Genomic DNA, 130,630 nt, shown 5'->3' on the forward strand with positions numbered 1-130,630 from the left:
GGCAAGCCAGCCAGCTCCATGCAGCTGAGCACCTTGAGCTACCAAGTGCTACCCTGCTTTGCCTTCACCAGCCTCTGACAGATTTGCTTGAGTGTAAAATCAGCTGCAGCATGGTGATCTGGTTGTTTCCAAGCATACTCGTTGTTCATTTTACAGGGCTAACAAATGCCATTTTGCCCAAAAGAATAGAAGGCAATTTTGCACTTAAAAATGAGAACTTCAGTATCAGAAGAGAAATATGTTTTTGAAATATTGACCTGAACACCTAGCACATCTGCCCAGGCCAGGGACTGGCCTTCAGAGAAAAGGCAAGGCTCTGCGTAACTGACTGGAACTAAGCTGGGGAAACATAAGTCCAAAGGTTTTTAATCCGCTGTAACGGAACATGACTAGAAGTAGAGGGGTGTGAGATAAAGATATCCTGGTGTAATCACCATGGTGGAGGAAAAGCTTGAAAGCAGTTACTTGCTTTTTCCTTCAGTCCTTTGTTTTCTTTTACCTGCTCCAGTGCAGCTGAGCTGGGGGAAAGACCTGAAAATCCTTCTTGATTTTTATGAAGCTGAGTCATTTGGGTGGATGAAATAAGAACATCTGTGATGCTCCTTTCTCCATCATTGCATACCTTGAATGAGCATTGACACCAAGGCTGAAGCATCAGCTTTTTGATTCAGTTGCAGGTTACCTGCTTTGTACAGGTGGTTAATAGGGCTTCCTCCTCCCAGGCAGAGGACAGCGAGTCTCCAGGACAGCTTCAAGCAGGCACAACACATACAGTGACATTCAAAAGTATTCTGACATGTCCAAGCACCACCCAAGACTGCAGGATGTGGTCTTGATCTTTCTTTTACTGAGTAATACAAAACAACTGCTAGAACCGGTCCCTAGCCTACCTGCTTTTGCTTACATGCTTGTTCATTAAGTAGCTTCCAATCATCCCAAGAGCCTAGAAGTCTGTTCTTGCAGGTGCAGGGAAGGCCTCATTTTAAAATATTCTCCATGGAAACAGATTTATTTGTGATCGACTCTGGTGCTCTATTGCTGATTTGTCAATCGACATACTTTCGTTACCAATAAAGAACATCCACCATAAGCTTAAAACAACAGGGTCTCAAGGTTTTAAGAGGAAGGCAGATGATTTGCAGAAAGTCAGTGCTTAGCATTTTCTGAAAACCAGGTCCCTCTTTAAGGTATTTCCAACTGAGCACATAAAAGCAAAGAACCCCCAAATCATTAGTTACTTTTGAAAATTTTAGCCAGGGAGCACTTTTTCAGTGCTCGTTGTGGAGTCATTAATCATCATGGCATAAAATGTAATAACAAACCAGAGCTCCCCAATGGGCAAAACCAAGCTGCTTCTCTTCTAGCTTCTTTCTTTTTTCTTCTTTTTTTCCCCTTTACAGCAATAATAAAACATTATTATGCACTTCCAACCATGAATGTTCTCCAAAGCAACTTGATATTAAAACCCAAGTCATCTGACTGGATGAGTTTTTACAGATTGTTACAGCAGGGTAAGCCAGGAATGTTATTAGAGTGGCCTGAGGCATGCCGCTATTCCATGGAAACTGAAAAACAGTTAAAAATTCAAAGTGTTCCAAAATTCATTTTCTCAAAGGGGATTTGTAGCACTGCTGAGATTACAGCCTTTCCTATTCACACAGCTATATTCCCAATGAGACCTTAGTTTGTGCCTATTTTGTCTGGACGATCTGGTTTATTTCACTGTTGCAGAATACTAATGTGAGCTGGCAATGTTGTTGCCTGGACTTGTTACGTTTTCCCTCCTTTCTTCATCAGCAATGCATTTGCATAGTTTTTCAGGCTACAGGAACAGTAGGAAGATATTGGGTTGAAACCTAGTTAATGCCACCCAAATACATTCCAGGTTTGTGTTGTCAGGGCTTGGTCCCTGTGACTGCACACTGTACCGTGTGCTAGCAGACTGTGCCTTCAGCGATTCAACACGGAAGACCAGTTTTCAGCATTCATATAGCACCTTTAATCTGCAGAAGTCACAGTTAGTTAGAAAGAGGCAAAGCAAAGTGATGTGTAACTCAAATACCTGACTCCAACATGAAGCGTTATTTCATCTTTCTGAGTTTCAGAACAAAATTGAGATGCAAACAGGTAAGGAATCAATGCAAGAGACATGGGCCAACAAGAGATGAGTGACCTGCAAAGTTGCTTTAAAACATCTCTTTGTTTCCCAAGTCATTTGACTGTCAGCATAATTTGAGTATGAACTGAAGCAGTTGAGCAACCTGCAAGGGTGCAGGCTATATTCTTCTGTGGCAGTGCCTACCAAGAGGTGAGACATTCTAGTTGGTGGTCAGATGAATTTCATGTATTTCAATTTGTGCCCATTGCCTCTTATGCTGTCTCTGGCCACTACTGGGAACAGTCAGGCTCCCTCTTCTTCATTCCCTTCCATCAGGTAGTTTACATATGGATAAGATCCCCTTGTACCTCCTTTCTCTAAGCTGAACAGTTCTACCTCTCCCAGCCTCTCCTATGAGAGAGGCTCCAGTTCCTTAATCATCTTTGTGTCCCTGTGCTGGCTGGACTCTCTCCAGTAAATCCACATCTCTCTTGTACTGGGGAGCCCAGAACTGAACATGGCAATCCAGGTGTGGCCTCACTGGGGCTGAGTAGAGGGGAAGGATCTCCTCCCTTGATCAATGCTCATCCCACTGCAGCCCAAGATGTTGCTGGCATGCTTTTTTCTGGGTGCAGTGGTGCAAGCCTGTAGTCCAAGCTACCTGGGAGGCAGAGTCCACCGGGTCGCCCGAGCCCAGGAGTCACAGGCTGCAGTGTGCTGTACTATAACAGAAATTGTCTTAAATGTGCTCTATTTTTTAAATATTTCATGATAGTTTGACTGACTTTTTTAAATGAGAGGAGACTTTTATCACATGTTCAGCTACCTAAATAGTAGCTTTTCTTTTTCTAAATTAGTTTTCCAAGCTTTATCCCCCCAGTTAGAACAGGATGTATTACCCTGCCTACCTTGCTATTAACACAAAGGGAGCACGGGTGACTAGTTTAGGCAAGATACATTGTGCTCAGGTAACAGAGCTAGGTAAGATGACTCCTCGATCTCCTACCTCACATAACACATACACACACACACAGAGTCGTTTAGCAAAGTACTTGGCACTGAACCAAGTACATTTGTCAAGCACATACCTCTTTGCAAGTCAGCACAGCTGGGCTGCAATACACCACTGCTGTGGCTGTACTGGCACAAGGTAAGGTTAGGCACTGCTTCATTTACTTCTGTGTTACCCCGTACTGTTGGGGTGACAGTAAAAACAGTGAGCTTTGGGGCAATGTTGTTGTTTCCCACAGGCGTGCCTCACTGTTTGGGAAACTTTTCCAATTGCTCTTCTGACTTCAAATGAGTTGTTGGGATGGACTTTGGTTAAGTCACTCAGGTTACAAAATGGGCTGAACAACAAACTGCATGTCTCACCAGACCTTCACTTCACCAGCATGTATTAGCATGAGTGCCACGCTTCGTTGCCAGCCTCACAGACCACTTTTGCATCTAGGATGGAGTTTGCGTCAAGGACGTGTCTATCAGTACCCACATCGACTCCAGGAATGTAGACATAGAAAGCAAGCAGCGAGTTATGGTTGTTTTCAAGCCTCTTCTGAGGCAAGAGGAGGCCTCAGGGGTACATCTCAAATTGTAAAACAGTGACCAGATTAAAGGAGATTCAGAGCACAGATTAAAGGAGCCCTTATTAGAGTACACTTTAGAAGTAGGACAACTAGAACATTTTCTCAGGATGTGCTCAGAACCACTCAGGAATAATTTCAAAGAGCGGTGGCTTATGACTAAAAGAGACAGCGTAAAGTGTTTTTGGACAACCTATGTCTCTCATCTTTACTATAGGTTTAGCCTTGCATGGGCAAACACTCCAATTCCAGCACAAAGGCTGTTTAATCTCTTATGAAATTATGCTATTTAAATGTTGGCAGCTTGAAAGAGTGGTGCAGTGCTCTGACTCTTATGACCCCTCTTCTCCATCCCTTTTGTGCTGAAAGCCCACTGAAGTTAACCTGCACATATTGTCCGGGTGGGCACACAACCTACGGTCAAAAAACACTACTGGTTCCAGTGCTTATTTTTGTAAGCAATCCTGTTGTCTCCAGCCAGGTTCCTTCCATCAATAGAGACCATTCTTGACATAAAGGAATATACTATCAGATTTCTATTTGTAACTGACAAGCAGATAGCCTTTTAGCTGGTAATATCCCTAAAGTGTATGTACCTATACGACTAGAATAAGAGTTACTTAATATTAAATGTACCTTAAACATTCATGCCAATCTCTTCTTAAGAGAAAACTCAAATGTCAAAGTTCCTTATCTCTGAAACGTCTAATTCTCACTGATTCCAGTGAAACAGGTACTAATTACTCTTTGAGGACTTGAGCCTGGGGCAAAACAGAAGGCAAAATATAACTCACAGGAACAGATAACAGAAAAATTACGATATTGTAAAAAAACCTTGCAGTGCTGTTGTAGTGGATGTTCTGCACTTAGGTGTTTCCTTTAAAAAGATTTACAAGATCTCTAAATCTGTTTCTACAAAGTTTTAGAACTCAAATATGAGATAGACTGTGTCTTTTAAATTGGAACAACCACCTGAATTTAGTTCAACTTAGAAGAATAAGTATGATTTTTTCAACAGATGCTATTTTCTCCTATACATAATTGATAACATAAGCTACAGAATCACTCAGTTTTTACTCTAAAAGACCATACTTCTGCAAAGTTCTAAAAGCGGGCTCTCAAATCAGTTTATTGCAGTACCTATTAGAGACAAGAAGTTATATTGTCTGTTATTTGGAACAAGATATGTATCAAGCTTAGACATTAGCTACCACCTGTGGGAAACACAGAAAGAAATTCACAATGGTCAGCATTTAGCTCTGTATGACAGGAGATGAAAGCTATGAGTCTAGTCCCAAAATCTGGCTGATTTTGGCCAGCTAAGTCAAATGTCCATTTTTAGTCACAAAAGACTGTAGTTATAAACAGCCAGTTTGTACCCGCAGACAGACATTGAACTATCCAGTTGCCTTGATGGCACGTAACATTTTTTGTGTAGTTTTGAGCGAGATACTTTTACATGTACTGGATCTGGATATCCTTATCTTCAGTTCACTAGGGTATAACAGGTTTTCAAGTGCCTAGTGGCCTCACTTTGTGAAATGAAAGCATTCAGGTAGTTTTCCACACTCTTCTTCATCAACCAACTCAAGGCTATGAATTATAATCCTTGGAAAGACTGCTATATCTCACATTCCTCAGAATCTCCCCAGACCACCCAGGTAAAACTTAGATGGTAAATCTGAACTTCCCCTTCAGGAACGGATCCTGGGCTTGGACAATGTTTTTTGAGCGAAAATTACTGTGGTGCCATCTAGTGCTACTCTGCTGATCCTTGCGTTTGCTGCATACTATTTCCAAAGACAGTGCCCGGGATTCGTTATTTCTAGCTCTAAACATGCTGAAATCTTGAAAATGTAATTAACTTCCTCCGGAACATCCCCCACCTCATCCTCCTTTTTTTTTTTTTTTCCTCAGGCAAGTCATAATATAGATTATAGACATTTCCATAACAGACTTTCCAGCAATGCAGAGAAATTGGCTCTGAGCAGCGTGTCTGTGTGGAAGACACTCGGGAATGAACTGGAGATTATCTTGCAAAAAGCATGTGTTCCTGTATCTTCAAAATGTGCAGCTTTTAAAAATAGGAATGCAGAAGCTGATCAGGAAAGTACACGTATGGAGGAGGCCTATTGCCTTCCAGTATGGCCAGTCTGGGTGTGAGGCTGAAGAACACCAGTGAGGAGAGGGGAGGTATCCTTGCTTGCAAAGATGATTTTGAAGCATCAAGCCCAGCACAAGTGGCAAAGAAACTATCATTTTTTTCATGTGTATATATAGAGTGCTATCTCTGTTGAAAAATCCACAGGGATTACCAAACCCCAGGAGGTTAAAAATATTTCCAAGATTTTTATGCAATTCTTTTCACTAAAATGTATCTGGTTCATGCAGAAGTTGTCCCTGTTAACTCAGCCAGGTCTCCTGCTTTCTCAGACTAGGAGCTCTAGAGGATTTTGGTATGGACATGGGACAGCTGCCCTAAAAGTAACTGTAGTTGAAAACCAGTTACCCAGCCAGCAGCTTCTGGCTTTCTGCAGCCTGAAGCAAGGCAGCGGAGTCCCTTGAGACACCTAATGCCATATTTTTGATGTATTTTTAAAGCATTACTACGTACACAATCCTAGTGAGAAACCAATGGGAAACAAGCACTAAGGGACTTGTGAAAATCCTGCTGGATTTCTCTCTACATCTGTAGAAGCTTTTAAGTCTGACTTTAAGACACCTTGTGGTCAAGTAAACGTGCTTTGCTAAATGTGACACTGATTTCGTGTGCTATGGTACAATGTGACCTGTGGCCTGTGTGATTAAAAGTAGCTGCTGTTGCCAGATGTTCCACGTGTCTCCCTGGGCCACTTACTTAAAGTGCTGGCAGCAGCTACCACCAAGCAGTCCAACACCTAGCAGGCCAAAGGATTAATTCTATTTTCTTGAAGAGCCATAACGTTGAAGCATTTATCTGAAGTAGTTTGAGGCCATGCCCATGATAAGTGGGGAGCAAATAATTTCAGGTATATAGCAGGTTCCCACTTAGGACAATAAAATCTCTTCTGTTATTTCTTTCATCTCACAGTAGTTCAAGAACTATATTGGGCTTGCTCTTGAAAAGTCCTACTGACACTCCCAGCATTCACATTTTTATCGCACCTTCATTACTGATCTAATATTAGACTCCGCTCCTGAGCTCCTGAAGTGAATATATTGCTCTTCAATATGCAAGCTGCAAAATTAACAATAAATTCTTGTCTTACATGCTTAGTGTTGAATTAGCTTGAGGTAAGATAGGAAGGTTTACATGAAGTAAATCTGAACAATAAGAAGTAAATATTAGAAACTGTTTTCCAAGCAGTCTGCTTGAAAGTTATAGCAGTTTATTATCTAGTGGAGCAAATTTGGCCTGATAGCAGGACTATAGGTAAGATAGTAAAATAGGTAAGAGCAGTAATATTATAAAACTGTAAATAAATATATATCAAGAATTTCACCCAGCATACAAATCAAGAAGCATTACTGCTATTGTTTCTTAGACACAGGAATAGGCACAAGCTTCCACATACTTGATATAAATGTCTAGACCTTATCTTATTTGAGTGAACTCATGTCTATTTAATAAGCAGAATGGTGCCAACAATTTTACAGAAAGCCCCACGTGTTTTTCTTTCTACTGAAATGTCTCCAAGCAAGTCACTCTTTTAAAAAAAGGAAAAAAAATGGCCCTCGTCCTGCAAAGGCTTCTGTATGTGTCGTTACATGTTGTGAAGAGCCTCATTGAGTTCAATAGAGCTGCTCCCAGAGTAAAATGTTAAGCATCTGCACCAATTTCACCAAGTTTAGGGCTTTTTTTAAAAAATACATTTATGTGTCCTTAACCTTCATTTTGAAAGGGACCCTACTGCCCCAACACTTTCTGTAGCTATTCTAGTACTACTCTAGCCTGAATTTGCTGGAACATTTCACAGGCTACTGTAAACTGTACAAGAGGAAACTGCAAGTAGGAAATTTACCTATTCTATTCTTTTCACAAAGACTGCAATACGTGATCCTTCAAACAATATTAATAGATCTCTACAAGTTAGTGACAGAGAAAAGAATTTGATCCAATAAAAAGTATCTTAAACCCACTCGTCAGGAATAAAGATGTCTCTCTGTGAAGAACTTTCATCTAAAAAAACAAAGTTTCTAGTGCTGCTCTTGAAAATAAAATTCAAATGTGACTTGAGAATGACCCAGTATGCCATCTCCCTGAGTCTGCAGGAGATAGTTCCAGTCTTCACTGGGGCCCAACACCTTTCTCAAATGGCAAAGGGAGGAAAAAAAATGATGTGAGAAAACAGCAAACATCTTCCTGAAGTCTTTGAGGTGACTGTACAAACTATTTCAGAGGTGTTCACTGTCTATCTTGGACAGTGCTCAAGCTAAGGAACTGAAAGCAATGATTTATAATTACCAACTGACTGCCACCCATTCGGAACACATCACAGGAACTGTGGGAAATACTGATACAGTTTAATTTAGGGACGTTCTTTCCAAATGTTACTTTCTACTTTACATTAGCTCTGATAAGAGTCTCAATTTTAGGACTGTGCTAAATATGTCTTCACAGGAAAATATATCAAATGTGCAAGTGAACAACCTAGATTTTACTCTTATTTTAAAGGTCGGGATTCCTATTTTCCCAGAAAGTATTTCACACATTTTGTGAGCACAACGTAAAAATGAGATGATTGACAGCGTCACAGTTAAAGACAGTACACAACTGTCTCCTTCTTTTAAATGTCAAATAGATGTTTTGCTCTGGTATACCTCAGACTGGTTAAGAGATTTATATATAACAGGTGTAGACCATTTTTTCACTGTCGAGCAACAAATATAACTTAAGAAACAATATGGAAACAGAAAGCTTTACATATAAATGTTTCCTTCCCCAGAGTTGTATAGAGGATATAAACAAATGTGACTGAAGATTCAGTAACATCTGGCTTCACATTTTTATCACATATGAAGTGATATTTGGCACATAAAGTTCTCCTCTCTGATACTGTTCCTATTGCTAAACCTTTGACCTGGCCTGATCTGCTTTCTTTTGTGTGGGTTTTTTTTTCTTCTTGTTTTTTTTTTTCTCTTTGCTGCTTCTACCCTCAGACAGAACTGGTCTAGTCTGTTCCTTCCTTCCCAGATGATGCAGCAACAGAGTAGGAAACCAACCACTGCTCCAATGTGATTCCTCCCCAAAGAGTAAGTCACCTGTGTGAATATATCATCTGTCTCCACTCAACCTGATGAATGAAGATAACTAATCATTGGCTTCTACCTTAAGCATGTATTTTTATATGTAAGAGTCACATAATGGGTGTGAGGCCATGTGCATGAAGGAAGAGGTCAAAATGTAGTGTTGCAGAAAAGATTGAGGTTGATAGAGGGTGATACAGGGAGGTACTGAAATTTAAGAAGGTGAAGAAAGGAAGAAGCAGCTGTGTAGGAAGAAGTCAGGAGAGAGGAGGGTGGGAGTGAAAATCAAGATGTGCAGGGAGGGTGAAGAGTGGGTGAATAAATGGAAGGAGAATCAGTGAACAACTGCAATGAGACAGTCAAATAGAGGCTAGTGCAGAAAGAGCAGAACACACAGATTCTGGAGTTCAGGGCACGGTTGTGTCCAGAAGGACGAGGCCCTGCCCAGCTGCTGCTATGCATCTCTTTAAGCAATGAGAGAAAGGGAAGTATTTGAAGCTTACAGCTTTTTACTCCCCGACCTCAGCCTTAAATGGCTGCTTTGAGGAAGAACAGTATTTTAAATTGCTGAAGGAGAGAGAAAGGAATAACAAGGGAGAGGGAGACAGGAGTCAAGCCTCAGTGTGACTTGTGATTTTATTTCAGGTTTGAAACACATTGCCAACACATATTTTATTTATTTTTCTCATCACTATTGGATAATATAAAGACATGTGTCAAGTTGTGACGTGTTGAAGTTGTTCAGGGGGCTTTCAGGCTTACTGATGAAAAGACTTTGGCACTCCCTAGGTTAAATATTTAATATGGCCACAGGCTATGTGTGAGTGTAGTGAAGGATCCACATGGAGCAGAGCTGGGTGGAGGTAGTCTCTGATAAAGAGAGGTGAGAGCAAACTGGAAAGTGAGCTGTGCAGAAGCCTATAAGTGTGAATGCCATCTGTGTCACCTAACATCACACCGAAATAACATACATTTATAACAAACTCTTCAGACCTTAAAAAAGACTTGGATTCTTTGATGTCCTACAGCATGGCAGATCAGTGTCTGGAAACATCTTCCCAGCTGCTGCTGCTTCTCCCCTAGTGGGAGGGAGGCTGTCTGACCTGTAATGTCTGTCCAGCTGGAGCACAGGAGTTCAGAAACCCTACTAAGCACTTGAGACCTTGGCTATGGCTAGTTTTGATGGCATCTAGAAGCCCCTTTCAAACTCCCTCTTTCACTCTAGATACCTGCTTTATCCCTTATCACCTTTAGGAGTGAAGAGGAAATTGGTGAATGCTCAATGGATACTGTCACTAAGCTTCAGGGACTTAGGGCTCCAGTGCAAAGGTGCTGCAGCACCCACCTCCCTGAGGCATGTGGTTCTGTGTCAGCTTTCACTACTGCAGCAAGAGGCTCACAGAGTCAGCAGTCCAAAGCAGCTCTGCTGGGCAGCCTATCGACCGAGGGAAGAATGGACAGAGGTATTTTTCCCATTCACTGTTCTCTGCTGCCGTGTAACAGTACCTGGGTCAGTCAGCTTTCATAATTCACTACAGATGATCTGATGCTTAATAAGAGGTTTTTGCTTTGAAAAGAACTGATATGTTACAGGATTGTGAGCTCTGGAGCCTATCTCTTGCAAAGATAATGCCATTTCACATTGCTGGCTAACACACCCATCTCGGAATGATACTGTTTCCTATGCCCTCTACTTCATTGTATGATTAATTCTCATTCTTTATTACCAATTCCTTTAGCTTTACACAGTTCACCACCGTGAAATAACCTCCATCTGGTATATCACTTTGGTTCTCTTTTTTTCATATTACTGGGAACTTATATAGTTTTGTCAGTGTTTCAGTTTAACTCAGTTCTTTTCAATTTCCTTTTCTTTTTAATTCTGGTGGTGAGTTGCTGGAAGATTGTTAGCTGAGTTTCAGGGTGGATTGCATTAGCTTCTCATTCTGATTTAAAAGTATAAAATGCTGGAAGTGAATTGGTTGTGTCACAGCAGAGATTTCACAACTTTTTTCAACAACCAGGAATAATGCTTATAATGAACTGCTTTTTTGTTCTCCTAATGCTTGCAGTATATTTCTGATGGACACTATCAAAAGAACAAGTTTAGATATCAACTTTCACAGCTGTTTAGTTGTGGTCCTAAATCTCTGTAACTCCTTTTTGGTAGTGGAATGCCTTTTTCCCCCCTCCCATGGTTATGTAGTTTCAACTTAACAGTGATAATGTGGACTTCTCTATAACTTGACTTGTCTTTCTGTAAGATGGGTGGATGACGGAGCAGTGGCACAGGCTGCCCTGAGGGGTTGTGGAGTCTCCTTCCTTAGAGGTTTTCAAGACCCGCCTGGACATGTTCCTATGCAACCTGATCTAGATGAACCTGCTTCTGCAGGGGGGTTGGACTAGATGATCTCTAAAGGTCCCTTCCAACCCCTACCATTCTATTCTGTGAAGATTGATTTCACCCTATTATTCTTTCCTCTTTAATCTCTACAAACATAAGAGGTGTTAGAATACACTTGTCTCTTTACCAAAGTGCTCAATTAAAACCAGCTAAATCGTTCTTCTCTTTACTACTTGTGTGCCTACAGAGCAGAACGCAATAAACTCTTTCAGGACCAGGCTCTGTCGTCTTTTTGACGTGAGTGAATCCAGAGATCTCTGCTGACTGCTCTGAAGATGTGCTTGAGGTATCTAAGTTGAAATGAGACCAAAATTTCTGCTTCAATGTGTAGCCAGCAGTGCAGTTCTCTCATTGTCAGGAAGATGCTCATTCCTGTTAGCATTTAAACTATGTTTACAGGATGGTTACAAAGATGGTCATACCTTTTGCCAGAATGCTCTGAACTTACATTGATAATTAAGGGCATTTTACAAAGTAATGCAGAAATTCATTGCACTATGAACAAGGACAATTGACCTTTTTTGTTTGTTTGTTTTCTCTTCAAATTTGAGTGCATTTGAAATCTCTGTAACTTTCTTGGCCATCCCTTCACACTGCATAGAATTATGGTGCTATTGCAGGGAAGTGATACATACTGGTGCAGCAATACAGCTCACTCTGATCTGAGGGATTAACTGTATATCTCTCTTAACATTTTTTCCCCTTTCCTGGACCTATAATTTGGCAGATTCATACTCAGAGGAGGATTCATATTACAGAGGGCTTTCTGTAATATGACTGAAATGTGGTTTATGATGAAGTAAGCCAAGAAAAGGGGTTAGAAATTACTTTTTTTTGGTTTTTATTTAGCACTGCTGTGTGACTTGAGATTCTCTGACAGAAAAAAAAAAAATAGTGTTTGCTGATGCGACTTCTGTGGTCTGCAGTAAATATTGTCAAAACTGAAAAGTTAGAAAAGAACCTTTCACTCTCCTTGGATTTTCAAAAGTCTACCCTTACCCAAGACTGTACATTTCATTCTGGGCTTCTGCATGTAACATCAGGAAATTCTGCTCCAATAAATGGAGCAAGAGGGACTCCAGGGAAATCCTGCCTACTTAAGCTTTTGCAAGTCACTCACTCCACACAGGAAACCTTCCTTTTTGGACAAAGAGCAGAGCACTCAGGCTCACCTTGAGGTCTGCAGCGGAAAAGGAGAAGGCTACCTTGTGGACCCTTTGGCATTTGCCATTTCAAAAGCCAGACTGGGTATCTTTCTACTGGAAGTGGTGGGTTTGACTTGAGAAAGCTAACTGCCTCTGTTATGTGAGAGTAAGACAATGATCTGCAATGACTCTTTTTGGCTGCAGGGCTTATGAATAAATGAACAGATGAAGAGGCACAGAGAAAATGTCTGTTCTTAGGGAGGCCTCTCACACACGAGGAACGGTAGATATGTCACACACACAAAAAGCAGAGTTGGAGAGGCCTAAATGACCTTCAGATTATTATTTCTCAAAGTATGTTAACTTTGCTGTATTTTTTTTTTAAGGTAAAGGTTTTCCATAGAAGTCATCTGTCATTTGGATACATCTGACACCTCTATTGCTACATTTAGGAAATCTGAAAATATTATTTTTGTGTGGTAATTGCCTTCTGCTCCTGTCAGAGTATTGTAACAGCACTGACACTGTGGCTGCAGGATTCTCACATGTCATTCACTCTGTCACAACACATCTGAAATTTTCTGCAATTCTTACTGACTTATCAATATGCTACAATAGAGAGACACTGGAAAACAACTGCACGTTCTGGCATGGTATGTTGGCTTGCTGGAAGGATTTACTCTTTCTGTGAGACATTTACTAAAACTAAATTTGATATAGAAAACATTTGACTTGCATTAGTGTTTTGAAAAATTGCAACAATATAAAGAAAGCCTCTTTTTATAGCTTCTAGGGTCTTAAGGAACATAAGTTTTCCATCAAATAATAACTTGTTTTTCAAAAAGAGTTGGGTTAACTCCAAATGACAAAAGCTAAGACATCTGAGAATGCGAAAATCTTTTTCTATTTTCATTGGCAAATCATTTCCATTTCTTATGATACATGATTTTGCAGCTTTGTGAGGTGATATGAACCACTGTTATTGCTAACATTTGTTTTGCTTTAGAGGAAAAATCAGCAGGGAAGAATACAGGGCTTTGCAAAAGAGTGGAGAGCATTATAAGAACATTCATTATCCTGACACTTTTAATATTTCCTCAAATAAATTTGTCTTAGTGTTACAACTCCATTACAGTTAAATGCCAGTCAGCTTTTCAGTGTTCTAACATGATTTTTAGGATTTAGAATGGCATCATATGAAATTGCCTGTCAGCCCACTGTATGTTTTTGCAATGAAGCTGATTGTTTAGATATTTATCCACTTTGTTCTTAGTAATTTCCCTTTCATTTTTTTTTTAAACAAAACACTATTTGAACTAATGATGTCTGCTTAATTGGCCTATAAAGTTAATAGTTATTTTTAGATGTGCAGACCCTTGAGAATGGCTTGGTGGCAACTTTTCAAGTGTCCTGTGGTTGCACATCCCTGAAGCTCACCTCCCATGTAGTGTTCGATCCGTTTATGTAAGGTGCTGGCTCAGTGTGTGCTCCATCTCTCCTCTCCTTGCCTGTCCCCACAACAAACAGAAGCTCTTGGCCTTGCAGTGACAGTGACCACTGAGGCAGTTGCTGCATGCCCCCACATGAACAGGTGTGTTTGTGCTCTTTAAACATCAGGTCTTTATAGTCATACAGAGCAAATTCCACCTTGGAGAACTAAGCTAGGGATCAATTAGGAAGGGCTCAGAAAAAAAAGGGAAAATACAGGCCTACGTCTCATCTCCTTTAAATTTATGCCACAGATTCCAGCAAAGTCAGTCTTTTACATTGATTTGAAAAGGACCAAAACAAAACTCTTAGTTTGCAGAAGTCTGCATTCTTTTGAAGTTAATAATTCTGCCTCTCTCCAAATCTCTTCCCTATTGTCCTGCCCTGCATGGCCTGTTGTTGTCTCACTCCTCCTGCTCTGTTCCTTCAGTAGATTCTGACAATTTTGCACAGGTCCTTCTCTCTCCTGGCCTGTTTATCTCTTTCCCTGCAGCAGAGAAGGAGCTCTTTGATAGAGAAAAAAATGCATACATGTGTTAAAAAGAGACAAGCCTGGCCAAAAGGAAGCCATTCAATACCTTATTTACATACAAAGTTTCATTGAACATTCAAAATCCAAGTTAGAGGAGAACCCCACTACTTTGATGTCGCATTCGTGACACCAGGCACACGTAAACCAACACAAGACTTGCTATTTCTGTCATCTTTCTTCTGTACATTTCAGTGTGAACCAGTGAATAAGGATATGAAAGTCAGTTAAGTTTTCAGAGCAGTGCAGGTTGCAGAATTGGCTCTTCTTGCATACATCCATGGCTTCAAAGCTTGCTCTCAAATCCACTTTCAAGGTCAAAGTTGCTGTTTGCCCACAAGCTGTCCAGAAGCCACTGTGTGCTCACACTCAGGTCTGGCACAGCCTATCTGGCTTGCTTTGCACTAAAAAGTCAGGTTTTATCTCATGAAGTTGCATACCAGAAGCATGCATGACGTCCATCAATCAAGCTACACCCTCAGCCTTCCCTGATGTTACCCTTCTGTTCGCTCAGAGCAACCAAACTTAGATGACAGTATATCCAAGCAAGTCTAACAATGCCACTTCTGGAAGGCAGAGAGTGAGAAACAGCCTGGTTCCTCTGCTCCCTTTTCAGCTATGAGTCCACAGCCCATCACAATTTCCATCAGAGTGTTTCTAAATACTGTTCTTTCAGTTCCTATCCTGAGGGTCAGCTCTGGGTAACATTTTTCGGCACTTACATATAATCTTGTTCTAGGATAATGCCTGGCCTTTGGTTAATTGATGTCTCCTTGTGTCCTTTTTTGTCTAGTCCGTACAGCAGAGAATCAAGACAGGATGGCTAGCTGAACAGTTTTTTTTAAAAAAAGGAAAAAAAAACACCTCAAAACAAAACAAGCAGCACACAACACACACAAAAATCCCCAAAACTCGGATACTCTTGCAATGGACTGATGCACATGCAGTTGCTTTGGCCAGTCAAGACTATGATCTGTGTGACACACAACCACAGACCAACTTCCAGCTTAGTCACAGTAGTGGCACAACTGCTGACAACTCCAGCAAATTAGGTTGCCTTGCCAGCAGCCACTATGGTGACAGCCAAAATAGCCAGAACAGTTGATTGAGCTGTGGCCCTAAGCCATGCAGAAAGGAAACATTCAAGATGTTGCCAAGGGCAAAATGTTGGCATTTGGCACAGTTGCCATTACTATATACCATTACTAGATACCATTACTACTTGGCAGTCTGTAAAGAACTCTGGCCTATATGTGCATCAGCCACGCCAAAGCCCTCCAGCAGGTCATGTGTTTTGGTTGATTCTTGTGGCATGAAGGCAAGTTTGCTCTGAGGAAGATCTCACAAGGAAAAGCACAGCCCTGGATGGGCACTGGATTAATGGAGAAGAAGTCTGTTTACCAGCCAGGAGATGATCTCTCCAGGGCTAGCCTTTGGTGCCACATGCCCAGATGTCATCAGCAAAATGACTAAGGCATGTAGGGGGATGACTCCAAAGGGAAAGCAGGAACTGTCAGGGACTAAGACTGAAGGGTGATTGCTCCTTGAACAGGGTCAAACAGGGCTGTAAAAGATTGTTGAAGTCTAGTTGTGTTTGCCAAAACGCCACGAGGTTCCCATGGGGCATGCCCACATGAGCGTGGCATTGCAGTCACCCTCTCCTAATCCACAATCCTTTCCCTGCAACTGCTTTTTCTTCAGTCTGGATGTCTGGGTGAGCAAATCTTGCAATGACTCATTTTTACAGATCCATTTTTCATATGGGGGACTCCTGTCAAGCTCACAAAAATTACAATAGTAAGAGACACGTGTGGGATTGCTGGCACACCAGGTTTACTACTGCTAAACTTCAGCCTGGTGCTACTGGAAAAACTGGGGTTTCCACCATACACCAGCTGGAGTGTGACACAGGTTGAGCTGTGCTTAAACAGCTATAGCAACCTGACGATCCTGACAAGTTAAAGCCCAACGTCTTACTTCAGTATTGCTTATGACAACTATGCAAAATTCATGAGGCAGAACCCCAAAATCATAAGAGGGGAGGTGTCTTAACATTTTTGTGGGTTTTAATAGGAGTGTTAAAATTTTCTAGGGGTTTAGAATTCATAGTTTGCCATTACACATGACATAACATGATTCCAAGACATAGACTTAAGAACACCATATCATCCTGCTATTATAACTTCCATAATAAAATTATGTGTTTCTAGAGCAATGATTAAGATTTCATGTTATTTCCATTTTATTTCATTTCACTTCTCTCATGAAATTGCTTGAGTCACACGGTGTGAAGCATATTTAAATCATTTCTGGAAAGAAACCCACAAGTGTAGAAAACTGTGATGAAACACACAAGTCGTATAACCAGTACATTCTTCTTAGCACACAATGGCTCCAGTTCTCACAAGAATCTACTCATGCTTAAATAGTGACAGTCTTCAATCCCACTGAAATCTCATAAATTCTTCCTCAAAGTACTCCACAGTCTTTGATTGCACATAGACAGCGAGGTCACATCAAAAGTCTCACTTTTCACTGTGGTTTACATACAGATTATAGACACACTATAAATGTACAGCTCATGGCCTTCTGGGTTTCCTTTCATGTGCAAAGACATGAAGGGCTTATAGTTCTCCTGATTATTCATTTTCCAAGACAAAGGAAATGCTTTTATTCCACACAGAAAATACAAGCTTCCAACTTCAAATGTATCCCATTTTCCCAGCTCTTGGGAGTGATAAGGACAGACCTGAGCTAGAAATGTGTGCCATTTTAGATGACTTAGGTTGTCCAAGACATCTGCATTGGGCTGACAGTTATGATAAGGAATTACAGGAGATTTAAGCTCTTTTGCAGCAGCTGCTGGAGGCTGGTCAGGATCAAAGAAGACACTAGACACTTCTCATTAGGCAACTGAGTCACCTAGGGTCTATCATTCAAAGCTGGAAAGGTGACAAAATCCATATCCATACACTGTGGTACCCACCAACTCCTGTGTCTGTATACACAAACAAACATTTTCAGAAGAGTTGTTGATTTTGCACATGCCCATTTCAGGGATTGTACCTTGTTCAGCAGCCAGTGTGGATTGGTTGCTTCTTTGTCTTTTACATTTTTTCTCATTAATCAGTCTTGAAAACTTGCAAAGATGGTAGAAGGCACAAACAGGGGCTAGAGACTGAGGTAACTCACATACCATACCACTGAGCAGACACCAGAACTGGTATGTAGTCAAACAGGATTACTTAGGAGACACAAGCAGCAATGCAGGAGTAGTAAGTCCTTAGATGAGATTGTCATTTCTTTCCTGTGATGTACTATGCCAGTGGGCCTGGTGCTTAGTATGGTCATGAAGATGAAAGAGAAGTAGTTGCTTGGCCAGTCTTTGGAATGCTCCTGCAGCAACCACTACTTGCCTCCAAAGAAGGCTTCTTTTCCCCAAGAGGATACCATGGCAGGATGTTAGAGGATAACAGCTAAAGAATCTGCCATAGACAAATGCCTTTACCTGCTGGATAAGCAGATGGAACTTCTTAAAGGTTTTTCTTAAACCAAATACTCAGGGTGAAAGGGCTGAGAAGGTTACTTACAGGGTGACCTGCAGCCTCTCCACTTCATGCCTTTGAGACCAAGCTGAGACTTATGAGAGTCTCCAACCATGTTCAGGATGGAGAAGTCCTTGTAGTCCCTGCTTCCAGCAAGGCAGGCTCTGTCCCTGCTCCGGGACTGCTGGCAGAAACACTGCCTCCTACCCATGTCACTCCCTGCTGAGAATTCCTACCTGCCTCAAAACAGAAGCAAAATTCCTTTTGACTTAGCAGATCAAAAGTTGCATCCTTGGAGAAACCAAGGAGGAGAGTCAAATTTCTAGCCTTAGTAACTCTTATCCCAGGAAAATTAAAAACACTGCAGAACCTCAGTGGTTTGGCAGCACATGCTCAGAAAGGAGTCCCTTTTTCCTTGAAGTGATTGATGGAATTGGCCAGAATCTGATCTATTAAAGCTGGAAACTTACTCCTGAATTTTGAATACATCCTTGGCACTACTTTTTGCCAGCTATAATCCTATTGAGTGGACAACTTGAAATAAAGTGCATAGAGGGTAAAATACAGCTACAATCAACTCTTTGTAATATTTGGGTTTTTTTTTTTTTCACTCATGAGCATTCAGGTTGCCTGTATAGTCCACATACCTATCCTAAAGCGCTAAATTCACTGAGTGCAAACACCACACAATTAGGGGTATGAGGAGTTATCATGAGGGTAATGTTACAGACATCTGGGGTTGGGATAACAGAAGTACTTTGCTCTGACTTGAGTTTCCTGATGACAGGAGTGAAAAACAATTGCCATTTTTCCAACCGAATTTTGAGTTTATTGTCTTGGGAACATTCCTTGCAGATGACAGAGAAAGTATCCTACCAGATGTACTTTTAGCTTTTCTACTACTTATCTCTCCCGCCAATTTGGAAGGCCGTTTATTAAATATTACAGCTCACTGTCTCAAACACCATAGAGCAGGACTGGAAGGACTACATAACTACTATGTTATCTTTCTTTGTTCAGCTTTTATCTGACAAGGCCATTATTTCACATATAACTTCCAAGACACAATATCACAATAAACTTTTCTCTTTTTAGTATCAGCTGTAAAATCTGCAGGATGACTGACAATTATAAACACTTTAGAAAGTGAGGCACGAGGTCCCTTTTAATACTGGGGTTTGATATTTATATTCTATGTTGGAAGCATGGTCTCTCTAGCAGGAGCTGTGTAAGCAAATAAAAGGGAGCATACAAAATGTTTCATTCTTAAAGCTCCACTGCATCTTCCTCTTACCAAAGGGTAGTTACCATTAGTAACTTCCCCCCTTTCTGTTTCTGCATCAGACAGAAAAAAGCTAATTGCCTTTCAGATATCTGGGCAGCTGGAGAACTTCTTAAGCATTTTTACCACAAAGTGTAAACTCCTACCACTGTGGTCCCTATATGGCACAGTTCAGTGAGGAATGTATGTTCCACAGGACCTTACATTCTGTATTGGTCTGTACTTTAAAAATATATGTGATACAAACATTTAAATAGGTTCACTGCATTTAGTTATAACCATCTCATTACTGAGATAAGGTATCACATCAATTAACCTCCATGCCATGCCTTTATTTGTATATGATACAACACACAGTACAAGTGAACTCTTTTGAATTAGATCAGATTCCCTTTGTTCTGATGAGAATGAGTACAGCAACCTAGGATGGAAGTGAGAAATGAATGGAGGAAGGCAGCAGGTACTTACAGGTTGGTAGTCACGCACAAGGGTGTTCCTGCTTCCAGTGCAATCTGCACATCCAGAGGCAGTCAAGGAATAGGCATATCATTAAAATCACATTAAAAAAAGTGAAAGGTCATATGCATCTGTCACTCCATCAAAGCAAAGTAAATACAGGTTTTCCTGGATTTTGACAGCATTAACAAGACTTAGGGATCTATAGCTGGAAGGGATTTTTCTGGTATCATTTACTCCATTCCCCAGCACCAGCACAGAATGACCATATATCAAGCTACTCCTGACAAATGCTTATTTTTGAACAGCTTCCAACAAAGGTGATTCCACGATGACCAGAAGGAGTATCACCTCATGCTTCTTCACTGCCCTTCTAACTAGAAATTTTTTACTAATTACTAATCTAAATCTTTTCTTGTTACAAGTTAAGGTAATCACTTCTTAACTTTGTACCTGCACTGGTCATAGTTAAAAGCTAAATCAGCTGAAAATATACTCATCAGACTGCAAGATTTCCCTTCCCTCAGTTTTCTCTCTTTTTTCAGCCTAACTTCCTCCCATCCTTTATCAGAGCTCAAGATTTCTGAACTTATCTGTCTTCTCCATTGCTTTTCTCTCAGCTCTCTCTAGTTTTTAATTCTTTTAAAAACATGGTGCCCAAAATGGGGCTTTTTATTTCAGCTGTGGAAGAAAAACCTAATGCCAAACAGACCCATCAATTACCTTCTTTGCCTTATGTACAGCCTTATTGTTAGTACTTCCCATCATTTGTCTGTTTTGCAATCCTGCCACGTAACTGACTCATGCTCAGCCGGTTCTTCTCTGCAGAAAGGACTTCAGTGAGCCCTGTGTAAGGGTCGGTCAGAGGGATAGATAAAAGTAGATCACATCATGTTGTGACAGTTGTGAGGAAAGAGATCCTCAGGGCCTGTATCCACCAGCCACAACCAGACTAGATAATGCTCAAGTAAATCACTGTCAATGAGTTTTCAGAGAGACCTGAGTGCAGCCAGTCCCAGAGAAAGGCTTGATTCTAACACTGGTTTTATGAGTAGGTCCTTGCGTTCATCAGATCATTTAATACAACATAAACAGACTGAAACAAATGCAAATGGACTTCACAGTCAGAGGGCAGTGGGGAACAGAGATGTCAAGTGCATGCAGGTCGATTTATATACTTACAGGGCATGAGCCTCAAGACTACCATGCCTATTACCTTTACCCTGGAAACAGAAGAACTACCTTCTGAATTCTGGATTCACTCCATTCCAAAATAAATGTCTTAGAAACAAGGCATGAATCATCTCCCAAACATGCTGTCTCTCTCCACTGACCAGTAAGGGAGTGACCAGGACAGCCTTAGGCCAGGTCACGTCCTTCGGAAAGGCAATTACAACTATTTCCTTAGTGATGGGCCAGCCTCTCTAGTCCAGCTGATTACTTCTCCAGGAAAGCACTCATAATCCATTCCATGCATTGCCAAAGTCAGTGTATGTATAAGAATCCATAAAGTTTACTTTAAATGCTGAATATCCTCTCTGTTCTCTGTCTTGCACACATCCTCTGTCTCTAGCTCTAGTTATCTGTAGCAGATTGTCTTTCTCATCCATTCCTGGCAATACCTCAATAACCAGCAGCTGGGTCACATTCATGAAGTCACAAGAACAAGACAAAGCTATCGGTTAAAAATGATATCTCCTCTCTCTGGCTTTCATTCAGCCTGGCATAAACTGACAAAGGGATGCCATTTTTTTTGCCTGACCACATTTCTCATAGCACGTAGAAGGAAGCATGATTTGCTATCACAGCAATTTTTCCCTTTCACACTTGGCTAACCACACTGTGCATTTCACACAGATCTTTTCACTCAGCTGCTGCAAGTAATGGTCCCGAGGTACCAGAAATCAGAGACTATGCTGTCTCAGCTTTGTTAGAAGCCATAGAATTATATGCTAAAACTATAAATGGTTTACCGATCTTATTAAAACAAATATTTTGGTAGCAAACTCACAGAATGCAAACTGTTAACAGAGAAACTGGTAAGTTTTTGTACATGTAATTATACAGCATACATACATGCACAATTTTGGTTCTCTTTCTGCAGAACTTCATGCAAGAACTACAAGATCACCATAATTCCCCAGAAAGAGGAATAATCAGCAGCTAAATTTGGGATGCAGAGTGCTGCTGTTATGGTTGGGTCAGAATCTAGAGCAGGATTTTCTCCATCCAAGCTGTTCTTGAAGATTTATCTAACACCATATATATTTCCATGAAAAGTACTGTACATTTGGCCCTAGTGGACACACAGATGTCTATTTCTGACACTGACCTGATCTATTTAGTTCCAGTATAACATCATGGGAGAGACAAAGCGTTGGAATTCATCAGCATAGAAAGTCTTTTTCATATCCTGGCCTAGTATATTTGTATTTTGTAGCTGGAAAAAAATCCCAAACCATAATTATGTGAAAACAGTTAGGCAATGGTTCAGAGCAGCACTATTTTTGCTATGGCTGAAATCTTTGTAATGGCATTCTGTGCTCGGTGGTCTAGCGTTGGTCTACATTTTCAAACACTAGATGGTGCCAAGAGTCCATACATAGAGAAACGCTGACTAAAGGGAGTAAAAATTCTCCGTTTGTAGCTATACTAGTGTCCTTTGGTCTCTGTATAGTTCTGTGAATGAATTCAGAATCTACTGTTAAAATGTTTCATTATCTAGGAAGTGAGAAAAAAAAAAAGTGATGATAGTAACCCAAGTAAACTCACAAATCATTTAGTGCTGGAGTCTACAGAGAGGACAGCAATTCAGAAATGAAGTTTCAACACAGGGAGGTTACCAGCATGGGAAGGTCCAGATTCGTCTAGTCTAAAATCTTTTCTCTGACAATGACTGGTACAAAGCGCTTCAAAGAAACCTACAAAAGCCCTGTGGCAAGCAGATATTCAGATAACCCTGGTGTTGCCCTGGTACTTAACTCTTACAGCTTGGCTTAAGCTCTGGCATAACAAGCCAAACTTTGCAAAAAAAATGTTTCTAATTAACAAGTGTTTTTTCTTGCTTAAAAAAAGTTGACCTATTTATTTTATAACTTAACTATGATCACTGATTGCAAGATTAGCAAATGCAAACAGCTGCAAACTCTACCAGTGCCTATATGATAACGACAATGATAAAAATCCTTCACTTTTTCTAGACTTAGTGCTTTCTTGAATTAAAAAAATTCTTATTTGCTCATCTGATAGTCTTACTGGTCTTATCATATGATCAAACTCTAGGGAATGAGAAACAAATTACCATAACTTTAAATCGGAAATGCATAATATTTCGGGAAAAAATCTGTAGCCATTCTGCAGGCCAGGATCGCACTTTCCTGAGGCAGTTTGTATGAGACTATTATCTGTGAGACAATTCGCTTGACAGTTTGCAGGAAGACTATTATTAAATTACTAGCAAGAAAGGATGGAAAGAGAAGGAATATTTGACACTTTATAAGCATTTCTATTCTGATACTCTATTGTTTCAAGTTTTTGATACTGGTCTCTTTTCCCAGTCCAGATTTTCCTGTTTGCACATAGTTGGAGTTCCATGGGAAGAATTACTGTCTGTCAAGGATATGCAAGAGGGTGCTGTTATCTGAGTCTCAGTGGGAAGGCTCAGTCCACGTAGTTATTTTTCAGTACAAATGCTAGATCCTGGTCCTGCAATCAGAAAGATTATCATAAGGAACCTCACATAGATGTCAATATAGCTGGACAGACAGTCTATTTTCCAAGTGGAGAAATAAGTACTATTTCTTCAATCCTTGTGACCCAAGTCTTTAAGAAGGATCCTCTGATCAACTCTTGATGTAAAATTGTTCCCTGGAAACTGGGCTGTGGTGTCTACACAGTGCTGTCTCTATGTCTCCAGTGGCAATATCATACATGTAAACAAATGAAGTTAGTTTTAGATGACTGGTCTGCAAGACTACAGCTGCCTCTTATCAGTGGGTTTACAAGATTACAGAGTGAAGCCCAGTCTACAGGCAACAGAAATTATGTCACGGTGCCCACCATAAAGCAGACTGAGCAAACAGAAGGCATCATGTACATTGCTTGTACATCTTGCATTTACCAGGACTATGCTGACTCAACAAACATGTGTGCAGAAGATGTGGTGGGAGGGTGCATAGGAAAGAAACAGACTGAAGGGAAAATAACAGTATACCTATGCCTACCTGATGATGTTTAGAGATACAACAAATATTACAGGACTTGTGAAGAATGAGGATAGATCAATAATACAGAATAAACTGATTGAGATGGTCACCTGGACATAAGCAGAGATATAATAAAACATAAATTTATAATCTAGAATGAAAACACACAGATCATATTCAGACAATAGGTGAAAGCAGGGAGATCTGCCTTGTGAAGATGTGTCCTTGTAAAAGTTTAGGCAACAAGACAGGCAGATTGTCAGCTGAGCATTAAGTTTCTGATCTGATTCTGAAGCCAAGAACACTAATACAATGCATACCTATACTTATAAATTAAAAGTGAGGGGGCCTGTTCGACACTTGTGTGACTGGTCTCCATTAAATTCAGTGTTGAGATGCTGAGAAGGCACAGAGAAGACTCATAGTTGCCATTCTTCACATGCCCACTGGGCATACTGTGACACTCTCTTAGTATCCTAAGACAGGGTCATTTCAATCTCATTTTGACACAGTTTCTTTGCAAAGTTAGGTTAAATATTCTTAAATAAGGAGATAGTGAGAGGAATCTATTACCTACTTATTAGGTATCTAACGGAAATAAGGACTTTGTCTAAAAACCCTGTTCTGAGCACCTAATTGGTGTGACATCACCCTCAAAAATCCAGGGAAGTCGTGAGTGCACAGGAAAGTACTGCTGACACATGACTACAATTAACATGTCTGGGGACGAGTGCAAACTAGAGAGTAGTACTGCATTTTGTGGGCCAAATGCAGCCTTGTTGCCCAGATGTTGAGCAGTCCTGCCTTAAGCACTCCTCTGCAGACAGAGTCTCCTTTCCTAACACTGTAATTGTAGCTCATCTGCCAAAGGTTGATTAGTTTCAAAAGGCTTAGTTCAATTTCTAGGTGTCCTTACAAAACCATCTACCCAGTAACAACTCAAACCCAAAGTCAGGAACCTGCAAACTAAATGAGACTACTGCAGTGCTTAATAAGGAAAGCTTCCCCGGTAGCAAGCAAAACATCAAGTAAATGTTTTTTAATGTAACCTTTTTTTTACTGGAAACAAGATAAAAGGAAAGATAGTAACATACCCACTAGATAGGCCTGAACAGTATGTAATGCACAGGTCAAACATATCACTCCCAATATGAGGCTGCAAATAGATTCATCACAATTCTCCTTCAAAAGCTACCAGGAATGGCTGAGATGAACAGCTATTGCTCATAGGTCAAAGTTCAGGCTCAAAAGGGATTAACGGTGAGTGTATCTACGAGCAGTCTCTAAAGAGGGTGTTCATTCTCTAGACTTGGCAAAAAGCTTACAAAAATAAAGCCATTTTGTGGTACAGACCACCTCAACCTACGATACAAAATTATTATACAGCATTAAAATGGTTATGGGTGTCAGAACTGTGTTTCCCAACTTTATTTCCCAACTTAAAACTAAGCTTGTTACTGGATACAGATCATGCCAGAATTTTCACCTCCAGAAGTGTGAGTATTCACCTAGGAAACTGCTTATGCACCGAGTAAATAAAAGCTAAGCTCAGGTTACGGGATAATGAGGTATTGAATCAGACCACAGCTTATTTACCAATTCATAACAATTAACAAATTTCATTAGTTATCCATATCTGAATTTTTCACTTGGACAAAAAAAACCCAAAAAAAATCTTAGGATATACATGCTTCATAGTGAAGTTATAAGGTATAAGCTATTAAACTGTAAAGTGTCATGAGATCCTCAGCTAGAAGAGGTTAGAAACAAATAATATTTATTTGAAAGTACAGAAAATTATCTGAACAAAACCCAGAATGGAGTAAATTAATAGGAGGAAAATATACTGTGTTTCACTCTATTAGGATGGATGGCATTTTGCCTGGAATATGAGTCACAAAGTACATTATATTCTGAGTGTAACACATGGCTAGACAAGAAGGAAAGTAGAATAGTAATCTAGAAGATAAATTGCAGAAAGAAATAAGTAGGAATGCATTGAAATTATAGCAATATTGCATGAAAAACTAAGACTAAAAGCTAAATTGTATCTTATCACTTTGAAAGCCATTCAAGTTAAAAGGCACGAGGATTCTGCTGAGGGAATGAAACAGATCTCAAAGCCTGACATACAGTATGTGAGAGCATAGGACAAAGCATTCTTAATCTGGGAGACCTAGCTCTGGAAAGAATTTTCAGTAGAGGTTAAATGAATCACGGTATGAGCTCTCATGAGTCACTGCAAAACCTTCATTAACACTTGTAGATGTGAATAAATGGTTACAATCCTAACTGGAGCTCACAGATCTCCCACAGAACAACAAAGGATTAGCAGAAACAGCCTGGTATAATAGCTCTGAAGAAAGTGAAATGTGAGAGAAGCCAGAGGCTCAAAATTGAAACATCACTCATTGCTTCTTCAATTCATCCCAGAATTAGGGATGTGATTTCCATCTTCTCTGGTAACGTGTAGACATTTTCTTGGTACTTGGACATTTTGGCAAAATGACAGTAGCAATGCTGGCATCTATCCCCACACACAGCAATACTTCAGCTTGTGGTGGCAGCAGTTTCCATTTGCTCTTTTTTTGAGCACTAGGGTCACCTCACCTGCACTGGAACCATACGGTATTACTGTCATCATCACCAGTAACTCTGACCAAAAGTACGGACACCGGAAACACAAAAGCACGTCAGAACTGATGTGGGTATATTTGAGTGACAGTAAGACAAAGCAGACAAACTGTCAGTGCATAATTACTACATTTTATCTGTCCTGCTTGTCAAACGCAGTCCTATGCAGTGTCATTAACAGAATCCAGTCTTAGTAAATGTCATTTGTGTAGAGTATTCACAGGCTCTGATTTGACACATCTCTTACTGACATGGCACAAGTCATGCTTTGAGTCATTTTTAATTGAATGTGCTGATACAGACTGTAGCCAGAGTTGCAGAAATTACGTCCCCCGGACTTTGGGAAAAAATGTCTATTGCAGCAATAACCTGGGCAAAAGATGCACCTCGTATTTTTTACACATGATATAGCCTAAAAATATGTTTGATAATTTAAGTTTGATTTGCTGCTATATTTAAAGCTTCTCACTTATGCTCTCAGCAACAAAGCAATTCCCACACATGCGTTGATGAACACTGCTATGCACATGCCTGCTGAATTTTGCCTTGGCAATCTATGAAGCTTATTACCTAGGACCTCAATCTTGGCTATCAACTTTTAGATTCCATTCTCAGATTTTAAACTTAGGGCTAGGCTTTGATTTATCTGGCTTGATTCAACATCCAGTGAAGTCAATGGGAAGTTCCCATTGACCTAAAAGGAAGCTGATTGAGGCACTTTCATGTGCCTGATTTGATCTGACATTAAAGGTCTTTTCTTCCATTAGAGTAAGCCCACAGTTAACTGCAGGTTTCTTCATTAAGGCCTTTTTCAAGCATTGGAACATACGCCTGCATTTCCCATTTAGTAAATTTCTCTTTGCGTCTTTGGCCTGTACAGCTCACTCGTCACATTACAACCATAAATCCCTTTAGAGCATAATTTTCCACTCATAAGTCAGGTATTTTCTTTCCACAAAAAGCTCATCTCTATCCTTTAAAGTACAAATAGTGATGCTGTCTTGATGAAGGTCATGATGAGATGATAACCATCAGGGATGTTGATAGGTTCTCCCTTTACAAGCAACACTTATTGCCCTTCTTTTGTAAGTCAGTTATTCTTCATCTGTTTTACTATCTTTTTTTCAGAGTCTTGGATGCTGTGTTGAATAAAAGGAACTAAACTGGGAGACAGCAGCAGAGAGAATAAAGGAGGAAAAGCTGCTGTGAGTTCTGAATGCCCATCAAGGTAAACGGGAACAGCAAATACTCATCCATAAAGGCATATGTAAAACAGTAGCTTCTTAAAAGGCAGTCTGAGGAGCATAAAATGTGAAACTAGTTGCATCTGTGGTATAAAGCAGTCCAGATCCATTCACTCTGGATATCCGTCAAAAATGATAGAGTTACATTTATTACTGTAGCTAGACAGTTGAAAGCTGATAGCCTAGTAAGAAGTAAAGCTGCTGCTCTCCTTTAGGCATTCATAACTCCCACTAAAGTGAATGGCTGTATTGCTCACGAAAACACTGTGCAAGCTACATCAAGGAAGTATCTCTACCCAGACAGACAAACTTAATCCAGATTTTACGTTCACTGGCTTAATCTTGAGATCCTTCCACAGTTGAAACTCCTACTGCATTTATTTGTTAGAATGACATATAAACAAACCAAATTATATTTTTTCCTCTTGGTTTAGCCCTGGCTAGGTGCCAGGTACCCACCAATTAATGATATCACTCTTCCTCCTAAAACGAGATACGGGAGAGAGGTTTGTGAATCAAGATAAGGACAGGGAGATCGCTCAGCAATTAGTGTCATGGGCAAAACAGACTCAACTTGGGGAGAAAAGGGTTTGATTTATTAATGAACCATAAGAACAGCGAGAAGAGAAATAAAATTGAATCCTAAAACACCTCTCCCCACCCCTCCCTCTTCCCAGGACTCTCCTTCCTCCCCTGCCAGCAACGCAGGGGATGGGGGTTGCGGTCAGTTCATTACAGATGGACTTTGCTGCTGCTTCTTCTCAGGGGGAGGCCTCCTCACACTTCCCACTGCTACACTGTGGGGTCCCTCCCACAGGAGACAGTCCTCCATGAACTTCTCCAGCGTGGGTCCTTCCCCTGGGCTACAGCTCCTCATGAACTGCTCCAGCATGGGGCCTCCCATGGGGGCAGCTCCTCACACCCTGCCCCAACATGGGTCATCCACTGGGAGAACAGTCCTTCAGATACCGACTGCTCCAGCCTGAGTCCCTCACAGGACCACAAGTCCTGACAGCAAACCTGCTCCGGCATGGGCTCCTCTCTCTCCATGGGCTCCCAGGTCCTGCCAGGAACTTGCTCCAGGGTGAGCTTCCCACAGTCACAGCCTCCTTCAGGCATCCACCCACTCCAGCTCCACGGCCTGTGACTAGATCTCTGCTCCATGGACTGCAGGGGCACAGCTGCCTCACCATTGGCTGCACCACAGGTCACAGGGGAGTCTTTCTTCCAGGGCCTCAGCATCCCTCCTCCCCCTCCTTCTCCACTGACCTTGGTGTGTGCAGAGATGTTTTCACATTCTCATTCCTTGCTGCTGCTGCAGTTTAGCAACTGGGCAGCCACTTCTTCCCCTTCTCCAATATGTTATTCACAGAGGCGTTACCTCAGTCACTAATTGGGAAGGCCTGGGTCAGCTGTGGGTCCATCCTAGAACTGACTTGCCTTAGCCCTATCAGCTACAGGGGAAGCTTCTGGCAGCTCTCTGTTTAAAGAAGCCACCCCTATAGCCCCCCTGCTACCAAAAACCTGTCCTAGGCAAAACCACTGCACCTCTCCATTAAAATTTATTTTTCCTTCAGTCAGACTTTTTTCTATACACAGGCTGCTTAGCTAAAGCTTTCTCTGTTTATGGCCCCAGTAATAACTCCATTACGAATCTTTGTCAGCTTGAATCATTTAGAATATGCAAAAATTACCTGCCTGGTTTCTTCCCTCTCAAAAATACTGCTTGTCATCCAGACGTGCCTAAACCATGCATCAAACTAGACTGATTAATAATTTGAAACATTTTTAATTATGATTTAATTTGGCAAATGGAAGTTTATGACTTGAGCATTTTATCATTTTCTCCTCCTACATTTTTCTCAATTTGCCTAAAAACTAGATCATCATTGATTAGTAATCTAGTGTTCATTTGCAGCATAATGTAGCCTCTACGTTAAATTGGGCCTTATTTAACATGACATATTAAGATTTCTGATGTTTCTATTCTATGATGCTAGTAAAAGATGGTTGATATTTCTTAGAGTTGATTTCTTTTTGATTCCTGATTAGCGTTAAGCTACATTTAGGTGCAAATTGGAATTCAAATATAACACAAACATTCAGGGTATTAAAGTAGTGTTTTATTAGTTGAATAAAATCAGGTTAAATTCCTAGCTGTAGGAATAAAAAGGCTTGTCAAAACAGAATTTCCATTTAAAATATCACCTTATCTTCATGAATTGAATGCTCTTGGGCATTCCATCCTTTATTATGTAATTTTACGAGGTAAATTTAAATAAATTACAAGCTGATTTTATTCTGAAACTAGAGAAAACTGAGTTTCTCAGCTGTAAAGCACCTCTACACATACACTGTTTACCTCTACAACTACCATACTTTGTGTATGTGACTTATTGATGACCTTTTCAGAATTTCAGATGCAGTGTCCAATTTCCTGCTGGTATTAATAGGAAGACACGCAGGCTTGACAACCACAGCTCAGGAGCTCAATGTTTACAGTTTCTGATTTGCACTCATAGTGCTGTGACCAGGGCCAGTTCCATAGACTTGGCACAGTCTTCAGTCCTTTATTTAGATTTCACCTTTTGTTCTAGGGTCACTTCTACTAGTCCTTCAGCACTTTGTACTCTTTCTTTTTGCAGGTATGCATCAGATACGTAGAAAGACAGTGGTTGCACTATCCAGCTTGCACAACAGCTGGATGTATATAAACTACCAAATCTGTGGAATGCTAAAGTTAAGGTGCAAGTGCTGAGTCTCATTTTCAGAACTGAGACTGCATGGTGGTGAAACACTCAAAGGGACAGATTCACACCTAGGACTAAAGTTTTGACACAGTGGTAGTCCTCTGCTTCCTTTGAGCCATGAAAAAACTGGCAGATAGGTAGAAAGACCTCCAGAGAGCAGCTGCAGGGTACGTAGGTGAAACTTCATGTCCATCACAAATTCTGGGAATACCTTCCACTTCTCATAGGAGGGTCTTTTACAGAGAACAGGAATGGGGCAAATGATCATAGAATCATAGAATGGTAGGGTTGGGAGGGATCTTTAGAGATCATCTAGTCCAACCCCCCTGCAGAAGCAGGTCCACCTAGATCAGGCTGCATAGGAACATGTCCAGGCGGGTCTTGAAGACCTCCAAGGAAGGAGATTCCACAGCCTCCCTGGGCAGCCTGTGCCAGGGCTCCCTCACCCTCACAGTAAAATAGTTTTTTCTTATGTTTAAATGGAACTTTTTGTGTTCCAGCTTCATCCCATTACCCTTTGTCCCGTTGCTAGATACAATAGAAAAAAAAGGGATGCCCCAACCTCCTGACACCCACCATTTAGATATTTGTAAATGTTAATAAGATCTCCCCTCAGTCTCCTCTTCTCCAGACTAAACAGCCCCAGTTCCCGCAGCCTTTCCTCGTATGAACGCTGTTCTAATTCCCTGATCATCTTGCTGGCCCTGTGCTGGACTCTCTCCAGAAGTTCTCTGTCCTTCTTGAGCTGAGGAGCCCAGAACTGGACACAGGACTCCAGATGAGGCCTCACCAGGGCAGAAGAGAGGGGGAGGAGAACCCCCCTTGACCTGGTGGCCACACTCATGCACATCCCAGGATGCCATTGGCCTTCTTGGCCACAAGGGCACATTGCTGGCTCATGGTTAGTTTATTATCAACCAGGACTCCCAGGTCTCTGTCTTCATAGCTGCTCTCCAGCAGGTCAGTCCCCAGCCTGTGCATGGGGTTGTTCCTCCCCAGGTGCAGGACTCTGCACTTGCCCCTGCTGAACCTCATGAGGTTCCTCTCTGCCCAACTCTCAAGCCAGTCGAGATCCCGCTGAATGGCAGCACAGCCTTCTGGGGAATCAGCCAGTCCTCCCAGCTTGGTGTCATCAGCAAAACAGATCGATAGATTATCTATCCTTTGTTTATACCAGTAACAAACCATATGACAGTGATCTGAAAATAGTATTTTTTTAATAAGAAAATATATATATTTTTTTTAATTATTTTTTATTTATTTTTAATAAGAAAGTATTGTTTACAAATATGATTTTATTACAGTTTACATAGTTATTTGCAGCTTTTTCATGGCAGGACTATTTCATGCCATGGAAATGCTCTCTTTTCTGACCACATTCCCCAATCAGACTTCATGAAAGCTTGAACACAAAACACTTGCCATCATCTACAAGCAGAAAGAGATTGTCAGGAAGACGTCGTCTCTGAGAGGTACTTAATTGAGGAGTTGGCACCTCACCCTGAACTGAAATAGTCTCATGGGCATGCTGCAAATAGTTTCCTATTGCCCAGGCTTCTCAGTGGTGGGGAGAGTTGGCAGGAAGCTAAAGTCTGTATGAAGGATAGATTCTGTGATCTGTTTACTTAAGATCTAACCACCAAGCATACATATTTTACTGGCAGCCGCTGATGGCCCTGCTGGTCATCTCCTAGGTTTGCCAGATTATGTTCCTACTGTACACTGAACTGCAACAAACACACTTGTAAAATATGATCTCTGTTTTGGCTGACAGATGACTCACAGCAAAAAACACAGGTTTTCATATGCTGACCTTAGAATATTGCAACTACATTTACAAAATATATGGATTAAAATAAATGCTGGTGTAACTCTGGCCTGACCAAGACCATTCTGGAAGCGAGAAGCAAATGGGTTCAACCACATCTGAACCACAGAATGTGAGGCATGTACTTCACTGGCTTCTGCTAATAGGACTGGGGGTCCCTAACTCCTTCTTTGAATGCACCTCAGAACTGCCGTAGCAGTCACATCATCTAAACTGCAAGAGCAGTTGAGTATTAAAAAAAAAACCCCAAAATATTTTGAGAGATCTTCTCTACAAAGAAGAACATAGTAATGGTAATATTTTTAAATAGGCCTGGATGTTTACCCATTTTTTAGACACTGCATATGGTGGTGTACAACCATTTCTATTCACTAATTGTCAGGATTACACCTTTTTAAATACTCAGAGTTTTAGAGCTGCCAGTCCAGTATTGCACATTAGCACTTTATTTACTGGCTTTCCAAAGCATTAAAATAATGATTCTAGCACAAGAGCTCACTCAGTTACCTGATGTTAGAATTTGATGGCGCTTACCTGGAGCACAGTAGGACCCATCTTAATGTTACTTCACAAGTATCAGCAGTAACAGTAGAATTTGAAAGATCCTACTTTTCCTCTTCTAGTTAAGTGCAGCTTATGAAATAGATTGCTCTTACAAAGTCACTGAGGCTCTGAAACCTGCTGGGGTGTCCACACTTGTCAAAGTAAAATAATTGCGGGTGTTTAGTCACACTTCCTGCTATTAAAAAGGAACAGCTACACAGTCGCAGCATAACACTGTCATCACCCTTTTGGGAGACTTTAGGAGAGATTTTGGCCGGCTCCTGAAGCTGATTTTGCTAATGATCCAGATACCATGACCTTGGCCAATTGAGCTCCGCAAAAGAAACGTGTGTGTTCCCAAAACTTCATTGTTGGGCTGACTTATGTGCAATAGGATCTTCAGCCTTCAGATGGGCATTGCAGCTTTCCTGCACAAATCACCTGTTGGGGGCTGAAAGATGAGATCCTAAAAAAACAACAGGGCGAGAAGCTACGTAAACTGTGCTAAGGTCTGCATGATTACAGAGTGGTGGGTATCACATTTCCAAGATGAAGAAGAAAATGTCTTCAGTCAGACTTTCACCATGAACTCCATTTCAGACATAAAAGGCAGATCATTCTTATAGGAAAGAGGAATATACAGTGGGTGATATATGGGTTTTTGGATTAACTGATGTACATTTAAGTGCAGAGTCCTGCATTTGGGAAGGAACAACCTCATGCACCAGTACAGGTTGGGGACTGACCTGCTGGAGAGCACGTGCAGAGAGAGACCTGGGAGTGCTGGTTGATAATAAACTAACCATGAGCCAGCAAGTGCCCTCAATGGCCAAGAAGGCCAATGGCATTGTGGGATGCATCAGGAGGAGTGTGGCCAGCAGGTCGAAGGAGGTTCTAGTCCTCCTCTGCCCTGGTGAGGCCTCATCTGGAGTCCTGTGTCCAGTTCTGGGCTCCTCAGCTCAAGAGGGAGAGGGAACTTCTGGAGAGAGTCCAGCACAGGGCCAGCAAGATGATCAGGGGACTGGAACATCTTTCATATGAGGAAAGGCTGCGGGAACTGGGGCTGTTTAGTCTAGAAAAAAAGGAGACTGAGGGGAGATCTTATTAACATTTACAAATATCTAAAGGGTGGGTGTCAGGAGGTTGGGACATCCCTCTTTTCCATAGGAGATAGTAACAGGACAAGGGGTAATGGGATGAAGCTGGAACACAAAAAGTTCCACTTAAACATAAGAAAAAACTATTTCACTGTGAGGGTGAGGGAGCCCTGGCACAGGCTGCCCAGGGAGGTTGTGGAGTCTCCTTGAAGACTTGGAAGTCTTCAAGGCCTGCCTGGACGCATTCCTATGCGACCTGATCTATGTGGACCTGCTTCTGCAGGGGGGTTGGACTAAATGATCTCTAAAGATCCCTTCCAACCCCTACCTATTCTATGATTCTATGATTTAAATATTGACTACTGAATAACAGCAGTTTATTTCAAAGCTATTCTCAGAGGTTAAGAATAATACTCCTGTGAGCTTTCATCCAGACTTACAGTATTTTAGAATATTAAACCAAGGTTGATCATTTAACAAACCATATTGTGGACACCTATGCACAGTATTGCTTAGTGTTGACAAAGACTGGAAGTGTCACCAGTGTAATTATTGCAGTCTTGCAAGATCTGAAAAGCCAAGGAATAATTTTCTTATGCTTCTCATGAATTAAATGAAAACAGATTCTGAATCACAGTTTGATGGCACTAGCAAGAAAAACAATTGCCAGACACTGATTACCATATGTGGTATGTTTGTGTTATGTTTGGAGAATCTGTACAAGAGAAATAGCTATTTCACAGCTTTGTTCTCACTTCTCGTTAGCACCTTGTAGTTTTCTAAAATTCTTGATAAAGGATGAAAGTATTTAATTCATAGCTACCCAACATAAACTAGACAAGGTATTCTCTCACAGTGTGCGGGATAATGCCACTGTAGCATTTTACTAGCCAGAATCTGAAATGACCTACTCATCCCCACACAAGAAATCAGAACCAAACAAACTCATCCCAACTACTAATGAAGATTAGAGAAGACAAACTTAACTACATGTCCCCAAGGACACTCAGGCTTTATCCAGATTTCAATAAGAGATGGATGACCACACACCGTTGAGGATCCAGACCTCTAATCTTTGCTTTGGAGGATTCCGCCCATTTCAAAGGATCCTATGGATTACTTTACAAAAGATGCTTTGATGAAAACCAAACAGGTCTCCCCTGCTAACATTCCACCTATGAATAGCCAGAAGATACAAGATTGATGTAATCTACTTCTAAACTGTTCTCTATCCTGTCTGGCAGAATTAGTGTGCAAGCTAAAATTCCCAGCTGGCATGGCAAGACAAGTGCTTCAGAAACTGATGCCTACTAAGCTGCCCTTTGGAAGTCATAGCCCCCTGGAAAAACAGCACGGCAATTCTGTGCCCATTTCTAGGAGAAATTTTAACTGGACTATAGTGAAATGTGGCCAAGTGTGTAAGCCACTCCTCTCCAGAACTTCCCCTTTCCTCTGCACAAGTGCTTCTATGTCCTGAATTTAGGACTCTCAAACACATAGAAATGTTATAGGGCTTTCTGCAGGATTCAAAGAAGAGGACAAAGCTGTCTTTGTTTAATGCTCAAAAAAGATTTTTAATCCTTTTCCTTAACCTAAAGCAACTTCCCAGGACTGATCAGAAAAGGGTTGAATGATATATTGTATCATGCAAGGATATACCGTGCAATGTATATATTACAGTAAGTACTGCACTATCAGCCTGTTTTGATATACACAAAATGCTCAATCATCAGTTAATAAATTGCCTTATTCCTCCTGTGAAGATCATTTATTTATCACTAGCTGGAAATCCCAGCTCAGAAGTCCTGTTTGCCAATTTTTGGAGGTAATACAGAGAAAACAAGGTAACATGATACTGATTCTTAAGATCCCTGGGATCAGTCTTTCTGGGTCCTTATGCACAGGGAAAAGATCAGCTGCTGTTGTATTGCTATTCACCTGCCACTGGCAATCTGAATTTTTATTAAAGCTTTGCTAGATATAAACTTACAATAACAGTAAATCAGAACAAGTGGCATTTTTTATACACCATCACAAACGTGCTACCTTTTGTGCCTTATCACACAGCTTAACACAAGCATCCATTCTCAATGAAGCTAATTTAATGGGAATTAGGTTCCTAACCACCTTTAAATATTTGCCCCTCTGAACCAAACTAGGAGTAATACTTGGAGACAAGTTACTATTCTAAGTCAAGAGGAGTGGCAAAATCTGACTATTAACCTGAATTTTAACCAAAAGTGTATCTTGGTGTTTTTCCTATTAGATTATTGATTTAGGGCCTGCTCTTTCTTCAGCATTCTTAGATATCCCAATTTTATAAATAAAACATTTTGCACATATAAATGTACTCCAAGGTACAGTTGTGTGTTCCTCAATCCTGTTGTCCTGTCTTCTTGAAAAAATGTTGTTCTACAACAATCTTTGGCAGAATTGGGATAATAGATCATAACATAGGTGTCCAAATAAGTTAAATTGGTAGTTTTATGTATGAAACGTTCAATAAATGTGTATTTCCTCCCTAACTTCAATCAACTATGTGAGAAAGTGCTCACACAAATAAAACAGCTGTATAAGCCAAAGTATTAAATATTGGTGGTGAAACTTATGCGCACACACACGTACACACACACCCACCCCCCGTCATGGACAACTGTTTGAATGGATCTTGAGGGGGGAAAAAGAATCCCATACAGAAACTAGGCTCTATTTGTTATCCAAATTAACCTTTGTTTAAGGAATTCTTGTCAAACTCTTGTCTTAGCCCTGGTAATACATGTATCAAAAGCACTACATGCACAAGAGACACACAGAGACATACCATCTCCTAGAAATCTATATTTGTTCCATTGTTTTAAAATGAGTTCCAGTGTCAATCTGACACCCAGTTTCCTCAGCAGCCTTCAAGAAATCAGCTGAACCGTTCCTTTTTATCTACCTTGTGTGGCATTGTGAGGAAAAACTAATGCTTACTGAGTGCTCAATGACAGAAGCATGCACTTGTGCTCCACATACTTTTACTGTTGCTAGTACTACCATTTCTTCTCTCAATCTAACAACTGGTTTTTTTCATTAGAAATATAAAGGCAGAGCATATGGCACTTTATGGTACAGTAGTCTTTACAGGATTGCAATTCACAGCTAGTATGTGACAGGTACACGTGTCAAAAATCTGGGTAACCTATATAAGTCTCCTCCAAACAATCTCCATGACCTTGCCATATATAGTTTTGTACTGCAAAGGATCTGATATTTTTAATTATTTGCTTAAATAAACTTAACCTTTAAAAAGATTCTCCCTGGCACCCAGCTGTTTCTGAAAAAAAAACCCAATCCAAACAAAACCCCACAACTAACCAACCCCAATCTTCAGAACTTTTATAGAACAAAAATGCATGGAGATTACAAGCCAGTTTATATCCCTACTATTTGCACGGTCATTTGTTTAAAAGTATTTGCCTTAGCTAAATTTAAAAAGTTTTCTCTTTTATGATGAATGTATGTGACAGTCTTTATAAACAGTGGGGTTTTTCTTCATGTACCATGCTTGGTTGTCTGTTTTTTCCCTCAGTGCAACTATTAATCCTGCACTTATTCCACAGTAACATGTGCTTGTGTACCAGCCAGGTGCAGAGAGGTAGTTATAATAGGAAATCTGGATCAAAACCAAAAGAAGGAATGGGGGTATTATCAGCAGCATCTTCAGAAATCAATGGCTTTTGCTGTTTCCTACAGAGTTGTCCTAGAAGTTTCAAAGACTTGCTCATACAGTTCACTATTTGTAATGTTTTAAAATCTGCAACAAATATTAAATTTGAACATTTTGACTCCTCTAATATCTGAATTCTGCTGCCCTTGCTAGCAGACATATTTTTCTTCTTACCTGCTGCCAGGGCAGGCACACTGAGCCTCTCTGTCCGAAATCTCCACAACAGCATTACAGGATGCCACATGGAGCAAGTGCGTGATGCCCCCTTCTTCCTCTTCAGCACAGTGCTACCAAATCTACACAAATCCCTATTGATGTACTTACCTGTCCACTACTCCTAACTTAGACTAGCAGCAATTAATGTTACTAAGATCTCATTCCAAGTTAGAATCTATTTTATGCTTAGAGCAATGAACCTCATTCACTGCTTCAGTCTCTCTGCAAATTCAGGCTGACACCACTGCATATAGAAAATATACCTGACCTTTTCAAGATTCCCGTGAAGCCCTAGTAAGCAGAAATACCTCAAAACAAAGCAAACAAATCTGAAAATCAATAGAATAATTCTTTCCTTACATCACTTTTGCTTACTTCCCACCTTTTAGGAAACAGTGACTTCAGAAGCCATAAAAGGAAGCTATTCATCACTGAAATGTCATGTAATCAATGTTTCAAAAACCTTCCCTAGAAAGACAGAGATTTCAGACGGCAAAGTCTTTGCTTAATCCAATTATCATTTAAATATTTGAATGATGATAATTGGACAGGGCTAGACGTCAACTCCCTGAGCACACATAGTCACAGCTGCAGTGATGTGTTTACCCAACAGTAGTAAACATACCAGGACAGTAAATGACCATGACACAATCTGGGAACTGTATAAACGTAAAACCTTTACCTTCTATAACAGCACAAGAAGCAACAGAAAATTAACAGCAAGGAATGCTTCCCTGAAGGCTGGACCAATAATATGTTTAAGGTGCCTGTGATGAGACCCATATACAGATGAACATGGTAACTGTGAGTTTTGTGTGTTTGCATGTGATCTGAAACAGTTAACCACACTGATATTTAACCATCATAACCACAATGAGGCAGGAAAAAAGAAAAACCTGAACATTCATTTTCCCAATACCCCTTGGCAGGTGAGCATCTTTAAGTCCATTTGCTACAAGTGCTCATGCTTAATGAATCATCAACATTGCTAACTTCAAACTGCCTATTTCAGTGCAAAGAGCGAAAGGAATAGTTTCTAGAGGTTTGCTACTAGAAAGCTAATCTGGAATGTCTGCTTAATGAGGTAGTTATTTGGCCATTAATTCAATGGTGCCTGAAAAGCCTTGATATTAATCGCAAATGAATGGCAGCAAAGCAAAAAAAATATGTCAGAAGTGTCTTTGTGAGCCATATAAGAAAGTAATCTTTACCAGCAATACTCAGATGGAGAATACTCCACTCAGCTCTTTCAGTTTCTTGGCAAGATTTCAAACAAATCCTTCCAGGTGCCTTCAACGCATCTTCAGACATAAAGAACACGTGTACACCTCATGCAAGTTCTGCCAAGTGAACTATGGCACCCACCCATAAAAGCTGATGAAAAATCAGTTTCTGATGAATTTCAGATGATAATTTCTTGCATAAAACCACAGGTCTGAAAGTTCAAAACTAATTGGTCTTCACAGAAGGCACATTTATAGTCCTTGCTAAAAGAAACATTTGGCTCTGTTATTTGTAAAGGCTGTCATCATGCCTTATCAGATTGTCCAACCAGATCTGCTGATTGGGAAAGCAAAAGTAATTTTGCTTAATAGCAAACCTCAGCTGTGATACAGCAACATGTTCATCCTATCATCACATTCAGGATGAGTTTTGCTGTCACCAGTATCCCATTTTGCACCCAGGCACTTTTTTATTTTTCCTCCTCAAAACCAGTCATCTGGGAAGATACTGTAAGCAAGAGACACCTGCAGGATCTCACGCTGACGCAGTGATTACTGAGCATAGCAACCAGTGGGTCAGCGACAGGGCAGCAACATCCTGAAACACACTCCTGGATACTCCAGGATATAAAGCAACTGACAGAAAGTGGCCCACCTTTAGGCCATATATACTTATAGGAGATCACGAAGCCCAGTTTCTATCCACAGAAAAAAAATAACTCTAAGGTTTTTTTTAAAAGACTTTATTAGACCCAGAATCTTTTACTTAGTGTAGAGGCCCTAACACAAAGTTTTGTAATAAGATTTAAGGAACCACAGCTCCTGCTCTTGGCTTGCTGTCTTTCAGTGAATAATGCATCTCTTATGCTGGAGATTCCTTCTGCATCTGGGAAACTCACAGCTTTGTATTAAAGAAAAAAATACACAAATATTGTGTTGTGGAGTTTCCTTCCTTGGAGGTCTTCAAGACCCACCTGGACATGTTCTTATGCGACCTGATCTAGGTGAACCTGCTTCTGCAGGGGGGTTAGAATAGATGATTTCTAAAGGTCCCTTCCAACCCCTACCATTCTATGATTGTTCATTGCCCTCCTTTCTGCTTAATCTAATCTGCTTGTCTTTAATTTTGGCACATACCTCTTATGTTCACTGATAATACAAAGGCACCAGTCATTCTTGCCCAGAATTAATGATGGTGAGATTGGCGGAGAGTCTCTGGCTAGAGCGATGCTCAGCTAGTCCAGAACTGGAGTATTTATGCAACCTGAGGCACTGTGGAGAGATGGGCTGATGAAAAGAGTGATACCAGAACAAGTCTGTAGGTGCAACAGACTTAACATCTGAAATCTGTGTATCTCTTATTTTGACGAATATACGATTTTGGTGCAAATCTGGGCCATTCTCAAGAAAAACTGAATGTCAGTGATAACCCTGTATACAAAAGAAAGTCTTTCTTGCTATCCTACTGAAAAGGAATGAATAGAATAAATCTAAGAGGGGAAAAAAAACCTGTCACATTTCTACAAGCAAAGAATTAAAATAGTCTTCATGCCTTGCAACAGTATTGCCAAATTACTATCTTGGATGGTCCTTTCTCCAGTTTTTGCAGCATAAAGAACAGCATTAAGAACAAAACAAAACTAGATGATCTTTAGATCCAACCCCTACCACTCTGTGGTTCTGTGAAAACAAAACTACACAAGGAAGAATGTGAGAACACCCTGACACAACGAGAATCCTTCAACGTTTCCCGTTTGACTTTCATCTGACTGTGTGCTACAGGCACAGTAACATTTTTATAGCTAATCCGTTCTTTTCTCTCAATAATCTGCTTCAAAATGTTGCTTATACTTGGCTCAATAATAGGTCTGGCCAATGAACATGTAGAAACAGCACGGACAGTACAGGAATTCAGCAGTACTGAGGAAAATCCTAATCCTACTAAATTTGGCAGTACAAATCTCTTACGTAACTTGTGATTTAGAGGACAGTCTGATCATCTGGGAACATTAATGTGTTCTTCTCAGTACATTAAACAAAACTGGCAACTTTCTGCTAGAGATTTTCTTTTGTTTATCACTGCATAATGTCTCAGAAAAGGTGTCTCACGCTACCAAGACATTTTTAGTATCAACCAAATGCTTTTACGTGACTAAGTTATACTGAAGGTGTGTATAAGTTTAAAGACTAATTTTAAGTCCTTCTTTGTGAAGACTGCCTTGAACCACGGTGCCTCTCAGAGGTGCAGGACAGAGCTTGTCATCTAAACTTAAAGCAATGGCTCTCCACAACAACGCTTGGAACATGGGCTTTTCTGAAAGTCCAGTTATATCAACAAACTTTACAGATCTCAGGAACTGAACCTCTCATGAGGCTAAGAAAGTTTGAGAGCTACGGCATGTACAAACCACTAGAACATCAAACCACTGTTTGTATCAACTATTAAAAAACACCCTAAACAAAAACAAACCTGTCATCCTTTTCCCACAAAAATAACATTCTAATACACAAAAGCAGTTACCCAGTAATAGGATACAGGTGCATAAAAGCTCTATTCATAAAGTAATTATGAACACAGGATCATATTGATCTAAGAACAATGGCGATTTAAGTAATTACAAAATGAGGTAATAGTTCATTCAGTGCCAATATTTACAGAATGCAATAAAGACTGAATTCAAAACCATGTATTCAAAAATTACAAACTAATGCTTTTGAAATAGACATAGTATCAAGTTTTAGGAAGACAAGAAAAGAAGTTTTATTCACAGAATAGCAAAGATCAACCTTAAAGAACACATCCATAAAGGTGAAGAGTTCAGAGAGTATCAGACAATCTGCCACTTGAAATCACCACACACTCTGCTGAAAACACTTGGTACAAAACCTGATGCCAGTTATAGACATTTTCTTTTATCCATACAAAGGATGTGCCATACAGATGTACACTAATAACATAATTCCTTGATGTGATTGGAAACAAGTGGCCACCTCTCTGTGGAAATAACTTTGTAGGTTGCCAGCTATCACTACCTAGCTAATCCACATATCTCCATTCAATTGTTATGGTAGGTGAAGTTTTTAAAATGAAAAGCAGCAGCATTCCTTTCTTCTTTTTCGGAACCCAGCTCATTCCACTAACCTGATAAAGCTTCTAGTACATATAAACTGCTGAAATGAGTGATCATTTTAGCAACTGCCAGATGTCAACACATTTGGAACAAGAACCTTTGGTAACAAACGCTCAAAACTGGATAGTTAAGGGTGATGGGAAATGTTAGACAACCCCCTTTACAGAGCTACTTACAGCACAACCCCAGCATAGCAGGAGCTAAGAGTAAAGAGACTAACTGTATTCCCAGTATTTTTTATTTTCTCCCACTAACACATAGTAAGAACAGTCTCCATTAGTCAAGCAGTTGTTTCAGTAATAGATATGAGAAGAAAAGGAAACCTAAAACATGGTATCTATTCATATTCATTCCCATTTATAGTTTTTCTGTTACAGTTGAAAGTTGCTCAAGTGTAAGATATTGCCAAGAGGAGATTGATGGGAGAAGTAAACACTTAAATAAGTCTTGTTAATCTCCTTTGTGAATTACGGTATTATTTTTCCTTTAAAATGTATGCAGAGTGAACACTTACTACTCTCCATAACAGAAATTGCTTTCTGACCAAAGAAATGCAGAGCCACACTCAGCCTCTCCTGTTTCGAGAGGCTTACTTCTTGTATCCAGTCAATGCTGAGAAAGAAGAGAAGGCAGACTGTTTTATCTTTCAATTTTGACATGTATATAAAAGCAATTACATCACAGAACTCAATTACCAAGTTCCAACCAAGTATTTAAAAGCCAGACTAATTTAGAAAAGGACAAGACTAGACCTGGCATTAGAAACTCATGCTGAAGACTTCATCGCCTTGTGCCCCAGATGCTGTATGTAAAGCCTCCTTAGAGGCAGTCTTACTGCCGAAACAAGAACTGGCAAACCAACACACTAGATTTCAGTAGTTTAACAGTTCATGACTTAACCAACCCCACTGTAAGGTGGAAACAGAATTTGACAGGTCAATGCATTAAAACCTGAAGAGTGATACTTAGTAAGGACAACATAATAGTTTAGGGAGAGTACAAATACTTATAAGCAAATAACTAAGCAAAGATTTTATTTTAATGAGGTGACACAAGCTCATTTTATACATCTATAAAATATTACCATCAGACAAGCAGAAGACTCAAGATATCACAAAAGAATAAAAGTGTTAATCTCAAAGATCTGTGTTACGATGGTAACATAGTTCCAATCTGTCCACTGGGATCTTCTCATTTACTTTGAACTGTATCAGTTGCTGAAAATCATTACCTGTAAATATCAGTTAACACAGTGCTAAATTAAAAAAAAAAAAACAATTATTATGTACATTTCAGGCAAAGGCATCAGGCTGTCTTTGCCTCTCATCTCACTCCCAGCATATGTACTATGTTCCAGAGAGTAATATTCACAATGACTTTAGAGAAAAGTTACTGTACAAAGCCACAAAGCTGAAGTTCTTAAGAAGACTAGTCAATATAATTAGACAGAAGTTTGCTTGTAGTTCTTTGTATCCAAGACCTTCTTGCCACACATTGAGCAGATGCCTATAAGCACACAAAAGGTGTGTAAATTATTTCAGTCATTAAAGTTTTTCTTCAAAAATACAGTTGTTATGTTTTGGTAAAGACAACTTTCAAAAAATTCTTTAAATGAGCTCTCACTGACTGTCTGTGCCTTTTCTCACCAGCTATTGCAAATTCAGAAGTAATAACACAACTTTTAACACAAATTAGTTTGCAGAATATTTTTTTGATACTATCACTTAGAAAAAGAAAGAACCCAAACTCTATTTTGAGAACATTATGATTCACAACACCAAGCTAAGCCTCTGTAATTTGCTGGAATACTGGAAGAGAGCCAGGAAAGGTTCTTATCTGGCAAACAGGTAAAAACAATACATTATTAAACTTTGTAAGTCTTGTTGACAAAATAAAGCTTGAGATGGACAGAAAATAGTTAGGCTAAGAAAATACAGTCACCAACAAACGGACTGCTAAACAGAAGATTAAGAGGGAGGGAGCTTCAGACAATTAAGCAAGTTGAGAATAATAGAGTTTCAGAGAATGAAGCCATTTAAAAAGCAGCAGAAGTGAGAAACAACAGACACCAAGAACACTTGAGAGTTGAAGATGACCACTGACATCCCAGAGGACTTTGACCTGAATCTAAAGAGGGGCAAGTCAGATGACCAGAGCACTAGTCAGAGGCTAGTGAGGGCAGAGGGGCGGGTTGTCTCAAAGATTCCCTCTTCTAAAGCAGAAAGGTGCTACATCTTCTATCTGATTGGGCCCCATCTCCTTTTACAAGACCATTCATCAGCAGACAAAAAAAAAAAATAGTCCAGTGGCAACTACTTTTGACAAGTCTCTCCAAATCCTGTGCTTTCACATATTGACATCGTGTGACCAGACACTGAGCTATGAGTCCATTAGGAAAGGGAATGGCAAGGATCATGTCATATGATTAAACTGGGAGACCAAAATCCATCTCACAAGCTGTACACTTCAGGTCTAAATTGAGGAGTAATTAACTTTGGATTGTCTCTTGATTTCAGAGAGTTGAGGCAACAGCTAAGCACTAAGCCTCATGACTGTGTTTTCTCAAGAAACACGCCAGAATGTCTTTGATGGTCAGAACTACAACCTAAAGCGCCAAAGAGTTCTTAATTTTATGCAGAAATCAGATTCAACCTAGAAAAATACACAGGCAGACAAAATCCTGAAGCTCACCCAAACCAGACAGAAGTTTAAGAAGGAGAACAAGGTTCTACCATATGGCATTCAGGCAGCCATCTGGTGAGCATCTATCAACTAGAAAAGGCAACCCTCCTACAGCAGGCTGCTAAACCACTGACTCACTGACACAGTGCACATTTATAGAACAATTAAAAGTCATTTCATAAACAAAACTTGCTACTGGTTAGCTGTAGCTCTACATCTAAGAGTTGGTTCACCCCATGTTTGTGTGTTATGTGGATTCCTCAGTATTAACAATGTAACTGAGTTTGTGTTGGGTTTTTTTTCACATTGCAAAGTTTGAGCCCTTTTGCTTACCTACTCACAATCACATGACCTGTAACTTCTATAGCCTTAAGGCTCTCCATCAAATCTGCTTGAAACTGGGTTCTCACCTTTAGGAATTTTTCAACAGCTTTTAACCATACTGGTCACTTATTATGATTATGAGATAAAAAGCTGCCAGGCATAAGCATAATTTCATTGCAGTCATTCACACATAACTCATAAGTACATAAAAATTTTGTGTGTTATGTACTGTCCAATGCCAGATCTCCGTTTCTAGGGACAATTTTTATATTCATTTTTCAGCTGACCAGAATACATGAAGCACATTCCCCTCAAGTGAGGTTCTTCTCGGCCTCTCCTCTGCCCTGGTGAGGCCTCATCTGGAGTACTGTGTCCTCAGCTCAAGAGGGACAGAACATCTGGAGAGAGTCCAGTGCAGGGCCACCAAGATGATCAGGGGACTAGAACATCTTTCATATGAGGAAAGGCTGCGGGAACTGGGGCTGTTTAGTCTGGAGGAGACTGAGGGGAGATCTTATTAACATTTATAAATATCTAAAAGGTGGGTGTCTGGAGGCTGGGACATCCTTTTTTTCTGTAGTCGCTAGCAACAGGACAAGGGGTAATGGGATGAAGCTGGAATACCAGAAGTTTAACTTAAGAAAAAACTATTTCACTGTTCAGGTGAGGGAGCCCTGGCACAGGCTGCCCAGAGGGGTTGTGCAGGCTCCTTCCTTGGAGGTCTTCAAGACCCGCCTGGACATGTTACTATGCGACCTGATCTAGGTGAACCTGTTTCTGGAGGGAGATTGGACTAGACAATCTCTAAAGGTCCCTTTCAACCCCCACCATTCTATGATTCTATGATTTAGCTAATACAAAGAGAGGAGAGGGGAAATGGGAGTAGAAAAGGGACTGAAACAAGTAATTGAGTTGTGTAAGAATCTAATAAAACTAAGAAAGATTCAACTTGCTAAGTGACAGTTTTCTATGCAATTGCTAAGATGAAGCTTACAGTTATTCTTCCAGTTTTACTGCTTTACATATCACATTCTGAAAGATGAGTCATACAATGACTTGGGTTGGAAAGGATCTCCAGCAGTCTCTAGTCCTGCCCCAGCCCCACTAAAAACACAACCTGCATGAGGGTGGTTCACATCAAGCTCTGAACAACTCCCATAGAGATTCCTCAATCTCTGTTGGCCTTTTTTATTACAATACTTGACCACTTGTACAGTTAAAATTGCTTTTTCTGTATGCAATCAGAATTTTTCACACTCCAGTCTGTGTGCACTGTCTCTTATCCTATTGCTGTGCTGCCCAGAAGAGTCTGACCCCACCCTTCCCATGCCTTCCTATCAGTATTTGAAGACAGCAATTAATTCTCATCTTAGCCTTCTCTTTGTAAGGGAAAACAAATTAAATAGTTCTACTTGCTCTCTAACTTCAAACCAAACTGGAATAATACGGTACTCAGGGAAACTCACCTTTTTTGTAGGCACATCCTTGACAATAGTGAGACCCTGGCTGATGGACAGAACTCTTACAAATCCGACATATTGCAAATTTGTTCTTTCCATAAGGATCAAACCTGGGAAAAACAAAAACTGTTTTATTTATACATCACGAAACAATGTATTTCCTCTGCCTAACTCTAAAAAGTATAAGCCAGAGAACACAGATGGAAACTCTGATAGAACATGTAATTTAGAAAAAGGACATACCAGGATTATTTCTAAAAGGCTGCATAAAGTCTGCAGAAAAGCTCCCACTTTCCCATAGAGATTTATTGCATTACTGACAAAAACTTGACAAAAGCAGAACTAAAATGTGTCTTTTTATTAAGATACTAGACTACATTGAACTTTCCAGCAGCACTCTCCTAGGCTGTATAAGAGAACATCCTCCAGACATTAAGGAAACGCTCAAGAGATTGTACTGGCAATCTTAGCACAGAAAATAAACCTTCTCAGTTCCTCTCCTGACAAAAGCATCAGACTCTAGCATTTTCAATAAGAACTGAAGTAGAAGAGCTGCCCACACTTCATGAGTCATTAGAAAGCACCCATGAAATATGCATGAACATATGTTTACCAAGTAATCAAATGTCATAAAGGCCATAATTTCTTTTTAAGTGGTTTTTTTGGACAGGTTTCGTGCAGTTGCCGAGATATTAAAAAATCAAGCCTCAGCTAAAACAAGCCAATTTTTTTAGCCAAAATCAATGTTAAATACTAACCTTGCCTTCTTTGAGGTCAATGCCTTGTTTTCATTTAACTTGCGGCCACCACTTTCTACAAAGACAATAAAACAATAAACCAGTAAATTTCCCTGTTCCAAGCATACTTAAAAAATACAACTTAACTTATAGCTTTTACACAAGGGCAAATAAAGCCACTAATATAGATAAAATGTATAGCACATAATTAAAGCACAGGACAGTGCTCTGTTTGCATATTGTCGTTTCATATAACGAGAAAAATAAATAGAGAAGCTCAATACTGAGGAGCTCAGGGTAAATGAATTCCTAATGCTTTAAATTAACATGGGAGTGAAACTACAGGAGTTAATATTTAACTTGATTAACTATTTCGTATTTTAACCTTAAGGTTATAAGACATCTCAGGTGCCTAATTAGCTTTAATATAATCGAATCATAGAATGGTAGGTGTTGGAAAGGGCCTCTAGAGATCATCTAGTCCAACCTCCCTGCTAAAGACGGGTCCATCTCAATCAAGTCACACAGGAATGTGTCTAGCTGGGTTTTGAAAACCTCCAGAGAAGGAGATTCCACATCCTCCTTAGGCAGCCTGTGCCAGGGCTCCCTCATCCTCATTGGAAATAAGTTTTTTTCCTTGTGTTTAAGTGGAGCTTTTTGTGTCCAAGCTTTTGTTCATTACCCCCAGTCCTGTCGCTAGACACTGAAATACAAGTGTCCCCAATTAAAGGTCCCCAACGTTACCTGTAGTGTTTCTTGCGCCATCTTTCCACGTATCAGGAGTGATTACAGTACCGAGCTTCTTCTCACCTACGTAAGTAAACATTACAGAAGACAAAAACTAAAACTATTCTGCCTTAATACTCACACCAGGCGCTGCCTCCGGGAAAGCTGACAGCTCATACAACAGACATTCCCGGAACCGCCGCCTACAGCCCACCCTATACAGCCCAGGGCCGGCAGCTGCTTCTCTGCTCTGCTCAGGGAATGCCCGGGACCTCCGAGGGCATGGCAAGGCCCGGCAGGGAGGTAAAGTGAGATGTGGTCAGAGCAGAGCTTCCCCGACCCACCCCGGCGAACAACCCCAACTCACACTTCTCGCAGACCATGGCGGCTCCGACCACAACAAACGTCCTTTTCCGGCACCGCCCCGGAGCTGACGTGCGGCTGATTGCGGTTTCCGTTGCCGGGCGGCCCCGCGCGCACCGCGGCGGCGGGAGCTCCGCGGTAAGAACCGGGCGGGCGCCTCATCGCCCATTCCCCCCCCCGCTTCTCACGGCCCGGCCTTGTCTGGAGGCTGCCCCGCCGCTGCCTCCCGGCCGAGGCGGGAGCGGCGAGGAGCAGCGCGGCCCGGACGCCGAAGGGCCCGCGGCGGTTCCTCGGAGGCGTGAGCGTACTGCTGCTGCTCAGCCCCCGTGCCTCTCCCCTTCATTTTTAAGCTAATGCCCTTCTTCGGCCCCAGGATAATCACTTTCCCCCCAAACTGAGCTCAGACATCTCTACCTTGCGTATCGCGACTAGAAAAACCTGGCGAGGCCTGCTGTGTTCATTGACGGGTTGCGACTTGCTGTCCTGCAGGTGGCCGGTTAACAGGGAACACAATGAAAGGAGCAGAAGTCGGGAGGCTCTTGACTGCCAACCTCCTCTGTGTTTTTGCCATTACTCTGACAACGTTCGTTCCGGCTTTCTTCTGGGACGGATTCACGGTTTTGGGAACACACCTCACGTGGTTGTGTATTTGCTCTGTCTGTGTTAGTACCTTTAATATAATCTTGCACTTTGTCCTTAAACCAAATCTGACTCCTAAGAGAAGTTCGTTTGCTCACAAGGTAAGAGTTTTATTCTTAAATTGCTACCAGACTATACGGAGGGGAACCAAATTCTTTCACTGAAATAATCAGACGACGATTTAGTGGTGAATTAGTTTCTCTCCGAATAATCTCAGTGTAGCACCTTTTGAAATAAGTTTTCATGATGTTTAACTTTCTCTGTAAATAACCTGTTCAGGTGAGCCATTCCGTGTCTTTGCTTTTTCACGTCAATACATTGTTGCCTGTAGTCGCAGCTGTTGATGTTCCAACAATTTGCGTGGTGTCAAAAAGTCGGCAACAATGAATGGGCACGGAACTCGTTTCATAATCCAGGCCTGACCTTTGGTGTTATGAACAAAGATTTTTCTCGTGTGTCGTTACAATAACTTTAAAGGAAGAGAAATGGCTTTTAGAATTTGAGACATAAGAGAGACGTAGGTCATTGCAATCTAAACAAAGTTGGTACATTTTTTAAAGTGGCGTGGAAAAGTATTGAAATGGCTACACTTCCTTGAATGATGGAATTTTCATGTTGTTAAGCAAGCATCCCTGAAAGCACTGACTGTGTATGCAAAGTTTCTGTCTAATTTTGCTGGCTGAAGGGGATGTGAAATACGCAAAATCATTATGGAAGACAAGTGTTTTAACCATTAGTGATTTAGAAATGAAGCAGGCTTCGTGTTCCAGGTGAGATTTGATCCCAGCCTAACGTATGGAGTAAGTTTTTTAACAGTGTAGAAGTGAAATTACGTATTTCCATTGACGGCCTGATTAGAACCGTTTATCAAGTAGCTATCTTCTATATGGTATAGTGGGTACCCAGAGACTGCTGTTGAAATCCATAGAAAGTTACATGTGTTTTGCAGACTTAGGGAAAATCATGGATGTTTCTCAAATGGATTTAGAATTTATAATGCCAACTTCAAAATGTAGTGGCTTTAATTTCATGTCATTTTAGGCGTTATACTTACATCAGAATGTGGTTTGGGTTTGTTTTTTTTTTCATATTACGTATTTTCTTGCTTTTAAATACTTGTTTCAGTTTCTGTGAGAGATGCCTGTTAATGAATGCACATGACAGATGTAAAACAGAAATGTAAAAATACCCAATAAAATGAACTCTGTTTATCTTGCCATTTCAGTTATATTTTTTGTATGTTTGCTTTATTATAATAGGGTGCACAAAAAAACTTTAGATGGAGTGTGATCATTTTCAATTAATTATTTCAAGAATTAAGCATAGGGGAAAACCGATTTTTAAATATGCCGTGCTGTTATCATTCTGTGCCATAGCTGAAATTAAATAGGTACAGTGCTATAGATTCTGTATGTTACTTACATTCTCTTCCCTTTTGAAAGATTTTTTTTCCTGACATTTTATTGCTCTTTTTTAGATATCCAGATTTCTAAAATCCTGTATATCCTTTTTCATGTCTTGCGTACTATTTCATGCGATTATTGTTCTTTATGGAGCACCTCTCATAGAGTAAGTCAGAACACCCTATCTTTCTCTAAACATTTTAAGGGGCAGTTCTCCTTGCAGATAGTGGTATAAGTACTTGTATATTTCCTGGTGTATTGAAAGTTAAAGGATGAGCTCCCAGCTGGGGGAAGAAGGGTGGTGGTTTTAGGGGCAAGGGGTTGTTTGGGTTTTAATTTGGTGTTTTGGGGTTTTGTGGTTTTGGTTTTTTTAGAAGCCAGTCCTTACAATTTCCATATATTTGGAGATGTGTTGTTCAACACAGTTGCAAACAGTATTTTTAACATTTATATCCAACACACGAGTACAAACTCTTTTCAAAGTTTCATTGAGTCATTTTCCCCATAAGATTCTAAAACATGCATCTTGCATTTTTCATCCCTTTGATGTTAGTGTTTTCATTTTTAGGAACGATTAAAAAGGGAATGATTAAAAAAGCCCAACAAAAGAGAAACATGAAGCAGCCTGATTTCTGAGAGATGCTAATGATGTCATCATAGTTTGTTTTCATGGTTGCTTCTACAACATCAAACTAGAAAAATAAATGGAATAATGAAGTAAATATCCAAATGTACTTCAATTCAGAACTATATGAGGTACACCTGTGTTTTTAAAAATGTTACAGATATCAGGCAATTAAAATTATTACTGTATTTCAGTCCTTGTTGAGATAACAAACAGACACAAGAATTCTTTCCATCTTTTTTTACTGTTCTGCAGAGGAAGAAGAAAATACTTTGTTGTTCTCCATGAGGTTTAAGAAAGCATATATGCTTTCACGAGTTGACTTAAAGAGGTTTCTTTGTTCTAAACCTTGGAACTCCTGCAAAATTAGTAACTACCTTGCTTAATATTGTAATATTCCTTCTTTGTAGGTCAGTAGCTGAGACGTTTTTGTTAGCAGTTCTTCTGTCTACCTTTACTACTTTACAGTGCTTGTGTTTGCTGGGACCAAACATACAAGCATGGATACGGGTGTTTACTAAAAATGGGTAAGTTCTATTCTAAAGTTTCTGATTTTACCGGGAATAGAAATGGACGGAATTGATGTGAACAATATATCATGGAGTTTTTTTTGGAGTTTTTTCTGACAAAACTAATATTTTTTTTTTAAGACATTGATTCAGAAAACTGGCTTTTTATTTTTGGTGTCCAGATGATAAATCTTACTTCCTGTGTGCTTGAAGGAGTTAAAGTTTCAAACACACGTTTATACTTGTGTAAAATCATTGCGCAGTCCAGTATGATGGCTGTCAAAGAGAGGGAGAATCTTGCACATGATCCAATTGTACCTTCATAAATACAACTTTTAAAGGAGGAATAACAAGCCAAAACAAACACTGTTTTAACAGTATTTGTAACTTGAATGTAATGATGACTATGATATATAACTTACTGTGGTCTTCATTCCCTTTTAATAGTTCATAAGAGTGAAGTCTCAAAGAGAATGGAACGTTGTATAATGCTGCTGACCTATGGAGTTACTTTTGGTTTAAACATCTGTAGAGGACAAAAGTAGATTTTAATGGGTTTTTTTATATAGTAGTTTCAGGTATTGAATTTTGGTTTATCTTGTTTCTCAGCTTACTGAAAAGCATCTTGAATCCTTATTTAAATCATTTATGCTTAGGTTTTTTTCTTTTCAGTGGAAGGGTTGAATAGACTTCAGTAAATGCATGGAGTTGTTTAGCCAAAACAAATCATTGCTGATTCACTTAGTCATCTTTGGAGGTTTTGCAAATGGAAATAATAGTCGAATTGAAGTAACAGATGTTTGACAACAGTCTGTCTTTGTGCCAGATTTGATTTTGAATGCCTGTCAATTTCTTTCTTTCCTAGTCTAGATCTTCATGTTATTTCAGCATAATCATTGGATAAGAAACAGTTGTCTTGTTTTGACATTTTTGTGTGACAACTTGCACATACTTCTTACCAGTGAGCCATGTGAGATTATCTGAATAAAATGTCTATTTAGTAATGATGTTTATTTAGACTAACTTTTGCATGAAACTAGACTACACGGAAACATTGTAGCAGTTTCTTTAATGGTTTGTAGCAAGCTGCTTTTAAAAAAAATCCCGTGTTTTATAATTTTACCTCTTGAATGAGTTAGAATGTTGTGCTTTAGGTGTGAGCTGAGTGTAGACATGATGTATTAAAAGGCTGTTTCTAACTTAACCATGGGAAATGAAGTGGGACTGGTTGAATGAAGGAAAAGGATAGTTAGGTAAGATCAACACAGCTGTTGGCTTTGAAAGAAGAGTTTAGTGAATTGAATTGAATTGCAGTGGAACAGTGCAAAAATCCTAATAGGTGACATTTCACCAAGAAAAAAGAATAATCAAAGCATTGCTTCTTCAGGATAATGTTGGAGGTCAAGTCTGGTTGCATTTGAATAGCCAGTGCTGGTGCTGAATGAGCAGATTAAATGGTTGCCAAACTACGAATAGCTGTTCTTCACTTGGGCACTGTGCCTTGCTAATTGTGTTGTTTTGCTTTTGGACTTGGTCTGATATCTCCATATGGTGAAGCAGTATGTGGTAGATTTACCAGATAAGATGTCTCGTGGAATATAAATGTACCTCAGTCAGTCCTTGGTGTATTCGGTTGGCCCTTTCACTGCTTTAAGGCTGCAGTGAATATCCTCTTCCCCATGCTTCCTAACAGCTCTCTGCTCAGTTATTCAGCTTGTGTAAATAATTCACAAGAATATTCTATGTGCAGACTCCTGAACAGCTTTGTACCTTTCTCTTTAAAAAACAAGCTGGTAAGATTGTTAATTGAAATTGTGTGCTTTAATTTAAAGGGATGAGGTTCTTGTAGAAGAACCAGTTCTGTTTAATATATCAACATTGAACTGCAAATATTGTATTACTTTTATTTTGCAAACAATGAAAAATGCTTGCCTTAGGCTTGTGAGCCCTTTGGTCAACAGCAAATGCAACAGTAAGTTAGGTATGCTCAGAAGTAAAGTCTGAAATTGTAGACTCTTCAAGACAAAGGGTAGGGTTAAAGTGTAGGTTTCATGTCATGCAGCCTAAACAGCACATGTGAAGTTCAGAGTTTACTATCTATTTAGCTTTCTAGTCATATAAAATGTGTTTCTTTTTTCTTCTGTTAGCTAAAGCTAGGTTTGTGTTTATAATCTGAGATGCAGCAAACTTAAGATTCAGATCCCTTACTTTACTGATCTGGAGCGGAGATTTCAGCCTGCATCTCTTGTCTCAGAACTGTGCCCTACAGTGTTCTGAAATGTTGCTGTTCTTGTTTTTCAATCAAGTACTCAAATGTTCATGGGTTGAGGAAAGGCAAAGCAATCACTTGGTAGACTGATGACAAACAATTAAGTGCTTATCTTTTAAACAGAAACACAGCTTCTCCAAAACTTTTGAAGTCATTAGCAGTAGGCGGCTATAAACTGAGACCTGAAGTAATTAACATCTTTTATGTTATATGTGCTGAGATTGGCAACACAATCTTGAGTGTGCAAGAAATTTATCCTGCAGCCAGAGTACTTGAACTTGGATGTAGTGTTGCTGAAAGGCTGCAACGTGCAAGCTACTTTAAAAAAAATCTCCCCAATGTGTGGTATAGAAAGATTGTGATTATACCTAAAATATAGTTTGTATCTTTAAGGAGAGACTTGCATGCTGTTTATCAAGTATATGGATTTTTATCTCTTACCTGTTTGTAGACTCAAAAATCTGGAGAGATATCAGATCTAACATTCAGACATGGTAACTTCTGCTGCTGTTGAAATCTTGTAACATGCTGTTTTTACAGAGCTACGTCCATCTGGGAAAGCAGTCTACAGATTACTACCATATGCAGTATACTTGGAACCTGGTTTGGAGCATTTCCTATCCCTCTAGATTGGGATCGTCCTTGGCAGGTTAGTGTGTACACCTTTATCATAAATATAAAGCCATTAATTTTCTGGATGTTCGTGTTACACAAAATCACTTAGAAACTGTTCAAGTATATTGGACTTAACTCATAAGCTATTACGAACAGGGTTATGTCAGACATTTCAAAAGTCATTGCAAGCATCTGTACTTACAGTGTAAAGATGTAAACTGAAAATTTTTTACTTTAATTTTCAGTAGGTTCTTGTTACAGGTTTCTGAGTTTCTGTTGCATGCTAATTTTATCGTGAAATAGGGCTGTAAGTATTTTGATGATAAGAAGCTAGGCAAGCAGCAAAAGAAATGTAAAATGATGAAGATGGCTCCAAGTTTGTCTGCCTTCAGTCTGGTAGCCTTTATTGTTTACGGGTAGAAAAGTAAAGATGCTTTCCTAGTGTTATAGTTCTCTGTCTTCCAGAAAAGCACTTAACAGAATGCATTTTAAATGGATTTGGATTGATTTGTAGAAATGATATGGCCAGAGCACTGTACTAGAAACTTACCTTCTGATTTCAAAGGCAGGCAAGCATTAGCTTTGCTTTTTTTTTTTTTTTTTTTTTTTTGCAAATAAAAAATGTGAAACTGCCTGTGCAGATTCTGTATGAATAACTTCAAATATCTGTGCTCTTTACTTAATATCTTTGTTGGCCTTGGGAAATGCTTCCATTAAACATAACTGAAGGCTGCAATTGCCATAAAACAATGACACCAAGTAACAACCTTTCCTAAGTGTCCTCAGTGGGTATTTTCTTTCCTTAGGTTACCACTCTCCTGTTCTCAGTTGAGTAGTGTCTACCAGGATTGTTCTTAAGCAGATAGTTTCAAAGGTTTCCTTCAGAAACCAGCATAACAGGCAACACTCTTCTCTCTGATATTATAAAGACACTGTGGCTTACAGCTCCATAAGTAGCTAACAGCCTGCTTTTATGCCACCAGCCTTTCTTTGCAACACTGTAATGAGATATTAAAATTTCCATTTTAAAAATAATAGAGTAGGTTAATACTTCACTTAAAAAGCAGGGTTTCTTCCCCAAGATATTTCAACACCAGTCTGACGTAGGTATGTGTTGGACACTAGTTAACATGAATGTAACCCAAAAATCAAGGAATTCACTGAAATGCAGCCTCTTCTTGTAAAGTCTTACTCGCTTTCCTGTTCCAATGAGAAGCAAACACTTTCTTGTTCAAGAAGGATTTTAAAATGGCATGTCACGTCTGACAGATTCTATTGCCAGTTTCCGACTAATATGCTGTGTATAAAAATTAAACTTTTTAAGCACCAATAATATAATATAATATAATTAATTATAATATAATATAATTCGCGTTCCATTTTGGGCCTGAACTGCTTGATCATTACTTTAATCATTATGTGAGCAATTCAAGAGCAGCCGAAGAGATGTTTGCTTATCAGTCCTGCAGGCTGCCACTTCAACTGCCTTTGAGAACTGCAGTTTTAATTGCCTTTTTTTTTTAAGATCTACTGTTTCCCTTTAAACATCAGAAGATCTTGTTAACAATGTAATGTAGTTTTTGAAGTCAGATTATCTCAGCAAAGCAACAGTGAAGCACCTAAACCGTAAGAAATCTTAAAGGCAGAAATGAACCTCTTTAAAGTAGCTTGTTAGAAATCATGTTTGCATCTCTTTAGAAGTTTTCAATCACCTATTGATAGTATTTTTGTGAAAGTGATATCTTTAAACATTGGTCACCAAGACACAGAAGAAGGGGGAAAAAAACCTACCTAGAAATGGCCTGGCCAAACATTTTCAATAGTTCCCCAGGAAACATTGCTTCCCATCTCATTCAAGCTGAGATATACATGAATCAGGGTCTTTGGAAATGGTCAACCTCCTGCAACGGTTGACATGAGTCTCCTGTCTTTCTGTCCCCACTGAGTAGTATGGCTCCAACAAAACAGGTATCAAGTTGCACATAGTAGCTCTGCATTGGTGCCTCAGAAATCTCTGGAGGTATTTGGAGGCCAAGAAGTATTTCTGTTGCTTTTCAGAAGTTCACTGGGCACTAGCATTGAAACCTCTTTTCACAAGAGTATACCTTTTGGTACCTGGTATCAGGTGATTACAGAAACACAGAGCAGATTCTTTCACTGTAGTAATGAAAGAGGAGGGGTGCTTCCTGTGTTGTTTTTTGCCTAAGGCAGGGGAAAGAAGAATAGCCGTCATGAAGGGTACTGCTGTTGTTGCAGATCTGCTTAGTTTGGGATGAAAGTCTTTAGTGCAGATTGCCTATCTTCTGAGTGACTGATCTAACCACTGAGTCATTGAATATAAAACTACATGTACATAATGCAGTTGCAGGAAGAGGTTCTTTATTTGAAAATAATTTTTTTAACACCCCCCCTTCCCCAAAGACACAGACTGTCACTGTTTTGTATAGAACCTAAGCTGGTATGCTTAGAGGAACACCTACAGATTAAGTCCCAGGCAAGATGCAAAAAAAATCATGTGGATCTTAATGTATGCTTAAAGGTAATTAGAGCCTGGTCAAAACTGAATTGCTTCTAAGCATCTGCATTAATTAAGTAGTAGGCTGTCATGCTTTTGACATCATCTCTTTCTCGTATTACCTTAAAAGCAGAGAGCCTGAGGATTACAATTTTGGATTTACCCTTCCCAGATCCAAAAAGAGACTCAAATGGAATAGCTTAGTCTTTGCACTCAAGGCCAGCTTTTGAGATAAGAACAGGTTTCATTAGTGATTGTTTTTGTGCATTTTAGACTTTTGTAACAATTTATTTTTTTAAAATCTGTAGTGAAAATAGTTCCACTGTAGAACAGAAAATGTTTCTTACATCTCACTATATTGGCAAGACTAAAGCGATACTATCATTTCAGTGTGCCTTTAAGCCTGCTTGTTTCAAAATCTGGTTCTGATGTTTCTCTGAGTTATGGTTTGTGTTTATGGTGTAACAATGTGTTATGGAAACACAGCTGCATTTGTACCTTCAACTTCAGAGAATTAATTACTTAAGGAGTGTTGCAGACAAGGTGAAACTGGTACTACAAGAGTCAGATGGATCAAAAATAGTTGAGAAATATGTGATAAAGCAAAACAAAGCGTTGGTGCTGCTGCCCTTGGGCTCTATTTGTAGCCCTGAAATGTCAAAAGTTGGCAAAAACATCTTAACATCTGGCAGGTGCAGAAATGTGCTATGAGTCTGGAATGAAAAATCCTATTGCTATTGATTTAGAACAATCTAATATAACCTGAGGTTCACACAAAAAGTTAAGCAGTGTCTTGAACTGGTACACTTTTTTTCCACTTAATCAGGATTTAGCACTTTATCAAATCTAGTGCCTGCACTTTAAACTGCAGGTAATTTCAGAGCATCTACAGTCTGCTTTTTAGTTCAGAGTGGAATATGTAGAGCCACTTCTGTGAAGCCAATATTGTTCCCAGAAATGGCTTCAAATGAAAATGGCCTGTAATCACTCACCTGAAGCAAATGACAAGTTGAAGAGAGTACTGAGGATGCTGGATAGAGTACTGAGTGCCTGCATTTTTCTGTAAGGCATCTGTTATCTGACTTGCCACACTGATACATACTGCTTATCTTCTGGTGTCACATTTGTTGTTGCTTTGTGGCCTTTAAAGGTAACATTAGGGTCATTTTTGCTATCTATTTCCCACTCCTGAGCTGTCTGTACAGGCAACATCTGGCATCTTTTTTTTTTTCAATCTTAATAGGTTGTCATCCCTTTACATCATTGTTGAGATATATTAGTAGAAGCTGAGAAGTTTGTGGTACCATCATCTGTATCTTACCTGATCAGAAAATCACACGTCGATATGTCTTTCATTAGAACTTGGTTTTACTTCACAGTCATTCAGACTTCTGTGGAGTAAACTTGGTATGAAATGCATCATCAGGAGTTCCAATTCAAGTGATAATGGCTAAAATCAAAATCCTACTTCATCCTGAGTTATAAACCAAAGAAAACATATCGGTTCTTTACACATACCTCTTGTGACATGCAACAAAAGTGAGATCAAAATAGATGTCTCGGAAAATCTTCACTTTATTATCCACGTTTATGTTTGAAAAATATTCCATACAGGGGATATTCAGATTTGTGGGACTGTCTACATGTAAAAATAATAATGTAAAATGCCTTTTTTTAACATACAACTTTTATGCTAAGTAAATATACTTAATAGGAGCAAAATATTGTTTTGGAAGTAAAATTACATTAATTATTTGAATGGTTTTTCAGAATGGAAATGAAAATTATGTAAAGCATTTCTGTTAGAAGTGTAAGATATATTGCTGAAAGGCAGTTGGTATCTGATGATTCATGGTTTTTCATTATTCTGCTGTTCTTAAAGTAACTTTTTAACATAAATTGGCCTATTTCCCCTCTGCTAGTTTTCAGGAAAAAATTATTTTGTAACTATGCAAAACAGTTGGTCAGGGAGGCCTAGTCTTAGGTTTGTTCCTGGTTATCAGTCTGCAGAATTAAGCCTGTCTCAAACATAAAGATAGTTGCCCTACAGGAATGCAAGTTAGCCACTGCAGTAGTTGCATTTCTGTATTAAAAAACAAACCCAAAACAAACAAAAAAGACCCCACGTAGAAAAATCCAAGCTTTTCAAAAGTTACGTTTCACTTTATTACAACTGCCAGACTGGTAGAATAATTTTGCCAATGTTTTTAGATTATCTAATTCTTAAACAAATTTTAAAATAGTTTGCAACACTTACAGGATCATTTAAGCAAGATGATGTCCAAAAGGTTTAAAAAGTTGTACATCCACCTCTAGTTGCCTCTAGCCCTCTGATGCACAGTGGGTAAGTGAGGGTTATGCTTAGTTAGGACAGTTCCAGTGAAGAAAGAGAAAATAATTTCCTTTGTTACAGGTGCTAATTTTTTTCAGATTGCCTGTTTCAAGTTGATGGGTGTACTTTTAATAACCTCATGTGATTAGGATCCTGGCTTCATGTGTCATCTGAGAAGTGGCACCTTAAAGCACACCACCACTGAAACAGAATGGGATGATTTAGGTGTCCTTAGACACATGGTGTCGCATCCTCTCTCTGTTCAACCCAAGGTAGTTTAGTTGCAGAACACGATGGTATAGTTTAAGACCAAAACCTTTTGTCATAATTTATATGTGGTGGAACCAGTATTCCAGACATTTCATCTGTCATTGACAACTGAATTTTGGAAATTGTAAGCTCCTGGGTTTACATCGTGCATGCCCACCCATCCACCTGGTTTTTGTATCATCATTTTGATCTGTGTTACCTGTTACTAACGATAAAAAGTGACTGCCTATTCTGTGTTTTCATGTCATTAGATAAAACTGAAATTCCCAGTTTATACTGGATACCACAAACATAATAGGTGGTACTGATATGACTTAAATGAGTCTATTGATTGCCATGTAATTTAACCAATATGCCAGTAAGTATTAGCCTAGATACCTCTCAGGCATTTGTAACCTGAAAAACAATCCATATAATGGTGGGTACAGTTCTTGGTGGTTACTTGACTAAGCTGAAATAGAACTACAAACTTTCGCACTATTGTGTTTTTCTTAACAAAACTCAGTTTTCTCTTCTTGTAGTAGCTTTTGGATCTACCTCCTGTGAAAGCTTTCTTGTGAAATAAATTGTTTTATGTGAATGGAAGGGAAAATATCCACTGTTTGAGGGGGTTTGTTTTTGTTTTATTTTAAACAGAGGTAGAAGCTTGTTCCACTTGACTGTGGTTACCATTGTTTATTTAATGTTTTCTTAATGTAAACCTTAATGGTGAGATCAAAGGCAGTTATGCTTGCTGTAACTTTAGAACACAAATCCACAGAAACAACTTTTAGTTACAAATGCCAGCCTGAAAAAAACCCTCACACTTTCTTCTCCTCGGCACGTCCTTGTCAATACACACATTCTGTACAATGTGATAAGACACTTTGGTTGCATGCACATGTTAACTTAAAATAGAATAAAAGCATGTACTGAAAAAAATTAGACAGTACAGACTAAACAAGCATAAATTTAAGGCATGTTAGAAACAGCAAGGGAAAGTAATTGTGCTCATTTATTCAGTTTTAAAACAAAACAAAGTCATTACATCGCTAATTGACAGAAACTGAAGTTTTTGAAATAGTAAGCATACAAAAAAATCAAGTTTAGTTTATGAGAAGAGCATTAATCTAAAGAATGTGACCAGTCTGCTAAAAGAAAAAAGTAAATACAGTAGATTGCCCCACTGTATTTGCATTTGTATAGTTAAAGTATAATTTGTATCATTAAAGCAGCTGTCAACTGCTTGCTTCATGATATCTTTAAAAACTTTATTAGGGTGTTGCTGCTCTGGCCTAGTAAGAACCTGGCCTTTACGTCCTTACCAATGTCTACGTTAATTCTCATTGCGTGGGATGCAAGTTACAGTCTTGTAATAGATGACAAAACTGTCATGCAGTCAGAATTCTGCTTTAATTAGCTACATGCGAAGTACAGCAAAGCTTGATACCTTGCTGGAATCCTGCAATATGTTCTGCTTTCCATGCAATATGCTGAGCAATCTCACATCAGTTTATAGGTGTTCTACAGAATGCAGAGAAAACTAGCTCATTTGATTCCTGAAGAGTTGGCAATTCTTATTTGCAGACTTTGTTCTTAAAATGAGCTCTAATATATATGAGAAACCTTGCAGTTCTGCCTTGTCTAGCTAGCCTAAAGAAATCTCAGTTAAGTCCTATGACTGCTGCCAGATGAAAAGGCAAAAAGAAAATTTAAAGAGATGGCAGAAGTCAGGATTGTTTTGCATTAACCACTGGCTCATGCTCTGTTCCTTATTTTTGTGCTTGTTAAGCATGGAGGTGAAGATGTGTTTTTGCCAAGCTGCTCTTCAAATTCCCAGTAATCATCTACAGATGGGTAAAACTGCCCATTCCCACATGCATTTAATATGTAAACTAACTCTTCTTGTATTAGGCCATGAGGATGGTAGCTGATGCTTCCCAGCTACTGGGATAGAGAGGCATTGAATCACAGTTTCCTGAAGAATGTTCTGTCTCCTGTGTTCCCCATGCTTTTCTCCCCAGATCAACCTTCTTTCCCCTCAAAAAAACATGCAGCTATGTGATATCGCCTAATATATTATTCCCTTGCTGCTGGCCTGGCCTGGACATGACATTAGTACTTGGGGTAGGGTATGCCAGCTTCCTCACAGGAGAAGGGAGCATGAAGTAGGAGAAACTGAGCAGAATCTCATTTCTGATTCTCAAGGAGTGAGAGGGGGTGTGTTACAATTTCCATTACAGAATGGAATCTCTTTGAACGAACAGACAGATATTAGCTGCTTAGTTTTTTATCACTTAGAAGCAGTTCATCCCAAGGCATAGAAGCTAAACCAAGTTTAAGATATAATATGAAAGACAAGGAAAAAGGAGACTGATCAAGCAAGTCAAATTTAAGTCCAGTGGAAAGTGACTGAGTTTCAGAAAAGAAGAGGCCAGCAGCTAAGGCAAAATACAGCAACCCACTTTCAAAGACAGACAAAAAACATATGCAAGGGCTGTTATTTTAGTGCAGCTGATGTGCTTAACAGTCTCATCTGTCTTTCATAACTTGCTACTTTAGATAAACTCATGGGCAGATCTGGCTATATGTAACCTGAAGGCCAGCAGTCAAGAACAAAAGGTGCAGAACTAGTATCATTACCTGTCATTTTTTTGCCCTGTCTTAAGGGTTAGACAAAATAGCATTTAGGACAGCAACACTCCCAAGTCCAGGCTTTTAACTTCAGACTGCCTTCATGAGTACTTTGGGCCATCTGGCCAGCATAATAAGAATGAATACCTGGCCTACTACCCTTTTGTTCTGTGCCATTAGAAGGGAAGAATTAGTGTTTCTTTTCTATCTCACTCCTAGACAAGGAGACAGAGTATTTTATCTTTTCTTCCCTTTGCCCCCTGTCTTTGCCAGCTGTCAGTGATGAGGATTCGATTTCAGAAGTCAGAGATCATGTTTTTTATGTGAGAGCCTGAAACATCTGTAAGGTAACACTTTTTTTAAAAAGCAAAAAAAAAAAAAAAAGAATATTTTAAAGGACAGAGTCCTTATTAAAAGTTACATAACTTTAGAAAAAATGTGTTTCAAGTTGCAGTTCATTCGGGTAAAAGAAGATACAACAATCATCCTTTTAACAGTACCAACAATCGCTCACTGTACACAAAATATCAGAAGATACAGGGTGAATGGGTCATCAGGGATGTTGACTCTCCAGTTAAGGGAACATGAAAAATCTGGAGTCCAACTCCTACTTCTGAAAAGCAAATAGGCAACTATGGGTTCACCTAATGTAGGTAAAATTTAATGAAGGATCATTGATCACTTGGAGAATTTGTTGTAAAAAGACCACTGAGTTTTTGAAGCCTCTGTCCATAGTTTTGTAGATTTAAAGAGTGATATTTGACTTCATCAGTGGATAAGAAAGTGCGATTCTTGTTGCAACTGAGTATTACTGAGTGAGCAGCTGGGGCTGCAGGGACTTTTTAATTGTTTTGTCCTTTAGACATGTGTAGTATGCAAAATGCTAGAAATAACGTAATTACATTTCATTTTAAAGTTGAAAAGATACACCTGAAGGATAAGTTTAGCCAAGGCCACAAACTCATGTGAGTTTTAAATATACATAATATCTTACCATGCCAAGCATCTCAAGGCTTTTGGTGGAAGATCTACAATGCCACTTTAAATGAATGAAAACAAACAAGTCTTTGGTTTGAGAGGCAACAACGAAAATGTTCAGCAACAAAAACAAGTGTCAGAGACAGAATGTCTGGAAATGGAAGAATGAAACAAGGTCAGTAAAGAGTACCTAAGGCACCTTGTTTATAGTCATCTTTGCTACACTCCTTAAGACCTCCAAATAATATATAAAACTGCAAATGCTAAGGAATGTGAAGATGAAAGAGCAAAGGACAAAATATGTTACTTTTACTCCTAGTTAAAATTCCGGTGATCAAAAGATGTCAAAAAACATATTTTTCAAAGTGATAATGAAGTGAAGGGAACAATCAGAGCTAGCAAAATGAATGAAAGGAGGAACCAGTACCATTAAGGGTAAGTTCATTTGATATTCATGAAGTCCAAGTCAAAACAAAGTAGAAGAGAAGGCTGGACACTGAGATGTGGATATTTTCTTTAATAACCAGTGCATTTCTCAGTCTCAAGTACTATAGAAGGTGGGAATATCCCCCTTAATTTAAAAACCAAAAAATAGGAGTGCAATCTAGACTTGCTTCAGGAACAAGAACGGTACAGCAGGAAGGCCAGAATTGTCCTTGCAGAAATAATATGCAAAGGAGAACTTTGAACAGGGATGGGAATTCAGTTTATTCTCCAAGTACTTTTGATCATCAGTTTAGTTGAGACTTTTACCAAATGTAGTATGTAGTTGACTCATAATTTAAGCTACATCTGAGGACAGACTGGGATTTTTTTTTGGCCACTCCTCCCCGTAAATCAATACCAATTTAAAAAAATAAAGGGTTGGGGGAGAATCCCATTACTTCTTCACCTGAGTACTAGAGGGTTTGTGAAAGTGAATCAGCTGTATTGGCTTGGTTCCCCGTTCTTATACTAAGAAACAGAGCTTGTGATTAAAGCTCTCTTTAACATAACTGGTGTTACTCCATGTTTGCTGAACTGGGTGCAAGATGTTCAGTTGGTTTCCAAATTTATGTTCCCTCCTGATTGCCAGCCAGAGAGAAATGCATCCCGTTGCCTACTCTGAGACAAACTAAAGGAAAGAAAAATCCTCTATCTCAGTCCCTGTCCTTATTTGAACATTAGTTCATTTACACACACCTCTAAAAAGTTTCGGAACACCGTGAGAGGTTGGAAGGAGAAATTGCCAATAAATCTGTAGGTGTCCAAAGGTGTGCAGCAGAACAGGAAGTCATGTTAGCTGAACGCTTCAGGGGATATAAATGCTTGCAAGTTTTTTCACATAGTTTTGGGAATATTGAACTATTAAGTCTGCAAGAGCCAGAAGCCTGGTTACATTTTAATGCATGTTAATTAAAAACTGTACAACAGCATTTAGTGTTCATGGAGATGACTGTTACACTTTTGGCATTTTTAGGAAAGCACATCAAGCTTTAAAGTAGAATAAGACCATACTGTCTTTCAGTACCTAGATTACATTGAGAATTTGTGCTCGCAAAGTACAAAAAAACCACATTCATTTTCCTCATTGTCTGCTTTTACCTCATGTTCACTCCTCAGGTGTGGCCCATCACCTGTTCCCTCGGCGCTACCTTTGGCTATGTGGCTGGTCTGATTATTGCACCCTTGTGGATACACTGGAACCGGAAGCAGCTTACGTACAAAAGCAGATAACTGGAGCAAAAAGAGACAAGGTATTTCTTTGTGCAGGTTCCATACAGACTGTGCAAAAGTTGGGGATTTTTTTAAGAGATATATATATATATATATATATGTATAGTCAAAGCAGAAGACTATCCAAATTCATTTAGAGTATTTCAGGCCAAGCATCTCCACTCAAAAAAAAATCACGTAGATGCTGTTTCTGCATGGTGCAGTTTTTGCTTCCTCTAGACTTTGTAACCCTGAGAGATTGTACCTTCCAGTCTGAATAAAATATTTGTAACAGATGTGGTGGCCTCTTAGTACAAGTTCGTTGTGTTTCATTGTATTCCTCTGGATTTCACTGGTTGTAGAAGGCAGAATCGTAGTCTTAGCTTTCAAACCTGGAACAAGTTTGCTGTGTACTTAATGGATTGTACTTAAATTCAGTAGAATTTCACAGTAAGCCTGGCCATTGTCAAATGTATCTCACGTGATCAAACAGCAGTTTATGCATCTTGAGCCTATTCTTTTCTTCACCGTGTGTTTCTTTGGAGTTAGAATAGCTATAATAGCTTCATCAAAAACAGTCTTCAGTCCTTTCTGTGTTAAAGCTGAACACTCCACATAGCAGTAGGCTCCTATCTGTCAAGAAAATAAGTTAATTCAATAGCAACGTATTTCAGGTGTCCGCGTCTATCTGTGCACTTCCACTTTTTCTTTTTTATAGTGACATCCCAAGGTTTGGCTGGCATCTAGAAAGTTATCTGCATGTGCATCCTCCTGTAGGAGAAAAGACTTGAGTTTTGGCCAAATCGGGAATGTATTTAAGTTGGTTTGGTTTACAAAGGCAGCATATTAAATTAGCTCTTTGGATGGGCAGGGAGATCATAAGGTATTTCTGATAATTAAACAGCAAAAAAGAATTACAGAGTTACATGACCAATTTGTGTCAAAAATAAGACTCTATAAGTGTCCTGATAAGCATTATCTATGCAGTGTGTTAAAATGGTTGTATAACTTGAAGATGCTTCCAACACTTTGCTTGAGCAGGAGAGGTCCCTTCCTACCTCAACTACTCTGTGATTTTCAGATTGAGTATGTCATTTTTACAAGTGTCTACACAGAAAGTTAGACTTACTACTAATAGGGAAGTGCTATTACTGCCTGTTAGCCGTATTCAACAATCTAAGTAAATAGCGTTAACTAGTAAAAGAAAAGGGCAAAGGGGTAAAGGAAGAAAAAGTCAATTGGAAATAGAGTTATTTGCTTCTTTGCTACTTGGTTTAATGTAGATGGGAGTATCCACTTTACCTCTTTTGCTAACTTCTGTCCTTGCTCCACAAATATGGGCTTCTCTTTCATATCATTCAGTCTTGCCAGAGTTTTTGGGTCATCGCGAAGATCAATCTAGCCAGAAAGATTGCAGTCATGTTAGAATACTCCAAAAGTCAGCAAGCTATGTGATACCCTCTTTTTAAACCAGAATCGTTTATTTAATGGAGTATTACATGTATAAAAATGAAGTCATGTCATGATTCAGATCGTGGACCTTTCCTAATCCAAAAGCACTGGAAATTTAAGCTATGAACCTTAATCTAGAAGGAACAAACATTTATTCTGTAATTCATCTCCTCAAATGTGATCCCCTTGCTACACCAGAATGTATATCAAGCACTGACAGAAAGATTAACCCAAACATAGTATCAACATGTGGGTCACTTTGTAATTGCAGCCCAGTTCACTGCCCCTAAGAAGCAAGAGGACACGGTCTCCCGTCTCCCTTCTCCCTTGCTCCTTTGCTTCAGCAAATATTGGATTTGACCAATAGCTGTAGACCCAAGTAATTCCAGTAACATGGGTATGAACAGATAATTTTATTCCTTTAAGTCCCATGACTTTATAGAAAGTCACACGGGGAGATGCAAACAATGCTGCTACCCTGTTTACAATGCATAGATTTTAACAAAGTGGAGGTAGCTCATTAGAGAACCACCCAGATTTAGGTTTTTCTGCCATGTGGTAGGGTAGTTCCACCAAAGCCAGGAGATGCTGCTCAAGGTTGAGCCAGGCCTGAACATCCAGTCCAAAGAAAAGGAACCATGCTATGATCTGAATTCCTTAAGTCAAGTAGAACAAAAGCAGATATACCTGTGTTCCCACTAGTAAAAAGGGAACATTAGGTGCGTATTCCTTCAACTCTGGTACCCACTCTTCCTTCACATTCTGAAATGAAGCAGGGTTTACCACTGAGAAGCAGATAAGGAAGACGTCGGTCATAGGATAAGATAAAGGTCTCAGACGATCATAGTCTTCCTGAGAAAGAAACATTCTGTTATCTGCAATATTAAATTGTTGCTTGTATTTTGTTAAACAGTTACATTCAGAAACAGTATTCCTATTTCAGGAATTTTGTTGAGGCAAACTTAATGTATGTTTAGAACTACTCCAGGTTAGTTTGTTTGGCTGTAAAATGTGGGTATGAGGGCAACTGTATGCCAAGATAAATATTTTGAGCAGTGTGTTAATACTGATAGAAACTTACTTCTGTATGAGAATATACAGCAGGCTACCCTTTTAAAAGTTCCCACTTAAAGAAAAGGCTTTATGGTTCAAGCATACTTGCAGATCAAAGGTTAGCATTTGTTTGACCAAAGATAAATAAGCAGATGTGACTGTTATAGAGCCATATGAGTTTATAAACTAGGCTAGATTAAGGCCATTTAATGCACTTAAATGTTTTCTTTTGGATCATACGTAGAGGTGCTATTTAAAGCCGTCCTTAGAATTTTCTTTGTCTCTTAGAAACCTGACTGTTCTGTTGCTAGTGATGAGGGCAGATGGTAAGGATTAGAAGGGACCTCTTCTGTCCAGACTCTGCTTTCTGTAAGCCAGCCCAGCAAAGAGTGGGAAGTAACAAAAATTAAGGGTCAAGAATGCTACTAGAGGAATATGAATGACCTTTTTGGGGGTGTCCTGATTTCAGCTGAGATAATTTTCTTCCTAGTAGCTGGTACAGGCTGTTTTGGATTTGTGATGAAAGCAGTGTTGACAACACAGGCACGTTCTGGTTATTGCTGAGCAGTGCTTGCATAGCATCAAGGCCTTTTCTGCCCTTCACTCTGCCCTGCAAGCAAGTAGCTGGGGGTAGACAAGAAGCTGTGAGGGAACATGGCCAGGACAGCTGACCCCAACTAGCCAAAGGGCTATTCCATACCACAGGACAACATGCCCAGTACATAAACTGAAGGAAGCTGGTGAGGAGAGGCAGATCACTGCTCAGGCATCAGGGAGGGGCCGGGTTTTTCTTGCATTTAATTTCTCTCTTTTTTGTTGCAGGGTTTTTAAAATATTCTTTTGCATTACATTTATTATTATCTTTATTATTATATTTTATTTCATTTCCGTTATTCAACTGTTCTTATCTCAGACCACTTCTTTTCTTGATCCCCATAGCATTGTAAAACAATGTAAAACTTTCTTTTTTGCTGTAGCAAGAAAGAAAATGGATTTTGCCATATTTTTTTAGCTAAGAGCAGCCTACCTTAGGCTTTTTTTTTAAACATACATAACTAAGACTGAGTCCAGGCATTGCAGAGACAATGAAGAAGGCTGGTTTTCTACCTTCTCTTCCACAATAAACAGTAGTTTATTGTGTCTGCTGCAGCAGCCTCACTCTTCCCCATGTAAGCCCCCCATCTTAATTAAATCTCACAAATCTTGAAATCATTTGTTCATTAAATGTAGAGGCAGAAATGTAATTCAACACCATGTTTGAAACAAGCCAGAAAACAGAATTTTAATTTCCTTGGCAACAGTCACCAGATTATTAACCTATAGTTTCACCCTTGAAAAAGCCTTTCATTGATTAACTGCTAATTTTTAAAGATGGTGTCACTAGAATTTCAGAAAACATTGAGAACTGCCTCAGAACAATTTCTGCTAAATCCATCTTTTCATTTGGAAGCCAACAACTATGGGAAGAAGGCCGTTATCGTGACCATGAAATGGAGAAAAGACAAGCACGGGAAGAGACTGCAGTAGCAAGGAGGAGACCCTTGGCCAGTACTCTTCAGTGTCTATTTACAGAATTTCCTTATTTGTAGTCAGTATTCTCATGTGCCATTTTGATTATACACTCTACTGCCAGTTTTGTGTACTCTACAGTTTTGTCAATAAGCTAGAGCATGCTGAGCTGTAAACACGGGCTCCCAATTTCACAACCACAGTAACTGAAGCTACTGTTGAACCACAACATTTGACGGGCCCTTCTGAAAATCACTTGTTTCCCTGCCAGCGTCAGGCTCCTCTCCCCACACAAAAGAATAAAACGCAGTGACCGTGTCTTTTCCGCATCTGTGGATGCTCATCATAGAAAGCAGAAATAACTTCAAGAACTTCAAAACAGCAACTTGAAACTATTCCGACATTCAGTTCTTTTTTTAAGCACGCATTTTCACTTGTACTAATGAATATAGTTAGATCCTGGTCAGGGTTTTCTAGGGTGGAGATCAAAATCCTAAAAGAAGCTTTCCAGCTGCAAATTACACTGGTCCCTGGAGTACAAAATCTGCATACAAGAACATGTGTGCAATCCGTCAGTTGCTTCCGAATTCAGCTCTACTAAATCACATGTGGGGTATTAGTGAATGGGTTTCCTTAAAAAAATTTCTTAGTAAATCTAGCTGGAAGTTGTCATTTGTTCCTACCACTGAAGAGCTGCCTTCACTACACTCAGCCTTTTGAAAAAATGGCACATCTGGGTCACAATAACTAGAATACTATCTGTATTAAATGCTGGAATGGAGAAAAGATTTCACTGTCACCAGAAATTACTGTTAGTCCATTGACCTTAAAAAAATCTCTTCAGTTAATCCATTTCAAATTACAGACAGACCTTTTATTCACAGCAAATACTAATCATTTTCTGACCTCAAAGCCGAGTTACATTTGCGTGGCTTACTTCAAAACTTTCATATTTAGTTTATCTTTTAAAATCCCATTGGATACAAAAATCCTTGTACATTTCCACAACTTGGTACTGCACTCCACTTCCCAGGTATCCATCAGCAGTCATCTGGGAGCGAGCAACGTTACCACTTTTTTAAGGCCTTTGTGCCACTGAGCGCCTTTCCTGCCTCTGCACCTATTTATATGCCTTTTGATATATACCCAGTCCCATCTGCGCTGGGCAAGCTGTGGGTCCATCCTGTGTAATTAAGAAGTTAAACTGAAGGCAAGTACAGTGTGATAGGATACATCATGTACCACAGCCAAAGATGTACGTGGTATTCACTACAGTGGCCTCGCTGCATTTACACTTACTTAAATTAACAGGGAATTTGGCTACACTACCCACCAATCCTGCTGCCTGAAACAAGTCAGTGCTGTCAGGCTGCCCTTTAAACCTTCTGTGCTATGGAAATTAAGTTTGTATTGCTACTAATAATGGCAGGTAGTTCTAATAAAGGCTCCCACCACATGATTAGGCTGGTCCTGGATCCTCCTAAGAAAGACTCTGGCTTAAATGTTACCAGCATCTAGTAGGACATCTGTGCCTGATGACTCCTGCTCCCCAGAAGCCCCTCAGAAACAGCAATCAAACCTGAAAACTTCCTCTAACACACTGTGCCTGTATAACTGCTGTATTTGGTAAAAGAATCTGAAATACCGAATGAATTTAGACTGCATATTAGAGAAGCCTGGAAAAATCTGATTGCTTCAACTAGAATTTATTTCCTTAATCTAGTGTAAGGGAAATAAATGTGGTTTACTCTAAAATTAAATGCAATGGCAAAATCTAATTATACTAGCCAGTCAACATGAATTCCAGTGTGACTGCATGCACAACATCACACTGTACAGCAATTAGACTTTCAATCTAATTGAGGGAGGCACTGCCTGTATACTTAGGCATGAAGAATGTTTGAAGAATTTAACGACAATATTTTAAGACTGTGAATAACACGGGCAAGCAAGTCTAACAATTGAAAGATGCAGCACAAGTCTCCAGGCTGTAACAGTGTGAAATGGCTCATTCTCCAACATACTCTGGACTTTACAACACAATTGCTCGCTGTTTGCTAAAGCAGATGAATACAGATGGGAAAACGTGCTGAAAGTATAACAGCTGTAATAACTTTAAGCAAACTGAATGCAAGTATGTTGGCTGTATTAATGTTACATGGAGCTATGATGCCTACAAAAGATAGGACATTGCAGCAGGACCATCCACCATTTACCTGGTATCTCAGTGGTAACCCAGGACAGCTGGCAACACAGAATGGACATGGGAGAGGAGATGGAGGAACTGATGACTTGACTTTGCTGCTCAACTGCACACTGAGGAGGACTGTTTGTGGTTTTAAGAGCGAAGGATGTAAATTCATACTTCTAATTTTTCATTTTGCCCTGGTTTTGATATTTGGCAGGTAAGTCTAGTATTGCCTTTATCTAAGCTCCTCAAAATCTCTCCTTTAGGTCTCTTTTTCCATGTTACAGTACCTAATAATCTGCATCTCACATTTTCCGGTGCCTTGTATTTGAATACTGAATCACTGCTTTTCACCATATTTTGGATGTTCAGGTGGACTTGTTTCAACATTTCCAAAACTTGGCCATTTCTTTTCCTGACATCTACCTGCTCAAAAACAAACCTTGAGGTACCTTTTGTATGCAGACTGAAGAGTGTTATTGCAATTCTGCAGCATTATATTTTTCTCCACTTCAAGGGTCTGTTCAGACTAAAAGCAGAATGCAGCACCATATTTCAAGTCACACAGTTGATTCTGAACTAATACTTTTGCCCAATTCCATGGATATCAGCTGAGAGACATAGATAAGAACACACAGACTGTATTTGTAACTCTGCCACCGACACAATATGTAACCCTCAGCACATCTTTATCCTCTCTCTACTTGCATCTGCCATCCGTAGGGGTTTGCTAGCTTAATAATGCATTAGTCTTTGCAGGGCACTCCAAAAGCCTTTGATGTGCACAGCTTATGTGCAGTGGGGTTTTGTTTTTGTAATAAACTAAAGACAAAGTGAAGTCTAATAATTTCTGGACAACCTTCTTGACCCACAAGAAGCATTATTTCCTTCTATTTATTAGGAAACTGAATTAAGAGATGCAGGCATATTGAGATCCCAGAGTAGTGGAGTCCTTGTAGCTCCCCTGTTTCATGGTATCACATTCCTCCCTGACCAAGTTAAAGTGATAGGGACCGAGGTCCTTACCCCTCTCTCCAGTAATGCGAGACCACAGGCCTCTCACCTCTGGAATGGTATTAGGGTCTCTCTATCCAATCTAGACAGATGAAAGACAATTAGAGGAGTCACCTTTGCAGTCAATACCTTCCCATGCCTTGACTAAGACCTTTGGGGAAATTTGTGCCTCTCAGATCTGCTGTTACAGGTAGCCAAGAAGATGTTAACCTAGATTTGTTTGATTATTTTTTTTTCTCCTTGCAGATACGAGGGCTAGCATTTTTAAGCAAACAGAAGAAACCAAATTCTGCTATGTCATCAACGTTGTGGCAGGGGCCCTGTGCAAGATGCGTCATGCTTATGTTTTAATCCACACCCAGTATTTTGTACTCTGATGGTGCCAGAATAGTTAATGATTGTATGTGTTTTGCAGCTTAGAAATTTTAATGTTACATCTCCAGTAATATTGTACCATCATACTCTTATGAACAAAAGGATAAGCCTATTTCTTTTCTGTTCTGAGAAGGTATAAAGTGGATGGGAGGGAACAAAACAAAACTTGCACCACTGGAAGAAAAACTGGAACTCAAAATCTCTAGGTTTGTGATCTCTGTGTTAGCAACCATCTGTTGCTTTCACAGCTTACAACAGCAATCGTAAGAGAAGGTTCTCACTCCCAGCCATCTGTTTTTAGAGGGGAAGCCAAAAATAGACATCAGGCAGAGCTGCTAGAGGAATCCAACCTTCATGCAGTGCAGGGTAATCACTAATTCTGCCCAGAGGATCTCTGTGAAGCATACATACGTAACCAGATGGTTTTCACAGAGCAAAATCCCAGCTAAAAGTCCGAGTTTTAACCCACTTCATAGTACGACTTGGTAATGACAGTCAGAAGTCCTCTCTCAATATGAATTGCCATGCTTTAATTTTTTAAGCGTGTCTCAAAGCTACCCTTCCAGACTGCATTTTTCAGAGTTTTCCTCCCAGAAAATAAACTTCCATTTCAGAGGGCCCACTGTAGTATTTCAGAAAACATATCAAGTAAACCATAATGACTGTTGTACCCAACGTGCCCAGGGATTTAGTAAGAGCTCATAGTTACCCGGGGGCATGTCCTGCCATGTCCCCCAGATAATTTGGAATTCAAGGCTGATCTGCAGGTTTGCCATAAACATCAGGCAAACCCCGGAGTTCAAGAAGCACACCAGGAAGCAAGACTTAACCCCGCTGAATCACCCTGTGGTTTCTGATTCTACGAGAGGCTTGGGTGGGGGAGGAGAGAGAGGGAAGTGGTCTGTCCTGCCCCATGCCAAGCACAAATTGCTTCCCTGGCTATAAAAACTCTCCACATTTTTTCAGTCTGGGCTGCATAAAGCTCTAACCATTTGCAAGGAAGGATGGTGGAGCATCCCCAGGACACTGGCTTCCTGGCACTGCCACTCACAAGGCACCACTAATGCAGGACCATTTGGCAAGCTGCAGTTTGGACTGACACTGCATTGCCATAAAACATCTCTTTGTCCAATTCTGCACCCCGAGCCCCATTATACTGATTATACATCCATAGCCACCAACTTCTGAATAAGCAAACCAAAATGCAGTGATTATTCCTTGGCTGCAGGGGAAAAGTGCACTACAGACCCTCTGTCTCTTCCCAAGCTTCTGGGGATAAAGCTTGCATTGCTAAAGACAGCAGAATTGTCCTGTTGTGGCTTGTTTGCACAGGTTTCCCAGAGAGTGCCAAAAGCTGCCAATTTGGGCCCAGCATCTATTTTTAATTTATAGAAAAGCCTGCAAGAATGCAGGGTAAGTGCTCTTCCATTGTATTCTAAAAATGAAGTAAGCTGATCTAAATCCATCTCTGAATTCCTGCGAGAAGGACTGTTCAAAGGAGGTATGAATTATACATTGAAAAAGCCCAGAGTTTGTGAATTACCATTTTTTTTTCCTTGACAAAACTTTTCTTCTGGTATATTTGAGGACTGTGCAGCTGCTTTCATGTCTGAAAAGCTTTGCTGTACAGAAAGAGATAACTAGCTGGAAAATGGGAGCCTAGTAAGATGGATTTTAGAGCATTAGAGACAAGGAGGACAGAATATTCTTTTAATTATACACAAAATTGCCTTTAAGTGATCAGAATTGATCCTAGCCTTAATGTGGGCTTAAATACTGCCAAAATGCTACATCTTGCCATGTGGCGATGCTAAAATATTTTCCGAGACAGTCTCAACAGAACACTCCCTCTCTCCTCTCCATTACCCCAGGCATTTCAACCTGCTGGCTTCTTTGCAGTTTTCTAAAAGTGAAAGTCCCTGATTATTATCTCTCTAAGATTATTTTAGCACCCGTAAAACAGACATGGACTCAACTCACTGTAAATACATCAGCAGGCACAGTTTCACTGAAAAAAAAATAGGGTAGTTGCTCATCTGCTATGGAGCTCCTAAGAAGTGGCCATGGACAAACTCTTTGACTTCATCCTTATGAGAAATGACGAGGTTGTGGTGGGTTCCTGTGCTGGTTCCTTTCACGCTGTCAAGTGACTTTATGAAGAGCACTCTTCATACACAGGATTTTGAGTTTCTCCAGAAAAGAAATTCACCCCAGTTTTGGTGACTGCAGCCAAATCAATTTTCTATTCCTTCAGATATGAGCAATCAAAGGAAAAAGAACAAAATTCACCCTGGCACAGGGGACCTGGTCACATCATCTGCAGATCCTGATCATTAGAAAGATGGGCTCTCTCACCTTATTTTTAAAGAATACGGCCATCAATAAATCTGTTCTCACAGGGAAAGTAGCCTATGGAATAGAACATTTAATATAATTATCCATATCATACCACATCAGCCATGTCTTTTCACTTGCTATCTATTTAAATCCCATGCAGACAAGAAAGACTAATCAATTAGGTGTCCCATTCCCTTTTATTTTTTACAAATAAACCCCCAAAACCACACTCTTCATTCCGTTGTTGAGAAACAGCTTCGCAAGAGAGAGAAGACTCAGCCTTCACACTCTTTCCTCAAGGTTAATTTTCATCGGGCAACTTCTCAGAAGATGAAGTACCAGAGTACCAGTGCCATCACGTGCACATTGAGTAGAGACATCATGGTGAAAAAATTAAAGGATTTTCTGGAATTAAAGAAGTTCCCCCAAGAGTTTTTGAACCTTGTCTTACTGATTTGTCAAGACTAACAGCTTCCACTGAAGAACGTGGTAAAACACTTAATGAATTCACCACAGCAGACATTTAGGCAATTAAAAAACTGCCTATAGTTTTTCTTTCTTAAGTGAGGAGCGCATAAGCCATCTCACTGCCTGTGGTGGCCGTAACTAAAGATGCAGCCCAGGTCACGCCTGTCATCCATCCCTTATTGACTCCACCGCTGCATTCCAATTGGAAATCAGACCAGCAAGGAACTAGCATCAAGTCCTACAGATGATCTTTTAGCATTCACAGCTACATCCAATTTAGAGCACACATCGCCCGAGGCACTTTCAGTCTGTGTTTTATTCATCTGAAGCAATCAGCTCACCTCGGAGCTGATAGATGTTCCTTTGCTCTGGAGAATAATGCTGCCACCTGCATTTCTATACACACATCAGCGAGTGCCAGCCATTGCAAAGAACTATTGCCCATGGGCTGCCACATAGATGCAGCACAGAACAGGATTAAAACAGACTAAGGATGGTAGCTGCTAACGCGTCAAATGACACAACCTCTTCAGAACTGAAAGCGTCATGTAGCGTTCAGAGACATTTTTGTTAATGCAAATCATCCAGTTGCAAACCAACAACGGCTTGTAAAACCATAGAACAGAGCAGTAAAAAGACACAGATTCTCGCCTTGCTGCCCTCATTTTCCAATTTTTCTCATTAGAGGAGGGTTAGTTTTAGTAGAAATGTACCTGCTAATCTATAGTTTTAAAGAACTGTCCTGAAGCTCTGTCCCAAAGCATCCATTTTAGTAATGTTGGGTTTTATAACTCACAATAAAACTGCAGGATTTGTAATCAGTGTGCTTGATATTACTTCTTAAAGTCCATGTTCATGCAGTCTCATGACTATATATGGAAGGATCACATCCTTTTCACCTTTAAATGAACAGTAAATTTATAGTACCCTACAGAGAAAACTTGAATACATGAAGCCCGAGGAAGAGCCCACATCCAGCAAAGGGCAAAATAAAAAGTCTCAAACCATTTTGATTTCCTGCGTTTTTTAGGTAGTGGTGTCTGCAGATAGAAATAGCTGACTCATCATTTTGAATGCCTGGTACTTACAAAACCTCTATACTGCTGAAGTCAGTTTTACATCCACTTTGTCCATGTGTTCTCAATAAAGGAACTGGAACAAAGCTTACTGAAATCAGCAGTAGGGCGCCTGCTAACACAGAGCTTTGGATCAGACCCCAACACACATTCCAAGTCCTTTTGCATTGCAGGTTTGTGCTGTGAGGCAGTACTACATTTTTAAGTAGAACAAATATGCAGGTTTTATACTTTTTCCTACTAACCAAAATATAAAGAGCTCTTTGCAAAGGAAACATATTTCAATGAAGAAGTCTATGAGCCTGCTGAAAGCTTCCAGGGTTTTGTCTGTTCTCCATCAGAAAAATTCTGCCAGCTGATGCCACCTTACCCAGTTGGCCCATTCCATCATTCTTGTCTCTTTCAGTACAGCTGTATGATACTCAAATGAATGCAGGTGCACACACCATCTTAAAATGAAGTCAGGAAGTACGAGAATATGCAGTAATATTGGGCTGGAAGAGCCATAATTATTGCTTGTATTCAGCATCACCTATTAAGCTAGTGGTATTTGATGGCATTGAAAGATGTACCTCACAAAAATTATGAGTAAAATTCAGAGAGAATTAGTTTGTGACAGAGTTCTCTCTGTCACAGGATATCTACTGACTCTTAACCCAGGAAAAAGGGAATTTTGCTTAACCACATAATCACTGTTTAGCGGGAGTCTCTCTAGGTCAGTAGTCTTCATTAAAAATGTGGTTTTAACATATTAAAAATTGATGTTTCAGAGAACCTCTCAAACTTGGTTTGCTTTGGGTTCTTTACTTTGGTCTGCCATTAACTTTCTGTTAATTTAGCAAAAGACTTTCAGGATCAACAATTCAAAAGTATCCCTTATATTTGATTTTAATATAACGCAGTGCTGCTATTCAGAAGTGCTGTGGGGCTTTTGACACTCTTAAAAGGAAACATAACTGTCCTGAGTTTCCAACGTACATTTAGTGAATGCTTTTGGGAACTCAGAGCAGCATCTCCCATCCTGAGACTTCCTATCTGGCGATAACAATACTTACCTATCCTTCTAGGAAAGCCATGATGCTTTCAAAGTGTGAGTCACAGCTCACAACGAAGCACTTGAATGTAAGCTTTGCACTGGGATTATTATTGTTGGAAGGCCATTTTAAAAAGCCAATCTGAAGGTACGAGCAGCCTTTCTTTTAAAGGGAAAGCTGTCTTTACTTGAACACTTGTCTAGAGAACTCTTGACATATAGACTGTAAACTTGGGCACTTCACCTCCTCCTTCTGCACTGGAAAACTCCCATTTCCAGGGAGAATCTAGGCATGTTTTATCTGTATACACCCAGCTGTTGCTGCAGAGCCATTCAATCTACATGGCTGGCAGCATCCTGAGGCACGGAGCAGCTAGTGGAGGCTGAGCTATTCACAGGCCTGCACGACAGCCAGGCCTGAGCTCACCGGCTCCTGGCTTCCCAGTGCCAGCTGCCAGCTCGGCCAGGATAAGAGCAACATTAGGGGAGTGAGAGAAAATGCCTGTGGGAAGAGGGAGGTGCGGGGAAAGACAGAAAGGGGACAGGATGTTAATAGACAGCAGCTTCATTTCTAGATCTGTCAAAACCACAGCAGAGGTTTCAGTGGTGGCCTCTGCGTTGAGGAAGAGCGTGCTTGCATGCTCCAGGCTTGTATCTTGCGCTATGGCTGTGTGGTGGCTGCAACTCAGAAGGAGTAATGTGGTCTGAGGAAGGACATTTCTATTTCACAACAGACCAGCCAACACAACCAGCAGCTGCCTCTTCTTTCATGAGGATACTGAAGTGGTACCTGCTAGACTAGGGCTACCTCTGAAAGCTGAGACATAGCCAGCAATGAGTACAAAGGTCACTGCTATTTCTTGTTTTATTTATAGCAACCACCACAAGTGATGACCATCCATTTCAGTAACCACACCCCCACCCCTCTCTTTCCCACAGGCACAGTCAGTTGTAACTATTTGTTTTTACATGAGGCCTTAACACTGGCACTGATTTTGCTAATATTTGCTTTACACACTTCAGCAGCCCAACCAACTTTAATATAAAATCGCTTTAAACATCAGAGGCTCCATTACAACCAAAAGAATCAGTGTATCTGAATTGAGATGGCTGCTGCTGCAACCAGAGTAGCCATTGGTTTCTGAGATGGGAGGAACCAAGCAGTGGCCTCTGCTGCTCTTGTGCTTAGCATGTTTTGTGGCTACTGTTTTGGTGACAGTTGAGAAGGCACTGAGAACTTTATTGTACCAGACCTACACCTTGTCCTATACATATTAAGGCCCTTAAGGCGCAGAAATAAAAATGGAAAGCCAAGGAACAGTTTACCTCAGTTTTATCCAACCAGGCCACCCTAGTATCACAACAGTAAGTGACACTGAGAAATATGAATATTATTAGGTACTGCATCATAGTAAGATTCACTCTGCCCCTTCTGTATCCTGCTGTGCATTTGCCAGATGGTGGCTTGGTGCCAAATCTGCACCAGACAGCCAACACTGCCTCAGCATCTCTCTTCCTAGGGCGGCAGGAGCAGCACAGGCTCTGCTCCTGCATCCTCCCATCCTTCATCCAGGTCCTGATAGTCCTTCACAGCAAAGGCAAAGGAGCAGAACAAGGTTTCCATGTGTACGTAGTCAGCACACACTGGAGGAAATGGACACCATGAAGGAAAACCCCACAGTATAAGGAACTGAGAGGCGAACAAACCCAAATGCTGTTTTAAGCAGCAGCCTTCCATATGGAGTGAAATCCCCAAGATGTAACTTCTATGTGTCCTCCCACTTATCCTGAACATTTGGGATGTGGCAAGCAGACACGCAGAACACCTCTTTGCTAGGGCTTACAGATATTTCTCCAAAAGTTTTAGTATCGTGAGAGTTGGCAGTATTATTTTTGGTATTATAATCAAAATAATAATCACTTGAAACTAGTTCAAAACTACACCAGCACAGTGACATCAACTGACCCCTGATGATGCCAGAGTTCTCCCAAGCTGACTGTGCCACATACCTCTGCTCAATGAAGAGCAGTACTGACACACAGTCTCTCAGAGCAAGAGTGGCTAGTGCAAAGCTAAAGGCATCCAAGCATCAGAATCACAAGCACCTCACATTGAAACTTCAAGGCGTTGATGCTCCTAGCTCCAGGCATGTAAGCAGGTTCTAGAGTTCTCATCTTCCTGGGGAAACAAGGACCCACTCCAAGCCCAGCCACACTAAGCACATGGCTATGTGCAGCAGCAAGGCCAGAAGGAGCTGCTGGCTCCACCTCTGGGAGGAATTGCTGAAGGAATGTCCTCTCAGACACCCCTGGCACTGAATTCCCACCCACCTTCCTGGGGCGGGGGCTCGCCTCCACAGCTGCAAACCCAAATAGGCTCCCAGAGCCTCTGCTGCCCAGCAGCTGTACCAGCTATTTTCTGCTGAACCAGGGCCTCAATATTTTCAGCCAGAGAAAAGCATGCCCTGACTCACACATTTACAAAGGGGGGGAAAGTCTCTTTGCATACAAACTGAAGTTTTGAACCAATAGTGGCACTTTTCCCTGCTACATACAACCTGGGGGAAAAAAGGGACTTTATAATAGACTTATTCTCAACCTACTTTAAACTCACAAAGATGAGTTATTATTATATCATTATTATGATGTCATCAGTATAGTTACTGCATGTGATTCTGTGTGTGTTGTGAAGAAGCAAGCTAGAAATGAGTATGGGTGCCATGAACTCATACTCCTCTGCCAAAGTCTGTCACGAGTTGCTAAATACATAACCACACAAGTTAAAGAGGCCCATAGGCTTATAAGTCAATATTTTGGGGCAATAAGCCTGCTGTGCACCTGCTAGAAATCAAAAGTTCTTTAATCCTTGCTCTGCTATGGGCTTCCTGCATGGATCTGGAGTAGGTCACTCTATGAACCTCCATTTACCCCCTCACTCCTCTTACCCCTGAAATGGCATCTGTAGATTGTACCCATGTACTCTGTCCAGAGCTGAGCATATATATATGCTAAAGATTGTGAACTCCTTCTATACCACAGTGATCATGCACTACCAAGTTTGATAAAATGATATTAGGCCAGTATTTTACAGTACAACTATTTGGTGGTGACAGAATTAGAAATAACAGCAGTGATGTATGCTGGCACAGAAATCTCCACTTTGAGCAGCAAAGAATCCAAGCCATATAGAAGTTTGTGCAAGCAGCAGGCATGTACCAGACACAGCACAGTGTTTCCTCAACACAAACAAGGCATCATCAACTCATATCTTCTCTGCTCTTCACTATATATATTTAAGCTTTAAAGTAAGTTTTCTGTTATCACCTAACTCTAGGAAGACGGGCTTGTCAGCACCGTCTTTGATGAAGCAGCTTTGAGATGAATTAAACTGCTGGACTGCCATCATCACACAGACTCCCCTCCTTAGTTGTGCTAGATGTTGGAATGGGGCTCCCATGGGCAGCCCCAGATCTTCACCACTTACCCACACATGCTAAAGTGGGATGGTGATAAAGATTTTATTAGCACCGTAGGTCTGACTAAAAGAGTTTCGCCAAAACTAGATGTATTTATAAAGGTAGCCTCATTAAAACACCCTACATGAACTGAGGCTTCTCTGAATTAGGCCAGCAAGATCTTGTCCTGGGTACATCTGAAACTGCTCTGTAATTATGTAATTTAAGATTTCAGCTTCTCAGAATCTGCGAGCAAAGAAAAAAAAGAAAAAAAAGTGTACCTCAACTTTTTACACATCTGGATATACAGTTTCACACTGGAAGGTTTTTCTTAGTGTAATAGGAGTACTTTCACTGTTTGCTGCAAATTGGCCAGTTTACCCTACTAGCTTTTGAAGAGGCCAAAGGTCAGTTGGTTTTGTCCTCAGCAGATTCAGGCAGAGTGGGATACCACAATACTGCTTTAGTTAAGGTTACACAGAGCTAACAACACACACTCCCATTAATAGCAACAAGGAAGCACTAGCTGTTTGAGATGGCATCCACAAATAAGCTATGCATATGTATAGGCATGCTAGGGTCGCCTTCACACTTTACAAGGCTCACTGTAAACAAAAAAGGAGAAAAATAGTGGCATATTAACCAAAGGCTTTACTTGCCTGACCACCAGATCCTCATTTTGTAACCCACTTAATAAACGCTTTACAAGCTGTGTTTTGAACCAACTACTACTGAAAAACAGGACTATGACAGTAATAAGAAATGCACTTGGCTGCCATAAATCTGACTAGTTGTTATTTATGTCAGCGAGATGACAACTATTAAGTCAGTCTTTTGGGGAAGAGTCTCACCTTTCAAGTATCATCTTTCTGGAAATGGGGCTGTTTTCTACAATTGAGATGGAATTAATTTTGTTACTGATTTCAGGCCACACAAAGATTCATAAGAGACAGGTTAAATGCTGCCTCTCTTACTTAGTGCTGTATGCTGATCTAAAAAGATACATTAATTTAGCAGCAGTTGTTCAACTAAATACAGGAATAACATGGTTAAAAAATATGGCTTCGATCTATGCAAGTCCAGTGAGATTATCTTACTAGTTGCTCTTTACAACAAGGAAGCATGTCTGAGGTCATGTGAGACCAAAACACATGCTCACACTGCAAGGAGAAGTTTTAATACAGGGAATACACAACTTTACCAAAACCCATGCAGCATTCTGGTACAAGCTCTGCACCTCCCTGGGAAACACCTGCACCTCCTAGGGTCAGGCCTTTCACAAACTATTTTGTCTTCGATAAGGCACCTCAGGAAAGCTGGGAGTAGTTTAACCCAGGTTCTCGGCCCGGACTGGTGCCGTGCAAGTTAAACTGATCAAGAAATGACTTGAATAATGGAGTCCTTTAGCAGCCAGTACACCAGTGATCCCTTCAAACATCAAGCATTTTACCCATCATTAAAGTTACTTAAGCTACGTGCTGACATAGCATCTTTCACACCAGGCTGTAATCATCTTAACCAAACGCATCCCTTGAATTATCTGGGGTAGCAGAGGAAAGCCAGGTTATCTGAAAGGCAGTGGCTGAGAACTACATTATTTTCCACTTTGAAGCTGAACGACTCTTTTTAGCTCTGTAAGAGCCGTAAAACGTAAACAAAGCAAGCTGCGGCAGACTGGGTCTCTACCCGACCTCAGGCGCCTGAGGCAGCAAGTTCCCTCTCTGCTGAAGGCAGCACATTCTCCCCCCGCGGAGGCCAGGGGTCCGGCGGGACTGGTGCCCAACGCGCTGCCCCGCAGAGCCGGGGCCGCCGCACCGCCTCCCCCCGCGCCGGGCGCTGCCGTGGCGCCCCGGCCGCAGCGCCCACCCAGCCGGACACGCACCGCTAAAAATAAAGCCCATCTCCGCCCGCGGGAATAAGGCTTGGATCGATGGTTTTCTTCTAAAGCCGGTTTTTATCAATCGTCTGTTCCTTCCACCTACCCCATCTCTCCCCTCTCCGCCGCGAACCCGCCTCTGAATCACCCTGCCCGGACCGCAGCCCCGCAAAGAACTTCAGCGTTGGGAGCGCGGCCAGGCAGGGGAAGGGGCTGGGGTCAGCGCTCGGCACTCACCTGGCCGGCGGTGTCGTACAGCCCCAGCAGGTACTGCTTGCCCCCGACGGTAACGCTGACTACGAGGGGAAGAAACACAGCGGGTGAGGGGCGAGAAACACTGCGAGTCGGGGGGGGGGGGCAAACCCCGGCCGAACCCCGCCGTCCCCGCCCCGGCAGAGTAAGGCCGGGGGATAGAGGGAGGCCGTGCGCGGGACCGGCAGCCGGGCCCCTTCTGCCCTGTCCGCTCACCTGCGTAGTGGTCGAAGACGGTGGGCACGTACTCCTCGGGGAAGGCGTCGTTGGCGTAGCTCATCAGCAGGCACGTCTTGCCCACGGCGCCGTCCCCCACCACCACGCACTTCAGCATGACCGCCGCGCTGCCATGGGCCATGGCCGGAGCCCGCCCTCATGGCCCCGCGGGCGCGCCCCGCCGCGCCGGGCCCCCCGGCATCGGCATCGCCACAGCCGCTCAGCGGGCGCCCCCGCCGGCCCCCGCCGGGCGCGGCCCCCCCGCCATCCGCCGCCGCGCTGGGCCCGGCGGGAGCCGCCTTCCCCCGGCCGCGGCCGTGCCGCGCAGGGCGAAGCGCCCGCCGCTGCCGCCCGCCCGGGCGCGGGGCCGGGCACGGGCGGGAAGCGGCAAACGCCCCCCCGCGCGTGGGCGGGCGGCGGGGGCCGCCGCGGCTGCAGGGCTGGGGCCGGCGTGCGAGAGCGGCTGCCTGGCCCCGGCCCCGCCGCCCGCACACGCATGCACGGCAGCGCCCGGCTCGGCCCGGCGAGCGGGCGCGCCGCTCCGCAAAGTTACTGGTGCACCGCGGGGAGCCCTTGCCCCGGGAATGCATCGGTTCTGCTCTGCTGGCCCCCCACGCACCCCCACCATCACATGGTACGTACAGACTCGGGTCGCATCCTCTGGCATTAGCCCACAACTGTGTCGCTAAGTATGAAAACAACGGAAAGCTGAGAGAGGTTTAGGTTTGATGGTTTGGTTTTTTTCTGCACTGAGTTTATTGTCTTTGAGTGTGAAAATCGGGAGTAGGCATGTATTTTAGAACATTACCATGTTCTACTACTGGTTTCAGCAGCCTTGAATACCCATTCGAAGGGCTGAAGGACCAGAGGACTAAAAAGAGTAGATGTTGCATGAAAAATGAGTGGTCGTGCTCCCACTCGTGTCCATGGCAAAAATCCCACCGTTCACTGATGCTAGGCTTTCACCCATGCAAGCTGTTTCCAACTTCACATTTTCAAATGGTGTGAAACACAGCCAGACAGAAAAAAATTGCCTTCTCTAGCCTGTATTTTTTTTGCAGATAGATTCCATGAGCCCTATCCAGTTATGACAAAAGACAGCACACAACAGTGCAAACCACGAGGAGACCACTGTGTCCTATAGTTTGTGTTTCTCTTTGAACTGATATGCTTGAGGGAGAAAATCAATGCAAATCCCACACTGCACAAAGCTTATCTGAATATTCAATAACATATGGCATAAAATCAGGGCAAAATAGAAAAGTTACTACTCTGCAAGTTTTTTCAGCTTAGTCAATCAAGCTTTCATTCCTTCAGACCACGGAGGGAGAAAAGAGGACATCCAAGACTGTTCTGCTGCAATCTCCTCTGGATTCATGCAGGGAGCATCAACCCACACCCCCAAGAAGATAGAGGCTGCCTCAGGAGGTATTTCATCAGCCCTCTGGAAAACACCAGTTATAAATGAAAGCTGAATTTAGTCAGAAGTCAGTGGGCAGCCAGTGCAGGGCTCAGCGCACAAGTCTCCCATAAAACAGCTTTGCCCAGTGAGGAGGTATGTCCTGCACAAGCAGCTGTTCGGGATCTTTTGAGAGTAGGTCCAGGAAAAGTGCTGTACAGTGCCTTGACTTGTGCTACCTGAGGTTAGAGGCTCCTAGGTACCCACGAGGGAGTTGAAGGCATGCCAATTCTCAGCCACTCAGGTGACACCCACTTCTTTTTTGCTGTACTTGCCGATCTATACACTTAGGAGCACCCAACACCTGCACCCTGGGCAGCAATGCCCTAGGCCCAAAGCACACTTCCTCCAGTCTGCTGCTTGCTTAATTGCTGCTCTCGCTTCTCAAATCCTGTAATCATCATTTTGAACTTGCACAATCTCAGCCAAATGATTCTCATTCAGTTCCCCGTCACTCTCAGACAAGGGACAGCCAGTTAGTCTGTGCTAAGTATTTTGAGAAAATTAAGATAGGGAACTGGTAAACTGCAACGCTCACTTCAGCTCTCCTCACCAGCCCAGCTGGTCACAGAGCCATGGGCAGTCACGTAGCTGCAGCAGTGGGACCTCATAAAACTTCACACCAGCCCCATGGCCAATATAGCTCTGTGGAGTCACCTGTCAGGGCACAAGACTGGAAGTGCTCAGGTGGTTCCATCCACAGCATACTTCTTGGGCTTATTTTTCACTCTTTGCGGATGTCATTCTCCAGCAAGTGCCCACAGCAGTGCAATAAGGAGGGTGTGACACTAAGAATATACTCGCCAAGAGCTCCTGGAAACCGATTTCTTCTCTTAAACTTTCCTGAGTTTCAGCAGCACTCTAAGAATGTGTTACAGCCTCAGCTGGTGTCAACAACGGATGTGGCTCAGTGCAAGAATTCAACTCATCTGTATCTTGGCACAATGAATACCTTACCAGGAATTACATCCTTCTTTCAGATAGATTAACAATCTATTCTGTGTAATGCACTTCCATTTTTTCAGCAGTACAAATTATGAAAAATGTGTTAAATACCTACTTATGACAAATATTATTTTAAATGTCTTTATTAAGGACACTAAATCGAACCATTTTCCCTAACTTCTTTCATAAGGTAGTAAAATAAAGCAGTATGAAACGTTAAAGGGAAACTCTTAGCTTAGTGACATTTAAAATGTATTCTTATTTTTCATTATTTACTATAAATTGATAGGAAATGAAAAACAGTATTTCACAGAACATTAATTTCTAAGGACAGCTCTAGCTTGTGCACTGAACTCCAGCATCACATATGAGTGCTAAATGTTCCATTTGTTTCTTTTCAGGCATTAAAATTTTGCTTTGTAGGACCTCTGTAAGACCTCTGTATACGTATGAGGCTGAGCACTTGCTGTGAGGAAGAAATGCAGCTAGATTACACTTAGAAATAAGGCCAGTTCCAAATGATTCAGGTCAGTAATGGAGGAAAGTGTGTAGAGGAGAGGAAAATGTCTAATAAATGCTCGGAAGCCTATAAGGACACTAATGAAACCCCACAGATGATGATGCAGGTAGATGACAGAAGATAAACATTTCCTGTAAGCAGCTTCTGGGTTACACAGACTTCTGCAAGTGAGAAAGTGAAGTAGAATCATGAAGTCCTTCATGTGAATTAGCAGCACAAATAAAAAATAGAAAGTGATGGAGCCAGGCCTTAGTAATCAAAAAGAGACTTCTTTGGTCCTCCGAACCAGGGTATAAGTGGTATCAATCGTCTAAATTCACGACATTTTGAAAAGAGAAATCTGTCCATCTCAATTATTGACACGTCTCTAAATTTAACCTCAAAATTTACACAATATGGTTATTTTGATCAGTTGCAATGCCACTCTGAGTTGGGAGTAAGTTCCACTGTTTCTCTGTACAAATCCTCTTGTTCACCCTGCCAGATAAGCCACGGTGCTTCACTTTACCACTGGATTGACATGCCCTACTAGAAAATGGCCATGCATCTCGCTATAAAGGCGAACTTCCCACGTTGGGTGAAATGGCTTCATGGGAGTCACAATTATTTTCAGGAAACATCCCTAAAAATGTCCAGTCCCAGCCAAAGCTGAAAGTGATGTGTGGAAACCACTTATATTAGTCCCACAATAGTCCATCAGAGCATTCATTTGTTTAGGCATCTGTATCTATGGGAGATTGGAACCATGGTTTTTGATTCTCTGAAAAAACTTTCAGACTTAGAAAGTAACGGTAAAACTTGAGGAAAGTCAGTGAAAAGGGCAATGTCATCCGCCTGCCCTGTTAGTAGCATATCATCTTTCAAGCAGAGCTGTCCCTAAGCAGCCGAAGGTGACACTCAAATGGGTATAACACAAGCCTGGCTTTCAGTCAGGGTGATTTACTGTTGTCATAAGTGGTGAGAACACCATTTTTACAATTTATTAGTCTGATCATTACAGTTTTGCTCCTCTACTCAAGACTTTATAATGTAATTCAATTATACCAGATATGGCTGTTGGAGGGCAAAATTAAAGCTTTAGCAATCTTTCATTTTAGCTAAATAAAAACAATCTTTGAGGAACCAAAAAGGCCCCAAGCTATAACCCTTCAACTAAATGAAATTGTGCCTGAGCCTATTCCATGACATTGGGGCCAGCAGGCACAATCTGGCCATATCCATAACGCTGATGTCTTGTATCCTGTTGGGAAAGGTGCCTTACCAAAGCTGACTCTTGTGTCACATTGGTGAGTTCCCAAGGAGAGTCCTGAGTTGTTCCACGCAGAACTATCCCCCAGGGTGTTCTAGGAATGTTGCAAGTGCTGTCAATTGTGACTTAGTGTTCAAGAACATACTTTGGCTTTATTTAATTTACTAGGATCAATATCATTACAAGGCCTATCTGCTACAAATCTCATTTTTACTTTGCTGTATTAATTCCAATGAAAATTATTTCCCTTTGTTCTTATCAGTATTTATTATGAATTCTGCCAAAACCGGTAATATTTCCCCTTTGTGCAAAAAAACAACTAACCCAGAAACAAATCCTTCATCTCTAAACATAAAGACACAAAACCCCCACCTTTTAAAATTACACTTATTGCAAATTAATCTGTGGACTAAACCTGACCTCTGGATTTTTCCTAACATTCAATAATTAAATTTAATAATTCAATAATTTGGGTTTGAATTTTCATGAAGTCTGGACTTCTTTCATCAGCTTCTTTGAAGGTAATTCTTCATCTGCTTGATAGACAGAAGTAAACCCCTAAACTAGTTAATCTTCAGTGCACCAGTAAGAGTCAATTGTAAAGCCAAATGCTGAAATAGACATCTTCCTTAATATGAAGATGTTTCCCACAGAGAAAATGTAGCCATATTGTAGCCTGAGCCAGTTATCAGTTTCCTAGATAAAAGTGTTAATGTGGAGTTAAAGAATGGTGATGGATGGGAGACTGAGATGGCAGAGAATGGGAGAAGTGAATGGGAAGGCAGGGAACCCCACAGGACACGTGTTTAGTCCTGCCCTAGGACCAGAACCCACCTTGCCCTGGGAGGGAAAGGACAATTCCTTGTTTGGCTGTCCTCTTCAACAACTTCTCATGGTATTTGGCACACAATCAATGCTAGAGGGGATTCAAAACCAAACTTGAGGACAGAAATCCAGACTTGGGGAATCTAGCATATGGAAGTGGAACATGATAAACTTCTTCACGGTGAAGCACGAGAAACTTCTTCACTGGAAAGCACGAGAAACTCCTTAAGTGCCAATAGCCTCTAAAAAGCTAATGGCTTAGTAGGGCTGGAAGAGAAGAGCATGCTGGAAATTTGCTCAAGCAGAGTTATGTATAGCCTGATAGGAGAGAGAGGTGAGAGAGGAGAGACCAAACATTTTCATCAGTGTTTATTATAATCAACATGGAACCATATTTTCTGAGGATTCTCTCATCACACTATTGGCAACTTCACCTTCCAAATATTTCAGTGAGTGATGATCGCCCATATAACAATGGAGAACAAGGCTTCAGAGTCACAGGCCTCCTTTTACTCCATTTCAGTAGTGCCTTTGTGTTGCAATAGTAACTACAAGCACCTAAAGAACCTCTAAGATCTGAAAATATGTCTCTATTAAAATAACATTGCTGAAAAGATTTGCTAACATATGGTTAAGATTCATAGAATCATAGAATTATGGAATGGCAGGGGTTGGAAGGGACTTTTAGAGATTATGCAGTCCAATACCCCTTGCAAAGCAAGATTGTTCTCTTGCTTCCATAAAGTCGAGGTCAGCATAATTCAAACCTCTAAGAAACCAGGAAACACAGAGGATAATAAAGCAATACTAACTGCAACCTTTATAGCAATGCCTCAGTATATCTGCAATGGAAATAATTTACCTTTTCAGTGAGTGTCTTTCAGAGAACACAGTATGTAACTACTATAGCACAGGCACACCTTGTGTTTGGAAAAGGGGGCTGTATTTACAGTGACATTCACTTTACATGGATGCTCTGACCCAATTTCCTAGAAACAATTCCATAGAAATTAAATTTGCTATTTCCCACTGCTCACCAGGTATCAATATGTGGTCACACACATATTATAAAGCCCAGCAAATTTTTTCGCTACTTTACTTTGCCCAAGTGCCAGTGGCTAAAATAACTCCCAGAGCTGACTCGACATACAGAACCTAGTCATGAAAAGAGGCATGGAGCCATCTCAGGGTATATAGGAAAGTAAGCTTTTGATCCTGCACACAGAAGTGATGGGGCTGCAGCCCTGTCTGAGAGGTATGGCCTCCCATCTTTCTCACTGTCATAGTTTACTGAGTCTGCAACCATTTGACTCAGCAATTCAGCAAATACTGCCAGTTCCCTGTTCCTATTGCTAGCTCCCAGGAGGGAAAAATAAAGGTTGCCTGAATGTTGACTTAAACTCTGTATTTCCTGACTTCTGAAAGTCCAAGTTTTGCTGAAGCTGGTATTTTATAAGGGCTCCAGCTACTGCCAGGAAATTTTAACTGCATTAATTAAGGGGGTTTGTCTGTCAATAAGAAGGAAAGATGCTTTAAGGGCCTGAAATTCACTCATGGCAATGTGTTGGTCTGTGATTCTGGATGAGAAGAAAAGATCTGAAGCTACTGGAGTCCTGAAGTATCTTATTAAGTCCCAGAAAAATTGGAGAATAGTGGACTGGGTTAGGGTTTTGCTATGTGTGAGGTCGTGGTTTGGTTTTGAACATTTTCCTGCTGACTGTCTCTTTTATATCAGTGGTGGGGTTCACCACCAGTTTGCTATTTCTTTATTGTTTTCATGGGTTCTGTTGTGAATGACAGTCAGAAAACATTGTGCTAAGAATGAGCAAGCTTCTTTAGCAGTTATATATAGAGAAACTAGTTTTTAAAAATGTGTGTGTAACTGTTCAAAGCCACAAACACTGCATCAGTTCCCAACAGAGCTCAGCTCATATCTCTCTAAAAAAAGAAAGAAAGAAAAAAGGATAGGTATCCCAAAGTACTCAGTGGATCTCACTGACACATTTTACAGCTGGACATTCAGAGGTACCTGAGTAGGCTCTTTGTGTGGCACCTGACCACTTTTTAAAACTGATTTCAGCTGCCTATGGATGAAAGATAGAGTGAAGCTAAGTTTTGACCTAGTACCACAAGTAATCTAGACGTTTAGTGCAAGGTCTCAGCCATGAACTCATCAGTTTTTCAGTTCTAGGTCTTTAAAGTAGTATGGAAATGTTGTAGCACATCAGCAAGGTTGACTGGATAACAGGGGTGAAGGATCAGTCGTGTCAGTGGAAAGAGCAGATGCAGAACTCTCACCTCCTCCACCTTGTGATGTAAACTATATACCACAACTGTCCCTTAAAGGTGGCTGCAACCTTCTTGACCTTCTCTTTCCACAACCTCCAAAACCTCCTTCGAGGTTATGGTGATGAGGGCAAAGAAAAAAATGTTTTAAAGACCAATCATTTACATTTTTAAAGAATTAACACAAATGTTTTCTTTTGGAAGACTGGTATTATCATGCCAACTTAGGAAAGGAAAAACACCTCAACAGTTCATATATTCATGAGTATGCATGACTGCACTGCTACCAAATTCATTGCTCCTTCTTCCACCCATTAAAGCATCATTGGAAAGTAACAGTTGATGCTGGGCAGTAACAAGAGCTCAAGGAGATAAAACTAATGCAGACTTTATAGTAATAGACTTTGAAAATAATTCAGTGGTGGCATGAGTCAGCCCAGTTGCACCAGCTTCTGTGATGTCTAGTGTCAGTGGATGAATTCAAACAAAGGAGATCTTGCTTTACAAATAAATTTTATATGGCCTTTGTGCTATTGAGCAGTGCAGAAGAGGAACAAAGGGATTTCAGGCACAGACATCTCCAACGCTCCCCCTGAGGAAGATTTCTGTGGCAACCAGTGATTAAGTGTGATTGGAACCAGGCAAAGTATTTTGAGACAACTGTTTCTTCCCAAGTAAAAACAGGCTTGTTTTTACAGTCACAAATTCTCAAATGAAACTGGACACTTCACATGTTTCAATTTGTGCCCCTCTCCCAGAAATAAGTAATATGGTCATTCATTCACGAGAATGACTGCCAAAATGCTAGGAGTAACAGTTGTAAATATTTTTAATTCTAAGCTCGATGAGTTGTTCAAATTTGTCTTGACAATTCTCAGTTCCCTTGCTGGTCATCCTGCTTCAGGTTATTTGAAAAACCAGTAGAAAATTCTAGTTAATGTTTTCAGACAGGGAACTGCACTCTTTGTGTTGTCCTCTAGCTGGAAAAGATAAACAAGTTGCTGTTTCCTGTGTGTGCATCTCATAGACCATACAAGAGAAACCCAAAGAGGCAAACCGGAACTTAAGAGACATAAGCATTTGCAGACAGAACACTGTATATTGGTAAAGACATCAGAGGAGAGTAATATAGGCCACCTTTCCCCTAAGATAGTAACACTGCGTAATTATGAACGACCTTACAGAGTACTCCAAAATCACAGACAGCTTTGACCGAGTTAAAAACCTCAAGTCCTTTACTAGTGTTAAAGCTGGATGTAGCAGTTACCTGGAAGTCAGTTTTTTGTGTTTGCAGGCAATGGTGCATTAACACAAGGACTGCAAAATTCTTGCTATCTTCATCAGTTTATTTCTCCTGTAGCCGTGGTGAATCAGTCCTGTTTGCTACGTCCTGCATTTCTCAAATGGTAACCTGCAGTAATCAAAACACCTTCCGTCCAGTTTGCATCACCTATACAAACATGGACTCATCCCCTAGACAGCTCCCAGCTTAGGGGGCCTGATCCACCCATCCTTTCAAAAGAGGATGGAAAAGAGTTAAATGCAAAAAGCAGCAGTAGAACCAGAGGAAAAGTGCTTCTGCTAATGGCAGCTTTTATGCAAGGGCCCTGCCACCTGACTGACTGCAGGATGCCAGCCTTTGTGCTCTCCTAAGGTATGCCTAGGAACATGTTAATGGAAGTGTCCTGGTTTTCAAAGAGCAATAGTTAGACTGAAAAAATTAATTTAAAAAAAGCAACAGTGTAAGAGAATATCCATGCAAATCTCAGTCTGTATGTATGTGTTTATCCTATACATACATAGCATACTCTTTTTACAAGAGTCATATTTTTCTACCATATCACTTCTATTAAGAACCTAGAGAAGTTTATTTTGTGCTCTGGAGTTGTAATTTCCTATGTCCTAACTTAGTTTGGTTTCGTTAACCTTTTTTTACCATCTTTTGATTGTGAAGAAGAGGTAGAAAGGTGAACTGGGAAGTTTCAAACACTAATTTTCAGCAGGTCTGGGAATGGAAGTTTGGAGTCTGATTCTCAGTTTCTAATTGCTGGGGTTAGCAGCACTATTAGCCTCAAGACTAGAAGGCTAAAAAAAAAGTCTTAAAGTTCATGTAAGGGTTTGAGCGGGATATTTTCTTTTATTCTTCCTTCCCCACCTCTAGACTAGTACCAAATTACATACATTGCTTCAGATTTCCAACATTTCCCAATCTGGATTAATTTACATTTGGAGTGAGGGTGTGAATTAAACTGTTATAAAAGGCTTAGATGCAGTGCCAACTTGTTACTATGCTCTTTCAAGCATCAAATGCTTTTTCTATTAAGCAAGCTCTCAGCGAATGTCTTGCATCTGGAAGCCTCTCTGGTTGCACAACTTATTTATCAAATGTAAAAGAAGACATACACAAACAAAGGCATTCATAGTAATATAAGTCCTGGAGACCTTGCAGCAGTCGGAGGCTCTATAGTATTGTGGCCTACAGTACGATGTAGCCTTCAAGATCTCAGTCTGAGAAAAACCCAGCTGCTGCAGAGATGCAGAATGCAAGAGAAGAATCAGAAACAACAAGGAGAAAAGCAGAGGACAGAAGAGCGCATGCCAAACTGTTACAGCTGGCACAGCCTGCGGTCTGAATTGCACTTAATTGTCCAAAGTAAGAAGATGGGCCTGACATCACTTCTTAATTCATTAAATGCTGCGGGGATGACTTCAGCTTCCATGCTGCATCTTACATGCCACCTAGTAGACAGCTATACATAGGAGTGAATATGGAGCCTTTCTTTGTTTTTTGCTGTTCTTTTTTTATTTTCTCATATACCAAATGCCTACAGACATACCACTCCATTTTCTGCCACAGAATGGGATCTAATTCCTGTATCCTGTTGGACACAAACATCACATTCATGACACATGTTCTAATTAAAACACTAAAGCACTAGATGAGGTTGATTCGAATTTGGCTATGTGATGGATGAAGTCATTCTTGCTGTTATTGATATTTGTATCAGAGCTGTGTTAGTCATTAAGGATTTTGCTAGCAAATTGTATGTGAGGCCTGTTCAACTTCTCCCTTCCAGAATTTAGAGATCTCTCCCTTAACTATTATCTTAATCAGTTATCCTCTGCCAATCTTTGTAGGCTCTATAAAAATTATTCAGGAATCACAAATTTCCAAGCAATTGCCATTTCCATCCTGACACATTATTGACCAACACATCCTCTGGACACATTAGCATGTTTATCTACTTGTGATCTTAAGCCTGCCCCAACTTTCAGGTCACTGCCAGCTGGGAAAGCATCCTCCTTCAATGTGGGAATGAGCTTAGAGCTGAGTATCTTTAGTTTCTCTCCAATGGACCCACAGAAGCAGAAGGGACTCAGAGCTTTGAGGGGAACAATTGGTGATCTCTTTTTCTCCCTTGATCCCCTTTTCCACTCAATAGCTGCAAGAGCCTTAGAGGTTCTGTATTCCTCCTTTACCAGATTTCTTCTGTCCTTTGGGGGTGTATGTGATTGGTATTGTGGGATAGCTACAGAGTACAGCTCATCTCCCATACCACCAGTACCAGTGTCAGAGACAGCCCAAAGATCCTAGTCCTTCCTCCCACCAGTTCAATAGCTTGCTTACTTTTCTCTCTGCTACTCTGCTGAGTGGGGAGAGAGGCATGTATATGCATCATCTTATAACTCATCAAATATGACTAATAGTTTTATGGTGCTTATTGTATGAAGTAAATGTGAACTGATTTGAATTGAAATGTAAAGAAATTACCAGGCAGTAGGTTTTAAACAAACAGAAAACAATTGCTTTAACATGGTGCTTAATACTGTTGTGGGACACATAGCTGTCAGTTGTTGTGACAGCAAAAATGGATAAATGGGCTTTAAAAGGACTGGAACAATTTGTGGAAGATTATCCCATCCTTGACTATTAAATACGATGATCCAAATGCACCCTCTGACTCAGAAAACTGTTTAAATTTCCCAAAGGTGCCACAGTGTTCTAGCATAAGAAACACTCTTCAGAGAGAAACCTTCCCTGAACATTGACTATAGCCTCTGTTGATGACAAGGTGAACTAGCTGAACTTCAATATGGCATGCGTGTTCCTATATTTTTCCTAAAAAATCTGCATTTGGGTAATACTTTTTTCTTTTTTAATAGTGATCAATCTGTGTCATACGAGGGCTCATCTGTAAGGATTTATACTTACTACTTACTTGGTGACTGTACTACTTGCAACCAATAGGATATTGCTGAACCTTATACAACTAAATATAACCATGATTCTAATAATTGAGAGTTTACCTAATATACAGTCAGTACCCATTCTTCTCTGTCATCACCAAATAAAAATAGAAACTCGTGAAAAATGGGAATCTGTCCACATTGTGCCTGCGATGCTTCTGAGCCTGCAATACAGAAGGCAGGCTACAGGGAGAGAGAAAGGACTGGCTTGCTGCTGCACCTCCTGACGTCACCTGCAACAGATATGGCTATTCTTGTAGTCATAAAACACTCACTGAAAAAAAACCCCAACCAAACAACCCTACTTTATCCAGTGATTACGTATCCTATGCAGCCATGCTGCAGCTGAAGTGAGAATCACGCAGTCAGTCTGGGAAAAAAAGCCTCAAAACCAACTTCTCTGGGCAGGAGACTGCATTCAGTCCTGCTCAACCCAGCAGGCTCAGAGCTCTCCTGAAATATAGAGGTTAAATTTGCCACTCTAAACAGTCTCACCCAAGAGACTGCCCTGAAGCTTTTTACAGAGGAAGGATTTAATTAGAGTGTGATTTTCATGGTACATTGCAGTATTTGGTATAACAGATCACCACCAAAATCTAAGCTTTATGATGTGTGGTAGGAGTTTGCTTAGACAACTTTTAAGATGATCCCTAAGTACAGAAAAGGTGAAGGAGAGGCTTTGCTGAGCAGATTGAATGTAGTAAATGCACAGTTATGGCTTAGTAATTGTATCACAATTGACAGATGCTGCAGCAGTCACATGACTACAACATGACCTCATATTTCGGCTTCCTCCCCTCCTCCCCCAGTGATGAGGGCAGTGCTGGCACTTAAATAAGCAGAAGGCATTTACAGAAGGCTAGTTTGTAAATTACTTAAAGGAGAAGCCTGAGTTTGGACACAAGAGGTATACTTTCTACGGGCTGTTAAGCTGCTGGTAAACAGTGACAGTGAAGCAAAACTCTTTTTTTCCACTTGAGAAGTGCGCTGCAGTTACTATTATGGTAAAAATATTGAATCCCAAGTCACATGGGCTTAGATCATTCCTTCCCAAGGAAAAAATCTGCAGGAGGGGCGGTAGAGGAAAGAAATGCCTCCATGATCCATTCACAGGATTATTCTGCACACAATGACACTGCTGCAAGCTCTGATGTCCTCCAGGGATCTGTGGGAGGATGCTGCAGAAATGAGGAGGTTGTCTCTGCCCTGCCGCTGCCCCAGAAGCCACTCTGGATGCTCTGGCAGGGTGGCCAGCAGCTTGGAATAGTATTTAATGTACTGTAGATTTTCCAGGGGTACTGAGTGTCCTCCTAAGCCTGGCTACTTTTTGTGTGTGTGCGTGTGCACGTATGTGTCTGTGTGTGTTTGTGTGTGTGTGTGTGTCAGACATCATTTCAGTATGAAGGGGAACCCCATCTTGGAAATTTCCAGAGGTACAACTGGCCCCATGGAAATAGTTTTCTATCCCAGCACTGTTACACAGGGAGCAAAGCTGAGGCTGGCTCATTTTGAAGTTTTAAATTAAAAACTCAGCTTTGCCATTGACCCCCACAGCAAGTGATGTCTTGCATGAATTGACCATAGCAATTACTTCCTGAGTGATCCCAATGGAAAGTGTTATAAAAGTGCAGAGATATTTGTATTTTTTAGCATTTTCTTTTAATACATCTTCAATTTGCAGCTCTTCATATACTATAGACCTGATACTTTTCAACAGTTTCAGTGTTATTCAAAGACAAATATTAAAAATGTGTGTTGGGTATCACTGCTTGACCATAAGCAAGGGTCTTGTAATCTTTTGGTCTCTGCTTGGGTGACTGAGCCTAAACCCCAGAAAACACAGTGCTTCTCCTCCATGCCACTTCAGACCAGCTCCAGGGGTTCAGGCTTTGTGGAACTGAAGGAGATCACCAGAGTATTTTGATTTTGTTTGCTTCATCCTTTCCCCCTTCCTAAGCTGCTAGGGCAGAAAACCTGTTTATTTCTTGCTCTTTTCTGTGTTGGGTATGTGATTGGCAGGTTCTGCTGGAAAGGCATTGGGTGCAAGCACAGGTGAGAGGCTGTGTTTGGCCTTTTTCCTAGAGACCTGAAAAGCTGCTGCAGTCACTAAATGTCCTGAGAGGTGCCCATGCAGAGGAACCCTCACTGTTGCCATAGCACTGACTGTCCTGGCCTACTCCTGCCAAAGACACAGGCTTTCACATCCAAGGCTCTAGGCCATTTTCAGCCAGCGCTTTCGGTCAGGAAGCTCTTTCCAAGGCAGCAGAGAAGCTTGCCCGGAGAAAACCGAGCAGGCTCATCACGATGGCGAGGATTTGTCCAGCTCCCACTGCCCACCATGTGTCTCTACCTTGGCGGCCATGTTGGGAGCCACCAGCCGCGGCGCCATCTTGTGGCCCCTGAGGGTTGGTGCCGGGAGGCGGGCGGGAGGGACGCGGCGCCGCCTACCCTGGGAGAGGGGCCCGATTGAGGCAACCGTCGCCGTACTATGGAGGGAAAGAAATGCATTTCAAAGTGAGAAAGGGCCGCCTGGTTCTCAGCAGAGCAACCGAGAGGCTAACTGCTTCAGCAGCCCCTCCGTGTGATGCCCACCGGTGCCGGGTGTGCTCATGGGTGGAGAGTCGCGCAAGTACAGAGAGCTGCCACCCCTGTGTGGTGGCTTGATGAGCCCCAGCTCCTTCCCAACAGGCACCTTCCCAGTGGAAGCTACATCAGTAGCAAGGGACTGCTGCTCATGCTACAGCACAATGGTTGCTGAACAGGTAAAATACCATGGTGATAAAAACACACACCATGCCAGTTCAAGGTGAGCCAGCGCCTAACCCATAAGTGCATGTGGCTGAAAATAGCTCCCAGCAGTTCACCAAGATTTTAAATCCTCAGGAACCTTTTTTTCACCTAGAGTCTAGCCTGTGAGAATGTGTTTTTCAAGTAAAACACTGAAACACACGCGAGTATTTGGGGGGGAGGAAAAAAAATCTGCAGAGCAATTCGCATCATTCCTCGCATGGTGATGGTGTCACCCTGAGGGTGGCGGAGAGCGCTGATCTACTTACCTTTGGTTTTGAACAGGACCTCCCCCATCAGGCTACATCAACACACTGCAGGCACAGAGCAGCTCAGGTCATGCCGGAGAGGTAATGCTCCAGAACCTTCTGAGGGCATACATACCCTTCAGAGCTGGACTTGAACTGAATGAGATTAGCCTGGAGTAGGGTGGGATAGGTCTTGGTTTCAGGTACTGGCCTGTTTGTCACAGACTCAACCCGCGGGGAGCCTTACTATTTTCTTGCTAAAGCTTCCTAAAAAGCATTATTTAGATCTTTTGGCAATCCCTGTCTTACCTCATCAAATTAAAAGTTTTCACAGTGTTGCAAACATTGATGAAAACATCTAGGTTTCTGCAGGTTTATACTGTACATTTAAATGCCTGTAAACATTTTAAAATCTAGCTCTTAGTGTTCAGTTCATTTTTTTTCCTTAATTTTCTTAGTACTGGTAAATTGAGTAGTTATCAAATTCTTGTTATTATGTAGTAAAGATAAGCATCAAGCAATCTTAACACGTTGTATTCACTTGACACCTTTAACCCACTGAAAGTAGTTTAAAATTACTTCTGGGAGGTAAAACAGTACAGGGTCTCTGTGTGAGCCCCACCTAAGCCATGAACTTTCAAGAGGGAAGAAAGGTTATTTTTTCAAGTTTCCAGTAAGCTTATGTAGCTTGAGCATAGACCATCCATGGTTTTCTAACACTCCCTCCAAGGCCAGTCTAGGTGAGAAACTTGATTTATTGGTGAAAGGCCTCAGGTTTTCCCGCCTTACAAATGTTATGTGTGACTGTAACGGAAATTTTATTCTGCGAGTAGACTGAATGACAGTATCATTGACAATTTGACTAAGACTTTACAATTTTCTCTCTTGAGTTGAACTGGGAATTACATTAAGCTTCTAAACTCTGCTTTTCTGCTCACAATCTGCCTAATCAAAGCAGGAGATCCTCCCGAACATTTCAGTGCCCAAGTTGTTGGTAGGAGTCCCTGATAGATTTATCTTTTAAATTTAGCATAGCCCAGAATAGTAACTCTTACATAACAAATGCACAGCAAATAGGGGAGTTGCTATCATTTCAGTGAGAGACTACAGATTTCCTGCCTTGCAGAGTAACTAAAGCAGACAGCATTAGACTTAACCCAAGTTTCAGCAAATAAGCTTGTTCTTACAAAGCAGGGGATAGTGTTTTCCTTAGGTATCAGAATATAGTTGACAATCAAGTGGACTGTGACAGATCCTAGCTCATCTCATGTCCAAGTAGCATCCTGGCCTCTGTTTACCTCAAACTATGCAGGTGTACTGTACTCCCCATTCCTGAGGATAAAGAGAGACATCAAGGCAAGAATTTTCGCTCCACTGTGGACAGGCCATTGGGGCTACTTAGGAAGGGGAGCTTTTAGATAAATACAATCTCTGCTTATTCACAGCTAGCTAGTTGTGGTGTATACACTCCTCCAGGCAGCCCATGCCACAGGTGGCAGTAAAGAACAGGAATTAGACCTTTCTAGCATAGTATGTTTGGCAGGGGAATTGGCAGAAGGAATGAAATAGACCTTCAGTCCATTTTCACTGCCTTCTACCTTGTGTTTTCCATAGCTTGACACTTCTTGTAACAGTGAACTGCAGAGTCTGCCCATTCTATGCAGGTGTCACAGCTGGAGCCTGATCCCTGCTATGTTTCAGGTGTGAGTTTGTAAAATACTGCATCCTCTGAGTGCTGTCTTTTTTCAGGCTCACAGCCTGTAGCTTACTGAGCCAAGTAGGTGTCAACTGTTATGATAGGACACCGGGGTACCACAGGCTCCCGGAGTCACTCCAGTGCTGTTATACTGGAGGAAGCAGCAAGGACCTCCTTCATGGTGCTTAGTCAGATGGTAATAGTCACATGGACTCTTGAACAGGATTTCATTTCACTGGGATCCACAGATACAATGCCCTAGAACTGCTGGCACCTTGCATAGAGTACAGGCTGGATAGTATTTGGCCCTGTGTCATTTGAATGAGAATATTTACATGGAGGAATGTGCTTAGCTAAGAATGGATGGAAAAGGAAACATGTCAAATGAGCAATTATCCCCATACTCAGAAGCTTATGGAGATCAATCATACTGATCTATACCCCCTGCCATTTGATTGCTGTAAAAATAAGAAACCTACCAGGAAAGGCATTAAGGCATTATTAGATTAGCCTTGATTTTGCAGTCGCTTTGGGAACTTTTGATCTGATAAAAAATAGGTATTTCCTCTGCTGATTTGGTAAGCTACTATTTTCTTGCAGGTGTAAACGATGATACGGACAAGGCAGTAGAGCCTCGAAACTGGTTCATTACACAGATGAAATAGGATGATGTTATAGCAGTTTAACAGTGTGCCCCTTTAAATCTTGCATATCCTGATGAAGTGTCCCACAGACTAGGAGAGAGCATGAACATACACACTCAGCTGCACTGGTTGAACTGAAGCAATGTGATGATGTATTTTTAGCTAAATCATGAAAACTCTTCAATGAAAATTTAGATGTGGCACATATCTGTCTCTCAGACCCATAGCAATGAACTGATTTTGCTTTCTTGTCTGTTAGGAACTAGTCTATGAGTGTTTTCTGTGCTGATGCAAAAAGGATGAGGTGTCATCCTCCCTGCTTGCTTCCCCTCAGACCCTGGGTTTTCTGGACCCACTCAAGTAGTAGAGAGCAGTACTGGAAGGGTAGCTTGAGTGCCAGGCATTGCCATTTGTAGCCATGAAGGTACACTTTCTGCTCCCACAGAGTCCCAGGAGTCACAGTATCTTGGTTTCAAAGCCGTCCAATGCTCCTAGATTCTGTGCCTTTATTCAGTGTCATGATTGCTGGTCAAAGTAAAATTTCCCTAAGGAGTAAAATTAAATAAATAAATAAGAAAAGCTTGCCTTTGTGTAGGCAATAGATTTGCAATAAACCCTGTGTAAGAGAGAGGGACTCCAGAAATTAGGAGAGATCTAGTCTAGTATGGGTATCATAGAATCATAGAATGGTAGGGGTTGGAAGGGACCTTTAGAGATCATCTAGTCCAACCCCCCTGCAGAAGCAGGTTCACCTAGATCAGGTCACATAGGAATATGTCCAGATGGGTCTTGAAGACCTCCAAGGAAGGAGACTCCACAACCCCCCTGGGCAGCCTGTTCCACTGCTCAGTCATTCTGATAGTATCTGATAGTCTTGCTGCAGTTGAAGCTGTAGCTGCATTTTTTTAAACAGTTATTGGGTGCATTGAATTCCCTGTTGTTCATAGTCTCTATAACAAGGAAGGATGTCTTCCTAAAAGTTTGATTACTTTTCAAAGGAGAGCTATAGGCTTTAAATAGGAATTCCTGAGTTACTTTATTTGGTCAGTCCTTTGGAGGAAGTCACACTAGAAGACCATAATTGATAGAGCTGAATTTAAACTCTTTGAAACACAGCTTTTATTTTGCTAAAAACAACAGGAGAATGGTGCTATTAACCTTACTGGGAGTTTAACCTCTGTGTGTCCAGTGAAGACTGCTGTACATCTGCTGGTGTGCAGGCTCCAGCAAAACCTCCAGCTTGCCAGTCTCCTGCAGTCTTGGTCATATTCTGGAAGACTGTAAAGAGCCAGTGATTTGGGATATAAATCAGCAATAAACTGTATAATCCCAACACAGAGGCTTAATTTAAAATAGAGAGAACTTGATTAAAGGGGTTAGATTAGAAGGTTTTATAAACAGTCATGTGGAAACATTTAAATGATACAAATACATTTTATGAAACACAGTACCAGAGTTCAATAAATATTTAAATAAAGTATTTGGATTGAGAGTTTTGCCCAAAAAAACCCCCAGGAGAATTCTCAAAGAGATTAATCAGGTTCTTGCTGGTGCTGTAAATCTGCCCTTAGAAACATCTTGAGTTTTCTTACATGTCTTGACAGGGGTCAGATAAACAGGTTGGGTTACTCCTACTGAGTTAAGGTCACCTTTATGCAGAGAGACATCGCAATGCTCTACTTAGCAGCATCAGAACAGGACTTAAATGATGCGTAAATCTTGAGCTCTCCAGGAGTTATTTTCACCCTCTCTGTATGAGAAGAAAAAGCAAGTAGTTCCTTTAATCTTGTGTGGCTTCTGTATTAAAATAAGCCTTTATACTAATCCCTGGCTATCTGGATTTAAACTGACATATATCCTACAGTTTCTACTAGCACAACATCTGACTTATCAACGTGCCCTTAAACCCAGGGTGTTTATGTGCCTAATCACACCAAAGGACAGAAAAGTCCTTATCTTCCCAGTGATTCCCTAATACTGCAGTGAGTTCCTTCAAAGCTTCACTTGTATGTGAGCAGATTTTCTCCCTGAGAGAAACATGCTGCTTCTTAGGCCCTGATCCTCATACAGTGGTCAAGCTTGACTGAAAAGAAATATCATGATAAAGCATCCATATATCTTCTTTATAAAAATACAGATGATAGTAACACATCAGAACAATGCTCTTGTAATGATAACATCAGCAATGTCACTTCCTGTATGTACTGTGCACATTATATCACATAAATAAACCACCAGCTTGTATCTCCTATTGTGCCTAAAAGTGCAGAGGTACTGTATAAGATGCTGCTGCTCTGGTTGAATGACCGAACTAAGCTTTGCCTTCTATGCTCTAAGGATGATAGGGTGAGTGCTGAACAGAGCCAGAGCCACTACACTGTGTTTGAAATTGCTGTGGCTGCCAAGTCTCATCACCCAAAACTGGTGCTGGCAGAAGCATTCATTACATGAAGTCTATGCTTTATAGGCTTCACAGATGGACTTCACCGGTGTGAGCCTGTGAGGAAAGCAACAGAGCTGAAGTTGCTGAAGGGATGACTAAAGGTCAAGGACTAGGGTCCACAAAAAACTGAAGCAGTACCAAGAGGATTATGTAAGCAGTCTTTGTCAAGGACCTGCAGTTCTTCAGCCAAGCAGTGCTCAAAGTCATTATCAAGCTGTCAGTGTTGTTTTACTGGACTTTAATAAAGCCTTCGACACCATTTCCCACAGCATTCTCCTGAAGAAACTATCTGAGCCTGGCTTGGATGGACCTACTCTGAAATAAGTGGAAAACTGACTGGATGGCTGGGCCCAGAGAGTAGTGGTGAATGGAGTTAAATCCAGTTGGTGGTCAGTCACCAGTGCTGTTCCTCGGGGCTTGGTGTTGAGACCTGTTCTGTTTAACATCTTTATCAATGATGTGGATGAGGAGATCAAATGCTCCCTCAGTAACTTTGCAAACACCACCAAGTTGATTTGCTTGAGGGCAGGAAGGCTTTTCAGCGAGATGTGGACAGGCTGAATCAATAGGCTGAGGCCGATTATGTGAGGTTCAACAAAGCCAAGTGCCAGGTCCTGCATTTGGACCACAACAACCTCAGGCTTGGGGATGTGTCGCTGGAGAGCTGCCAGACAGAAAAAAAGGCTAGAGGTGTTAATCATCAACAGCCAGCTGAACATGAGCCAGCAATATGCCCCAGGTGGCCAAGAAAGCCAATGGCATCCTGGCTTGTATCAGAAATAGTGTGGCCAGCATGACCAAGGAAGTGATTGTTCCCCTGTACTTGGTCCTGGTGAGGCTGCACCTTGAGTGTTGTGTTCAGTTCTGGGCCCCTCACTACAAGAAGGACATTGAGGTACTGGAGCTTGTCCAGAGATGAACAATGAGTCTGGTGAAGGGTCTGGAGAACAGGTCTTATGAGGAGCAGCTGAGGGAGCTAGAGTTGTTTAGCCTTGGAGAAAAGGAGGCTGAGGGGAGACCTTATTGGTCTCTACAACTGCCTGAAAGGAAGTTGTAGCGAGGTGGATGTCAGTCTTTTCTCCCAAGTAACAAGCAATAAGAAAAGAGGAAATGACCCCAAGGTGCACCTGGGAAGGTTTAAATTGGATATTAGGAAAAATTTTTTCACTGAAGGGGCTGTCAAGCATTGGAACAGGCTGCCCAGAGAAGTGGTTGAATCACCATCCCCAGAGCTATTTAAAAGACGCATAGATGTGATGCTTAAGGACGTGGTTTAGTGGTAGACATGGCAGTTCCCAAGTAAGGTTGGACTCAATGACCTTAAAGATCTTTGCCAACCTAAACAATTCTGTGATTCTTTCATGTGATAAACTCCTTTTGTAGGCATCACAGTAGGCTTCAGCCCTGCATTCTTTAGTCACTGGAAAAGAAAAATCAACTATGTAAGAAATAGCGCCCCACTTATTCCCTACTCCGTGCTTTGTCACAAAAGGAACGAGATGATCCTGGAATTTCAAGAGCTGTTGCAATTTTTCTTAGATTGAGGTGGAAATACTTTCTTGAAAAGAAGGATGTGCGGTTCTTTGCAGGTCAAGGAGTTTTGCTTTGGGAATACTGGGAGCCTTTAAGAGGATTCAAAACAAAGGATTTTTAGAGAAAATGTCATTCTTGTCAGAAAATAGAGGTTATTAGAGGATGTTTGTCGTCAGCATACTTGGTGATATGTCCAGTGAACAGCTATACATAAAATGAAGAGCGACTGATCTCTTAAGACTCTGCTTCTCCTCCTCAGGAATTTCTGGTGAGATGTCATGTGAGATTTACTTCTGCTTATTGTTAAGTGATTATTTGATTGAATTGCCTGGCAAAAAAAGAGAAAGTTATCAACACAACACCTGATATTCCATTTGTCTCTGCAGCACAGTATTTCTAGGTGGTGATGGTCACAGAGAAGTGTGAAAACAAATGGAGCAGTTACTCTTTTGGGCTTTGTTCTCTAATTTTTCTCTCCCGATAGATATGTCTTAACTGCAGTATTTGACCATTTGGCTCTTTAGTGTCTGCTCATGTCATCTCAAAGTATCCAGTCTCCTGATCCAGCATTGTCACAATTTAAGCCCATCTGATTGAACAGCTATTACTAAGAAAATAACAAAACTTGTGTTTCTAACACAGGGTTAGAGAGAAAATGCCAGCTTTAACCATGATGTGTGCCTTTGGTCTGTTGGACAACTTTTACATAACTTTTCCAGTTCCATCTTTGTCAAAAACTTGTCAATGAGCGTATCTGTGATAGTAAAGAAATGTCCCTTACCCTGAAGTTAGAACCAAGCTGAGGTAAAGAGCCTAAGTTTTTGATGTTATGTGCAGTTTGGGAATGTACCCACATTCCACAGAATGTGTCCACAGAAGGGAAACTGGATCATTTTGTTCAGCTGTGACTCAAGAATTATTGAACCACCATATTTCATATGGAAGTGATTTTTCCTTTGCTATGATCCTGAGGCTCTGCAGTGCTGCAGAGCTAGCAAGGCAAAAGAAGGGAGCCAAGCAAAAAATAAGCCATAAAGAATAATTACTAAAATGAATGAACAGAACAGACTTTGACAAACTCACATACAAAGATAACATTTCAGATTCAGTGTCTCCTTGAGATAGTTGCAGTTTTTACAGTGAGAAGTGCTATTGGTGTAACATGTCCCACAAAATTCAGTTTAAAAAAAGAGCAACTGCCATAAAAAAATCACTGGACAATATTTGTTACTCCTTCCTCTCTCTTATGCAGGTTGCTTCTCGATGAATAGTATATGCATCAAAACTATGTTCAGGACTGCATCCACAACATTTTTAGTGCTACAAAATTAGTAGTTTCCCCTCCATTGCTAAGCCCAAGTATTCAAAAACTGTGACTCAGATTTCAAAATCGTTATTGGATTAAAATTGGCTGAGAATTTTCTTTTGAAGCAATAAGAGCCTTAGAGCTCTTTAAAATGTCATCTGGTTTCTGGGCTTCAAGTCTTGGAGTTTCCATAATTCCATAATATAAGAGCTGTAAACTTAAAAGTGTTCTTTGTGTAATGGTGTAACTACGTGGCTAGTGGCTGTGATTGACAATAGAATCTTTAAGAGCCAGCAGTACTGGTTTTTATTTGTATATCCAGCTTTCACAGTGAAGAAACAACAACAAAAAAGAAATGGGGCTTCTATAGCCTAGTGCTAAAACGGGACCTACCGCATCTCGTGTTCGGTTACCTAGTTCCTGCACTTCAGGCAGGAGGGGAGTGACCGCAGGCAGGGAAGCAAACGAAGTTAAAAGTTACCTTTGGCTTCCTGCTCCGGAGCCCTGCAGGGGCCGCAACAGCTCTTGCTGTGAGCCGGAGCCTCTCCAGGGCCAGTGTAGTTCCCTCTTTGCCTCTTAAGGTCCTGTGAAGCTGCGACTATCCAACCAAGGCTTAGCGTCTACCAGCTGTGCTCCTGATCGTCCCTGTATGCTGTGGAGCTGGGAGAAAAGCCAACGTGGAGTTTCAAACCCAGTTCCTCATAGCCCAGAGGCATCCCTGGAGCAGAAGGTACTCTCAGCAGATTACTTACCTCTGCCTGAGGATGCCAGAAGAGATTTCAGGGCAGAAAACACCCAAGTGAAATCTGCAGTGTTTCAGATGAGCTAGTTGAAACATGCCAATTATTTTACATTTTCTTTTTTGATATATTTTCGAATGCAAGTTTATTTTGGAAGTAGAAATAAGAAAAAAATGTTTCCTGAAAGCCAGAAAGTTATGACCAAAGTGAAAAAAACATTGCTGAAAGAACATTTTAAATTTTGCTTAATTTTTTTTAGCCCATATACATATTTCACACACAGATTGCACAAGATGTGTAGCTAAAGTCACTTGATCTTTTGTTTACAAAAATTGGAGTGAATCCAAAACACTGTTTTGTTTTGGGTTTTTTTCTGTATTTGGAGATAAATGAGCTTAGAATCAGGATCTGGTTTGATGGATTTGGACACCATATTTAAATTACTTGATCAGGTTTATAGGAGTTTGTGATACTTTAAGGAGCAATGCCTTAGAGCCCAGCCTGTTGGCTTTCTTTATACTACAGACAGTCCTCATTGGCTGCTGCTGTGAGGCAACTGCAGAAAAAAAATACCACCTCTGGACTCCACACAAGGTTTGAGTTTGCTGTTCTAAAGCAACAGGAGGTGCTGGGTCATTTCGGTCTGATGCTAAGAGCAGTAATGCAAGGCAGCAGCATCTGAGCCGCAGATTAGCCCACAGACTTTAGAAGTGCCTGGAAGAGTATGTGTTCCTCTTGGGAAGATGTTATGTCTTGCCATCTAGGCAGGGATGCCATTAACAGTGGACAAAAGAATTTCAGCTAAATAATTACTGTAATGGTGAGGGCTAATTTTATATTTTCTGATCTTTATCCTGGTACATGTTCTCTACCTTACACATAGGCTCACTGATATGAGAGCCATTAAATAGTGCTGTGAAGCCCTCCCACAGCACAAGAATGAGCTCTCTCCATGCATCACAGCTTAGGCTTAGCTGAATTTGAGTTGAATTTGGATCAAAAGCCACAGAGGGTATCTGAGCACTAATGACAGTGCAATACCACTGTTAGGCTGACAATTTTGAAACTTTGGCTTAGATGAGTTCTCTGTGGACAAGTAAAGGAGCCAGTGGAATAAGCAAAATCTAAACTCAGGTATTGTAGTTCTGAGGCCTGTCTTGTACCCACCTTAATAAATCTGGCATACAGCAGTTGTGACTGAGGTAAAGAGAAAGGCTGGGATTAAAAAGACTGTAGGTTCTAGATTGATCAGATTCATCAGTTATTCATTGCCCTGATAATATGCTTTCAAACACAGACTGAGAGGTACATTCTGAGTACCGATTATGCTCTACTGGCATACTCTAATGAGTAAAAGCCGTATTTGCTGATGGTTATACATATGAGTGTGTGTATATGTGTGTGTGTGTGTATATATATACATAGACAGAATTATATATAATTTTATCTCTTTTTATACAAGAGATCAGGCCCTTTGTTTTCCTACTAATATAAAGATCTCCTATGCAATGCCAACAAAAATCACAAATCTGTTTTTTCATTTAGTAGGCATTGCCTTCAACACTTACTCCAATGTCCACAATGAAAAACCCACACTGATGATCCATGTTTGAGTAAGAGAGTCTTTGTCATTAAAGACGTAATGATGCACATAGCACCTCTCAATTTTGTTTCGTAATCAATAAGTCTCTCTGTTCACTCAGCAAACTGTATTCTACAGCATCTTGGTGGCCACAGATCTCTGTTTTATTGAAACCAGACAGGCTTAATGACTCAATCTGAATTACTTCTTATTATCCAATTGGATAGCTACAGTATTCGCGTCACCCATGGGATTGCTTAAGAGTTGTCTCAACCAGTGGCTGCAAATGAAACTAATGAATTAATAAGACTAATCTAACTTTCCCTTTAAACTATTTAAATATAAATCACTTTGTGAACTCAAAAAGGTCACTTAAGACCATAAAGCCATACGATCTAAATTTTCAGAAATACTCAGTGTAGGAAAAACTGTTTTGACAGTATAGCAAATCTCAATGTCAGACCCCATAGGAGAGTTTTACTGTAAAATCAAAACTTGAAACAAAACATGTAATTCATTCACATATGCATTCTCACAGCCAGTACAAGCACCAGGATACGTGTGTATCCAAGTAGCCTGCTGAGCAATCAGGCACTGGGCATGAGTGCAAGTGTTCAAGCAGTCTGTTCAGCACACTGGCACCACAACACATGTATTCAGGCAGTCTGGCCAGGATTCCTTACAACAATGCAGAGTTACTGAGTCCTCACATCTGTGTCCTTTGCAGGTTGGAGACCATGTGCTGGGTTTACTTATGCCTTTTTGTATTCTTTTGGAGCTGTCAGTGATCAGTCTGTCCGTCCTGTCCCACCTCTGTGAGTAGTCAGATTTACTGTCCTTTGTCTCTCAGTATGTATGTGTGCCAGGACCCTGGTGAGTTGCTAATCTAGGTGCCATCAACACAGGCCAACCCTATAGTCTTTTTCTGACCTTACGGCCTTTCCAGTACTTCCACATACAGACAATTCCCATTCATACCAGTTTTAGCATTTCTGTTACACTGTACAATAGCTTTACAAGTGTAAAGATTGAACGTATTTCTCCACTTTGTATCAGATGAAACCATGAACTTTCCAGAAAGCAAAGGCTCCTTTTTTTATTTTTTCAGATCAGCATGCTTAGACTTTCCAGACCTTTGAGTTTGACCTAGACAAAGTTTTAGGTCATTTAACTAGGTCAGAAGAAAAACAAACCATGAAAAATTACGCAGGTACAGATGAACAGAGTTCTCCAATGCAATATTAATGGCACAGAGCAAGTATGTTCCAGATGGATCCGGTAAGTCTAAGCATGGTAGCTAAAGTACTCAACTGGCTTACAAGAGAACCTTGCTCAATAATACATCCTGAGTCCAGAAGGCCACAGGTTCAAACATGAGTCTCAGACACTTTAGAAGACCACTGTCATCGGCTAGTTTTAAGGCCAGACTCTTGCTGCCTTTCTCAATGCCATATTCCCTTTTTGATTAAAAATAGAAGTGGCTCCAGAAGAAGCAGCTCCCATTCCAGAATCACCTATTGCCTATGGATTAGGACATACACCAAAGAGATAGAAGACATGACTTGTCACAGCTCTACAGCTGGCTGTTTTCTCATCTCTCAGATGAGGTCTCTGTTCCTAGACTACAGGCTTTCTGCTGGTTTGAGAAGAGGCATTACTTAGCTTTGTCTTCTAAGAACTCATGACTCAATAACCATGATATTGACATAGGTATTTAATGTATTTTGAGAAGCTCCTGTTTTCTTCTGCTTCCTGACAGCTTCTTTCAACTTAGCTTGAGGTTCTGGAGTGTGTCCAAAGAAGTGCAAAGAAGCTGGTGAAGGGTCTAGGTAACCAGTCTTATGAGAAGCAGCTGGGGGAGAAAAGGAGGCTGAAGGAAGACTTTATCACTCTACAACTAGCTCAAAGAAGGATGTAGCAAGGTGGGGGTCAATCTCTTCTCCCACGTAACAAGTGATAGGACAAGCCGAAGTAGCCTCAAGTTGCACCAGGGGAGGTCTAGACTGGATATTTGGAAAAAAATTTTCACCAAAGGGATTGTCAGGCATTGGAACAGGCTGCTCAGGGAAGTGGTTGAGTCACCATTCCTGGAGATACACAGAAAATGTGTAGATGTGGTGCTTTGGGATATGGGTTTAGCAGTGGACATGGCAGTGCTAGGGTGACAATTGGGTTCAATGATCCTAAAGGTCTTTGCCAACCTAAATGATTCTATGATTCTGTGTCATGATACTTTCAATGTATTATCAAACATGTAACATGTTAACCACCATTTCTGCCTTCATAAAAATGTTTACATCTCATAGATGAAAAGAAAAAACACCTAAGCTTCTCTCTGTTTAGACAGAGTCTGAATTAATGGCTTAGGACTGCCTAACGTCACAAAGATATAGGGTCCTTAAAAATTAGCTATTGCCTATTTTAAATCATGGTTTAACATGGCCCTCATGTCTGAAAACATTATGTGATTATTTAGAACATGTGGCTTCAATTTTTGTGTCTATCATTACTAGCAGATTCAACTTATTATTCAGACACTTAGGGACCTTATTGCTCTTAGACAAGAAATGCCTAGACATCAATACAATCTAAACTGTACTCTCTGAACAGTTAAAAAGCACAATTCGGACCTGTGATTAAATGTGTTTAAATTTACATTTTTGAGACATTTTATTTGGTGGCTGCGTTCCCATGGTTTCTCTTAAAATCTAATCCCCATACTGGAGAGAGTGAAATACCAAGCACAGCTGCATCACTTTTTTGCTGTTCTGGTTTCCCCACCCCCAACCAGTATATTTGTGGAAGTCTCTGATACGAGACACCGAAGCTTCAGCTGCTCGAGGGTGTAGCTGTGGTCATTCCAGCCACACGGCAACCATGAAGAAAAAGCATCCTTAACAGATCTGTTTGCTTCAGTGCACACTCATCACACCAGGCAACCATTAACTGAAAGAGGTTATTGAAAAGATGCTCCTTTCCCTATTGCCATTTTACCTTGTTGTCTGCAGTTCATCACAGCCCAGCACTTACACAGACTGTGTATGCTCATCTTCTTCTCCCAGAACCGGTTACCTTTTCCTTCTCCCAACACAATGGTCAAAAGGCTTCCCTCAGTCAAAATGTGGTCCTTTGAGTCCCCTGAACTCGGGTTTACAAAAGCCACTTCCTACTCTTTGTTCCTTCTTTTTTTTCTGAGACACACTCCCAGCTCTTACAGACCACTGGGTGCAAGGGCAACCTCACATTTCTTCTAAGACTCTCCTATTTAAATGGAAGACTGTTAATGTCAGTGACTTGGACTTTTTTCCCCTTTTCAGGGACTTACGTGACACCAGGTCTGGTAGAAAATTGCAGATTCACTGTAACCTTAACCTCTCCATGATACAGCAATTTTATAACCTTATGCAGCATTCTGAAATGCCAAAGAAATGGATTCTGCCATTCTTAGTTAAGACACACTTTGGCCTCATTTGTGCTTATGGAATTGTTTGATGCAGGCTTAAATACAAACATTGACTACTGCAGAGTAATACAGGGAAATTATACTGTACGTGCCAAAATGTGAAGCCTCAAATATGTGAGAAAGTTTGTTTGTAGAAATATAAATAGATGGTATAAAAACTTATGAGGTGAAGCTGTCCAATAACTCACCTGTAAAAACTACACATGAACAGATGTTGTTCAGGGGGAATTCTCTTCTATCCAGTAGATTTGTGACTCAAAAGGTACTCATACATCATGAGACTAGACTAAACTATTATTTTTCCTGTGGGGAAAACTGATACAGAAAGGATTCACTTGTACCAACCCTATAGCAAATAAATAAAAGAACTGGGATAAACTCCCAAGGTTTACCAGGCCTCATTCAGCTTACCACTAAGTGGAGTGCTACAAGTATTGAAGTGCTAGAAAGTTAAGGTGCTAGAACTCTCCTGGGCTCTTCTAATGCTTGAGGGAAGAAGCTGAGTATTTAAGGAACAGAAAAACAACCTCTGTGGGAAAACTGACGACAACAGAGAACCCATTATAGACAGATGTATTATCATTATTATTTCCTGTATATAAATATTTTCAATCTAGAACACACATATAAATAAAGCTGTGACAGTTTCTACATGAGAAGATTTTATAGTGTCTTAGCTTTGCCAGAGACCATAATGTTGGGGTGTGGAACAGAAAAGACTGCATGAGAGCAGACTTCAACTTTTTCCTTTCTGCAGAGGAGCATGCTGAGAGCTGACCCTTATTTTGAATATGCCTACACATGTACATCAACGCTTTTCCTTTGGTAAGTTCTTAAAAGCCTGTCATTGATTTTTGCCAGGTTTTTCTTCTGGGACACGTTTAGCAAAGAGAAGTGTCTGCTTTTTCAACTAGACTGCCTCAATTTACAGGCTTGTGCTGAGAGTGCCGACAAGTATCTGGGAAGTTTGGGTCACTGAATGACGGCTGATGCAAATTCATAGGCTTTTTCATTTTTGCTGCTGGTTGAATGTAAAGGAAGACTTGCATTCACTATGGTTAGAAGAGAGTTTAGGGATACTGTGGTTTTCTTTCAGCTCTGCCACTTAATTCATATGGCCAGTTTTTTTGTCACACCTTTCACTCATGGAGACAACTCTTCACTATTGCAATGTCTTTAAGTGAATACAGAGACACTGTCAAGGCTGCTCTAATATAGCTGCTTCTGAATATTTTCTGTTATCCCCAGGACATAAAGAATACTCTGTATTACAGTACAACACAGGCCACTCCCAAGAAAACTGACTGGAAAACTGGGCCCTCATCCAGTCTTAAGTAGTGGACAGTTCTTAAACCATGCAGGTAGAGACCTCTTCCTTGTTGCTCTGCGAAAGCTTTCTACACAGGCGTTTGCGCTCCAGAGCTTCTCTGCACTTCTAGTTCAGCCCAATGGAGCTTTATCATCAATGAAAATGAAACCTTTGGAACAGCCAGCCTCCTCACTCACAGCCCTCCCAGCTCCACATGAAGCTAGTTAATACCTGTCTAGCATTCATGTGTGTATAGCCGTTGGAGATCCCTGGGTAACTACATTAGAAATGCCTATGGATATATTTACTTATTTACATCATGTGTCACTATGGTATCGTGACACTCCTGGACCATTTGAGAAAAGATTGGAAAAGAAATTGTGCTCAAGTCCAGTTCTGCTAAAAGTATGTATGACTTCTGTCACGAACTGATACAGCTCAGACTAGCTAAGTATTCAGTATTCTTCCTGCTTCCATAGAATGGCTATTGCAGGTTATCACTCTCTACTGGAAAAAAACCTGATTTCTAACCAAAACGTTGTGACCCATTTACACCTTGACTGCTTTTGTGCAAACATTCCACCTTTAGCTTATACAGTTCCTGTCCTCTCAGGCTTAAAGTCACCCAAGGTATTTATGCAAAGCGATGGTTATCTGCTCTTAGTCTTTGTTTTGCAGAGGTTTACAGTTGTCCATTCTCTTTATCTCCCTTTTCAGGCTTCTCAGTAGATGTGCTAGTGGCAGTTCACCTGCATTTGAACTCGAGTGAGCAGAATCACATGCCTTTTTTCACAGCTGCATCAGCAGCAGCTTATAGCTTGGATCCTTCCTTCTCGGTCGCTTCCACATTGATGATGTTCCAGTTTACATGGTAAACGGATTAGTCATCCTGAAATGTACGGACTTGGACTCAGCCCGTTTCTATTATGTAAGTCGCCGCGGGAAAGCATTTCTCCCTGCCTCATCTGCAGTCCGCAGAGTACATCCCACCTTTGCACCAAGCGCACGTTCCGCCAGCGGGACTCAGCCGCTTGTGCCGAGGCCGCTAAGACCGGCTGGCCCCACGTCTCGCCTGTCTCCTCCCCTCACTCCGCGCCGGCAGCCCCCAGTAGCGAGGCGATGGCGCCGGGCGGGAAAGGGCCGCCTGACGGCTCCCCGGCGGCGGCGCAGCCCAGGCGGCTGCCGGCGCTCACGTAGGCCGGGGGCGGGGCGGCGGAGGCAGGAAGCGGCTGCCGCGGCCGCACGTCGCGGGGTCGGGTGCCGCGCCGCGCCGGTCACGTCTGCCGGGCCGGGACTCCCCGCAGCGCCCGCTGTCCCCCGCCCCCGGGGGCGCCTCAGGGGCGGGCGGCCGGAGCAGCCCTCGCGATTAAATCGGGCGGTGCGTGCCCTTGGCTGCCCCCTTCTTTCGTTCTAGCGGCCCGCTGCTTCCGCTCTTCCCGTCTGCGCTTGGCGTAGTGCCTGCACCTGTGAGATGCCCCGGCTCTGCCCCCGAGCCCCACACTGGGGCTTGGCTGCGCAGTCCGATAATCCCCTCGGCCCCCAGGATGAGGAAAAATGGCTTTTCACGTTTCACTGCGAAACCATGGCTGCAAAAGTTCTTACCAATACACTTAGGGAATAAATAGAATTTTCACCCCAGACCTGATGATTTTCACCCCTATACTCCAGTCGCTGCAGGAATCGTTTTAAGCAAAGTCCATTTCTAATGTGTCCTAACATAAAAAATAATTTCCAAAACGGACTTTATGTCGGATGCATTAGTAGCTACCTATTGGGTGGGTTTTATACACAAATCTCTGTCTTACCTTATACCATATAAGCTGTTAGGAAAAGATTAAATCCCCGGATTTGAAATGCTGAAAAGTATTTTCAAACAATTGCAGGTTTTGTGGGGATTTTTTGTCGTGCTTTATTATCCTTATATCCCCTAGGGATTGCCTCACCTCTTCGGGATTGCTTCACCTCTTAGGTATTTTAGTGAAAGCTGTTTCAATCCTCATTTTATGGTTATGCATAATTTATGTATGCTGAACAGCAGGTAGTTTCCTCTTTTCTTATAGCATCATCCTGCCTGTAACCCTAAATCTGCTGCTTAAGTCTTTCTTGTCCTCATGGTGCTGCACATTCTTTTAATTTCTTCCCTCCTTTATTGTGGAAGCTTTCATCCACTTTTCCTGTTACTACTGTTACACAGTTCCATTACAAATGCGAGCACCTGCCATGTCGCTCCTTTCGTCCCCCAGGAAAGTGAATTAACAATGAAGGAGTAGCAAGCTGGTTTCCTGTCCGGAAAAGAATTATTAATAGCTTGTGTAGGACCTGAGTGGGGTCTGCGTCAGCTGCCATCACCCTGCAGCTATAGAAATGGAATCAGGATTCCCCCCTCAAAAAAAAAAAAGCTGTATTGAGGGGAGATAATGAACCCTTATTCAGCCACAAAGGTGACGTCCCTTAGAGTAAGGAAGGAGGACAGGAGACACTTCCACAAAGGCCACTGGCTCAGTGGAGGAGGCTCTAATTTAAAGAAGATAGAAAGCTGCTCTGAGTCATACCAGAGATGAGACTGGATCTTTCCTGCCCCCAGGATTTGAGGACTACAGGAAGGCGTAGAATGACCTGTGCCTAACCCTGGTTGTGCTCCTGCTGTTTATTGCAGTATCTAAGTATAGACTTTAATGAATGGATGTTGCACAAGTAGTCATCTCCAGGCTCAGTTGAAATGGCTGGAGAATGTTCTGTCTTTGAAAAACAACTACAGAACTGTCACAAGTTCACCAGTTCTTTAGGGCATGATAACAAGGGACTGGGGGAGGACCTGTTTGGAGAGACTAAATGGGTTAGTATGGGGTTTTTTTAGGGTTGGTTTGTTTGTTTTTTCCACAGTGGCAGTCATATCACATGTTCTGACTTTTGCTTTTAAACTGTTAACTGTTAACTGGAACTACAGCATGACAGTAACGTTTTCTTCCTGAAGAATGCTATGGTGGTTTAGCTCGGTGTCCACCAAGTCATAAAATCACTCCCCCTCACAAACTGGACAGGAGAGAGAGAAATATAATGAGTGATTTGTGAGTTAAGGACAGAGAGATCACTCAGCAATTGGCATTATGGGCAAAACAGACTCAACTTAGGCAGAAAAAGGTTTATTAAAGAAACAGCAGGGAGGTGAGAAATAAAACCATCTTAAAACACCTCCCCCCACCCCTCCCTCTTCCTGGGATTCCCCTTCCTTCATCCCCAGCAGCACAGGGAATGGGGGATGGGGGGTTGTGGTCAGTTCATTACAGATGGACTTTGCTGCTGCTTCTTCTCGGGGAAGCCTCCTCACACTTCCCACTGCTACTCTGTGGGGTCCCTCCCACAGGAGACAGTCCCTCATGAACTGCTCCAGTGTGAGTCCTTCCCCTGGGCTACAGCTCCTCATGAACTGCTCCAGCATGGGGCCTCCCAAGGGGGCAGTTCTTCACACACACACACACACACACTGCCCCAACATGGGTCATCCACCGGGAGAAAAGTCCTTCAGGGACAGACTGCTTCTGCATGAGTCCCTCAGAGGATCACAAGTCCTAACAGCAAACCTGCTCCTTCAGGCATCCACCTGCTCCGGTGTGGGTTCCTCCATGGGCTGTGAGTGGGTCTCTGCTTCCCGGTGATCCTCCATGGACTGCAGGGGCATAGCTGCTTCACCATGGTCCTCACCACATATCACCAGAGAGCCTTTCTTTCAGGGGTCTAAGCACCCTCCTCCCCCTCCTTCTTGCTGACCTTGGTGTCTGCAGAGATGTTTTCACATTCTCGCTCCCTGCTGCTGCTGCAGTTTAGCAACTGCGCAACAACTCCTTTTCAAATATGTTATTCACAGAGGTGTTACCTCCATCACTAATTGGCCAGGCCTGGGTCAGGTGCAGGGTCCAGCTTAGAATTGACTGGCTCTAGCCCAGTGAGCTACAGGGGAAGTTTCTGGCAGCTCTTTGTTTAAAGAAGCCACCCCTGTAGCCCCCCTGCTACCAAAAAATGTGGCCCAGACAAAACCAATACAAGTGCCAACCGAGCTGCACAGTGAAAACATTGAGGCAGTAATGCAGAGTTAAAATCTATTTCTTCTATATAAAACTCTAAAGCACAACATTACTAATTCACATTCTGCTATAAGAGTTCTTCCTTTTTATTAGTGTGTGTGTCTAGCTGATAACTCAGACTTGAATGGGTGTTAAATAAAAAAAGAACATTTTTTGGATTTATGATTGGTTCTATTTACAAAATTGAGTTTGAAAGTGGGGAATGAGGTTTTGAAATCTGTTTCTTCTTTTTGCTTGCTCATTTTGAGCCAAGGTCTAAGCTTGCATAGTCCAAATAGGTGTACAGTGGTGCCAAGCTGAGGCTTATAGAGAACTTTTGAAAATAAGCAGTATGATTTGTGACTGGAGAGAGGTAGGAATATTCTCTTTTTAAATGGTTCCTAGTCTCACAGTGGGGATTTTGTCTACTGTTTTCTGAATTAGAAAAACAAGACTAGAACTGACTTCCTTAGTTTTGTTCTCAGCTCTTCTAGGCAGCCATACCATGTAATCCCTTTTATAACCTTCAGTTGGCTCTAATCACTGTAAAATTAATTAAGAGTGTCTCAGTGAACTGGCCTAGCTCCCAGAATAACCTCTTACCATGCTGTCGTGATCCCAGCAGTGCATTAGGGCTTTACCTGGAAACTTCCGTCTTCCCTCGAACAGATCTTTCCTAGTATTTTTTTCTCTGATCTATTCTTTTTTCCCCTGATCTTCTCTTAATTGCTAAACAAAACTTAGTTATTGTTTGGTGGTTTTTTTTGGTTTTTGTTTTGGTTTTTTTTGTTCCATAGCAAAATCAAGGAGTCTGACAGAAATTTCTTCAATTTAGAGTCTAAGTGGCCAGTGCTGTCTAAAATAAGCACAGCACAAGATTGTGCCATTGTTTGTTAAAAGGAATCTTCTTCTTTCCTTGGCAGTGGTTTACTTTAGGACTAATAGCTGTAAAAGAAAGCATGGAGGTATGGAGAGAGAAATTTACAATGTCAGGTGCTCCTGGCAGTAACTTATATTCTAGAATAACCTCACTTAGTAAAGTCAGATCTTTCTTGCCTGGGATATCTAGGATGGCACTGCACATAGCATTGGAGAAGACAGTTTGTTAGCTCCCAAGAAGTTGGCAAAATGTTGTAGTACATACTTGCTTCATCCATTCTTATACCGTACTCAGTTAAATGATTTTTTTTCTTAAATAACAGAAATATGGTTTTTATAGGTGAAATAGTTTATAGGGCTGATAGGGCATCACAAGGACAGGATAAATCCTCTAAAACTATATCTCATGGCTAATCCTTCTCATAAGGTGCCTTTCATCCTTACATCTGAACATTGTCCAGTACAGTCAAGAATGTCAGTGAAGGCTGATACAGGAGAGGAAGTAATAGCAAGCAAATAGTTCCAGAGATTTTTAATTAGATGTAATAGAGTCAGTACAATAACAACCAGCTGATGCTTCTCAATTAAAATGAATGCAGTTCCTCTCCTGTGTAATACAGAGTGTGATGACGAAGCAGTACGAAAGTGAAGCAGTCTGGTCTGAGGGCACATACATGTTCTGTAATGTTTCAACAGGCCATAGGAAAAACAGCAAAAATAGATGATATACAGAGAAGGATTTAATAACATGAGGAAATTCAATGTATTCTTTCTTCCTTCCCCAGCACTGTTCATACAGTGGTGGACAGTTGACCTCCCATCTGAATTATAGCCATTAGTATTTCAAGGGCAAGCACTCGGCACTGACACTTTTATGATCCACTGAAAACCACTAGAACTGCACAGGACAGTGGCAATGAATTACAGACTGATGGCATTGTTTAGTTAGGCAAACCATTAAGGTAGTGTTCAATGGTGTACATTAAAATTTCTCTGAATACCTGAATATTGTGGCACTGAATTCTGCCTTTCTTAGGCATGAAGTTGTTTTGCTGCTCTAGTAACATAGGCAGAAACAGCAATATTCTGGACATTTTTCTATCTGCTGCAGCGTTTTCCATTAAATCCCAGCTGAAGAGTTAATACACAGTTTCTAGGAACTTACCTGTAAAGTCACTTCAGGCCGTTTCTACTACTCATTTTTTTGCTGCTTTGGAGACTGGTTCTTGCTTCATAGCCCAGTCATACCAAAGGGACTTCTGAGACTTTCATTCAGCACACTGCTGCAAAACTGAAGTGCTGCTCCATTTAACTATTGTAAGAACAGCATCATGCTGTATATTAGGTAGCTCAGTAGCTGCTTTAAAATTGAGCATAAGAGCTAGGAATCGGACATGACTCTGGTGTCCCTGAAGTATTGTTGTTTCACATGAAAATTGAATGAGATTAACGTTAAGTTTTTCCCTTGTGTTCTTTGTTGCTAGCAGACTACAAGTGTTCATGAAAGATATGGTATCACATAAACTCCATACTATTGCATATTCTAACTACTTCACAACAATATGGATTAATTTTCCGATTTTTGTACACAGTCTTCCACAGAGGTATTACAAGACCTCAAAAGACTTAATGGAACTGATGTGAACTGGGTAGTCCTATGCAGAATAGAGTTATTAGCTGTTAACATTACTTAAGGTTTGAGTTATAACTCTACTTTTCTAAAGTGTCTCTAAATCTGTGCTTTTGGAAAAAAGAGAGGCTGTGACATTCTTGCATGCCTCTTCTTCAGACGTGCCGTAGTAGATTTCTTAGCATCACCTGCTCCACTTTGCCCTCAATTGGGTAATTGTTAACAAACTGCCACTTTCTGGAGACAACCAGAGCTTTTTCTGCAGTCAATGTCTTGAATCTGCAGTCAGCAGTCTGAATAACTGAAGACTCATTTCAGAGCTAGCCGAGTTTCCCCACAGCTGTACTGCCATCTGGCCTGTTTCTTTTACATCATGCTCCATGTCTCATTATTCCTTTCCTATGAGCTGTCCTTGTGTCTATTAATCATCACAACTGCTTGTTTTCTCTTGCCTGGGATTTGGTCCTCTATTCTCCTCTTCAGTTTCTTCAGAATTTATTCAGTCACAGGGTATTTTTGAGCTGATTGAATGAGTATTTCCTTGCCTCAGAAAAAAATGTGACCTCTGTAGTAAAGGTTCTGACTTAAACTGTGCCATGTTCCCCTCCAACCAAATAAATTTGGGGCTATGCACTGCAGGCAGGCAGTTACAGCAAGGAATTGTAAGGAATGTAGGAGCCAATAGGCTGTGGGCCTCTGCTGCTCCTTGCAGAGGGTATGGCAGTATCTTTATCACACACAGCAAGTTAGCTGGAAAGGAAAATAGAGAAGATTTTTGTGTAGTGAAGCTATTGGAGGACAGTGGAGAGCCAGCAGGCATCTGGGAAGAGTGACAGTTTGGGGCAAGGAAGGAAAGAGACTTGCTTCCTTTAGTCAAATCTGAGCTGAAGGTTGTGATGAATAAGAAGCAGCTTCCTCTAGCTCTCCTGGGCTAGAGGGAAAAGGGAGTCACTGCCTGTCAGAAGTAAGCCATGCTGAGGAGTGACAGTGGATCTTCTTGTTTCTCTGCTACTTTGTCTTTTATCCATTCTGTTACAGACAGGATAAACTGAAGACCCAGATTCTTGACATCAGGATGGAAAAGGCAGAGGGGTCACAGTGAACAAAACTGAGAATGAGATAAAAGTCAAAATTTGTCAGCAGGGAGTGGCCATTTTGCTGCCCTCTGCTTGCCCGCTGCACCAGGGTTGTCCCATGGGGTTGCAGAGCTCTTTGTGTCTCTAGCCTGGAAAACTGGATGATGTTGATTTTCCCTGGTATATGCAGACTGGAGCAGAGCCAGGTCAAGATCTAGTTTACCTGAGACCTGATTTAAAGCTGAGATTACTAAGCCTGCCTCCTGTTTCCGGGCTTCTGTGGTGAAGATGCAGTCTCATCCACGTGATTCTGCATGCTACAGAGTGGTCTTAGTTTACTTCCCAAAGAAAGAACAGATGAGGGTGCTCAGACTATCAAAGCCTGTTGTTTTCCACAGGGAAAGCTAAGAAAGCTTGGACTTTGACAGACATAGTTGGTGTTGGATAGCTTCATGGATATCCAAAAGAAATACAGATAAAACTGTTAAAAGAGGAACGAAAATCATGTCAAAGCCATTTCAGAAGATCAGATGAAAGTACTCGGTAGCACCATCACAATGTACATATAATAGAAATGTAAATATAAACCATAATTAGACTGACCATGAAGAAAGGGATAAAGAAAGAACTGGTAAGCGCCATCCATATCCTTCATTATAAGATAAAAGTCGTGTAAGGGCATAAAGTCATAAGGCTTACAGTAGATGTGAGCTGCCTGATGCACAGCAACAGGAATGTCCTGCACAGGAGAAAATATGGAGCACAAAATGGTGTTCACTATTTCACAAATACACCTCCCAAGTATGTAAAGAAAAAAGACTCTTAATAACTAGAGAACAGTTCAAGGGATAGAATCTCACCAGCAATGATTCTGTCATATTTTTATCAGAGACAAAGTACATAGAGTTCTTCTAATGGATGCAGAAGTACCACAGTAAGGCACAAATAAGGCGAGAGAACATGTAAGGAAGCATGGCCCATTTAAAAACACTAAAAACACTAACATTACCAGTATTGACGAGACTCACAGCATACAGAATACATCTATTCCATGTATCCAGGGTATGCAAAGATAAAAACATCAAAACTTAGGGGTTTTTTGTGTGCTAGCAAAAAGCATAGTACTGCAAGGCCTTGAGTCTGTAAAGCTGGTTAGGTCTACATGACAGTGGAGTTATTCAAAGGATGCCACAGTGGAAGACATTTTTGGAACATTCACTTACTGTTTCTGGAAGTGTATCTCCTGTGGCATTGCACGTCTGAAATCTCTAAATGCAGAGTCTGCCATGCATGTACCAGAGTAGGCACTGTTGAGGAAGAAACCTAAGGAAGTATAAATTACAGCATCTGGTATATTTGAGAATGAAAGAAAAGGTGGAGGAGTCATTGCAGGGCAAAACAGAGCAATGCTTTTATCCATAGGTGAAAGCTGTAAGCCAGACTTAGTGGAATCAAATGAAATTAAAAGGAAGATATTATTTATACTGTAACTTTATTATAAGAATCAGGTACTAGAGAAGCCTGTGTGTAGGAGGTGTCTGGAACAGCAGACAGAAACAATCATGTGGGGTTGCTTCTGCCCACTCAGTTTGGATGGCATTGGTTTGCACACTGTATGCAGCAAGTGCCACATGATCAGTGTAGATGATGACTGTCCCAAGCCAGACAAAAGAGGCTGTTTTCAGAACTCAGATGGGAAATAGTGTTTCCAGGAAACATTTCGTTGATCTATCACCTACTTCTGGTATGGGCTGCCCAGGGAGGGTGTAGAGTGTCCTTCTCTGGAGGTTTTCAAAACTCGCCTGGACATGTTCCTATGTGACCTGATCATGGTGAACCTGCTTTGCACGGGGTTGCACTGGATGATTTCTATGGGACCCCTCCAACTCCTAGCATTCTGTCATTCTGAGATCAGAGCTATGTTGGAATTAGAATTCAAAATCTTACCAGAATTGATGACATGCATGTAGTTCAGCTGAACTAGTAGGGTAGAGCTCATGTTATATGGTCAAAATTAGAACAATTATTAAAGTGAGTCTCTGCCAAAATACACTGCTTTTGGTAGAAACTTTTATCTTCAGTGGTCAGTGGACCTGCTGATTGCTTCTCTTCAAAGGATTATGTCCAGGCAAGGAAAATTTAAATTGAAAAGAGGTACTTTTGACTCTGTGTGACAAACACAAAGGAAAACAAAGGGCTGCAGACATTTTAACAATGTTCATATGAAAATGTCCTGAGCAATGATAAAAGAAGTCCTAGATAAGATTTCTCAAAGTGTACATATATGAAAGTCATGCGATACTCTATTGGAAGAGCAAGAAAATGCCCAATAACCTTCACTAGCTGAAGAGAATCTGATAAATTGCATGAAAGCATTTTGAAGAAGTTTCTACAGAATTCACTGTGGAGAAAGAGGAAGGTAGCCTTTTGTGGGGGGAGCGACCTGCTGAAACTGAATCATTCTCAAAAGATTTAAAAATAAATCTCATTTGCCTCTCCACCATGTGTTACATTTTTGACTGACAGTAAATTACATAGGGCTGCTAAATATAGCAGTGGTATTGTTTGGGGTTTTTAAAAACTTTTTAAAGTCTGAACTAAGTGTCAGCTCAATTGTGGATCTCATTAGATGGTCATGTGGCTAAAAAGCACAACAGACTCAGTTGTTCTGTTTTTATTGTCCAGACCTCCACAGACTTTCTCTTCAGATTGGACAACCTAATATCAACCTTCACAACCCAAAAAAGTCAGTTGAATTCTGAGAGCTTTGTGTCAGATCTGTTAAACACTGAGTTAATAGTATTTTTTCTTAATCTTGGCCATTAGGTTTACAGAAGCTATACTTTTTGTCATCTTTATCTGTACTGACACAAATACCCAATTAATGACTTTGACACCGCTATCTTTTTTTTTTTACCTAATGAGAGCCAAACAAATGAGAGCTGGTTATTTGCTGTTGGAAAATTATAGTGACTAAATTTTCATGTGATCACGGTGTTGTCACAGGTACCTTGATATTTTTAGAAACCTGCCCCCTAAACTTTTGAGGCAGGTACATGAAAGACAAAACCCAGAGAAGGACTTAGAAACCATAGCATTCGACAGTAACTCAGTGGAATTTAGAAGGTGCTGGTTGGTATCCTGACACTTCAAGATAGCCATCTAGAAATGCTTCTGTTTCTTCAGAGGCAGCTTTTCACCCTCCACTTAGGATTCATTTTTGCTGGAGATGAGGGGTTCGAACTGTGGAAACTGCAGGAAACTGCAATGTAGAATTTGGGTTGAATCCCTCATCTGATATGGAGTGGAGATATGAATTTAGATCTCCGTATCTCTCCAAGTGAGCCATCTAATTGCTGGATTGGTAGATATTAGGATTGTCAAAGAGAGACGCAGCTCTTATGCTCCGTTTTGTTCAAACAAGACAAAATATGTAGCAGGCCTGTGTCATCAGGAGTTAAAGTTTGGGTACTCTGTCAGGCAAGGGGGAGTGAGGACCTGAAGAGCTGATGGTATAAGGCCTTGAACAGTCCATGTCAGGTGATCACTTTGGTGAGCTAAGTTTCTTTCTTCAGGGTAGAGCTCATCATACTTTAATAACCTACCTCATCTTCTAGAGCTTCCCCAGGAGGAATATTTTGGCTTTGTCTGTGAACATATTTGTACCATTGGCATATTTTCCAATGTAATTTAAAACAGGCCAACAGTATTTCTGAAGCATTAGCAAAATGCAGAAGCTTTCTACAACTAAGCTAGGTATGATACTTCCTTCTGTGTCCTGCCTAGCCTTCCTTTTCCCATCCTTGTTTACTGATTTGTGGCTGACTATTGACATACCATCTTTTTTCCTCCTCCAACACCTTTTACATTTAGTTACCTTTTTTTGTTTGTTTATGAATCTCACCACATCCTTGCCAGTTGCATAAAATCTTCTATGATTCAAAGATGATCTTGCTTCAAAAATGTTTCAGGTCTTCTAGATTGTTGGCAGCAAAACTCCCTAATCAGCTTTGGCAAATTTTCGTTGGCAACATATTTTTCCATACATTATCCTAATGGGTAACCTACAGGTAAATCCAATGACTTAGTCAATCAGTGACCTCTTTTTTATTTTTTTTGGAAAATTTCAGACTATGCATATTAAGACTGAATGGCCTCTGGCACTGTTCACAGCCACAAGCTTATCTGAGCTAACAGAGAACCCATCATCCATTCTTAAGAGCTGTCACAGGTTCCTTTCTCTTCAATAGATATTTCCTTCTGAGCATAATTTCTTTTCTAGTTCAACTTCCTTCAGAAGTGTGAGTGTGAAACAGTTGTGACCCTGATTCAAAATCTCTTCCCTTCTATTTTCTGTTTTATCTGCTGTTACAGATGCCAGCATACTACATGCTAGTCATATGCTGGTAGCTGTTATATCTCATTGTTCTGGTATGTATTGATTTGAAACCTTTAATCTCATCACTACTTTCTGAAAACTCAAGCATAATGCTAACACATCGTATGTCTATGATCTGAACTGGTATTTATCACAAAAATGGCACTTAAATCAAGAACTGTTAAGGGTGCAAAAGGTTTATTCTTTTTCCCAGATGGTTGATTTCTCAGTAATACCATGATTTACATAAAAGAATGTGCATATTGTTGATGGCCTCAGCACTATTGATAAAGACATTTTGCATTTAACATTCACAAAATAGTCTTTAGATTTTTTGAGTTTCACAATAACATAAATGTACTTCCTTCTTCCTCTCTTTCTGCATGGTGATTGAAAAACATGAGATTTTCAAGTCTGACTTATAAGACACTGAGTTTCTTGGTGTGTTTGACTCCTTCCATGAGAGAAAACTCATTTACACAGAAAAAGACAGCCCTGTCTTATAGTCTACTGTATTTCTTCACTCCTACAAATCGGCATCTCAGCTTGGTATTTGAACCTGTACCACCCTCAAATTTCACACCTCTCTCTCTCTTTCTCCCTCTCATTCACACATCAACAACCCACATCCTCCCACCTTCTGAGCCACAAGTTCAGCTCCCAGCACAAACTGAGTTCCTCTGGCAAGTGCTGCAAGTGAAGCAAACGGTCAGGATGGAGCCACTGGCACACTACAGAAACAAGCTGTTACTAATTGGTGGACTGAAGAAACTCTCTTTATAGAGTGATGGTTAAAGCTCAGCTCAGCTAAATGCTTCCCTACAGAAGGAGCTGGAAATTGCCCTTCCCACGTGAAAGTGACCCTGAGCCCATAATCACGAGGGTCATTTGGCCTTTCTCAGCATCAGTTTCAGCGCTGGACCATTCTCGCTGTGCAGAAATTTTGCTAGTATCTGATCAGTTTCCCTGCCTGTGGCTTATGATCACTGCCTCTCAGCCTCTAAGAAGGATCTGGATTGTTTTTTTTCACCCCTACTCATTAGGTAGTTAATACAGCAGGTAGACCTTCCCATAGACTTTTCTTCTGTAGGCTGAACAAACCCAGGTCTCTTATTTGTGGATTGCAGCTCCCTACTCATCTTAGCATACCTCTGCTGGGCTTTCTTCAGTTTAACAGTGTCTTTTGTGTACTGGGGAGCTCAGACTGGGTACGGTACTCCAGATGTCATCTCAGAAGTGCTGAACAGAGAGAATAAGCACTTCCCTTGACGTGCTTTCAACACTTAGGCTAGTTCAGCCTAATATGCCATTGACCCTTATTACCCATTAAGTCATATTGCTGACTCATGTTCGAGTTGTCTGCAAACACCAAATATCCTGTTCACCTGGTGACTTGGTGGCCACGCAGCTCAGCGCTGCAACAGATATTCTCTGCTCTCGCACCGAGACTGGTTTTTCTGGGTTTCCATTTCCCTTTTGTGTTCTAGGTGAAGTACTTCTCTTTTTGATTCCCCATTGGGGGTGGGACATAGCAGGGTAAATAGTGTATAAGAGTAAGTTTCTGAACTTCCCACATCTAGAAATGCTGTTGCCTGATTGTGGGTATTGGTAGTATATTATGTGGCTACCTAGGCAATATAGGCTGTAAGTAGTTATACTATTCACACATATGCCTAGACACGTCCTTTTGAATGCAGAGTGCTTTTGCAGAAAACTTAGTAATAGAGAAGAGTCTCATATGGGCTGTTCCTGTCCAGTTACATATCCACTCCAGAGTGGTCTAATTGCTATTTAACTGGAGACACAGAGCATGAGACTATTCAGTGTTGTGTGTGCTGCATCTCTCAATATTATGAATGTTTGTAACTGTTTTAGCGATAGACACTTCCCTGAAGTCTGTTATATCTTTGTTATATAGCCCAGTCTCTTCATGCTGTTATATCTGGCTGTTCAAACCCATGGGCCATTCCTGGACTCACTCCAGAGTGGTTTGCCAAACCTTATGTCAGAATGATAGGCTTTCTTTCCCAGTATTATGTTGTCATGGTGGTTTATCTGTCAGCAAGAATGACAACCGCAACAAGTCACTTCAGGGTGATACAGCACTTTTCTTCATTATATAGGACTGTTGTTCCTTATTATTGTTTTTAAAACTGGGGGGTAAAGGGAGCTTTGACTATGTTGTGATGGTCAGCATTGTTCATGAGTTGAGCTGCATAGGCTACGGTGCTCTTCCTCTTCTGGCTATTGCATGGTGTTGCTGCTGGGGAATGGGGCCAAGTGCTTAGCAGCTAGAGATCTCTCAGTTAACAGTCAAAGAATAGCTGTTAAGTGCCTCAGAGAAGTCTTGAGGGGGAAACTCTGGGAGTTGCTTCATGGAAAAAATGGTGTGCTTAGGCAGTTTGTCTAGGAATTTTAGTTAATCTGTAGTTGCCTTCAGGGAATAGCAGGCTGATAGCCTGGATGATGAAGATGAGTCATGCTGGTAGAAAACCTCAGCAGGAGTTATGTTAAGGGCTAAGTATGAAGACCTGAAGCCAGCTGGGAAGGCTGGATGGATATTCTTGTGTGGCTTGTTAAGTTTTTCAGTAAATGCAAATCCCCCAAAGGAAATGTTCTTTAGGTCAAACTTGCTGGGAGATGTGAAGGGAGCTGAGAGACGTGGTGTTAGCAGGGTTACACTCTGCCAAGGGGATGCATGCAATGGGATGGTGCAGTGTTGGCTTCTTCCCCATGCAATACACACAAATGCAGATTGAAGACAGAAACTGCCTTTCACATCAAGAGTGTCTATGTTCAGTTAATATTTCTTTGCTCTTTTGCTCCAATCTGAGTCATCTATTGTTCTTTGTTCCTAGAGCTTCTCCATGAGGGAGTTCTGTCTTGGTGATATTAACATGCTTTGTTTTTTGGGAGCAATTACCATTTAAAGCTGTTTGTTAGCTTCCTTTCCTTATTCAGTCCATGTATTTGACTTGTCTCTTCTTTTGTATCTTTGTCCTATGAGGATTTTCAGGCCTTCTTTTTTGCCTTACTTCTCTAAAACACCAGACGTCATCACTCAGATTGCTCTTTATATGTGTGTCCTGAATTATTAACTTACATCCACCAGACTAAGAAGCACTGTTGTCCTTCCATTACTCTTATTGTAATTCTACTTCCTTTTTGGGAAAAAAAAAAAAAAAAGAAAAAAGAAGTCAGTATAAATAAGTAAAGTGCTCTGTTTGCAGAAGTAGAGCTGTGCCAGGAACAACATGGGTTTTTAACTGAGTCATCTGACCTTGGTTTATATCGTAACATGCTGGGAGAAGGGACTCATACATATATTTATATCAAGACAGACATATTATTGGTGTTCAGTAAAGTTAGTCATAAAGAGGAAAGCACCATCTCAAAAAGTTTCTAGAAATGTTAGATGTGTATTTTAAACAAAATAAAACCAAAAAGGAAATATAACCTTGATGGCTTGAGAACTGATCCCTTCTATTTGAAGTAATACCTGTCTTTTTTTGGAAGAGGTCTGCTGATAACTGAGAAAGTAATTTAAAATTGTAGTGTCATTGTTAGACAGTTCTTACCACATATTATGAGACAGATCAGGCTGAGTAACTGGGCTGGCATTTAATGTGAGTGCTATTAGTGTGGGGGTACTTATAAGTACAGCTGTCATTGTCAGCCAGTTCCCAGGGTAGGAGGGGAATAAGAGCAAGTATCCAAATAAATCGTGATGTCAGCTCTGTGATAGTGTCTTGGGTTTGAGCACAGGTCCAGTTGCTAGCAGCATGTGTGGTACCTCTGTTTTCTTAAAACACTGGAGATGGCTTCTCAAGTAGCTATATTTCCATCTCCTTCCTTTGATAGAATGGTCATAGAATCACAGAATGGTAGGGGTTGGAAGGGACCTTTAGAGATCATCTAGTCCAAACCCCCTGCAGAAGCAGGTCCATCTAGATCAGGATGGAGACTCCATGCCCTCCCTGGGCAGCCTGTGCCAGGGCTCCCACACCTGAACAGTAAAATAGTTTTTTTCTTATGTTTAAATTGAATTTTTTGTGTTGCAGCTTCATCCCATTACCCCTTGTCCTGTTGCTAGATACAATAGAAAAAAAGGATGCCCCAACTTCCTGACACCCACCATTTATATACTTATAAATATTAATGAGATCCCCCCTCACCCTTCTCTTGACAGCCCCAGTTCCTGCAGCCTTTTCTCATAAGGAACATGCTCCAGTCCCGTGATCATCTTGGTGGCCTTGTGCTGGACTGTCTCCAGCAGTTCCCTGTCCCTCTTGAGCTGGGGAGCCCAGAACTGGACACAGTACTCCAAATGAGGCCTCACAGTGTACAGTGAGGCCTTTCTCAGTGTAAGTTCTCTAAGCAGAGCTACCGTACACTCTAATTTAACAGTCTCATCTGAATACAGATATATTGAATATTAAAAAAAAAAAAGGAGATTTGCTAGCTACTGAAACTGATCCTATCCCTGCAATGAATGCAGAAAAGTGTGCTTATAAAGAGAAAAGTAGGATCTCCTTGAACATGAGACACCACCCCACCAACATCTACATATAAAGAAAAGAAATTTTTTCAGTTGATTGTCATTCTCTGAAGGATTCTGTATTCCATCAGGTCTGCAGGCAGTTGTGAAATTCATGTAGGCGTAAGGAATGGGAGAAACCATCTTCTATACTGATGGCTGAAAGCCAACAGAAGAAAGACTGCATTCTTCTTTCAGGACTGGCCTTTCCTTGTCTCAGACTCCATCAATGATCCAGAACCTAACCAAAAGTTTGGGCTTAGAACATGGAGCAATTCACTTGGAAGCAAAAAATGTATCAATTCTTCCACTGACTGCACTGAAACCAGCAGCAAAAGTGGCTCAGGTTTTGCAAATAATGCTATGTTTGAATAAATTAATAAGACCAGGGATAACTGCAGAAGTTCCTGTGAAGTGCTCAGAAAATTCTTTTCCCATTTTAAAATGCATTCATGGTTCTTAAAAGTCCTATACCAAAACCCAACCACTAACTTCTTACCGAAACTCTGGATATCATTGATGTCCCATGTAATTAGTTCTGACTAAAAGCTGCCTTTAAATACCACGACAACAATGCCGTGCTGTCTTGAGTCTCGTGATGTCAATTGTATCTGTGCAAAATTAGTTTAAAATTTCAGGAAAATCAAACTGGTGGTGCCTTTACACTGGTTGTTGGTACTTGTTGGCTTTCTCTGCTAACTCAGAGAAGTCAAACACAACATGCACAACTTCTACTCTCATCTTTCAACTATCTTTCAGGCTTAGTCAGCTTGACAGCGTTGTTCTGATACCTGCCCTGGGAGGAGACAGGCTGTGTCTTTACAGCAGAGTGAGTGGGATTGGACCCAGGCTTCAAGAAATTACCTTCACTGGTGAATAGTTAGAATTTTAGCAAGTGCAGAGTAAAGACAAGGGTTATGTACACCTCTCTTGCGTGTCAGTTTTGTCTGACTAGGAAAAGAGGAATTTGGCTATTTGTCTGGAATTTCTAAATGTTTGGCATCCTGAAAGTCTCAGTGATGTTGCCAGTATACACAGATTGACCATCCAGTGCATGCACAAGACCTCCAATGTGATCACAACTTGAGAGTGATTGTGCATGTGTTAGTTCTTTCTGATATGAACACCTCTGTCAGTAACCTCCATCCCTGGAAAAGTGATGGAACAACTCATCCTGAATGTTATCACTGAACATATGAAGGATAAGATGGTTATGAGGGGGAGTCAACATGGCTTCACTAAGGGGAAATCCTGTTTGACTAACCTGATACCCTTCTATGAGTGCATAACCGGATGGCTAGATTAGGGGAGAGCAGCAGATGTCATCTACCTTGGCTTCAGCAAGGCTTTTGACACTGTTTCTCATAACATCCTCATCAGAAAGTTCAGGC

General features: G+C 41.0%; 3 protein-coding genes across 4 annotated transcripts; 1 reads left to right on the top strand and 2 right to left on the bottom strand.

The window, feature by feature from the left end:
• Nucleotides 1–41,606: 41,606 nt before the first annotated feature.
• Nucleotides 41,607–48,699, bottom strand: CRIPT (CXXC repeat containing interactor of PDZ3 domain). Its single transcript, XM_010204197.2, has 5 exons — nucleotides 48,633–48,699; nucleotides 48,284–48,349; nucleotides 47,561–47,615; nucleotides 46,809–46,912; nucleotides 41,607–43,842 (listed from the first exon to the last, which is right to left on the bottom strand). Exons 1-5 carry the CDS (start codon nucleotides 48,646–48,648, stop codon nucleotides 43,778–43,780), a joined length of 306 nt encoding a protein of 101 aa, XP_010202499.1. The 5' UTR covers nucleotides 48,649–48,699; the 3' UTR covers nucleotides 41,607–43,777.
• A 9-nt stretch (nucleotides 48,700–48,708) lies between these two features.
• On the top strand, nucleotides 48,709–65,504 carry PIGF (phosphatidylinositol glycan anchor biosynthesis class F). Its single transcript, XM_061991305.1, has 6 exons — nucleotides 48,709–48,766; nucleotides 49,118–49,368; nucleotides 50,745–50,836; nucleotides 51,706–51,822; nucleotides 54,614–54,722; nucleotides 64,999–65,504. Exons 2-6 carry the CDS (start codon nucleotides 49,141–49,143, stop codon nucleotides 65,110–65,112), a joined length of 660 nt encoding a protein of 219 aa, XP_061847289.1. The 5' UTR covers nucleotides 48,709–48,766; nucleotides 49,118–49,140; the 3' UTR covers nucleotides 65,113–65,504.
• On the bottom strand, nucleotides 59,346–83,617 carry RHOQ (ras homolog family member Q). Of its 2 annotated transcripts, none has more exons than XM_061991306.1 (5): nucleotides 83,396–83,617; nucleotides 83,165–83,223; nucleotides 67,231–67,395; nucleotides 66,394–66,489; nucleotides 59,346–65,724 (listed from the first exon to the last, which is right to left on the bottom strand). In XM_061991306.1, the coding sequence occupies exons 1-5, from the start codon at nucleotides 83,535–83,537 to the stop codon at nucleotides 65,569–65,571; spliced, it is 618 nt and encodes a 205-aa protein (XP_061847290.1). In that variant the 5' UTR covers nucleotides 83,538–83,617; the 3' UTR covers nucleotides 59,346–65,568. The 2 variants fall into 2 exon arrangements, with proteins under 2 accessions (XP_061847290.1, XP_061847291.1); XM_061991307.1 differs by having other exon boundaries at nucleotides 65,606–65,720.
• Between the last annotated feature and the right edge of the window lie 47,013 nt (nucleotides 83,618–130,630).

This window comes from Colius striatus, chromosome 2 (assembly GCF_028858725.1).
Source record: "Colius striatus isolate bColStr4 chromosome 2, bColStr4.1.hap1, whole genome shotgun sequence".
Lineage (NCBI taxonomy): Eukaryota > Metazoa > Chordata > Aves > Coliiformes > Coliidae > Colius > Colius striatus.

Coding starts and splice junctions, on each gene's coding strand:
- CRIPT (XM_010204197.2), bottom strand. Junction 46,913..47,560: donor TTGACCTCAAAGAAGGCAAG/GTTAGTATTTAA, acceptor TGTTTTTCCCAG/GTTTGATCCTTATGGAAAGA. Junction 43,843..46,808: donor AGGATGTGCCTACAAAAAAG/GTGAGTTTCCCT, acceptor GTGTGCTTATAG/GCATCTGCTCAATGTGTGGC.
- PIGF (XM_061991305.1), top strand. CDS start 49,141: ATGAAAGGAGCAGAAGTCGGGAGGCTCTTGACTGCCAACCTCCTCTGT. Junction 50,837..51,705: donor TATGGAGCACCTCTCATAGA/GTAAGTCAGAAC, acceptor CCTTCTTTGTAG/GTCAGTAGCTGAGACGTTTT. Junction 54,723..64,998: donor ATTGGGATCGTCCTTGGCAG/GTTAGTGTGTAC, acceptor TTCACTCCTCAG/GTGTGGCCCATCACCTGTTC.
- RHOQ (XM_061991306.1), bottom strand. CDS start 83,537: ATGGCCCATGGCAGCGCGGCGGTCATGCTGAAGTGCGTGGTGGTGGGG. Junction 67,396..83,164: donor TGTACGACACCGCCGGCCAG/GTGAGTGCCGAG, acceptor TTTCTTTCTCAG/GAAGACTATGATCGTCTGAG. Junction 65,725..66,393: donor GACAGAAGTTAGCAAAAGAG/GTAAAGTGGATA, acceptor TTTTCTTGACAG/ATAGGAGCCTACTGCTATGT.